Source organism: Glycine max, chromosome 7, assembly GCF_000004515.6.
Source record: "Glycine max cultivar Williams 82 chromosome 7, Glycine_max_v4.0, whole genome shotgun sequence".
NCBI classification, from domain to species: Eukaryota; Viridiplantae; Streptophyta; class Magnoliopsida; order Fabales; family Fabaceae; genus Glycine; species Glycine max.
Genome location: NC_038243.2, coordinates 22,725,392 through 22,869,570, shown reverse-complemented (window position 1 = coordinate 22,869,570; position 144,179 = coordinate 22,725,392). Strand labels below are relative to the sequence as shown.

The 144,179-nt window shown below is 37.3% G+C and overlaps 2 protein-coding genes and 1 non-coding gene across 4 annotated transcripts; 1 reads left to right on the top strand and 2 right to left on the bottom strand.

Annotated features, from left to right (window-relative positions):
* Window positions 1-34,792: 34,792 nt before the first annotated feature.
* On the top strand, window positions 34,793-37,719 carry LOC100807089 (pentatricopeptide repeat-containing protein At1g62350). Its single transcript, XM_003530296.5, has 2 exons — window positions 34,793-35,233; window positions 36,982-37,719. The coding sequence occupies exons 1-2, from the start codon at window positions 34,949-34,951 to the stop codon at window positions 37,393-37,395; spliced, it is 699 nt and encodes a 232-aa protein (XP_003530344.1). The 5' UTR covers window positions 34,793-34,948; the 3' UTR covers window positions 37,396-37,719.
* Window positions 37,720-63,347: 25,628 nt separating this feature from the next.
* On the bottom strand, window positions 63,348-114,570 carry LOC100806552 (ATP-dependent DNA helicase homolog RECG, chloroplastic). 2 transcript variants are annotated; one of them, XM_041017005.1, is made up of 17 exons: window positions 114,449-114,570; window positions 114,269-114,321; window positions 114,078-114,183; window positions 112,853-113,407; window positions 112,643-112,755; window positions 111,405-111,627; window positions 109,455-109,618; window positions 91,575-91,656; window positions 90,093-90,182; window positions 83,664-83,897; window positions 82,153-82,224; window positions 81,256-81,408; window positions 81,007-81,150; window positions 74,497-74,655; window positions 72,745-72,828; window positions 71,560-72,132; window positions 63,348-63,726 (listed from the first exon to the last, which is right to left on the bottom strand). In XM_041017005.1, the coding sequence occupies exons 1-17, from the start codon at window positions 114,449-114,451 to the stop codon at window positions 63,634-63,636; spliced, it is 2,901 nt and encodes a 966-aa protein (XP_040872939.1). In that variant the 5' UTR covers window positions 114,452-114,570; the 3' UTR covers window positions 63,348-63,633. The 2 variants fall into 2 exon arrangements, with proteins under 2 accessions (XP_040872939.1, XP_040872940.1); XM_041017006.1 differs by lacking the exon at window positions 63,348-63,726 and having other exon boundaries at window positions 71,994-72,132; window positions 72,725-72,828.
* A 901-nt stretch (window positions 114,571-115,471) lies between these two features.
* MIR4371B (microRNA MIR4371b) lies at window positions 115,472-115,654 on the bottom strand. Its single transcript, NR_048696.1, has one exon. It is a non-coding gene; the product is annotated as a microRNA MIR4371b (primary transcript).
* Between the last annotated feature and the right edge of the window lie 28,525 nt (window positions 115,655-144,179).

The window sequence follows — 144,179 nt, the reverse complement described above, 5'->3', positions numbered from 1 at the left end:
TCCTCCACTTGTTTTTGGATCTCCTTGGTCTCTTGAGGGTTACTCCTATAAGCTGGCCTATTAGGCAAAGAAGCTCCCGGCATGAGATCAATTTGATGCTCAATTCCCCTCAATGGTGGCAACCTACTTGGAACACTTGATGGAAATACCTTCTCAAATTCCTGCAAAAGAGTTTTCACACTAGAAGGCAATTCAAAGTTGTCAAAAGTGTTAGTGGTCAAAACATAATTTTTGCAAATCAACAAGTATAGGGGCTGTTTTGAATGAAACAACCCTTTGACCTCTCCTTTTGTAGCTAGAAAATTCTCCCTCACTTCAAGTGTTTCACTCATCTTTTTCCTCTCTTGTGTTTCCCTCTTTTTGTCCTCACTTTTGAACTTTCAAGTGTTTGGCTCTCTTTTTCTTGAAGAATTTTCTCTCTCATTTTTCTTTGATCCTCACACACTTCTTGTGGACTCAATGGTTTGAACACTATCTTTTTGCCTTGATACGTGAAAGAGATCTTGTTGGTGAAACCATCATGATTAGCCCTCTTATCAAATTGCCATGGTCTCCCCAAGAGTAAGTGTCTGGCCTCTATAGGAACAACATCACAAAGCACCTTATCATTGCACTTTCCAATGGAAATATCCAACTCCACTTGCTTCCTTACTTGCACCTCTCCATCCTCACTAAGCCATTGAAGCTTATACGGCCTAGGATGTGGTTTTGTGACTAAATTCAATTTAGACACAAGTCTTGCACTTGCCACATTGGTACAACTCCCTCCATCAATGATCATCATGCAAACTTTGCCATTGATCAAACATCTGGTGTGGAAAATGTTTTCTCTTCGACTTTCCTCCATAGACTTCAATTGATGGCCAAGTAACCGCCTAATCATCAACAATTCTCCCTCCGGTGTTTTCTCCACTTCCTCCTCATCATCCTCACTCTTTTCTCCCTTTTCAACTTCGGACTCACTAACGTACTCTCCATCTCTAAGAATCATGGCTTTCTTGTTAGGGCACTCATATGCATAATGTCCCAAGCCTTGGTACCAAAAGCACTTCACATCCCGACTTTTTTTTTAGGATTGTTCTTGGAATTTTGGAGGAGTTTTTGATGTTATAGGTGTTGCATTAGAGGTGGCAACCCCTTTACCCTTGTCCTTCCAACTAGAACCATAATTAGTGGAACTCCTTTTGGCCACACCTTTCCTTTTCAATTGTTGCTCTAATCGGATTGTTTTGTGAAGTAAATCCTCCATTTCAACAAATTCATGCAGCTCAATAATATCATGGATATCACTATTTAAACCATTAAGAAATCTAGCCATAGTTACCTCTTCATCCTCATCTATCTTGGCTTGAATCATGAGCACCTCCATTTCTTTACAGTATTCCTCAACACCTTTGCTACCTAGGGACAACTTTTGAAGTTTGAATTCTAAGTCCCTAGTATAGCTTGCCGGCACATACCACTTCCTCATGATTTGTTTCATCTCAACCCAAGTTTCCACCAAAGGCTCCTCATTTCTAGCTCTCTCCCTTTCCAATTTGTTCCACCACACAAGAGCATAATCTGAGAATTCCGCAACTGCTAGCTTCAATTTTTGGGACTCCTCATAGGTGTTACATGAGAAGATATGCTCTATCTTGAGCTCCCACTCCAAATATGCCTCCGGATCACTTTTGCCTTTAAAGGGAGGAATATTGAACTTGACTCCTTCAATTCGGTTTGGCCTTGGACCACCGCCATTTCCTCCTCTCCTTTCTTCCTCATGACATTCACGATTCTCTAATCTCTCAATTCTTTCATATAACTCCTCGTTGTTCTCCCTCAATAGTCTTTAAATTTTAGCATTGAGAGCATCCAACAAGAATCTTTGTGCCCCATCCAATTGATGTTCACCACTACCTGACATATTCAAAATAAAAATAATAATAGTTATAAAGAAAATAGAACCTCACCACACTCAAGTGTATCTCTCAAATATGGCTTTTTTTTAAAAAAAATTGTACACTCTTGCCTTTTTCCACTCTAGAATTCTCCTTGAGTTCTAAAGCAATTCAAGATAAAGCTTACAAAAAGTTCAACCACCAATTTGTGACAAGGAAAAGGCTTAAGGTTAGGCTAACAAAAGCTTAGAACAAGGACGAAAAATTCCAGCAACTACACAATGGGATTCTTTTTTATTTGAAGGAATTAAACTTCGTAATTTGGTAATTCAAACCTTCTAACAACCAATTATATTACCTTCAAGAATTTTTGAAAGCTATTATAGCATGAACCATTCAGCCCAAATAATTTTTTTTAAATAAGTTTCTTTTTTTAATAAGAAATTAAAGGCCTAATTTTTGCAATGGTTCAACCTCAATTAAAAAAAATAGCATGAACAAGGTAATATAAAATGGCAAGGAAGAAATTAGAAGGATGTTACCAAGAAATTTCAACCCAAGCACTCTTGAAAATAAATCTCCCAATTTATGGTTATTTTTTTGGTAGGATTGTAAATATTTCTAGTTTAGTTTTCATTTGTGCTCAGTAGAAGCCTTCCTATTGAATATAATGTAAATTTCACTTCAATTTCAAGTAAAAAGGAGAAAATTATGAAGGTTCAAAAAGTGTTGTCTTGCTAAGCCTGAACCATGCGCTTAGCGAGACCAAACCGCTAAGTGAGACAGCAGTGGCTTAGCACATGAGGATAAGCCTGAAGAGAGTTCTTCCACGCCAGCACGCGCTTAGCGCATATGCAGCTTGCTAAGCGAGGCAGTTGTCTCTTCTGCGCTAAGCACAAGATTGGCGCTAAGCCAAATATCAATTACTCGCGCTAAGTGTGAGAATGGTGCTAAGCACACCTTCAAGGTCAGAAAGCCCTTTTTAAGCCTGATTTGCATAGAAAAAAAGGGAGAGCGTAACGACCTGAGAGAGGTATGAATTGACTGCAAATTGTGTGCAGAGAACAGAGGAAAAGCTGAGCAAGGAAGCAAAGGTTCTAACTTTTAGGTAGATTCTAGGTTTTAGAGTTATTTTCTAGGTTCTTAGAGGTGGAGGAGACATCCCCACTGCTTTGTAAACTGGTATTTTCTCTAAAACCCTTCTCTTATTTGTGAAAGTTGCTCCCTTGTTATGGAGGGCTAAAATCCTTTGTTGGGAATTTCTACTGAGTACTTGATGTAAATATTTTTATTATATATTTGAGATTATTTTTATGTGTTCAATGTCTCTATCTAAGCTTATTGTACGCGTGCTTGTGGTTTGATCACCCACTAGTGTGTGCTGTTAAGAACTTTAGCATTGACAAATATACTATTTCCTTGGGACTTGATAGATCAAGACTAGATAACTGTAGTGCTAGACATAGTGTGCAGGGTTCTAGTTTTTATTATGATGTGCTTATAATGTTGTTTAAATTAGGCTAAGTTCAACAAGAGACACCTGCGAACGAAGCTTAGTTTAAATTAGTCCAAACTCACGAGACATCAGTGTTGGTATTTTTGTCCTTAGCATAGAACACGAGAATAATTTCAAATAGAGAAAAACCCTAATTGCATCAAGTATCTCAACATATTTGTTTTCACACTCAATTGTTCACGTTCGTTGTTTCTTTAATTACAATAGAATATACCTTTGTTTTCAATTCATGATACATAATTCTTTTTACAAATAATTGTATTTTGAATGATGTTTTTCCAAGTAAAACAGGTTCCCTGAGTTCGATACTCGGATATTTTGTTTTAATTATTTACTTGACGATCTGGTGCACTTGCCGGTAGATTTCGCACCCACACAAACAAGTAGTATCCCGGAGGGCGAACATCACTAACCTTCGTAACGTTCTCTTGTCGTTTTCGGAAGCCTCACGTGGGTACTCTTTGTCTTTGATGTATCACTTGATGTCGAAGTACCAAGGTTTACCATCTTGCTCATCTTCTATCAGGCAGCAATGTGTGGGCTTGCCATGACATCTGAATTCAATGTACGGAAAGTCTCCATGTGGGGTCAGCTGGAACATGGATGCTAGAGTGGCGAGCACATTGACCATTTGATTCTCCTCTCTGGGAATGTGATGAAAGGAGATATCATCGAAGTACCCTATCAGTTTTCTGATGTACGCCTGGTAGGTTATCAACTTATGATCCCTAGTCTCTCATTCCCCTCTCAATTGGTGGATCACCAAGGCTGAGTCTCCATATACTTTGAGCTATTTGACCTTGAATTCAATTGCTTCTTGAATCCCAAGGGCACACACCTCATACTCAACCATGTCATTCGTGCAGTGGAAGCCCAACCTAGTTGTGAAGGGTATGCATTGATCGTCGGGGGTAACCAAAACTGTCCCTACTTTGTGGCCTAGTGCATTGGACACGCCGTCGAACCACACAATCCATTTATCCCTATCTTTATCCTCTACTTCCTCCTCGAACAAGGTCATGATATCTTCATCTAGGAATTATGGGTGCATTGGTTGGTAGTCGTTGATGGGCTGCTGAGCCAGGTAGTCTGCCAAGGCACTTCCCTTTATCGCCTTTTGGGTGACATAAACAATGTCGAATTCTGACAGCAGAACCTGCCACTGAGCGATCCGTCCGGTGAGATCGGGTTTTTCAAATATGTACTTGACTGGGTCCATTTTGGACACCAACCAAGTGGTGTAGCTCAGCATGTATTGCCTTAGACAGTGGGCTGCCCACACCAAAGCACAACATGTCCTTTCAAGCAAAGAATAGTTCATTTCACATGTTGTGAACCTCTTGCTTAGGTAATAGACGGCCCGTTCCCTTTTTCCGGACTCGTCATGCTGCCCCAGTATACACCCCATTGACTCATCCAACACCGTCATATATAGAATAAGAGGTCTTCCGGGCACCAGTGGCACAAGCACAAGAGGATTCATAAGGCATCGCTTGATCCTTCCGAATGCCACTTGACAGTCGTCATTCCATTGGACAGACTGATTCTTGCATAATAGCTTGAAGAGAGGCTCATAGGTAGCGGTTAGCTGCAATATGAACCTCGCTGTGTAGTTTAGATGTCCTAGGAAGCCTCGGATTTGCTTCTCGGTGCATGGCTCAGGCATTTCAAGGATGGCTTTCACCTTGTCTGGGTCTACCTCTATCCTTTTATGGCTTACGATAAAACCGAGCAATTTTCCTGACTTGACCCCGAAAGTGCACTTGGCGGGATTCAATCTTAATTAGTACTTATGCAGCCTTTCGAACAACTTCCGTAAGTTGACGAGATGTTCCTCCTAGGTTTTAGATTTGGCAATCATATCATCCATGTAGACTTCAATTTCTATGTGCATCATGTCGTGGAATAATGCTACCATAGCCCATTGGTAGGTTGCCCCAACGTTCTTAAGCCTGAAGGACATCACTTTGTAGTAGAACGTCCCCCATAGGGTGACAAAGGTTGTCTTTTCCATGTCCTCTGGCGCCATCTTTATTTGGTTATAGCCCAAAACCCCGTCCATGAAAGAAAACAAAGCAAAGTTGGCAGTGTTGTCTATAAGGACATCGATGTGCAGTAAAGGAAAGTTGTCCTTTGGACTGGCTTGGTTTAGATCCCGATAGTCCACGCACATTCGCACCTTCCCATCTTTCTTAGGGACTAGCACAATGTTGGTGACTCATTCCGAGTATCTCGCCACAGCGAAGAAGCCGACGTCAAATTGATTTTTGACCTCTTCTTTTATTTTTAAGGACATCTCGGGCTTCATTCTCTGCAGCTTTTGCTTGACCGAGGAACACTCGGGATTCAGAGGTAATCGATGTTGCACGATGTCAGGACTTAAGCCTGGCATATCTTGGTATGACCAAGTGAAAATGTCTTGGTAGCCTTGTAGCAAAGTGTCGCAACATACCCTTCGGCGGGAGGGCGACGCGTGACTCGCGGGATGCGTCTTCCAAGAAAGGAATAAGCGCGGAGTCGCCACCAACGTTTATTTGAGGAAAACGTCGAAAAACCGGAAAAGACGTAGTCTACGAACTTTAAGTGAAAGGTTTGGGAGTTGTATTTACGCACGGGGAAGGTATTAGCACCCCACACGTCCGTCACAAGAGACGGCAGCCTTTAATCAAATGTGCAAATATGACTTCAATTTCCTTTTTACATTTATATCTTTTTATTCCTTTTTATGTTTTTATCTTTTTTGTGGTCGACAAGGGCGTTTCCCTTTGCTCCTACGTATTCCTCAATTGTGATGAGAAAATCAAACCTACGTAGTTCTTTTGTGAACAAAGCGTTTTGGTTAAGTTATTTTTTTTTATCTTTTTTTGCAAGATATGTTTTTATTGAATGAAAGGTCATTTAAGGCGTTGGACCATTAGACAATCTTTCAATTCTTTTGAAAAGTGAGAAAACATTAAGGCATTGGACCATTAATGATTTCTTTATTTTTGAAAGAGGTAACAAAGTTACATATTGATTTTAGGCTTTTTAGAAATCTACACTTAACCAATAAAAGCGGAAAAGACCATTTCAAGGCGTTGGACCTTTGAAAATGGCTTTTTTAGGCGATGACAAAAGTTTGGTTTATGAATTGATTTTAGCCTTAGTTTCACTTTGGTTATTAGTCAATTCAATCAAGAAAGAGAAATCCCAAAGAGAAACGTCCGATTGCTTTTTTTGGTTTATTTTACTAAAAGATATTTTTTTATTATTATATTATTATTTTACCTCTTTTTGGTTTCCAATGTGGTTACGGCATGACCGAATGGTCGGATTTCATTTTAACAGAAATTAACGGATGTTACAATTCAAATGATCGGTGGAAATTTATTTTATTTTTTGATTAGGCGAGAAAATGACTTAAGTAAATGACTAAAGCACATCAAAAGGGGGTGCGGAAAGTAAATGAAATGAAAATAAAAGCATGTGAAAACAAATGAGGACCACTAAGGGTACATAGAATGAATTGAAAAGTTTGATTTCGGGAACTTACCGGTTGAAGACCGAAGAACGACGAAGAACGAACGAAGAATGTTGAAGAACGGTTGAAAATTTTCACGAAATCACCACGGAAACGTTACGGAAGCGCCTCGGCTTGGATTTTCTTCACGGAAACAATTTTTCTCACTAATTTCAAGTGATCTCGAAATACCAGGAGGGTTGAACATTTTTGTTCTTCCCTCCTTCCCCTATTTATAGGAAATGGAAGGAGATGCTTGCCACCCAGCTCACCCAGGCGAGCTAGGTTGCTTCCTCCAGAAGCAACCGCCTTTCGGAGGAACATCCTAGAAGGCCCAAGTGGGCCTGCTTGCTATTTGAACCCCCATTTTTACTAAATACACCCCTCTGCCTTCTTTTGGTGATTTTTTTTCCATAAAGTTACGAAAACTTACAAATTTCGTAACGATACTTGTTTTCTTTCCGTAATGTTGCGGAACCTTACGGATTATGTAATCATCCCTTTTTTGCCTTCTGGAACGTTACGTAACTTTACGGATTGCGCACTAACACTTCCTTTTAATTTTCGGCATGCCACGGAACTTCACGGATTGTGCTACAACGCTTTTCTTTTGGCTTCCGGCATGTCTCGGAACTTCACAAATTGCCTAACGATGGGTGCCAAATACCTCGAAGTGGTCAAACGAGGGTCGCATCCCAACAACAGATGGTCCCCGGATGAAATTAGGGTATGACACAGAGCTACCAATTCATCTCAGACGTTTGTGGACATGCCCATGCCCACCTTCACCTCCTTTCTTTCCTCGCCATCACCCAAGTTTATGATTTTCGTCTCTTCTTGGTGTGGCTGCATCTCTCTATCTTCTTGTTCGGCCATCCTTTTTAGCTTTGGGGAAAGCCCGCAATCCTCATCTTCTCCATCCTTAGCTTGGTTTACCAGCTGCTCAAAATCGACGTCTGGGTCCTCGGTATCATTACCTTCATAGGACTCATTATCGGATCTGTACCATTTAATCACAACAAAAATAAACATGCAGACGGATGAGAATGGATGAAAGTGAAAAAACAAATGAAGAAAGATCATATATTTATATTTTGTGGTAGCAAAAGACAAGCCCAAAACAGGGAGAAAACCCTAAAGCCTAGGCCTAGCAATGGGGTTAGGACTAACAAATTACATTATGTTCACCACGGAAATCCCGAGTTGCTCGACAATTTGCCAGTTCTCTAACTCAAACTTCGAAGGACACGGTCGTACCCAATTTGATTGCTCTTGAGGGACTTCATCATGGATCATGGTGACCTAGCCTTCACCATCTAGCCTACACTGACAAAGCTTTTGTTGATGTGACATAAGGGAATCCCTTTCATTTGCGGTCCTTGCGAATGGCCCATGCTCCTTCCCCTCCTTTCTTAGGAAACCCTCCTCATGTCGGCACGTGTAGGTTCATATCCTAGCCTGAACCTTCCACAATTTCCTATGAACTCTATCAAGCTCGCCACACCATTTCTGTTTCAGCCCAAACCCATGCCGAGCTCGTATCCATGTCCCAACATCACACGAGCCACCATTAATGCAGCATCGGATGAGCGCGGTTGCACCGGGGGAGACTCAACATAAGCGTTGCTCACCACTTCAAATGCTTGAAAGGCCTTCTCCAAGGACTCCTCCGCGGCCTCCATATAGGGCGTAGAAGAAGGACAACTTACAAGAATGTCTTCCTCTCCCGAGACTATGATCAATTGCCCTTCCACCATAAATTTCAACTTTTGGTGGAGCATTGAAAGGACTACCCCAACTGAGTGAATCCAAGGTTGGCCTAATAGGCAGCTATGATGATGACTATTTATTGAGTATGTGTTAGACTAATGAATGTTTGTGTAAGCTTATGATATTTGTTAATGTTTTCTTACTAATTGTGGTTATTTGATTTTTTTTTTGTATTAATTTCTTTTATACTAAACTCACCCCTCTCTATTTTGTACTGTGTGGTTGGTGCCTATGATGATCACAAATCTTTGTTTGTGGGAGCAGAATGACAGCAGTAGAGTACGAGAAGTGAGATTCTTTTGTGGAGCCGTCGAGCCAACGTGATGACGTTGGGATTATTTTGGTAGAGAGTTATGTTTGGTTAATCAACTCCTCCATAGCTGGTTCCATAATTCTTTTTGTTGCATTGAAGATGTAAATCACAAATTTAATTATATGTATGAACAAATTTACTTTCCATTATGTGAATGGCGTGTACTAAGTTACTATTCTCATATATATATATGTGTGTGTGTGTGTGTGTGTGTGTGTGTGTGAGTGTGTATTCACCTAAGATATGGTGCATTGTTTGGTGAATGTATATCGAGAAAAAAAATTACTTTCATTTTTCATAAGCAAATTAACGAAGTTTTCATTTAAAAATTGAAATTTCTCGCGACGAGGCGGGTCGTTACAGGTGTAGTAAATCGGCATCTACTTTCTGTGATGTAAGCTCCATTGGAGCTTGTAGGCCTAGGATCTTCTTCATCAATGGATTATTTTGCTTCTTGGAAGATGAATGGAAGCGGAATGGAGAAGGAAGAGAGAGAGGAAACGCCACTTCAAGGAGAAGATGAGTCTAGAAGAAGCTCACCACCATAGGAGGCCATGGATAAGAGCTTGGAGGAAGAAGGAGATGAATGATGGGAGAGGGAGAGAAGAGACCTTTGCCCTTCCATGCAGCAACCTAGAGCAATTGAGCAGCCTGAAGCTTATGCTGCAAACATTTACAATAGACCTCATTAACCTCAACAGCAAAATCAACCACAACAGAACAATTATGACCTCTCCAGCAACAGATACAACCCTGGATGGAGGAATCGCCCTAATCTCATATGGTCTAGCCCTCAGCAACAACAACAGTAGCCTGCTCCTTCCTTCCAAAATGCTGCTGGCCCAAGCAGACCATACATTCCTCCACCAATCCAACAACAACAACAGCCCCAGAAACAGCCAACAATTGAGGCTCCTCCGCAACCTTCCCTCGAAGCACTTGTGAGGCAAATGACCATGCAGAACATGCAGTTTCAACAAGAGACCAAAGCCTCCATTCAGAGCTTAACCAATCAAATGGGACAATTGGCTACACAATTAAATCAACAACAGTCCCAGAATTCTGACAAGCTACCTTCTCAATCTGTCCAAAATCCCAAAAATGTTAGTGCCATTTCATTGAGGTCGGGAAAGCAATGTCAAGGACCTCAACCCGTAGCACCTTCCTCATCTGCAAATGAACCTGCTAAACTTCACTCTACTCCAGAAAAAGGTGATGACAAAAATTTACCTAACAATTTCTATGCAGGTGAATCTTCCACTGGTAATTCTGATTTGCAGAAGCAGCACATCCCTCCTCTTCCATTCCTCCAAAAGCAGTTTCCAACAAAAAAATGGAAGAGGCAGAGAAAGAGATCTTGGAAATATTTAGAAAAGTAGAGGTAAACATACCTCTGCTGGATGCAATAAAGCAAATTCCAAGATATGCTAAATTCTTGAAGGAGCTGTGCACTAATAAGTGGAAGCTTAAAGGAAGTGAACGAATTAGCATGGGCAGAAATGTCTCCGCATTGATTGGTAAATCTGTTCCCCAAATTCCTGAAAAATGTAAAGATCCAGGTACATTTAGCATACCTTGTATTATAGGGAATAGTAAGTTTGACAATGCCATGCTAGATTTAGGAACTTCTGTTAGTGTTATGCCTCTGTCTATTTTTAATTCTCTATCTCTAGGTCCCTTGCAGTCAACTGATGTTGTAATTCATTTAGCTAATAGAAGTGTTGCCTATCCTGTTGGTTTCATAGAAGATGTCTTAGTTAGAGTTGGTGAACTGATTTTCCCTGTTGATTTTTATATTTTGAATATGGAGGATGGGTTTTCTTAAGGATCAGTTCCCATCATTCTAGGCAGACCCTTTATGAAAACTGCTAGGACTAAGATAGATGTATATCCAGGCACACTATCCATGGAGTTTGGTGATATAACTGTTCATTTTAATATTCTGGATGCTATGAAATACCCATCTAAAGATCTTTCTATATTTCGTGCTGAAATAATTGACCATGTTGTTGATGAATGCATGACTGATATTTACTCTAATCTGCATGCCTCTCACTCTTCATGCATTGAGTCTGAAATTGTACTTGAGCATATGTCTGAATTTGATGCTGAGAGTGAATCTGAAAGTGATATTGATTGCATGTCTGGTGGTGGTGTTTTACCTCTCGAGATTGATTTTATAGTGTCAGATAGGACTAACCATGTTTCAGGAAGTACACATACCTCTGACTTTCTTTATGAGGTACAGGCTGAGAAACCATCTCCTTGTACCACTATCCAGCCGACCACACCAGAATTGAAGCCTCTGCCATCAAATTTAAAATACGCTTACTTGGATGATAGCAAAAGTTTTCTAGTGATTATATCTGCCTCCCTTGCTAATGAGCAAGAGGAGAAGTTGCTGTCTGTTCTCAAGAAGCATAAGAAGGCTATAGGCTGGACCCTGGCGGACATTCCTGGTATTAGCCCATCCACAAGTATGCATCGAATAAATTTAGAGGATGGAGCTAAACCAGTAAGACAGCCACAGAGAAGACTCAACCCGGTGATTCTTGATGTAGTGAAGAAGGAGATAACCAAGCTTTTGCAAGCAGTAATCATTTATCCTATCTCCAAAAGCCAATGGGCGAGTCCCGTCCAGGTAGTCCCGAAGAAGACCGGCCTCACAGTGATAAAAAAATGAGAAGGAGAAGCTGATTCCTACTCGGGTGCAGAACAGTTGGAGAGTCTGCATTGACTATAGGAGGCTGAACCAGGTTACCAAAAATGACCATTTTCCCCTACCATTCATTGACCAGATGCTTGAACGCCTAGCAGGTAAATCTCACTACTGTTTCCTTGATGGTTTTTCTGGTTATGTGCAAATTACTATTGCTCCTGAGGATCAGGAAAAGACCACATTCACCTGCCCCTTCGGCACTTTTGCCTATAGGAGGATGCCTTTCGGCCTGTCCAATGCCCCTGGTACCTTCCAACGGTGCATGATTAGTATTTTCAGTGATTTCTTAGAAAATTGCATAGAGGTGTTTATGGATGATTTCACTGTGTATGGATCCTCTTTTGATGGTTGTTTAGATAGTTTGGAAAAAGTTTTGAATAGATGCATTGAAACTAACCTTGTTCTAAATTTTGAAAAATGTCATTTTATGGTTGAGCATGGTATAGTTTTAGGCCACATTATTTCCAATAAGGGTATTGAAGTAGATCCTGCAAAAATTTCTGTTATTTCACAATTGCCTTACCCCTCTTGTGTGCGAGAGGTGCGATCTTTTCTTGGTCATGCAGGATTCTACAGGCGCTTTATAAGGGATTTTAGCAAAGTAGCCCTTCCACTGTCCAACTTGTTGCAAAAGGAGGTGGAGTTTGACTTTAATGACAGATGCAAAGAGGCTTTTGATTGCCTCAAAAGAGCGCTGACTACCACCCTCATCATCCAGGCACCCGATTGGACAACCCCTTTTGAGCTTATGTGTGATGCATCAAATTATGCATTGGGGGCTGTCCTTGCTCAGAAATTGATAAATTGCCCAGGGTGATATACTATGCTTCTAGGACTTTAGATGTTGCCCAAGCGAATTATACTACTACTGAGAAGGAGCTTCTAGCCATAGTTTTGGCTCTTGAAAAATTTCGATCTTATTTGCTTGGTACCCGCATTATTGTTTATACTGACCATGCAGCTCTAAAGTACTTGTTGAAGAAGGCTGATTCTAAGCCTAGGTTGATCCGATGGATGCTCTGGCTCCAAGAGTTTGACTTGGAGATCCGTGATAGGAGCGGAGCACAAAATTTAGTTGCTGATCATTTAAGTCGGATTGAACGTGTAACGGATGCGGATTCACCCATGCAGGATGATTTCCTGGATGATCATTTGTATATACAGTATAGTATTTCTGACTCTCTTTCTACTCCCTGGTCTGCAGCACTTGTGAGCAGTGTCAGAGAGCAGGAAATACACTTACATGGAAACAACAAATGCCTCAGCAACCTATGCTATTTTGTGAGGTGTTTGATGTCTGGGGTATAGATTTCATGGGCCCTTTTCCTATCTCTTTTGGTTATGTTTACATTCTCCTTGCAGTTGACTATGTTTCAAAATGGGTGGAAGCCAAGCCCACTAGAACTAATGATGCTAAAGTTGCAGATTTTGTCAGGTCTAATCTGTTTTGCAGGTTTGGAGTACCTAAAGCAATTGTTAGTGATCAAGGAACCCATTTTTGCAATAGAACAATGCATGCCCTGCTTAAAAAGTACGGGGTGGTACACAGGGTATCCACACCATACCACCCCCAGACCAATGGACAAGCAGAAATTTCTAATAGGGAGATCAAGAGAATTTTAGAGAAGATTGTGCAACCAAGCAGGAAAGATTGGAGTACCAGGCTTGATGATGCTCTCTGGGCACATCGGACTGCCTACAAAGCACCCATAGGAATGTCTCCTTATCGGGTTGTCTTTGGAAAGGCATGTCATCTTCCAGTGGAAATTGAGCACAAAGCATACTGGGCAATGAAGACTTGCAACTTCTCTATGGATCAAGCTGGTGAGGAAAGAAAGTTGCAACTGAGTGAGTTAGATGAAATCTGCCTAGAAGCCTATGAGAATGCCAAGTTCTACAAAGAAAAGACCAAGAAGTTGCATGATAGCATGATAGTTAAGAAGGACTTCATGGTTGGGCAAAAAGTGTTATTGTATAATTCTAGGCTTGGACTCATGAGTGGTAAGTTGAGGTCTAAGTGGATTGGTCCTTTTGTTGTTACTAATGTTTTTCCTTATGGTACAGTTGAGATCAAAAGCGACTCCACAAACAAGAGCTTCAAGGTCAACGGACATCGACTTAAGCCATTCCTCACGAACCCTTCTTTAGTGGACATAGTGGTGGAGGAGACTTCCTTACTACACCCTACTCTTCCTCCACCATGACTTAGGGAGTTTTTCTTTTCCTATCTCCTTCTTTGCTTTTATTACACTTGTCTGATTCTATTTGATGATTTAATTGTTTTTAATCTTTTAATTGTGCTACATTGAGGACAATGTGTTGTTTAAGTATAGGGGGGAGTGTTCTTTGGTTTTGCTAGTTTTGTTGGTTTTGTTAATTTGTTAGTTGTGTTAATTTGTTAATGTTGTTAGTTTCGTCGGATTTCTAGTTTAATATTTTGGGTCAATTCTGTGTGCATGTACGACTTTGCTTGTTTTTCTTTGAATTATAGGATATGTTCAAGAAATGGGTAATTGTTTTGAAAATAAAAGTTCTTGACATTTTGTGACTTTAAATCCTTGATTCTCCTCTACATGTCATGATAGTTTTGAAAGCTCAATTTGAAAGTGATGAGTTTACCTTTGTGAGAATTTGAGCCATCCATCATCATAATCATTTGGTGTGTTTTGCCCCATTGATTGCTTGCACAATAGCCTTGGCTTGATTCTTGTTAATGCTTCCTAATTCACATGCACATTTGGAAATGATTGAGGCAATTTTGTTCTCATAAGCTTCTAGCCAAATGGACTTACCTTGAATTAATTCCATTTATAGCCCTTTTGAGCCTTGTTTCCCTTTGAAGCTCACTACAAGCCTTAAATGAAAAACCATGATATCACCATATCCTTAAGGAATTTTGGAGCTTTGGAATTGTTTTGGGAATAAGTGTGGGGGTTTTGTTTCATTGGATAACATGTTTTGTTGGCTATGCTTCATGATGTATTTTGGGTCATACTTGATGTACATTGTATATTGGTTAAATGTTGGACATGCTGAATGAGATGTTGTTTCTCAAAGGCTACGTACATAAAAAAAGAAAAAAAGAAAAGCAATAAAGTTGAGTGAATAAGATCTTAAATGACAAAAGAATGATGAGACTCTTGGTTCTACTCTTTATGTTTAAATTTTATCTTTACTTCTTTTTATTTTCTTATTTTTTCTTAATATGCACTTATTCCCCATTGCTCCTCTATTCCTTTGGGATTCAGCCACTTATTCCATATTTTTCCATACCTTGTCCTTGGCCCCATTACAACCTTAAAAGACCTTTTGATCCTCATGTGCTTGTGTTTATGGGTTGATTTTCAATTTTAGAATCTTGCCAAGTTTATGTGGTGTTTGTTTTCATGGGTGCTTTAAGGGTAAATAGTAGCCTAGACACTTGAGAGATAGAGTGTATATCTTGTGAGGCTTTATCACTTTTCATTCTTGAGTTGATTAACTATTTTGCCATGATTGGGTTGCTTGGATGATTTTCATGAATGTCTTGACTTTTCGGATCTCCTTATGTTAAATGTTACCCATTCCTTTCATTCCTTGATGTTCATTGAGAAATATGTGAATGTTTTTGTTTGTCTCTCTTTGATATCCTTGGATTTTGTTCTTTGTTTCATTTTGCCCAGGAGTGCAAAAGGCTAAGTTTGGGGGGTTTTGATGTGCCATCATTTTCTTCTATTTTCTAAACCCTTTTTGCACCATTTTAATTACTGATTGGTCTTAATTGTCAACTAATTAGGCAGTTTTATTATTTGGGCTCATTTAGCTAATTTGATGTTTTTAATCTAATTTCAGGAATTAATGAAACATTGGGCTAAATCCAGATTTTGGTTGTGGACTTGAAGAAGGCAAATAAAGCATCGCTTACCTTAGTTAATTTCTAATTAGGAAATTTCGCAATTTTATTTTATGTGGTTCAGTGTTTATTTCGTTTTGGGCCAGAGTATTGTAATAAGGCCCAGTGACTTTGAGTGACTCTTTTTAAATAGCAGCCTTGGGATTCGTGCAAGGCTATTTTGTTATGTTATTAATTATTCAGAGCTTTGTTTAGGGTTTTACGTTTTTCTGTTTTGAATGCTACTGTTTCGTTCTTAATGCAATTTTCCATTTTTTGCTTCTAATAACAATTTCGTTCTTGTTTCTTCTACTACTTTCATTTACGTTTCTGCTTCATTTACGTTCCTGCTTCATTTACGTTTCTGCTTTTAGTTTCATTTGCGTTTTTTGTTTGAATCTATGGAAGGCTAGATTTTCTGGTGTTGTTTCCTTTTGAGGACGAAGCCCAACTCTCTTTGAGGTTTCGTTTATAATGTGGCTTCCTGGCAGTTTCCCCTTCACCAGTTAACCCAAATTCATGAACATTAATCAGTGCACGCTTCGTGTTCAATTAATTGCCTCTGAGCCTAACTTGCGTTCATGCTTAATGGACGAAGGGCTAACTGGTGTATGTGTTGCCTAATCACGTATTGACAACCCTAAGTTGATTTTCGCTTAGTAAATTGAAATAGGGTTGGATTAAGTGGTTAATTGTTAGGGACGAATTCTCCATAACCCAGGATAAGAGAATGGCTTCTGAATCAGAGGAAACAACCCATTTTTAATATTAGTAGTTTCGCATTTCAGTTTACTTGTTATGTCCTTTAAATCATAAAACAAACAACCCCCCCCCCCCAATCGTTACTATTACTGCAAGTGTATTATGAACATTTGGTTTATCATTGCTCGTTGGGAAACGACCTAGGATCACTTCCTAGTTACTGCATTTTCATTTTTATTTGATTCGGGTACGGCCTCGATCAGATAGGTTTCGTGTGGTCTTCCTTTCTCTACTCCGTACAGCGCATCTGGTTGCAGAAAGTAAACAACTCCATTTGGATGTATCCCACCACTCGTGCTTGAAGCTCGTCCAAATCCTTGGGTTGTTTCCGACAAAGGCTGTCAATGAATGACCTCAATTTGAGCGTCATGATCATGGAATACAATGCAACACTAGAAATGGTTGCATACCTCTCCATTAAAGATCGCAAGGATTCGCCATTAGCTTGGCGTAAATTGACCAAAGCGACGGGTGTTGTGTGATGAGGGTTGCTGGTTGCATACTGCACTCCGAAAATGTTGGGCTAAAGTCGAGAATGAGTCAATAGACCATGGAGGTAAGCCCTTGTACCACGTAAGTGTTGGTCCTTTGAGGGAGGTGGGAAACACCTAGCACATCACGACATCATCGTTGGAGTACAAGTTCACCTGAGTAGTGAATGGTGAAGGCATCCAAGTGCTTATTTGGATCTGAAGTACTGTCATATCTTTCAATGTTCAAGGGTTTTGTTCGAACCTGGCTAATGCACCGGATCGCACAAGTACTATAAAATGATAAGAACCGAGTATCGAACTCTCGGGGAACTTGTGTTACTTGGTAAAGCTATATTCAGTGAATAGGTGTCTAGTATGAAACGATATGTGTGGACTATGAACAAGTATGTAAACTAACTATTAAAAAGGAAAATCACGTGAGTAATGATGTGTAAAGACAAGTAGACAACGTGTTGGTCTTCCTATTAGGTGCTTGATGTTATAAGGATATTTTCTACTTAACAATGCTCATGTGTTCTATGTGTAGAAGCAAAGCTTCATGGTGAATCAAAAGTGATTCAAAGGTGTTTTGATGATAACAAAAGATGATGACAAAGGAGATGACAAAAAGCTCAAAGATCAATCAAAGAACAACTCAAGTGAATCAAAGATCAATCAAAGAACAACTCATGTGAATCAAGAACAATTCAAGAGTTCAAGATAAGAATCAAGAAGAATTCAAGACTCAAGAAGAAAGTTTAGAGTCAAGAATCAAGATTCAAGGCTCAAGATCTCAAGAATCAAGATCAAGATTCAAGAATCAAGAGAAGGCTTGATCAAGATAAGTATAAAAAGTTTTTCTCAAAAACTGAGTAGCACATGATTTTTCTCAAAACATGTTTACCAAAGGGTTTTTACTCTCTGGTAATCGATTACCAGATTGCTGTAATCGATTACCAGTAGCAAAATTGTTTTGAAAAAGTTTTCAAATTCAATTTACAACGTTCCAATTAATTTCAAAAAGTTGTAATCGATTACAATGTTTTGGTAATCGATTACCAGTGCCTTTGAATGTTGAAATTCAAATTCAAATGTGAAGAGTCACATCCTTTTACATAAAAGCCTTGTGTAATCAATTACACTGATTTGGTAATCGATTACCAGTGACTATTTCTGAATAAATCAAAAGATGTAACTCTTCAAAAGGTTTTTGACTTTTTCAAATTGGTTTTAAGTTTTTTCTAAAAGTTATAACTCTTCTAAAAGGTCTTCTTGACCAGACATGAAGAGTCTATAAAAGCAAGGCTTTGTTTTGCATTTTTATTCATTCATTCAATCTTGAATACTTTTCCTATCAATCTCTTACAATCCTTTACAAGCCTTGAATCTCTTTGAACTTCTTCTTCTTCTTTGTACCAAAAGCTTTCTAAAAGTTTTCTGGTTTTCTAAACCTTGAAAACTTGTGCTATTCATCTTTTCATTCTCTTCTCCCTTTGCCAAAAAGAATTCGCCAAGCACTAACCACCTGAATTCTTTTTGTGTCTCTCTTCTCCCTTTTCCAAAAGAACAAAGGACTAACCGCCTGAATTCTTTTGTGTCTCCCTTCTCCCTTGTCAAAGAATTCAAAATGACACAGTCTGAGAATTCTTTTGATTCTTCCCTTTCCCTAATACAAAAGTGTTCAAAGGACTAACCGCCTAAGAATTCTTTTGTATCCCCATTCACAAAGTATCAAAGGTTTAACCGCCTGGGATCTTTGTCTTAACACATTGGAGGGTACATCCTTTGTGGTACAAGTAGAGGGTACATCTACTTGGGTTTGACTGAGAACAAGAGAGGGTACATCTCTTGTGGATCAGTTCTAGTGGAGGGTACATCCACTAGGTTCAAAGAGAACAAGGGAGGGTACATCCCTTGTGGATCTTTGCTTGTAAAAGGATTTTTACAAGGTTGAAAGAAATCTTAAGGACCGCAGGTCACTTAGGAACTGGACATAGGCACGGATTGTTGCCGAACCAGTATAAAAACTCTTGTGTGTTTGTCTCCTTCTTCCCTACTCTTTTACTTTCCGCTGTGCATTTAATTTCCGCTTTTACTTTCTGTTAAGTTTCTCTTCTACTCCTCATTTTCTTAACAATTTATTAAAAGCCTTAGAAGAGTAATTTTTAATTAGTAAAGGTTTAGGAATAATTAATTCAACCCCCCCCTTCTTAATTATTCTGAGGCCACTCGATCCAACACTATGGTGTCTCCTAAAATGCTAAACCCTGATTCCTCGTAATAGTCTAGCCTTATCCTAATCAAGCATCATCCTCAGATTCCTCTTGTTGGACTAAACTCGACCTAAACCGCATTAAGACAAAAATACAAACAGCTAGGTTACCGTACCCCGATCCCTCATGATAATACGATAAACTAGCCCTGTCCTATCAAGTTCTAAGAATTAGACCAATTTCCACTGTTGAATGATCCTAACAAAGCATGCATCTATGTGATCAAGGCAAAATCACACTGAAATGGCGTACTGATAGCACAGAGAATACATAAAACATCATTAAATAGACCTTACCTGCTTTCTCCAGATACTGCAGGTTGCCTACAGACTACAGAGAGATTGAGGCTGCCTTATGTATCCCAAGTCGGGGGTTTGTTTTGAATGCTGAAGGCCACCCTGAGAAGATTCTCAGGAAAGATTTAACAACTCTTGCTCGGGTGTGGAGTGTTCTCTCATACTCCAACCTGGCTCCTACTTCCCACACCTCAGACCTGACAGTAGATCGAGATAGGCTGATCTTTGGCCTAGTCTCTCAGATGGACATGAATGTGGGAGCTCTCATCTCTAGTCAGATTACATCTATGGCCCAGTCTAACTCTTCTAGACTTAGGTTCCCTGCTCTTATCACCGCTTTATGTAAGTCCAGAAGGGTTGCTTCTGACAGCCTAGTCTTCAAACACCTGAGCCTGGTCATTAACTTGGCCTATATCAAGAAAAACTATTGGAACCCTGATGAAGGTCCCACAGCCCAGGTACCACAGCAGATGAAGAATGAGTCATCCAAGACTACCACTCCAAAGCCCTTGGTCAGAAGGAAGAAGGCAGATGAAACACAAGAAGCTGTAGCCACTTCTAAGAAATCTCTTGAGGCCACATCTAAGCCTTCAGAACCAGTGGCAGATACAACTTCACCTCAGCAGGCAGCAGACCCTTCCACTGCTGAGGATCATACTACACCAGTCCTGTCTCCGAACACCTCTCCTACGGCTACCCTTGTGCTTCACTTAACAGACGAGGAGGATGTTTAGACACAGGATACTCAGGACCAATCACAGGATTTTTAAATTCCTGATGATATTTTTTGTGCTTTTTGAATTATTATTATTATTGTCATGGTTTTAGTACAGTAATTCCTTTTTTTTAGTTTTGTTCATAGGTAGTTTATTTGCTCATCTTGAAGAATTTTGAACAGTTTAACTTAGTTTTAATGATATGGCAATGAAGCACTTTAATTATTTTGTGGAAATGGTTGTATGCTTTTATTTTAGATTGAATGCATGATTAGGATGGAGTTTGTGTTTCTTTTCATGAGTTTGAACAAATATGCCTATTGGACAAAGGAAGAACAAGATTGTGAACTTACGGTAGAATTGTTAGTCAGTAGACAAATTGATTGTGAAAGAAAAGGTAAAGCATCAGCACACACAACAAATAAGTTGTATGTTAAAAAAAAGAATAAATTGTGTTGTTACAATAAGTTCAAAAGCAAATTAAGAGGAAAAGATAGTGAGAAAGCTACTTGTATGACACAAGATCATTTGGATAAGTCTAGGACTTATGCTCTCTTAGAATCTAAACCTTTGAATCCTAGAAAAACCAATGAATTTTTGTAGCCAAGCCTCACTACAAGCCTGAGAAAGCCCTTCTGATTCTGTTTATACATTTTTGACTTTATGGCATGAGATGAAGTGCAAAGATTGGACCTCTTGCTAGTTGTTATTAATGAATAGCTTAAACACTTGTGCTTGAGTGAAACAGTAACTGTGAGACTGTGGTTTAAGCAACTTTCCTTAATATTTGTCTTATGATTAACTTCATCTAATAGTACAACTTACATTTTATTCTTCTCTTTGAATAGCTGCATATTTTGTGAAAGACAAGTGATGAGTACATAATGCTTCATTCTCTTATCATGCAACCAGTAATTTTTGCTGCATACACCTTTGTACAAGATCACTGCATGTTATTGTCACTTGAGGATAAGTGAGTTGTTCTCTTTTTGCTTGAGGACAAGCAAAACTATAAATTTGGGGGAGTTGTTAGTTGATGAATACAACTAACTTTTGTGTATAAAACTTGTGTAAATTTTATCAAACTCCTCCAATTTATGGTTATTTTGTAGTGTTATAAGTTCTTTTAGTTAAAGATAGGTAATAAATACTTAGTAATTTTGTTTTGTGTTTTTAATAATCATTTTCTCTCAATTTCAGGTTAATTAGGCAAGTTTTGAAGTGCTGATTTTCACTCTCTCGCTAAGCCAATCTGCTGGCTTAGCGAGCGTCCGCTAAGCACAACACTCATTAGTTAAACGCAAGGAACAATCTGGAAGAAAATGAGCTATACAGGTTCACTAAGCGCACTGCTTCATCTCACTAAGCGCACCGCTTCAGTCCATCCGCTAAGCGAGAATGACACGCGCTAAGCCGAAATTCACTAATGTGCGCTAAGCGGTTCAGAATTGCGCTAAGCACACGAGCATGAACAAGGCCACCTATTTAAGCCTGAAATCAGATTTTGTGAAAGGAGTTTGGGCTGGGATTCAGAGCTTTGCATGTCTAGAGATTCTAGAGAGAGAAAGGTCCAAGTTCTAGAGAGTTTTGAGAGATTTTGCTATGTGAAGATCTACAGAGACTAGAGCTTGAAGCAGGAGCCATTCTGAGAGCTTGAGATGAGTTTGTGAGTGATTGTGAGATCCTAGAGGTGAAGGAGACATCCTCACCACTTGTATTTTTGCAATCTTTCATCTTGTTCTTCTCTTTGTTATAAAGAAGGCTTCCTGGTTATGGAAAGCTAAATCCTCTGTTGGATCTTCCCTGTAGGTACCTGATGTAAATATATTTCTATCTATTTAGTGATGTTTTGTGTGTTCTCTATCCTATCTGCTTTTCACTCCAGTATGCCTTTACCTTGATCACGTAGATGCATGCTTTGTTAGGGTCATTCAACAGTGGAAACTGGTCTGATTCTAAAGTCCTTGGTAGTTCAGGGCTAAGTTGTCATACTATCACGAGGAATCGGGGTGCGATAATTTAGTTGTGTATGTGTGTCTTAATGCGGTCCTGGTTGAATTTAGTCCAACAAGAGGAATCTACGGACGATGCTTGATCAAGATTAGGCTAAACTTTCATGAGGAATCGGGGCTTAGTATCTCAGGAGACACCATAGAAACACATGAGCATTGTTAGATAGAGAATATCTTTTTAGCATCAGGCACCTATTAGGAAGGCCAACGTGTTTTCTACTTGTTTTTACACATCATTTCTCTAGCGTGATTTTCCTTTTTAAACAGATAGTTTTTACACCTGTTCATATTCACACTTATCTTTACACATCAGACACCTATTTGCTGAAATAGCTTACCAAATAACACAAGTTCCCCGAGAGTTCGATACTTGGTTCTTACCATTTTATACTACTTGTGTGATTCAGTGCACTTGCCGGAAGCGAACACTTCTGCACCTTCATTCACAACTTTTTCTCTTTTCTTCTCTCTAGCTTGTTCACTTCTACTCCTCTCTTCATTCTTATTTTTTATCATCTTCTTTTTCATTTTTTTTCTTTTTCTTTTTCTTTTTCTACTTCTTTTTCTTTTTCTTGGTCATTTAATTCTTTTTTCTTGACCATTATTTGTTTTTCTTTTTCCTAATTCCTTTCACCTCTCGCATCATCTTTGTTTTTATCAGTACCTTTCTTTTTAGCAGCTTTCTTCTTGGATACAACACTATCCTCATCCTCCACCTCCACAAACCTTTTACTCCTTATCATCACAGCTTTGCATTCCTCCTTGGGATTCTTTTCTGTATTCGCCACAAAACTGTTGGATGACTTGTCAGCTATCTGCTTAGGCAGTTGTCCCACTTGGACCTCAAGGTTTTTCAGTGCTGACTCAGTGCTTTTATGATTTGACATTGTTACCTGCATAAACTGAGTCAAAGTCTCCTCCAGCTTAGTAGTCCTCTGAAAGATGTTAGGCCTTTGTTGAATTGGCCTATTGGAAGGTCCACCCTGGTCCTTGTTGAATTGATTGCCAGGGTGTGATCTCCACTGTCCTTGTTGGTTAAAAGGACCCTACTGGAAGCCTGAGAATCCTCCTTGAGTATATCCTTGTCTCTATTTATTTCCCATATAGTGAACTTCTTGAGTGTTTTCCTCAATGGGAATACATTGGCATGTTTCATAAGCCTTACCACAGATTGTACAACCTGTAACCTGCAAAACAGAAGAATGTATAGGTTGACCAATAGACAGTTTAGTTGGCAACTTACCAAGTGTTTCTATTAAAATCTCAAGTTTCCTAGAAAGCAACTTATTCTATGCCAATAAAGCGTCATGTGATGATAGCTCTAACAAGCTTTTCTCTGTGGGTTGATGAACTTTGTCGCGTAGAATGGCATGACCGCTGGCTGACATATTCTCAATTAGCTCAATTGCCTCTTCAAGGGTCTTCAGCTTTATTTTCCCCCTGCTGAAGCATCTAGCAATTGCTTGGTTTGTGGTCTTAGCCCATCTATAAACATATTCAATTGAATTGGCTCAGAGAACCCATGGGTGGGAGTCTTTCTCAATAAACCTCTAAACCTCTCCAACGCTTCACTCAAGGACTAGTCAGGGAACTGACAAAATGAAGAGATTGCAGCTTTCCCTTCTGCAGTCTTTGACTTTGGGAAATATTTCTTCAGAAACTTTTCAACAACTTCTTCCTAGGTTTTCAGACTGTTACCCTTAAATGAGTGGAACCACCTCTTGGCTTCTCCTGCAAAGGAAAATGAAAACAGGTTGAGTCAAATAGCCTCATCTAGCACTCCTGTAATTTTTACAGTGTTGCATATTTCAATGAATGTTGCCAAATGTGCGTAAGGGTCTTCATTAGGTAATCCTTGGAATAGGTTCCCCTGTATTAAATGAATCAAAGAATGAGGGTAGTTTATGTTGTGAGCTTGGACTTCCGGACGTGTGATGCTGGTAAAGAATTGTGGTACTGAACTACTTGAGTAGTCCTCAAGGGTAACCCTTTGCTGGTGTTCATTAGCCATAATAACGGCTTCTGGTAAATATGTCATGGATTCCCTTGATGATGGTGAGTCAGATGATGTAGAATAAAAAAAATGAGCTTCTTCCTCTAGAATGGAAGCTACTGTCCTATCTTGTAGTAATTTTCTTCTCCTCTCAGCTCTGTTCCTTCTTAATGTAGCTTCAATCTCCAAGTTCATAGGAACTAAATTGCCTGTGGGAGATCTATCATATAAAACACTAACAGAAACAGTGGTTATCCAGTTCAAGAGGAAAATAAATATGAATCGAAAGCAAGTATTCACAGTTAATCGAAGAATAAAGAATAGACACCTAGGACTGAACTAACTTTCCAAATAGAAAGAAGTTCCCCGGCAATGGCGCCAAGAACTTATTCGAACCCGACAAGTGCACCGGATTGCGCAAGTAGTATAAAATGGTAAGTACTGAGTATCAAACTCTCGGGGAACTTGTGTTACTTGGTAAAGCTATATTTAGTGAATAGGTGTCTAGTATGAAAGGATATGTGTGGACTATGAACAGGTATATAAACTAACTATTAAAAAGGAAAATCACGTGAGTAATGATGTGTAAAGACAAGTAGAGAACGTGTTGGTCTTCCTATTAGGTGCTTGATGTTATAAGGATATTTTCTACTTAACAATGCTCATGTGTTCTATGGTGTCTCCTGAAATGTTAAACCCCAATTCCTCGTGATAGTCTAGCCTGATCCTGATCAAGCATCGTTCTCAGATTCCTCTTGTTGGACTAAACTCAACCAGAACCGCATTAAGAAAAACATACAAACAACTAGGTTACCATACCCCGATCCCACGTGGTAATACGATAAACTAGCCCTGTCCTATCAAGTTCTTAGAATCAAACCAGTTTCCACTATTGAATGATCCTAACAAAGCATGCATCTACATGATCAAGGCAAAAGCACACTGAAATGACGTACTGATAGCACAGAGAACACATAAAACATCATTAAATAGATATACAGGTATTTACATCAAGTACCTACAAGGAAGAACCAACAGAGGATTTAGCTCTCCATATCTGGGAAGCTTCCTTTACAACAAAGAGAAGAGAAAAATGAAGGATTGAAGAAATACAAGTAGTGGGGATGTCTCCTCCACCTCTAGAACCTCACAATCATTCACAGACTCATCTCATGCTCTCAGGATGGTTTCCTCTTGACTCTCAGTTCTTTGCCAGTCTTTGCACAGCAAAAGCTCTCAAAACTCTATGGAACTTGGACCTTTCTCTCTCTAGAAATCTCTAAACATGCAAAGGATTCGAGAAATTGCCCAAACTCCCCTTCCATTTCTGATTTTAGGCTTAAATAGGTGGTGATGTAAGCTCCATTGGAGCTTGTAGGCCTAGGATCTTCTTCATCAATGGATTCCTTTGCTTCTTGGAAGATGAATGGCAGCGAAATGGAGAAGGAAGCGAGAGAGGAGACGCCACTTCAAGGAGAAGATGAGTCTAGAAGAAGCTCACCACCATAGGAGGCCATGGATAAGAGCTTGGAGGAAGAAAGAAATGAATGAAGGGAGAGGAAGAGAAGAGCACGAAATTTTATGCTCTAAAAGGGCTCTAAAATCTGAAGTTTAATTTTCAAATGATCAAAGTTGAAAAAATGCACACACATGATCTCTATTTATAGCCAACCGACATGTTTCCCTGCTTCAAGTCCAGAAATTCCCTCGCCTTCCGCTTCCTGAGATCTCGTGGAAAGTAATTCTCCAGGAATTTGTCCTTGAAGGCATTCCAAGGAATCACGCCTCCAGGTGCAACAAACGAAGGCTTCACGAACTTCCACCAATTCTCGGCCTCTCCTTGGAGCATAAATGTCGCATAAAGGACCTTATGCTCCTCAAGGCAACCCATCGCCTCGAAAATCTTCTCCGTCTCAGCTAACCACAACCTAGCACCTTCCGAATCATAGTCTCCACTGAACTTTGGCGGGTGGTTCTTACGGAAAGCCATGAGTCCCCGATACTCCGCCGGCTCCACATCACGTTCCTGCACCAGAGTTTCCAGCACAGCTGTGATGCGGTCGAGGACATCACGGTTCTGATCCCTACCATGTCCTGCCATACTTAACCTGTAGGGAAGCTATTAGTACCCAAGAAATCCTAATGAGAGAGTGTACCACACAGGCTATGACAGTTATAACAACATCCTTCTCTTTATACATACTTATACACACAACAATCCTATGAATCAGTCACACATTCATGCTCAAAACAAGAAGGCAGAAATACACACCATGTGTGACTTAACGTCACTCCCCGAAACCTACTCCCAAGTTTCAGAGATACACAGCATTCACACAGCAAGACCATAAACAGGTTCACTAGAATCCAACTTTTGCTCTGATACCACCAATTGTGGCGTCCCTAAAATAATGACTGGTTTGATAGTAATGATTTAAATAACAAAACCATGGCAAATTTTTTTTTCTTCTTTTTCCTTTTCATTTCTTTCTCTTTTCACCATAATTAGGTTTAGAAGGAAAATCCTCCCTATAGAGTCCTGAATGGCCAGTTCACAACTCTATTCGGAGTCATTTCTTTCTTACCGCTCATAATCTCTAAACTATTTTGCTGTTTCAAAAGGAAGAATGTACCAGCCATTACTTTAGGTCGTCATGTGAAAATAAAAGAATAAAATACAGTCGATAAACTCTTTTACAAATAAATTTACTAATGCTTTCTTTTCAAATAACAAGATTGATCATAAATGCATTCATCATTTAAAGCTGTCCAAAATATGGGAGTTTTACAAAATACATAGTGTCATCCTGAGCAAAGGTGTCCACAGTGGTGGCTTCAGCCACATGTATACAATCATCAAATTCCTATACAACAGGTCTACCCATACAAAAACAAAAGAGTAAACCTAACAGTCAGTCCTAGATACACCCACCCTCAAAAAGTATACAAAACTAATCCAAAGAGTTGTCCACTAGGATGAAGAGCCTCCGCTGATCGCCATCTCCCCCGGGCCACTATCCTCCGTAGAGTCTGCCTCAGATGCCGACATGACTTCCTCGGGAGAATCCACCTCAAGAAGTGGGTCCTCATCACCCTCTAGAAAGTCAAGAGCATCCACGGCAGGCTCAGGAGGTAGCTCCTCAGGATCCTCCTCAGGGTCTTCCTCGGATGACGTCACCTCGATCACTTGGACTGGCTCCACTAGACGGTATGGTGTAGGCGTGGGTAGTATCCACTCCACAGTGCGCTGAAGCGTCCGTGCAAGTTCATCTGGATGCACCAAAGAAGTAGCCGTGAATCGAATAGTGCCCCGAAATTGGCACCTCGTGTTGCCTTCAAGGGTCTCCCAAGCTCCCTCTAGGCACTCCATCTCCACTCGATCATGGATTAGTTGCGCCGCCATCACGATCTACAAGAAAGAAAAGAAAGGGGTAGACTCTTTCACAAGAATCTAACTATGCCGCAACACAATGCGTCTCATAACCACTACATGCAAGTAAAAGGGGTATCTCAAGGCTTTTCATCCCTGGTAATCGATTACACAGCCTTGGTAATCGATTACCAGAGGCCAAACTCGAATCACACAACTTCAGGACATAAAAACCTGAAAAAGGCACTGTGTAATCGATTACACATACCTGGTAATCGATTACCAGTGACCCATTCCTCTGTGTAATCGATTACACAGACTGGTAATCGATTACCAGAGGCCTCCACAACCTGCTGCTGCCTTCATTCTAAGCCTGGTAATCGATTACACCCCCTTGGTAATCGATTACCAGAAGCCCTCATAGCTTCCTGACCTCGTTTTCAAGCCTGGTAATCGATTACACCCCGTGGTAATCGATTACCAGAGACCATCTTAGCCTCCTGTCTTCATTTTTAAGCCTTGTAATCGATTACCCACCCTTGGTAATCGATTACCAGAGCCCATATCCCATATATCAATCAAAGTTCACAGCTGGCCAGCCACCACACAAGCCTCCTTGCTTTGTGGTCTTTGTTCCTTTTATCTGTTGACTGCCAGGAGCTCGCCTGTTTAGGTACATCACAGGTTCTCACTGACTGACTATGTCCGGGTTGGGTCGGGATTGGTCAAGCTTGGTTTTGGGCAATAGCACCCCACCTGACGTCCCCAAGGTCTCCTGACCCCCGCGACATATCTCCAGGTACCACTCTGTGGTCAACGAATAAAAGCAGGAAGTTTCACCCTTCTACACTTTCTCATCTCAAGCTTGTAGGATTATGGGGTACCCATCACATGTGGTACTAGGTGGCGGTCGGGCGATGGTGCACAACAAGTTTTCCACATCCACAAATCGCGCATAAACCCACCATCCCCTGTTGCCCACCTCCAACTGAGCTCACGTACTCCCACGTAGCCCATATCATCGTTTCTCTCAACACCGGGTCCCCATCAATCCTCCCAAGCTTCCCAACATCCAATTAATTCAACATCCAATCATCATGGACTAACAAAACCAAGCAAAACAGGGCAAAGGCAGAAAACTCTGCCCAAAACACAACTCAAAATCACAGCTTTTCTCACTTAAAGACCCCAGTAACAATTCCTTCTTTCCAATTCCTTAACCGTTGGATCGACTCGAAAATTTTACTGGAAGTCTCTAGTACATAAGCCTACATTTTGACCGTTGGGATCTACTAGTAAACATCCAGAACTCATTCTGCACTACTCTTTCCAGAACCAGCAAAACATAGCATTTTTCTGCACTTATGCAAAATTCTACTGCACAATTTCACAGCAAAATTCTGCATAAAGTGCAGATTTCGAAAACCACACTTCCCCTCATCCAATCTTGCCCAAATCAAATCCTACAAGTCCCAAATTATGTATCAATCATGTCTAAACCAAAGTCAAGCTTCAAAACATAGCAACACAAAATCTAGGTGTCCAAAACCCCTCAATTTAATGGATTTTCTAGGTTTGAGAAGTGAAATTGAGAATAAGGTAAATTTGAAGCAAACTCTCACCTCACACAAGTCTATAACATTAATTTAAACTTGTTCAAACTGGATTTACACCTAAAATTTCACCGAATCAAAATTTGACTCCTCAACACCCAATTTACCCTAGAAATGGCTCTTTGTTCACTTTGGTCATTTGTTTTTCTCTCTAGCACAGCCCAAACTTTCTCACATGTTCTAAATGGCATTTCGAGCTAGGATTAACTCATTTTAACCTCCATTTACCATAGAATCCAAATTTAACCTTCCAACTCTCAAAGCCTCACTCTTTTTCCACTCATAACACCACATTCTCACTTTCTAACCCTAGGTTAATTCTACCCTTCATCTCTAACAGTTTTCCATAAGCAATTTCAGCACATGAACATCACAAGCATCATCATAAAAACCCTAAAACAGAATGGGTATGTTTAACTCATCCAAACATGGCAAGTTCAACATGCTTTCAACAAATTCCTTCACAAATAACTATCATGAAGCAGAAACTTAGCAAAACTACCCATCATATTTCCCAAAACCCAATACCCACAAAATTCAAGAGAGAAAGAAGTCCACCCAAACCTGAAATTTCGAAGTCCCACACGTAGAGACGCGCTTCACGACTCCGAAAATGCCCTCCTTTCGCGATTTGGAGTAGAAATGATGGCCAAAGGTTGGAGCTTTGTTTGGAGCTTCAATGGAGAATGAAGGAGAAAGAAAAGCAACGTGAGGGAGAGGGAGAGAGAGCTTCTGAAAATATGGGGCTGAGTGAGGAGAGAGAGAGTTGCTTTTTGGTTTTTAAAAGGCTTTTTCCTCTTTTCTTTTTATTTTATTTAAGCTATGCCACATGTCTCCATTTGAGTGGAGCAAAAAGGGCCCACTTTTTCTTTTGATTGTGACCCATACACAGCCACAGAAAGTGAGAAAAATCTGACCTTTGAAACGCTAAAATCCTGCCTCGGTTTGCATGCCGTTTCTCTGGTTCCAATTCCTCGCGTTTCTCTGCGTCCGTCGGGGCCAGTTTTCGAAAGTAATCAATATATATATCAAAACGCTCAAAATAAAACCCCGAGCGTGGTTCAGAGGTTGGTTTCGTTAAATTTTAAGTCTCACGCAAAACGATGATTTTTAAACTAATTAATTAAGAATTAACCCATAACCTCCCAGTTATGGATTTCTCTTCCTTAATTAGCCTAACCCGCATATCTTGCCCCCACTATTCCTACTTCTATCAAGAACATATATGCATATACACTAAATAATACTTATATATATATATATATATATATATATATATATATATATAATCATTCAAAATACATCGTTTTCAAAAATTCCGGGTAGAAATTTCCAGGATGTCACACAAAGTGTGACTATATGATGTGGCAATGGGGTGTAGCAAGCAAATGCTCACCTCCCCCTCTAAAATTTAATTGGATTGGACTTCTCCCAATTCAATTAAATTTATTTCTCAACACACACATCAAATATTCACTTAATGCATATGAAATTACAAAACTACCCCTAATACAAAAACTAGTCTAGGTGCCCTAAAATACAAGGGCTTAAAAATCTTACATTTCTAGGGTACCCTACCTACATTATAGAGCCCTAAATACAAGGCCCAAAAATAATGAAATCCTAATCTAATATGTATAAAGATAAGTATGCTCATACTTAGCCCATGGGCCCAAAATCTATCCTAAGGCTCATAAGAACCTTAGGGCCTTCTCTTGCATCTCTAGCCCAATCTTCTTGGAGTCTTCTATCCAATGCCCTTGGGGGGTAGGATTGCATCAGGTGGCCTTGTTGGTGCTTGCGCACTTAGCGCAACTCTAGTTCGCTTAGTGAGCATAAGTGAATTTCGGCTTAGCGCTCATCTTCTCGCTTAGTGGATGCATGCAAGCGGTGCGCTTAGCGGGATGAGCCATCGCTTAACGCGTGTGTCCAGCTCATCCTTCTTCCATATTCTTCCTCGCGCTCAGTCTCAAGAGTGGTGCGCTCAACGGATGGCTCGCTAAGCCAGCAGATTGGCTTAGCGAGCAGATCAAAATTAGCACTTCACAAACTTACCTAATTAACCTGAAATTGAAAGGAAATGATTATTAAATACACAAATTGGGAGTACTAAGTATTTATTACCTATATTTAACAAAAAGTAATTACAACACTACAAAATAACCATAAATGGGAGGAGTTAGATACAATTTTCACAGATTTATTACACAAAAGTTAGTCGTATTCATCGACTAACAGGTTTCCAGGTTATGGGTAGGGGTTTATCCATGATGCCATCAACGGAATGGTGTCAATCAATGGCATCATTATGGATGTTTAGCAACTTGAGTCTAGAGTGGATTGGAGGTTCCTCGTGATTATTGTAGAAGGAGAGCTAAGTATGGCTTTCTTGGGTGCATGTTTCAGTGTGGGTAGGTGGTGGCGAGGATGGGGAGTGAGGCAAAGTTGGTGGTGGTGTGAGTGGTGGAGGTGGTGGTTGAATTGTAAGCTAGGCTTTAAGGTTCTCATTCTCTTCCTTTAATCGTTGCATGTCCGCCTTGTGTTGTTGTCTCAAGGCCTCCAAATCGGCCTACTTTTTTCATAATTATTTTATCTGATCTCGAATTTCATGTATTGTAAATGTCTCGGCTCGTGTGGAGCACATAAACGAACTGGGATTGCCTCTCCTTATTGCTACCATCTTGTGGCCGAAGGAAAAATTTCCTCAGCCCCACTATGGGCCCCAAATTTTCCCGCTGAGTTCCAGCAAGCTCCTTACAAGTTGCTTGGTTCTCCTCATCTCAGTGGAATTTTTTATCTTCTATGTTGAAGCGGGGGGAGGTACCTATAAAAGGGACTCCGACAAGCAAGTCAGTAGTACCCTGAGGTGTTTATATATCTATGTATGGAATGATTAAAAACGTACCTAGGGGTCTTTCGTCTAGGTCTATATATACACATTAGATTCTAAGGGGGTTATGAGTTATTCAGAACCACATTGGCCAATCACTCTTCTAAGCATCGTGCCAAGTTTTTAGGGAATGGTTGAGGTCCAACTCAAGTCGAATATGTGTAGAGTTTGTGGGTTGTACAGTACCACACGGTACAGAACCAAAGCACACATTATTATTGATTGAGTTGTAGTTTACTATTTTTCTATTCTTCTTAGCTCAATTGACACCTCTTTGACCCTTATTTTATCACTTTAAGTTAGTTTTGGTCTTAGGAAAATGATTGAACTTAATTGATAATTGTGGCTTATTTTTCGGATTTTTGTGCTTACTTGACCTATTTTCCTTGTGCAGGGCGTATAGGACACTACAAAAATCCAAATGGAGCATGTGATTAGTCCCTGGAAAGCAAAGAAAAATATCTTCAATTTTGTCGCAAATAAGCTTGGGCCAATTCTGCCATTTTGAGGGTCAAATTGGGCTTGGAAGTCAGAACCTCTACACTTGAATAATTGGGTTGCAGATTTGGGATTTTCTTTGTGTAATTAGTTTAATTAGGTAGATTAGATGGGCCTAATCAAGGCCCATCCCTTCCTTCTAAATAGTAATTGTATATATTAGTGGAAGTTAGTGAGTTAGTTACTTCATTTTGTACCAAAAATAGATTTAGTTTCTTGTTTTGCAAGCTTTAAGATAAAAAAAATTTCTCTTTTTTTCTCTCAACTATTCTTCATTCTTCTTTCACTTTTCACTTTTGTTCTTCATTTTTCTTGCACACATTTCATGGATCTTCCATTGATGATGATCATAGAAGGTTGAACACTCAATCAATTCAAGGATAAACTCCAAGCAAGGCTGAATTTGAATTCTGATTTAATATTTCTTTTCTAATTTGTGTGAATGTTCATTTTTCTCTTCTATCCTATTTTTGATTTTCATGATTATGAATATGCTTAGGATTGAAAATGAATTAGTTTAGGGATTCCTTTCCTAATTTCAACTTTAATCACATATTGGTTGGATGATATTCCAACCTAAATTGCGATCTTAATGAATTTAGGGATTAATTCGATTGAAACAACTCTAATGACATTGATTGAACTCTCACAACATGATCATTCTATGTTGAACTGTGATAATTTGTTTGTATTGGTTTGGTGAATTGGATTGATGATTTCCAATATGTTTTACAACCTATCTGTCCAATTTTCTAATTGTGTTCTACAACTAAAACTTTGTTTTGGTTTAGATTTCACATTTCTTTCCGGTGCCTACAAACTTTGTTTTAGGGATTAATGTGTTTTTGCATTTCTTTCCGGTACTCACAAACTATTCGTTGAAATTCTCCTTTCTGTTTATAAGTGAATTAAAGTCGAAATCATATTGAATCATATTTCCGAGTTGACTTAGGTTAATCATGCACTACAAAATTTTCTAGTTTTATTTATTTTGAATCGATTTGACAATCGTTATCAATTATTTTTTAAAGATTTAATTATCATTCGATCCTAACATATGCAACAAATTTCTATTTAAATCTCTATAATTTAAAATATCTGATTCAAGTCTCTATTGTAATGTTTTTTAACTAGACTTAATTGCAAAATCTGTCTCTTTATTTTGCCTATTTCACCTAATCAGTCCTCCTATTTTTTAATTCACTATTTAAGTTCTTCTATATTTCAAAATTCATTATCTTAATCCCCAAATCTGATTTTAATCGTTGATGGTTAAATTTTAAACTTTGATTAAATTATAAAAGTTGATCGATATTTTCTTAAAAAAATAAGAACTTAAAAAAATGTTTAAGAACTGGAACCTTGAATTGAATGACACACTCCTTTACCATTATACTTACATGACCATTTGGATATTTAGTGTAAAATATAATATTAATATAAGTTTTATGTAAAATAAATTTAAAATTTAAAATTTATTCTTTTTTAATTTATTATATTTTTATAATCTTATGTATTTTTATCATATTATTCAAAATTTATTTTATACAGTAAATATATAATATAAATTTTTATCTTTAATGTATATTTTTTTATATAAATTATAATTTCATAAAATGATTTTATTTTATTATCTTTTAAAATATTTATATATGTGATTTAATGACAGTATTTTTATACTTATATTGAGATTTTCTTGTTATTTATTATATTAATATTTTTATATTTAACTTTATTTAATTAGATATGTTATTTTCTTAAAAGAATTAAATTATATAATAAAATTATGTAATTAAATAAAATGACAATATTTTATATTTTTTTAAAATATTTATTTATGTGATTTATTGATATTTTTATATTATAATAAATAACATGAATATCTTAATATAGATAAAAAAGTTATCACTAAAATATAAACATTATTTTAAAAGATAAATATAATATATAAAATAAAAATAAAATTAAATAAATATGATTATTCTAATTTGTATGAAAATATAATTTAACCTTATATGTTATATTTTAAAAAATAATATATAAGATTATAAAAATATAATAAATTAAAAAAATAAAATTTAAATTTTGAATTATTTTTTTATAAAATTTATATTAATATTATATTTTACATATTTAATATATTTAAATAAGTACTTAGGTTTGGATGTAGTGGTAAAATTATATGAGTCAACGTTTAGGATTTAACTATTGTTAAAATCAGGACTAAGATAATTTTAAAATATAAGATAACTAGTAAATTAGAAAATAAAAAACAAACTTGCAGAAGTAAGTAAAACACGAGGACGAATTTTACAGCCTTTTTAACTATTTTGGATCTCCTTATCAAAAATTGCGTAACGTTGTTACATTTGCATCCTTCAAAAATTGTCTAAATTTTTTGGGGAATTTTCACCATAGTTTTAGATTTGTAGCGTAGCTTGTTTGTTCCTCCCCTTCCTCCTCGTTCTGTTTCAGTGATTATTAATGCTGGTGCGTGTTGCGGTTGCTGCAGTGGTGCGAGCGGGCACCCGTAACTGGGCCCGGTGGGCTTCGAGTGGGGCGTCGAGCCCAAGCCTTTCGATATGGCGGCGGAAGAAGGAGATGGGGAAGGAAGGGCTGGTGGTGGCCAAAGAGCTGAAGAGGTTCCGGTCGGACCCGGTCCGGCTAGACCGCTTCATCCGGTCCAGCGTCTCCCGCTTGCTCAAGTCCGACCTCGTCGCCGTCCTGGCCGAGTTCCAGAGACAGAATCAATTCTTCCTCTGCGTCAAGGTTCCTTCTTTTGATAATAAAACATCTCATTATTTTAACCTATCGTCCAATTTGAACAAATTATACTAGTATATGCAAATGGTGATCCACTTCATGTGCTTAGGTCTTGAATGGAATACGAGATTTTTAGCCTGTTTGTTTGTTACAATGTATCTCCATAGGATAAGAGATCCCAACATCAAGTTCCTTCAATAAATGGGATACACATAAGCTTATGCATAACTTGAACCGTTACCCTGTACTTAGATTCAGAGCTACACAATTACCACTGACAAAGACAATATGCTGTTGTTGGCTTACCGCCAACTAGAGATCCTGCCCAATCTGCATTAGGGAATCCCTCACCATCACAAGCACCTAGATCTTGATAAACATCCTCATTACCTAGTGCTCCTTTAAGATATTTTAGTGTGAACAGCTATATCCTTTGTGTAGTTCTGGGTGATGTGGACAAACCAACTACATTCACTGAGAAGGCAATATCTGGTCACATCACAGTAAGATAATTGAATTTTCACACAAGCCTTCTATATCTCTTTGAGTCTTCCAACACATATTTGTTGTTATCATTCATTTTCGCAGTAAGATTATCACAAGTCTTACTTTCAATAGTCACATGCACTCTTTTATAGACCAAATTCAGTCATGACTTGTTTCAACCTATATAGAGATTTGTAAAGTTTGCAAAAGTCAAGTCCCTATGAGCTTCACGTATACATGTTCTTATGGATCACCATGAAAGAATTATTTACATCCTAGTAATGAAGCAGCCAACAATGAGTGGCCACAACAGAAACAAAGAGGCAAACTAATATGAGGATAGCCACCATAGAGAAAGTCTTAGAGTGATCAACCTAGTAAGTTGAGCATTCTCTTTAGTTATCAATCGAGCCTTCAATCCAGCCATAGAACCATATGGATTCTTTTTAGTAGCAAAGATCCATTTACTCTCAATTCTGTTAGTTTATGAGGCTAGATTTCTTCATGGTTTTACCACAAAATGTACAGTCTTAGTTGATGTTAAGTACTTCGGTTAAATTGCCTCTGTTCTACAACGGAATGGAGAATGACTAGGTCCAACTCACTGAAAAGGTAGTTCAAGGGGGGAGGATTAACAAGTTAGGATTCCATAGCCCAAGACTGAGAAGTAAAGAGAAAAGGGTGGGATTAACCGTTGAATTATTATTGATAGAAGGAGGAAAATGGGTTACACAAAGGAACTATCTCCTTTCTCACTGGGCAAGCCAGTTTACAGCAAAGATAAAATCTGAAAAGTGTCCTCTCACTGATTCGAAAGTCTATTTAAATAGACTTCCTATAACAGAAGCGGCTAACCCCCTAACCCCTTTTAGTGCCTCATAGCCTATACAATAAGTGGCTTAGATCCTACTTATTTTTTAAACTTCCTCCTAGCATAGACACGCCAAACCTTCTCAGCTAGTGCCACGTTTTCCTCGTTATTGCCATGCCTAACAGCAATTTATCCACTTCTCTTGAATTGCTTTTTTCATGCCCTTATGCTACTGTACTTTATGACTGAAAATTACCTGTTTATCCATAATGTGTAGTGAACATATAATATAAAATTGAACCAGAAAAAAGAAAACAATAAAAAAGACTGCAAAAGCTTAAATTTTATCTAACATTTCATTAATTTTAGTACCAAGTTCTTGGTGTTAGTAACTGTTTGATCTAATATTCTGATTTGCATTGATCATTTAATGACAAATCATTCATTTCTGTCTCAGTTGTATGATATAGTCCGGAAAGAAATATGGTACCGGCCAGACATGTTTTTTTATAGGGACATGCTTATGATGCTTGCACGAAACAAAAGGGTAGAAGAAGCTAAAAAGGTTTGGGGTGATTTGAAAACAGAGGAAGTTTTATTTGATCAGCATACATTCGGAGATATTATCAGAGCTTTTCTAGATAACGGGTTGCCCTCAGAGGCAATGGACATATATGAAGAAATGAGACAGTCTCCTGAACCTCCTCTTTCATTGCCTTTTCGCGTGATATTAAAAGGGCTCATTCCCTATCCAGAATTACGTGAGAAAGTAAAAGATGACTTCTTAGAGATTTTCCCAGGTATGATCATCTACGACCCTCCAGAGGATTTGTTCGAAGATAATAAACAGCACAATGATAGAGATAACTAGAATAGAATTGCTTAATTCCCTGGACTCCTACACAACTATATGTGCTTTAACACATTCAATTCATGTGGAGATCAAGGTGTTTGCAGCCTATTTTGTATGCTGAACCTGCCTGGTGCCATGCAATGTTGAGACCACAGCTGTTGTATATATAATAATTTCAAAGTGCTTCTCTTTTGATCTAAGCTGAGTTTTCCCTAATTTAGATTTTTTCTAAGCTTTGAGTTTTTCCTAATTTAGATTTTTTTTAAGATTAATTTACATCTTAGCCTAAACAGTGTAAACGAATGTTCATGATACATATGGAGGTAGTTGTTCGATGGAAAATACACAAGTACTCAGATTTTTTTTTTCTTTTGATTTTGTGTTTTTATTTTGGTTTTATGTTCGGCTTCGAGCAATTCTATCGAAATACATGTTCAATGAATGCTTTAGCCATGGCAATGGGACGATTTTGAGGCAAGTGAGCTCTTTCCATCGAGCTCTTGTGAGGACACATGAAAGGTTTAAATTTAATGCTGGGTTTAGTAGAGATGGGGATAGAAAATTTAAATTTAAATTTATACTCAGCGGGGTTAGTGAAACTCACGAGGAATTTACTTCAATTTTTTAATTTAATTTTATGTAAGGTATAAATTATATTTTAATTAAAAGAAATATATAAAAATTAATAAAAAAATCTTAAAAATAAAGTTAATAACTACACTACAATTTTTTCTAAAATTTGTAATTAAAATATTATTATTATTTAGCAATTATAATGATTAATTTATATTTCCAATACATAAAATCTTTATATATATAAAAGTAGGAGTGAGAATATTGTTGTAATTTCAAATTTTTCAGCTGAAAAGGAGATTAATATAATAATTTCTAATTTTGTTTCAACTCATTGTTTAGGCTAAAAGTGTAATTTGCAGTGCTGCTTTCAAAAATTAAATATTTTATTTAAACTAACTATATATATTGAAGATTTCTTTTTTTTACCTGAATTTTTATATTTTATGAATTTATAATATTTACTATATTAAAAAAGTATAATATTTTAAGGTGACATATAATATACTGTTTAAATAAATAGTTTCTTTAAACTTTATATATATATATATATATATATATATATATATATATATATATATATATATATATATATATATATATATATATATATATATATATATATATATAATGAATTAAAAAAATAGTTACTATTTAACTATATGTAGTTTATTAAAGGAAATCAAAATATTTCTTTCCAATGACAAAATATTTGAATTATATACTTTTAATGTTGAATAAAAATATAAATAATTTTTTAATCAGAAATATATAAATTCATTTATCTATTTTTTAATCTATTCTAATACAATGATGATAAGGATTGTGATTAAGATTCAAATGTACCAATTTCTTTATGTTATTTTTTTATATATCTAATGAATTAAAAAAATAGTTACTATTGAATTATATATAGTTTATTACATGAAATTAAATATATTTATAATTGATATGTCAAATTGATAATATAAAACTATAAATATATTATGAAATTGTTATTAATTGATACGTGCAATTGATAACATATAATATTTTTTAATTTGATACTAATTGATGCGTGCAATTATAAAATATAAAAATATATTACGTTTAAATGATTCATATAAAAAATAGATATATTACATTTAACCTAAATGTATAAAAAAAATAGTTATATTACTCAATTTACGTAATGTTTAAAACAATTAGTGGCAGCACAAAAAAATAATCAGTAAAATTATTTCCTAAATTGGTTGAAAAGTCAGAGTCCTATATAATACCATTTTGATGACACACTCTAAGTTTTATCTCCAACTCAGTTTCCTTTCAAAATTCTTACATGCAATTGTGTTGTGAGTACATATTTTTCATATTACTTCATTGTTATCATATAAATATAACACGTATATTTTTATTTTTTGCAGTTAAATGGCGCCCAAAATTTCACCCATTGAAAAAATTAAGCCAGTAACATCCTGAAATTCTAGACATACTAAGTAATTAATTTTGTGCTCATGTGATTTAATTTATTCTCTGCATAATTTTAAGTGTATAATTTCTATGCTATATAAATATTTTTTTAGTATAAACAATTTGTTTAACTTAGCTAACAGAGATATGAAAACTACCTGCATGAAAATTTTATTTGTGACAAGATTGCATTGTGTACTAAGTGGCAGTGTAATTTAACTCTATGATATAGTCAGGGTCGTGCAAGATGCAAGGTAAATTAGGCATCAGTCTAAGGTCCAAAAACAAATAATTTTTAGGCCTCTAAATTTTTTTTATTATTAACTATTAACAAATTTTAACTGATCAAAATAAAATAATTTAAAAATCTCTTTTTTCCCTAAAAACTAGTCAATCAATATCATCTTTTAAAAATTAACCAATATCACAATTAATGTCATTTAAAGTATTTTATTTATCCCAAAAAGTAAGTCCATATTAACTTTCCTTTAACATATCTCAATTCCCTAACTAACGTATCTCACTCTCCAGACTGCATTCTTCACGTTTTTTCTCTCCTCATCTTCTGTTCATAAAAAAAATCTATTATTCTCCTTCCCTTGAATGAAACCTATTGTCTATTGATCAAACTTTGTCTCCGCGCTCAACCTCTCTGGATTTGACATCGTTTGGATTCTGAACGCCTATAAATCGCATACATTCCGGCGTCCTGCGTACGGAGTCTTTCATCTCCATCCCGGTGGATTGGTGGAACAATTCATTTCACGGGCATGACTCTGGGTACGCAGCAATACAATGTGTATCACGTAGCACCCTTGCGCCTGACACATCTAAACAACAAAATCTATGTCTGTTTCCAATTTCAGGTTCTATTGTTCTGTTCATCGATCATCATTTTCTATATTTATTTTAGAGTTTAGTTTATTTAGATTTCTTTAATATTTAGTTAATTTTTTTATTTTGATTATTTACAAAAGAAAATGTCAAATAGAAAGTATGAATCCGGTTATGAAAAATTGAAGAAAAAATGAAAAGTTGAAAAGTTAATTGAATCTCAATGTGGTGCCCTTGATAAATTTGTTATTATTCATAAAAATGACGCAGAAGTAAGTTCAAAATTAAAATTGCTTAAATCATATCAAAAATCAACAATGGTACAAGATAGATTGAATGGATTAGCTATTTTATCTATTGAAAATGAAGTGTTAGAATTGTTTGATTATAAAACTCTGATAAATGATTTTGCAGCTAAAAAAGCTAGAAGATTAATATAAAATTTGATATTTTATATAATATACTAAGTCTCTTTAAAATTATTGTAAAAAAAAAGACCCCTTTAACATTTTCGCCTTAGGCTCCAAAATGTCTGTACATGGCCCTGGAGAGAGTAATCTCAATGTGAGGTTTACTCTGATTACATGTAATCATATGGAGATTAGCACACCAATCAAGGTGTTTAGAATAGAATTTACTAGTTTTAGTATAAAGCAAGAATATCCATTTTTGCAAAACTCTACTTTAACCTTTTTGAGTAAAAAATTTAAAAGTGAAGCACACCACACTTGGTATTGGATGGCACAACTACACATAGCCCATCAAGGTCATTTAGTGTGTCAAATTTGGCCATTAAGTCCTACACAATAATCCAATGGACCATGCTCTAAGCTTCTTCTATAAGTTTCATTTAAACTCTAAAAGCTCACAAAACTTTGTCATTCTTCCTCTCTTTCATGAGCTGGTCATGAGGGAAGGAAACACCATTTTCATTCTTCTTCCAAGCTTTTCCAAGTGTTCTTGAACCCTTCTTCTATCAAGCTTAGGTACATGACCTTCATATTGCTACCTTGTTCTAAATCTGTGTGGCAAGCTGTTTCTCTTGAGATTTTGATGCCAAAAATGAGTTTTTTGGGTATTAAAACCTAGGGTTAGACTTAAGGTGCATCTAAAACAAAAATTTCTAGAGAAAGTTATGAGCAAAACAAGTTAAGGAGATTTTTAGGAAGCCATAATTTTAGCATGAAATTGAATTGGATAGTGTTGTTGTATGAATTGTTTTTCTTGAGTTTTTAACCTCAAAAAATGAGTTTGTTAGGTATGAAAATGTAGGGCAACACATAAGGATTAGGAAAAATCGATTTTCGGAGCACCTAGAAAATCTAAATAAAGCTTAGGAACGAAATTTGGTGAACCTGGACAGCAGGGGAATTTTGAGTATTAGATGATTTAATTCAGTGATTTTAAGCTCAAAAATGAATTTAGAACATGGAAAAATCTTAGGGAAGTAGTAAGGAGTGTTAAAATTGATTTCTAGCAAAATTACAGTACAATAGATTTAAACGGATAAAATTGCTAGAATTGAGCGCTTTGTGTTTTGCATTTTTGAATGACATGATTGAGCATGTTGAACCTTTTATTATGAGATTAAAAATCTGATTTTAGAAAAATTAAATTGATTATTACACATTTATTTTTACTACTTATATATCAATAAATTCATTCACACACACACACACACAGTTCCTGAGAATAGTTCGTATGATTAATCCTCAAATTTGTAAAATAAGTTTTTTTTGTCAAAAATTATATTAAAAATCTGATTTTAGAAAAATTAAATTGATTATTACACATTTATTTTTAACTACTTATATATCAATAAATTCATTGCACCACATTTGTCTACCAAAAACGTCAATAAAAGAATCTTAAATTATCTAAAAATTCTAAAATAAAATTAACAAGTAATAAATAAAATTTTAATAATTTCATCATTGGGGCAGGTATGGGTACAGGTACATGGCGGATAGTGACACCATCCCCGACCCTGATCCCACTTAAAAAAGTCGGGTAATCCCTGTCAAAGTTGGGGTGGGTTCGAGCAGGTATCCATGGGTACGAGTTTTGTTGTCATGTCTAGACACGGCGGCAAGAGCGAGAGTATCAAAGAAAGAGTAAAAAACTGAAGGTTCTATGTCATCTTTGAATGGTGAGGTTGCGTTGAGAAAGTGGATGATGAATAGAGATACATTGAGGTGTAGTGGGTAGAGAGGTTCACTGTATAACATTCCATTTTTCGTAAACTAATTTAAAAGAGATTGCTATTTGTAAATAAATAGAGTTTTAAAAAAATGATAAGTTTTTTTATAATCAAATAAATAAGGAGAAATAACTTTATGAATTAAAATAATGGTTTGAGAGAAAATAAAAATGGTATTTTATTTATTCATTTGATTGGGAATAAAATAGAGTTTGTTTTTATAAAATTATAAAAATAAATAAATAGAGTAAATGATAAGTTTTAAGTACCCTAGCTATAAATAGAGACGTGTTATGTCAATTTTCACACTAATGATGCCTCCTCTTTCTCTCAATTTCGTTTTCCCCTCTTCTCCTCCCAAAACCCTCTTTTTTTCGCATACCACCAAACCTATCTCAGAAAAATGATGATCTCGGACTCATTCGCCATTGGATCATCGGGAAATTTGTTCACTATGGTCAGAGCTCATTTCCGAACATTCTCACTGTTGGTAATTACGAAAAGATGTTGGAGTTGAGAGAAAAACCCTTTTTATCACAACTTTTTCTTTTTCCGTAGAAACCCAAAACTGTCTCAGTAAAACTAAGATCCCAAACTAGTTAACCGTTGGATTGTCATGAAATGTTGATATGTGGTTGACGATTCAATTCCTCAAACCTTCACCGTTGAGATTTGTGAAATAATATTTTTGGAGAGAGAAAACTGAATCGAACGAAGACAGTACACAATGGAGCCTTCAATCCCTTCTCCTTCTCTCTGACGTTTGGGAACCCTATCAGAGCAGTCGGAGAAAAAACTGGAGGAATCTCAGGAAACCGCTAGAGATGCCGTTATTGCTGTGACAATGCACACGTGAGCCCTCTTAGAGGTAAGGGATGAGTTTATCACAATTGGGGTTAGAATGAACATGTGTAGGGATCCTTAGAGGATTAAATTGAAGTTTATTTTGGGATGTTTATTGAATCACAAATTTTCCTTTACGGTTATAAATACAATATTGTTGTGTTTATGTACCAATTGATGTTTTGATGAGAATTAATTGATAAACTTGAGTGCTCTTGATGTTTTTGTGTTTTGACCCATGATTTTGATATAATTATGTGAAATTATTTGAGGGGTTTTACTCCCCATGTTGTGATAAACCTTTGGTATAAATTGTGATGTTGAGATTATGAAATGGTGATTCAAATTGTGAGTATGTGATAAATTGAATCTGTGATGAATGATGAAATACATGTGTATTGAAATGAGATGTATGTATTGAGTTGTGAGCAATGAATTGTGCAATCACACAGTTGTAAGACCCTTTAAGGGCGACGAGTATTGTGATGGGATCCATTGTAGGAACCCGACGAGTTAAAATGATTTTGAAAACAATTGAGTAGTTGTGTGTATTGCATAGTTCATAGGTAAAGTGTGTATGATTCATGAGGTGTGATAACATGCTATTTTGGGATTATACCATTGTGATTGAGATAGAATATATGTGATAAATTGAGTATGTATTGACTTGTAATATATTAGTGCATTGAAATGTTGTGTGCATTGAGTTGTGAGCTATGAATTATACAATCACACGACTATAAGACCTTTCAAAGGCGACAGATTAATAATAAGACCCTTTAAGGGTGGCAAGTTAATGCTAAGACCCTTTAAGTGATAGAAGCTTGCTTGTGGGGCTTCTATGGAGGCTGGATCTTTGAGCTTCAATGGGGTCCTTTAATGGTGATTTTCCACCATATGGAGATGCGGCGGAAGACAAAGGAAAAGAGGTGAGAGGAGGCGCCATCCGTTAAGGAATAAGCCATGGAAGAAGGAGCTTCACCACCAAGATGAGCCTTGGATAAGAAGCTTGGAGAGGATGCTTCAATGGAGGAAAAGAAAGAGGGAGAGAAAGAGAGAGGGGGGGAGCATGAAATTGAAGGAAGAAAAAGGGAGAGAATTTGAACTTTGAGTTGTGTCTCACAAGACTCTCATTCATCAAAGTTACAACTAGTGTTACACATGCTTCTATTTATAGACTAGGTAGCTTCCTTGACAAGCTTTCTTGAGAAAACTTCCTTGAGAAGCTTCTTTGAGAAAACTTCCTTGAGAAGCTAGAGCTTAGCTACACACACCCCTCTTATAACTAAGCTCACCTCCTTGAGAAGCTTCCTTAAGAAGATTCCTAAACAAGTTAGAGCTTAGCTACACATACCTCTCTAATAGCTAAGCTCACCTCCTTGAGATGAGAAGCTAGAGCTTAGCTACACACCCCCTATAATAGCTAAGCTCACCCCGATGACAAAAAACATGAAAATACAAAAAAAAAAGTCCTTACTACAAAGACTACTCAAAATGTCCCGAAATACAAGGCTAAAACACTATACTACTAGAATGACCAAAATACAAGGCCCAGAGGAAGGAAAAACCTATTCTAATATTTACAAAGATAAGCGGGCTCATACTTAGACCATGGGCTCGAAATCTACCCTAAGGCTCATGAGAACCCTAGGGCCTTCCCTTGGATCTCTAGCCCAATCGACTTGCAGTCTTCTACCCAATGCCCTTGCGGGGTAGGATTGCATCATTCCCTCCACCTTAGAAAGGATTTGACATCAAATCCCGAGGTTCTTCATACCTTGGGCTCCTTCCTTCAACACCTGTAAAAAGAACAAAAACATATTTATTAGTGGTGTTTGGTATGTTGAAGGAAGGTAAGGTCTGAAAACCCATTTCCTGGGCATCTTCCCATGAAGGAACATGGTTTCTCACTAACTCAATGAGTGGTGCTACAAGTATAGAAAAATATGGGACAAACCTTTTGTAAAAGTTTGTTAAGTCATGGAAGCCCCAAATTTTTCTTATACTTGGTGGAGTAGGCCACTCAGGAATGACCTTTATTCTCTTAGGGTTCATGGGAACCCCTTGATCACTATTTAAAAAATTAAGAAAAGTAACGCAATAAAACATACCTTTTTCTGTATTTTCATATTGATTATTCCTACCAAAAAGTATGACAAACCTAAGGTGTCCCATATGAGTACCTAAGTTTGTATTGAAACTAAAAATAAGAACAAACCTACCTAATGGGTCCCTATGTACACACACCATGAAGATGTTAGGTGTACGAGTGATTTTACAAAAGAGGGTTGCACCACTCAAAACATTCATCATACCACCTATTTTAGGGACTTGGTGCCTAATAATACCTATTTTGGGCACCAACAAAGCACAAGGATTTAAGCTCTTGCGAACCAAACCCTCATCCAACAACTTCTTTACTTGAGGAATAAACTCAAGCCCAAGAGGTGTGGCAATGCTAGCAAGTGCCTTTTTAAAAAGAGAAAATGTGGAGGTTGTCTAAGTGGGAAAGTTTCTTTAATGTTTGTCTTTATTGTAAAATGAGTTTCCTTCTTAGCTAACCTCTTGGAGGAGACACTTACCTCCTTACACTTCTCTATAACCACTAATGGTTGTCCATCTTCTTGGGGGTAGATTTCTTCACTAGATTCTTCCCCTTTTGCTTCTTCACTTTCACTAGAGGAAGGTGAAGTAGTAGCCTCATCTTGGCTACTATAAATGTCTTGGCCCCTCATAATCATGGTTTTTGTGGTGGGGCATTGAGAAGTAATGTGTCCTCTTCCAAGACATTTAAAGCACTTTATAGAGCTAGTTTTCTCTTGCATACTAGCCTTAGGGGCTTGCTTTTCTATTGCCTTCCCCTTATCATCTTTGGGCTTAGAAGATGTCACCCCTAAGATGCCTTGACCTTGGTCTTTCTTTGGATAAGAGTGAGAGCCATAAGATTTTGAAGTAGACTTCTTTTTAAGTTGTTGCTCTACCCTTATTTCCCAATCTAAGTTAGCCTCTACATTGTCCTTCCCATGGAAGTATGAGAGGTTAATGTTAGCCTCTTGAGGCTTTCTTTCCTTTTCTCTTCTATGGGAGTGAGGTCTAAGATGTGACCTATGCCTTCCTTCGTAATAGTCACGAAGTTCTTCACTTAGGCTCTTGCAAGAGTTATGACTACTATAGGAGGCATGTTTTCCTCTTTTCATTTCTTTCATTATTTTTCTTCTTTCTTCCTCTCTTATTTTCTTTCTTTCATCTTGACTTATTTCTTCCACTCTTTTTTTCCCTTTTTCTTTTCTCTCTTGTTTTTCTTTCCATAACTTGAGGGAACTCAACTCATCTAAGATTCTAGATAAAGGGTCTTTATGACTAGTACCCTCGCCATTAACACTAGATGAATGATGACTCATGTTGGTTCCTAAGTTGTGGTTCTTTCTTGCTGGAGGTTTGAAAACAAAAAGGTAAAAGAAACTATGGTTTAAGCTAGCCAAAATAAACACTAAAAGTGGTGTGAAAGATAAGGTAAACAACTAATTGGTAAAAGGAAAGCTATCTAGGCGGTTTGACAATGGAAGGTAAAGGAAATAAGCTATGAAAGTAAGCAAGAAAAGTAAACTAAGTGAATCCTAAGAGTGTTTGGATGACCACATCAACGTTCCCAACAAAACACTCACTATCCTAAGGAAATATTGCCTAAAATTATTACACACAAATGGAAGTTTGGTAACCTATTGGAGGCTCCCAACACACTTCCAATGAAAGGCCTTTTTGTTACAAAACTTGAAAGCAATAAAGGTAAGTAAATTGCAAATTAAAAAATTACAAAACGTCCTCAATTTTGGTGGTTGTTATCTCTTTGGTGATTCACTCAATTTGGAGTGCTTCTTAGTCCAATAGCTCTTAAGGTGGTTGGCCCCTTGCTTCTTGACTCAAATTCATCAAGGGATGACACCAATCCTCCTTTCCAATTACCTATATGGCAACTCACAAACAAGGAAACAAAGAGACAAGCAATAACCAAAGACAAAAAAAAAAATGAAATGAAAGCTAAACCAATGGAGTTTTAACAAGACAATTTTTCAAGGATTACTCAACAATTAAAGCAATGCAAAAAGGACATAAAAGCAAGCTAGGACTCAAAGAGAAACTTAGAATGGCTCTAGAGTAGAGTAAAAATAACTGAAAAAAAAGACTCAACAAACCTCTATCTTTGGCACTTGTTTTCACACTAATTTTCAATTGAAATTTAGGAACTAAGATTGGCATAAAATAGGCACCAATTATAGAATAAATTTTGAGCCAAAACAACAAGCACACTTCCCTTTCACCCTTTTTTTTCTGGATACTGTTTTTTTTCTGCCAACTTGTGTGATTTTTTTTATTTTTTCCTTTTATCCAAATCAATTGTTTCTTTTTTGATAAATTTTTTCCAGATGTCTAGAAAATTCAGTAAAAATTTCAGCTCAAAACTCGAAGTAACCATTTCTCAGTAATTTTTACAAGTTTGTATGTCCAAGCTGCCAGCACCAGCGATTTTTTTTAAGCATGGTATATTGATTGCCTTGGGCTTACTTTCAACCCTCTTATGTATGTTGAACTCACAAGGATTGTTTACCACAGTTTTAGGAGTTCAATATTCACTTAGGATCAACATTTCAGCCAGCAATTCAATCACCAAAACTCAAATTCACAATAGACACAATCATAAGGAAACCTAAAAGTTCAAGAAAAGGTTCACAATCAAAGACTCTCTAAGAATTTTGCATGAACATGTTAAGGACTAATTAACATGAAAGATTTGACTCAAATAAAATAATAGGCTAAAAGAATTTCATACACTCATGAACAAATGAGTTAGACAAAGAATCAAGAAAATAAAATTCAGCACAACATAAGAAATCTTATGTGACAAGTTTCATGACTAGACATGACTTCTATGACAAAACTACAATAGGTGAACAAGTCACTCTAGATTTTTGAGGTTTTCTTCTACTTTAATATTTTTGTAAGAATTTTATGGTTTGGGTTTCAGCCACAAAAAATAACAAGACAAAACTCAAAGGAACCTAAACTCAACACAATTCATGGTTCAAGAACAAGAAAAGGAAATTTGAACCATAGAAAATCAAATCTAGCTTCTATAGCAAGTTTAATTGGTGGAAACTCTAAAGAATCATGTTAAAAACATTTAGCACAATACATGTGAGGAGATACATGGAGAAAAAATGAAGAAACAACAATGGAAGAGAAGGTAAAGCAAAAAATTAATGGAGGTTTAAGGAGCACCTACTTGAAGCTCTTGTGCTCTGATTACCACTTGATAGAAGCTTGCTTGTGGGGCTTCTATGGAGGCTGGATCTTTGAGCTTCAATGGGGTCCTTTAATGGTGATTTTCCACCATATGGAGATGCAGCGGAAGACAAAGGAAAAGAGGTGAGAGGAGGCGCCATCCGTTAAGGAATAAGCCATGGAAGAAGGAGCTTCACCACCAAGATGAGCCTTGGATAAGAAGCTTGGAGAGGATGCTTCAATGGAGGAAAAGAAAGAGAGGGAGAAAGAGAGAGGGGGGGAGCACAAAATTGAAGGAAGAAAAAGGGAGAGAAGTTGAACTTTGAGTTGTGTCTCACAAGACTCTCATTCATCAAAGTTACAACTAGTGTTACACATGCTTCTATTTATAGACTAGGTAGCTTCCTTGACAAGCTTTCTTGAGAAAACTTCCTTGAGAAGCTTCTTTGAGAAAACTTCCTTGAGAAGCTAGAGCTTAGCTACACACACCCCTCTTATAACTAAGCTCACCTCCTTGAGAAGCTTCCTTAAGAAGATTCCTAAACAAGTTAGAGCTTAGCTACACATACCTCTCTAATAGCTAAGCTCACCTCCTTGAGATGAGAAGCTAGAGCTTAGCTACACACCCCCTATAATAGCTAAGCTCACCCCGATGACAAAAAACATGAAAATACAAAAAAAAAAGTCCTTACTACAAAGACTACTCAAAATGTCCCGAAATACAAGGCTAAAACACTATACTACTAGAATGGCCAAAATACAAGGCCCAGAGGAAGGAAAAACCTATTCTAATATTTACAAAGATAAGCGGGCTCATACTTAGACCATGGGCTCGAAATCTACCCTAAGGCTCATGAGAACCCTAGGGCCTTCCCTTGGATCTCTAGCCCAATCGACTTGCAGTCTTCTACCCAATGCCCTTGCGGGGTAGGATTGCATCATTAAGGGCGACGAGTTAATGCTAAGACCCTTTAAGGGTGACGAGTTAATGTGCGACGGGTATTGTGATGGGAACCACTATGGGGACCCGACGAGTTTAATCACAAGTGCAACGAGATAAAACTATTTTGAGAACAATTGAGGAGTCATGTGTTTTGTACAGTTCATAGATAGAGTCTATGTGCTAAAATGTTTTTTGGATTGGACCTAAATCAGGAGGGAGAGGCCCTGACGGACTCTTTGGAGTGTAGGCCGTGGGGGTAAATACACCCGGTTTGAGAACTCCTTTAAGCCTGTGCCAATTCCACATGGTTAGAACATTCTTGTAAAACAGCGTGACCCTGATTGGTCTCCCTATGATTTTACCTAGTGAGAGTGACCTAACTTACTAGTATGTGGTTTGTCTTGTCATGTACTTCTAGGCGCCCGACGAGATTTTTCACTGACATGATACCACATTGCATATAGTATTGAGTCTTAGTGTATATGTTGCATAACGCTTGTGTATTGATCGATATTGATTGACTTGATGATATTGTATTTTGATCCTTGAGTACGTGAATGTTGTGAAAATGAATGAGATGTGTTGTGTTGTGATGTGATGTTGGGGGACAAAATGGTGAAATGATGTGAGTTATGTTTAAGTAAGTTTTATTTTGTTTATATGATATTTATACCTACATGTTATCTTGTTTCTATCCATTAGTTAAGAATGTGATAACTCACTCCCTGTGTGTTGTTTGTGTTCGGATCCTGTGATGATCTTGAACTTTATGTTCGGGGGAGCAGAAGACAAGGTATATTGCATTAAGGAACCTTGTGTTGAAGGACGTCGGGACACCATGCTCTGATAGGATGTGACATTGGGGTATAGGTTTCTATATTAATTGTATGAAGTCTTAGACAACCTTGTTTGAGTCGAGATGACTTTATTATTTATTTGGACAAGTTTGAATGTGATGTAAAAGAAAGTGAATGTGAGCTTTTTACCTTGTTGAAATGATTTTTTTAATGTGTTTAAAAATTTTTTAATTAATTATGATTTATTTTCCTTTTATTAGTACATATATGTATGGGGTAGAGGGTGTCACACACGGGACCTAGGGGAATTTGCGAGTGGTGACTACCTGACATTTGGTGCACTCATTTGGCACGAGGAGCTCACAAGCCTCACTTTATTATTCCTGGTTGGCTCTGAAACTATGCTTTTTAAGTTGAGATCTAGGGATCGATGTACATTGTATCTGTATGTGATGATCACTCCCAACTGTCATCCATATATAAGTGTAAGACCAGCATGACTTGGGAAGCTTGGTGGCAGTGGTTGGGCCCTATTATGAGATAAGTGGAATAGTTATGGGCTTAGGACGCGAGAGTGTTATTTGCTTAGACAACCACACATAGTGGTTACGTAGATTATATATTATGATTTTGTTTGTTGTTTGTGGTGTTTGAGGAACGAAGGACTCACCCCTACAATCAACAACTTTTAGGTTCAGGAGATGTCGAGGGAGTCATGCCCTTTTCAAGCTTAGTGTAGTAGGCAGACATAAAGAGTGTGGCCATGTAAGAATACATGCTCGTCACTTTACACGTGTCACACTCTAGTGCACATGGTGCCAGTAGATAGTCCAGATGCCACGCCCATCACCATCGATCACTTTTGGTACTGCTACATTCCTTGGGAATTTACGTCTCATCTGCAGCTGGAGTGGTTTGAAGACAACAATTTTTATCTGGGCATGGAAGTGCGTCACGATGCTCCATAATTCATAGTGACCCAGTGAGGTTTGATGCGAGAGGTAATGTCCTGAGTTGGAGATTCGAATTAGTACGCCCTATGCAAGTCACTTAGGATTGGGAAGATCACACTGGTATGATGCCCGAAGGGGAGGAAGAGTATCACGAGCTTTTACGAGACTTAGAACCTTCTTCTAAGGAGGAGGATTGATTACTTTCATGTGTCTATACCTCAAGCATTGTTCAATACTTTTAGTCGGATAGTGATATGCTCTAATTTTATGATCCTTTTTGATTATTTTGAGGGATGGGATCTTCATTGCAAATGTATTTTATTTTTTGATGTAGCATATGTATATCGATTGTTTCACTACTTTTGCACTTTGGGTTGTATCCAAATTTCTTCTAAGATGACATTATTTGTTTTCTTTACTTATGTACAAAGGCTTCGTATTATAAATCTACGTTCATTTATTTATGGATTTAATTGTGACATGAAAACTTAACATTTTCCAAGAAGCACACTTATTTTACTTTATTTTATTTTATCTTATTTATAAAAAAACAAAAAAAAATTGATGAGATATTTTGTCTAACTTAAAAATAGAAATTAAAAGTTAATAACGCATGTTCTGTAATATTTATTATTTAAATAGTTTTTAAAGCAAAATTTGAGGAAAAAAAATTTAAGGTGTTACAAAGCCTAGCTACAACCATAGAATGAAGATTAAGAGTTCGAGTTATCAAGCTGTGAAAGCTACCGGAACACAATAGACCTCAGCAGATCAAGAGTATCAAAATGATACTCCTTGACAAAAAGATAATAAAAATTAGTATTCAACTCTTCTTTGTTATCAAAATAATAGTTGATGACACGGTAAAATCATTTTCAAAAAAAGTTGTATCTTATACCCTTTTAACAAAAACAATTTATTTTTATAACATATTAAAAAAAGATTATATATACATATTTCTGCTTTTTAAATTAGGAGTAATAGGTTCTATGCACTTCGTGGAATGAAGTTGCTGAAGAGATGAACGCATACAAGCTTCAATAAGGCCACACGTATTCTCTGATTTTGAAAGTATTATTGAGGAAGACGATGCTTATTTGATGGAAAAATTGGTTGTTGACCTTGACCGGAAATTCAAACCAACCAAGCATAAATATGCATTGTCATTTGTCTGGGTGACAAAGGTCACTAAGTTATTAGACACCAATAGTATACCAAAGGTCTATTTTGATTTTGTGACATATGCTGACTTGGAGGAGCAAATGCAGTTAATGAATTTTTATTTGATTTGTATGAATTTTATTGAAAAGTCTTGTTTTACATTATTGATTTATTCAAATATTGACTTACTCAAAAAAATTAATGGAAATTTACCTTGAAGATTTGGAGTAATTATTGAATTTGGAAATTTTGATTTTTTATATATAAATATTCTGTATTTCTTATTTAAAATTAGTAATTACATTATTTCTACAATATATGAATTAATCAAAATTTTACTTTGGAAATATGCTTCTTCTTCTTTTTAATTAGGAGTAATAGGTTCTATGCACTAGGTGGAATGAAGTTGCTGAAGAGAGATGAACTCTTATCTCATACAAAATAAATCAGACGCTCTTGTTGTAGTGATTTTGCAGTTGTGTAAGTTGAAGCCTTTTAATGATAAATAATTATTTTTATTTTTTTATATTGTGTTATACATCTGATAGGTACGTAACACTTATATAATTACACATATTACTTTTTATTGTTAGGTAATATGGGTATTTCTAATGTTTGGCATTGCACAAAAATGTTAATCAACGACGACATAGAAGAAATCTCATATTATAAAAAAAGTATTTAAAATTAATATATTTTTAGAAGCATAATAAAGTTTAATAGGTTAATTTACATGTGTTTTTTTAGGCTGGAAAATGGAAATTTCTCTTCTTCACAAGTTATTAGTCATATTTTGGGCTATTCTGCCATGTCACTAGGAGATGATCTTTTGCAAACACAACCACTAACAATGTTAGAAGTTCGTGAGAGTACAAAGGTGTACGATTTATTTGAGTATTCTATAAAAATGAATGGACTGCATATTACATAATACATGATAAACCAAAGTAACATTTTATGTTTTTAACTTTTAAGAATTGTTTATGTACTGTGCTTGCAAGGATTAACAGTATTGACAAACATAAAAAACGATATTATAACCCATGCCTCCATTGCAAAAGAAAGGTTGAACCAACTGGAAATAAATTTTATTGTGTTAACTACAACTACAAGAAAGGTGGTTGCTGGAGTACCTGGGTACACATTTTTTAATTGGCAGCTACAATTTTGTAAATTCAATATTCAATATTTTAATTTCAGTTCATTAATTTTAGTATATTCAAAATTTACTACAAGAAAAATAGTAAATTAAATGAAGACATTTATAAAAATATAATTATCAAAATAGTATGAATTTGTTTTAATTCAATTGTAGTAATTTAAAAAATGCTAAATTATTATTTTTGTACTAAACAATTAATGAGATGGTTTTTGTTTAGGATTTGAACCGTTTTTAATTTTCTATTCATTGATAATGTACTGATGTGAATTGTACGTGTGCAGGCTAAGAGTACATATTAATGTACTTGATAGCACAGGAAATGAAACTTTTGTAATTTTTGAAACAGAATTGGAATATTTTGTTAGAAAGACTGCAACAGATATAATATATTCCTGAGGTAATAATTGGTAAAATTTAAATTGATAAGTAAATGCAATTTTTATTCTCTAGGAAAATATTATTGAATATTCACGATTTTTAATTGATAAGTAAATGCAATTTTTATTCTCTAGGAAAATGGAGAAGATGATTATCCTATTGAGTTTCATTTGTTTTTAGAGCAGTAATTTCTCTTCAAGTTAGACATCAAGGTGAATAATTGGTAAAATTTTACAATGAGGAGAGTCACAGAAAAAAAAATTGATTGCGCAGTTCAAGACCATATTCCATTGAGGTATTGATTAATTTTAAATATTATTTAGTTCATTATCCGAATTTTATTCATATTATTTTTTGTTTTCTATTAATTCAAAATTTATTATTTAATATGAATTAATCTTCATTTCACATGTTGAGACTGATGAGACTGAAATTGATGGAAACAAGAAATTGTCAACCGAAGTGGATGAGGTTACTTTAAAATTTTACTTGATATAAAATTTAAAATATCATCACTTTTAATTAATATAAATAAATATTTTTTAATTTTAAAAACATTATATATATTTTTAAAATAATGAAGATTTAATTTTAATTATTTATTTGTCACATGTTTCTTATTTTATCACCATCAAATTTATATGTATTATTTTAAATTGTCACATGTTCTTATTTTATCATCAATTTTATTTGTCAAAATAAATATAACTCTTCAAATACAATTATTTGTTGTCAAAGTAAATATAAAACAACAAAAATTAAAAATTTCAAAAACTTTTTTACCTTGTGTATCACACGGGTCAAAAAACTAGTTAGTATTAAAATAAAGAATTGATGGTTGGTGTAATTTGATCTTATAATTTAATTGGATATATGTAGAGAGAGAAAGATGACATTTGAAATCAGAATGATAATGAGAATGGTCATTCTCATCTATTAGATTAATATGAAAGGTCAAAATTAAAATATTTTAAATTCAAATTAAAGCCTTATTTAACCATAGATTTTCTATAAGATTTACTAGAAAAAAATTAAATATTTTAAAGATTTAATTTATGTCATGATCGTCATCACAAATCATCATTACCATTGTGATCACCACTGTTGCTAGCTAGCGTGAAGGTGATCACGACACTGGTGGCAATGACAACAATGATGATGGTGGTAGTAACGCCAATGATCATAGTGGTGATCACAGTGGTGGTGACAACGAAAACAATAATAGTTATGTTGGTGGTAACAACGATGGTGACAATGACGATCATGGTGGTTGTGACAACAACAATGATGGTCATATTGATAGCGACAACAATAACCATGACGGTGATTGTAGTGATGGTGGTGGTTGTGATAACGATCTTATCGTAAATTAAATCTTTAAAATATTTAATTTTTTATTTAATTAAAATTTTTAATAAATAAATATGTTTTAGCACATAAATTATATTTTAGATTTATGATAAAAAATTTATGGTGATAAATATTATTTAATTAATAATGTTTTAAAGAAAATCTTGAAATTCATGTTAAAACTAAAGAACTAAGAATGATATGTTGAAAAGACAAGAGGTTAAGAAAAATTTTGAAACATAATCTGGTTAAAGAAAAACAATTTAAAAATTATAGCTAAAAATGCTTTCGTTTTGGAAATATGACTTATGTAAAAAAAAATTGCAATACAACAGTTGGAAGTTGGAACACACATAAAATCAATCAAATGTAATAAACAATTTTTTCCCTCAGTCAGCAGACATCTGAAATCAATTAAATGCAATTTTGAGTGCTGCTAGGTGCACCCAGCACTTGAGGTGAAAAGCCCGTAATGCCCCTCGGTTATTTTTTAAAAATAAACGCGTGACTCTCTCTCTCCCACTACTCTCTCTCTCCGTTGCAGTTTCTTTTTCTTCTTCCTCACACAACCTTTGATTCTTCTTCTTCCTCAAAGTGTTTGATTCTTCTTCCTCAGAGCCATTTTCGTATTTTGTTGGTGACCTCTTGAACCTGTCTCTCTCCCACTACCTTCTTCTTCTTCCTCATTTGATTCTTCTTCTTCTTCCTCAACCACGAACCATTGTTGTCGTGAAGAGGAGCTTGCGTTTGATTCTTGTTCTTCTTGTTGTCGTGAAGAGGAGCCACGAACCACTGCCGCTGTCAAGGGAGCGTCGTCAACGTCGACCGTCGAGGTAAGCGCCACTGTCCTCTGTTTCTGCCATTGATGTCGGAGTAGGGAAGCTTAGAGGAGCTTACGGATCAAGTGATCCGTAAGCGTTTTCCGGATCAAGTTGATTTGGAACATGCTTACGGATCACTTGATCCGTAAAGTAATAAAACGTTGTTTACGAATCAAGTTGATCTGTAAGCATGTTCCGGATCAACTTGATCCAAAAAATGCTTACGGATCAACTTGATCCGTAAAACACTTACGGATCACCTGATCCGTAAATTGTCACAGCTTCATTTTACAAATTGCCAAATATTTGATTGATACATTGTAAGTTCTTTTTGAAATTAGGAATTTTGGTTATTAGGATGACCTCTGAATGTATGGTAAATATTTGATAAATAGTGTCATTTTGGAGAATATCAAGTGTTTCCTTTTATGTATTACTTTGGTAGAAGAATAAATATTGTCTATAATTTGGATAATTCTTATTAGATTGTTGTCACAATTTGTTTTGACCTTAGTCACAATTTGGTTGTAAATAATGAGATGTCGACATATAGATAAATAGTATAGATTGATTAGCATAAATTATGATTATATATAGATGTATCCTCTTTCAGGGAATTATCGAAATAGTATATATTGATTAGCATGAATTATGATTATATTGAGATGTTGACAATTTTCTTCATTTAAAAAATTCCAAAAGATACCTAGTGCTTGTCAGAAATTATCCAAATATTCCAAACCATATATTGCTACTAAAACTAGTCTCATTATTACAAAGATAAAAATCATAACTAGAGAGAGCTGAAGTCAAGTAGGGCAACTTTTTAGCAGAGAAACTTGTACAAGAAGCCATGACGTGACCAAAATATTCACAAATGGCAGTGGCTTTGTTTAACTCAACCATATACTTACTTAGCTAGTAGTTTCAATAGTAGATCAACTTTCTGACCCTGACTTGATATATACTAGTTTATGTGAGTGTGTTAGTATGACGAATTATGTCAAAAGTGTGTGTGCTTGCGTGCATGTTGTTCTTCAAGAGTTACTAAGGTAAATTCCCTTGAATTTCAATGTCAACATAAACTTGTACAGGATAGTCAGCATCAAACTTCATTATCGAATAATGTGTGACCAAATGCAAACATAAACCGATCCTTTTCTTTTGCATTCCATCTGCAATTTCTTTGTTCTCATGGCTCCGAAACGACGTCCTAAGGTAGGTCGTTTCACATTCCCTTTTCTCATTCAATCAATCACTTTTTTCTTCTTTCCATGAACTGAATTGTGAATGGACGCAACACTCGAAGCCATGGAACCCTACGGCTTCCCCAACAGACTAGTTCAAACAACCGTTAACAGTCTCCTCAAAGTAAAAATAAAATAAAAAATAGTACATATGTAAGTTATTTAGATTATTTTGAGCAAAGTAAGAAATGAGGGGTTTTGGATTGACTCGAGAGGCATATTTATTATCCGTTACATATGTGTACTTTGATTGAAATTCCTCCATATGTCTACACCCTTTTCAACTTCTTTATTTCAAACAGTACATTAAAAACGATTATGCAATACATGAATTCAAATAGTACATTAACTTCAACATAGTCGAACGAAATTAAATTCGCATCAAATACTACAACTAACTCATGCTAATTTTGCGACAAGGACAACTCGTCTTCCACTTGCAGTACAGGTTTACTTAAAACAACAAAAATTTCTAATGGCCCAATCTTTTTCCAGTAGTTAGACTCAATGACCACCTTCATCACGTCCTTGTTGGTTTTGAGTTCAATTATTTTGAATTTTATAACTTTTTCTGAATACTCATGGTGACTTGGTTTCCGAAAAAACAATCGCCTTACCATTTGTGTTTCATCAATACCATAAGGGGGAATCCCATGAGGCGCAACTTGTTTGATCAAATCCTTCAGTTCATCCATGGTACATCCGGTGGGAATGTCAAAGTTTTTGGGATTTTTTCCTATGAACGAGTAACCAACAAACTCATTTTGCCGTGACATGTTCCACCTCCCATTGTAATATAGCAGGGCATCATGAGTAGGGGTCATAGTAGCTTCAAGTAAGTTTAAAATACCATCTGGGGTTCTAGCAATGCTACATAATAACTCAATCGGACCAACTAATGAAAATTCATGATTACACATTAACATTGTGTTAACATCAACATCATCTTTTAGTTGCATACATTGAAACCAAAATTGATTACCTGCATACGTGAAAGGTTGTCGGTAGTAAATTTCATCCAAAAATTGTTTGTTGGTTAGCTTAAGGGTATTGTGTATTCTGGTTTTTAATGTTTGAAAATCACACCCGTTAGGTACTCGAATGGGAACTGGAGTGGAAGCTTGAAAGGAAACACCACTGTCGTTGTGAACAATGGATCCATTTGGAAAAATAAAACCTAATGTGGAGTTCACAACTGTCTGACTGCTTGTCTCTCCCAAGAATGCCATAGTTTTTTGTAAGACTTGGGTTGAGACTGAAACTTGTGCTTTCTTACAGTGTTAGGATGTGTCATATATGTAGATGACTTTTAATATCAGTGTTGTATTTTTTAAAGATTAAAAATACGCATGCACATGCTTTCTGTATGTGTTGTCAACTACACCAATGACGTGACATGCTTTAGCTTGCATCAGATCTGCATGTGTAGTCATGCTGTGCAGGGTCCTTTCACGCGCTTTATGTTAATGCAGACAACAATTTATCATACACGGTTTTTCACAATGTGTTGTCAACTCAGACAATGATATATCATACATGCTTTTTTAGAATTAAGTAATAATTTTGTTGTGGAGGTAACAAATAAATTACATGTTCATAACGATCAGTCATTATAAATTACATGTTCAATCATCATTTATGTCAACATAGTATCTCTTGAACATCACGAAGCTATTGTAATGCTGCATTCTGCTAATATATGGATTTGGCCACGACTTCGCCTGCGGATGACAATTGCTAGACCATAACAATGCTACAGGCGGTAAGGGACAATGTTCTTTTAAATAAACCTGTTGTATATGCGAAAAAATGTTAACTAAATCCTACAAAACTCATTGCATAAATATAAAAAAAAAACACTTCATATCTACAATGTACCTCAACAAAATGATTGTCATACACATGACCGATACAAATTATACGATGCAATGAAGAATTTGCCAGCGGTTGACTTCTAAGAGGAAAAAATGTCATGTTTTGTTGTTTAGACAAGGATACAATGATTATGTTATACCTTGATGCAATGACATGTCCCATGTCCGTTATATCCATCCACTTATCCGTTGTCACCTGAATGAAACAAATATACACGTCAAACTTAATTTCAAAGTAAAGTCTTAAAAATCAAATACATAAATTACATATCTTGGTTAACCCATCGACAAATAGTGACATCCTTAATTCCTCAAATCTCTCCGTGCCACCAAAGAGCTTGATATAATCTTCTGAGAAATTGGCAAGTTCTTTAAGAAGATGGTTGCGGACCACCGACCAAGAGTCTTCACCCATACCTAATAAACCGGCAACCGACCGATATCCACAGTTACCATCAGCTTTGACATCAACAATCTTATCAATGAAGTCGTGCATAAATGGCTGAAACTTGTCCAACATGGGCACAATCATTCTTCGATTCGGTTGCTCAGAGGATGATGCAGTACGCCTCACTGACGAATTGCTATTTTGCATAGATTCAAAGGCATCTACATACTCCCAGTAAGATGGATCGCGCTTTGTTGACCTTGGGTTCCTGCTCGTAGTTTTCTTCGGTGCCCCCTTTGTGTTAACCTTTGCTGGAGGAGGACACATCAAATTCTGATTAGGGTATGCAATTTCCCAAAGTTTAGTCCTTAGAGTAAACTTGCCACAAACATCAAGTTCTTCGAATTTTTTGGATATTGTTTCCATTACGTCCTTGATGCCCACCTCGGGCCCAGATAACCCTTGGTCTGAAAAACCGAGTCTCCTCCAGAACATATGGATTGAATCCAGTGGGATGCAACCACCAACATATTTGGATAGCTCACAAGCACAAGGAAGACCAAGCGTGGTTCTCACCACGCAACCACAACTTGAGGGATTCTTGCCAGCATAGTCAACATGCTCTAATTCAGTAGCAATCTGATTTAAAGCATACCTTGAAACCATTCCAAGCAGCCTCTTGTATAAGGTTTTTTTGAACACATGTCCAACGACATGTGTACTTGTTTCAAATGATGCTTTAATCTCCGTGTGCTGCAACGTAATCATGTTGTTCATGGCATCCCACACACTGCATAAGTCTCCAATGCTATTTTGTAACAGTCTTTTTAAAGATGAGTGAGCAGATTCAACCCTACATTTCAAATACACAAATAAAAATAAACATATACAATAATACAATTCCATAAATTCGTCAACGTTAATAGAAATAATTGAACAGTTTCATACCTGTTTGTTGTTGTGTTTCCTAAGTGCATCACCTTATTAGTCCAGGCGGAAACAAATTTTTCCTTGTGTGGTATTATCCATGTTTCCTTGACATAGTCAACAAACATTGGCCAAGGTACGCATGCCATTTCGAACTTCTTCAGGCATTCATCAAACTGTTGTTCTGAAGGACAATCAATCAGAGATCCCCAACAATCCATGACATAATCCCAAACATATTTTTGTGCAATTAGTGATTTACATTTGACCTTCACATTCATGTTTATGTGAAAGCTGCACAACAAATTTGTGCATTCAGGGAATACATCCTTCACTGCATTCATCAATGCTTGGTCTCAGTCAGTGACAATAACTCCAGGGAGGGCATCACGCTTTAAAAAAAAGCCTCGGAAGCATTGTAAAGCCCATACCAAATTATTAATGCGTTCACCCTCCACATATGCAAAACCGGCAGAGAATGTCATCTCAGTGGTATTACCCCAACAAAATCGAGCAGTGGGAGTCTGTACCGGTTTGTTTTGTAGGTGTTGTCTATCAAAAACACCAAATTACATGCGTTGACTAACTTCACTGAATTAGGGTGACACCAAAAGATATCATGAACCACGTCTTCATCCTTTATTCTGTGCCAATGAATATACTGATCACGTTCAATAAGCTTCATCAGATGTTGCATTTCAAGATCGCTTCCTCTTATGGAAGAACGAAATGCACTTCTTGCATTGTATATCTGTTTAATGGTCGTATAGCTATTGACATTGTGTTCCTTCAGAGTTAGCAGAATGTTTCTTGGCTTCACCATGGACTTTGTCATTTCAGCAATAAGTGTTTTTTCAGCTTTAGTCAATCGCCCCGCATATGGATGTCCAACTAATGACTTGGTCAATTCATGATTATGCACTTCACAAATCAACTTCACCATCCAGCCTTCTCTTCCAACCGCTGGCTTGCAACAAAGCTTGAAGGGACACCCACATTTCCTAGTCCCAGTGTCTCTTCTGATACATTCTTTTTTCCTACACCTATACTCGCCACTCCTTTCACAGCCAATTAACACAAACGTAGTCCTTCCTCTACTACCTGTGTTTGTGTCCGACTTTAAAATCACCGCCACAAATCCATTTTCATGAGCCATGGATCGAACCCACCGCAAAACATCCTCTCGACACTCAAACACTTACAAAGAAATCCACATAATTTAAGTTTTCTACCAGTATTCATTTTATTAAATCTCTGACAAACATTAACATTATAACCTGAGAAGTGTTGAACGCATCCGAACAATCAACATGTGGTTCTTTCGCACCACATGCTTCTGCATTTTCATAATCCATATCCGCTCGTTCAGACATTATTTCATACATCCACTCATCTTCGTCCATCTAACCAAATCAAACAAAAAATGGCCACACAAAAAAATTAGTAATTTAAAAGAAAAAAGGAAAATAAATTCAAAAATAGCAAATACAAAAAATAATAGACATACGGATCAACTTGATCCGTAAGTGATCCGTACGTCCGTGACAGTCGCACCACCATCTACGTACCTCGTTTTCTGTTGTCGACCACTACAACGCTCAACGCTGATACCTTCACCTTCACCGCCCTTAACTGTTCCCAACGAGCCCACGAACCAGAGGCAATGCCGCACGAAAAAGAGAAAACGAGAGAAGCACAGCCAACAAAAATGGAGGTAAACAACGTTTCTAAAAAAAATTACATTTTTAAGGAAAAAAAAACCTAGGGGCATTTTTGTCATTTATAAACTTTGCTGGTGCACCAAACAACAATCTCCATTTTTTCTCAGCAAAACCAAGTTGGGAAGAGATGCTTATTCCCGAATACAAATTGGCATGCGTACAAAAGCTACGAGTGACTTTCATTTGGATAACAAGTTATTTTGGAAGAATTTTACATTTAGATTATAATTAGACATTGAGTTTGCGTAAAAATTTACACTTTCAACCAATTATTATTAAAATCACCTCATATATCTTTTAAATCGATTATTAAAAAATTAATAATTTTACCATATATGATAACCTTAAATAAATATATTTTTAGTCGGTATAAGATTATATTTTCTCCAATTTTGATCCCTATAAATATAAACTTATAAGGATTAAATAAAATAAAATAAAATAAAATCTTAAAGGTACAAAAATTAAAACAATATAAATTTACTGAGACTAAAAGTAAGAAAAAAAAAAAAGACACAGGAACCAAAAATGAAAACAAGGCGAGAGAAAAAAAAAACAGCGTATTTAAGGTTTGATAATTTATAATTAGGTAATATTGTAAAAACTTACCATTACCTATACATTTCAATTAAGTGATTATTATTAGGAACTACTTTAATACCAATTTTATCAATTTTCATCACAAATCAACAGCAATTATACTGCATCCAGTCAATCGTTTTAGTTAAAAAATTAGTTACTTTATATTAAACAATAAAAAATTGGGTAAATTTCATGTGAATCTCTCTAAATTATTCAAGTCTAAGTAAATTCAATATTTTTTTACGAATTTCACATGAATTTCTTTTAATAATAAAAATTTAATTTAGAAAAAGTGTAAATATAAGTATCACTAGCATTCCTTAACCTTGTGAATATCCCTGGCGATTTAGTTAGACAAATTTCTGAACATTTCACAGCAGTTGATACAAGAAATGTTAATACACTCTTGACTACATGCATCCTCAATAAAATTGCACTGCAACGTGCTAAAAAACAAAGGAAATGAAATGACGTGAAAGATATGAACAAGTATAAAGAAATGAGTACGATTTCTAAGATTTTCAATTCATTTTTTTGCCCTGGGTTTCTTTGATACATCAAAATATGACAGATTGCTACAAGGAATCATTATGGCCACTTGACCAGGCTAACACATGGTATACAGACAATAACGGGCTTTCTAAGTATAAACATATAAAATACCTAAAAGCTAAATGGTGTTTACATGACCAATAAGAGCCCATCAAATTAATTACATTGTCAAAATTATCCAATGAGCACAGTAACTTCTGAATACCATACCACGTCAAGATTCAATCACCAAGTAGGCAAAGCGGCTGTCTTATGCTAAGCTCCAGTTTAAGTTCAGGAAATTGCTCCAAATCATGGGATGCACTTAAAATTGTCTGCAATCAGTCAGTTTTGGACAATTGAAAATTAATTTATTGTTACAGATAAAAGAAACAGCATTATCACTGTCACTAGATCCAATGAAATATAGCATAAACTAATTCAGCCGATAAACTTTCTTATAATGGGCAGTGAGACCTGGAATTAAAATCCACATAAATATAGAAGCTAAAAACTTAAAAAACAAGAACCATATGACCATCAAAAGTTTATTGACTTGATCAATATACAATTTCCTAAGCTATACCTTAAACAGCAGCAGCTACAAATGCCAGTAGAAATTACAAATAATGAATTTTTGTCCACATGTACTGTGCTATTCCAAAATAACTTGAGCATCATTAATTATTATGATTGGAAAGATCTAAGTATCCAAGTCAATTTAGGTAATTAACACTTCTAGTATCATTAGAAAATATAATATGAAAATATGCATATAAATAAACTGAAATTTAATGGCTGTACAAGGAATTAATAAAACTCATAATTTGTGACACATTCTGAGTTTGCAGCAACCTATGTTTGTCTTCTTACTTGATTCCACAAACTGCCCAAATACAAGGACCTATGACCAGAAGTATGGCCAAACAGTTAAAGGATACCCTTCAACAAATGGTATCAGACATACTTAATAAGGTCCAAGTGGAGAAGGATGAAGGCTCAAAGACCCCATGAATATTATCTCTTACAATGTAAGGGGATTAGGGAGGGGGATAAAATGGGCTGCAATTAGGAGAATGGTCCGGAAAGAGCATATCGATATGTTGTGCATCCATGAAACAAAGGAGATCATTGACAAGAGCTTGTGTCGAGCTTTATGGGGGGACAATGACGTACGGTGGGAACTGCAGCCTGCATCTAACACAGCTGGAGGGATATTATGCTTGTGGAGTGAAGCAGCTTTCAAACTACAAAGTAAAGTCATAGGCACAGGTTTCATCTTGCTGACTGGTGAATGGGTCAAGGAGACTCAACAAATACATATTGTTACCGTCTACTCACCTTATGATATTCAGAACAAGAGAGTTTTATAGGACAACATCAAACAACTAAAATCTTCACATAACGGGGGTTTATGGTGCATTTTTGGTGATTTCAATAATGTGAGAAACCCATCGGAGAGGCTGGGCAACTGTCACAGAGGAGAGCAGGATAATAGTATAAAAGAATTTAATGATTGGATTGATGAATTGGAGGTGGAGGATGCACCATGGGTGGGAAGAAAGTTTACTTGGTATCGACCAAACGGATTAGCCAAAAGTAAGCTCGACAGATTCTTAGTATCCTATGATTGGTTCAGCAAATGGCCTGTAACCACCCAGGTTACCATAGACAGAAACTTCTCATATCACTGCCCGGTCATGATTAGATCCAAGGTCATAGATTGGGGACCCAAACCATTTAAGGTCCTTGATTGCTAGATGCTTGACAGATCTTGCACTAGAACTGTGCGTGAATGCTGGTCATCTGTTCACCAAAGTGGGTCGGGATGGGGGGGGGGGGCGCTGTGTACTCAAAGAAAAAATAGAGACTCAAAATCAGGTTGAAGGTTTGGAGCAAGGAGCAATTTGGGGATACTTTTAAGAAGGTCAAGCATATTCAAGAAGAGCTCAATAAATTTGAAGAGGATACAATGGATAGACAATTATCCCCACAGGAGATGATGTCTAAGAAGCAGCTACAGGAAGCATTGTGGGTGGCTGCCCAATCACATGAGTCATTATTAAGGCAAAAGTCGAGATCCAGATGGATTAAAGAAGGAGATTGTAACTCAAAGTACTTTCACAAGCTGATGAATGTGTCACGTAGGAATAATCTATTGAAAGGAATCATGATTGATGACATTTGGGTTGATGAACCTAAAAAGGTAAAAGAGGCAGTTAGAATGTTCTTTCTACAAAGATTCTAGGAAAACGAGCCTCTCGGACCAACACTTGATGGAGTTCGGTTTCAGGCAATCAATCACCAGAACAATAATATGTTGATAGGGCGGTTTTAGGAGGCGGGGGTAAAGGATGCTGTTTGAGAATGTGGGAGTGAAAAAAGCCCAAGTCCAGACGGGCTTAACTTTAAGTTCATCAAGAAGTTCTAGGAAATCATGAAGCTGGACATCCTTCGCTTCCTAGATGAATTCTATGTAAATGGAGTATTCCCAAAGGGTTCTAATGCATCTTTTATTGCATTAATCCCTAAGGTGGATGATCCACAAGGGCTATTGGACTACAGACCCATTTCTCTAATAGGTTGTACATATAAGATTGTCAGTAAGCTCTTGGCCAATAGACTGAAGAAGGTGATGGCGCACATTATAGATGGAAGACAATCTGCCTTCATAGAAGGTAGGCATCTTTTACATGGTGTTTTAATTGCAAATGAGGTGGTGGAGGAAGCTAAGAAAAGATAAACCATGCATCGTCTTCAAAGTAGATTACGAGAAGGCATATGATTCAGTGTCATGGAATTTCTTAATATACATGATGAGAAGGATGGGATTCTGCTCTAGATGGATTTGATGGATTGAGAAATGCCTATCATCTGCGTCTATATCCGTTTTGGTAAATGGGAGCCCTTCGGCAGAATTTACCCCTAAAAGGGGTCTAAGGCAAGGAGATCCACTAGCGCCCCTCTTATTTAATATTGTTGCTGAAGGCATAAATGGTCTTATGCGAGAAGCTATAGAGAAGAGGATCTATACAGGTTATCCAGTTGGGAGAGATAAAGTGGACATTAGCATCTTATAGTATGCAGATGATACCATGTTTTTTGGTGAGGTGTCAATGGAGAATATCAGGATAATCAAAGCCATCTTGAGGACCTTTGAGTGTCAGGTCTCAAAATAAATTTTGCAAAAAACAGATTCGGATCAATTGGAATGTGGAAGTCGTGTAAGCAAACTGCAGCCAATTACTTGAATTGTAGCCTGCTGCCCATCCCTTTTGTTTACTTGGGGATGCCCATTGGGGCAAATCCAAGGAGGTGTCAGTTGTGGGACCCAATCATCAATAAGTGTGAGAGGAAACTAACAAAGTGGAATCAGAGACATATCTTTTGGGGGGAGAGTCACTCTTATAAAGTCAATCCTAACCTCTATTCCAATTTATTTCTTCTCTTTTTTCAGGGTACCTACAAGGGTGGTGGACAAATTGGTGTGCATACAACGTAGGTTCCTTTGGGGTGGTGGAGCTAACCATAATAAGATCGCGTGGGTCAATTGGGAGGCAGTCTGCCTTCCAAAAGAAAGTGGTGGTTTGGGAATCAAGGACATCAACAAATTCAATCTGGCACTGCTTGGCAAATGGAAGTGGAATTTATTCCATCACCATGGAGAGTTATGGGCAAAGGTTCTGGAATCAAAGTACGGGGGATGGAGGGGACTGGATGAAGCATCATGCGATAATAACGCTTCCATATGGTGGAGGGACCTAAAATTTGTTCTACATCATCCGATACACCAAAATGTTTTTCAGGATGGAATAATTTGGAAGGTAGGGAGTGGAGATAAAATCAAGTTCTGGGAGGATAGATGGCTTGATGGTGAGATAACATTCTTAGCAAAATACCCTAGGCTATACCTCAATTCTTGCCAACAGAATCACAGAATTGAGGAGATGGGAGCTCAGAAGGATATGGGTTAGGAGTGGAACTTCAAATAGAGGAGGCATTTGTTCAACAGTGAGATTGGTATGGAAGCCAGCTTCCTAAATGAGGTGGAAGGCAGCCATATACAAATTAAAAGAAGGGATGAGTGGAATTGGATAGCAGACCCTAGTGGTCAATATTCGACAAAAAGTGCCTATGATGAGATGAGGGGAGTCGCTCCAGAAGGCAATCAAGTGAAGGAGTTTGAAGAACTATGCAAGCTAAAGATCCCATCCAAAGTTGCAGTTTTTGCATGGAGATTGATTAGGGATAGGCTGCCAACTAAATACAATTTGACAAGGAGACGGGTGAAAATCAATGATACATCTTGCCCATTTTGCAGGAGGGTCGAGGAGGATGCTGCACACTTGTTCTTCCACTGTGATAAAATCCTGCCTCTGTGGTTGGAATCTATGTCGTGGGTGAACATTCTAGGTGTTATCCCGCAACATCCAAGGCAGCATTTCTCCCAACATGTCGAAGTTATGGTTAAAGGAATCCGGGATAGTAGATGGAAGTGTTGGTGGATGACCCTTACATGGTCAGTGTGGCAGAAGAGGAACAACATTATTTTTTCAAATGAAACTTTTGATGGCAACAAAATATTGGAGGACGCCATATTTTTACTGTGGACCTGGCTAAGGAATTTTGAGGAGAATTTTGCGATCCCCTTCAATCACTGGTCGTCAAATCTCTCATCAGTTTTTGTCTAACAGAGGGGGGTAGTTCAACTAGCTGCACTGGCAGCAATTACATATTGTATTTTCTTAGTTTCTGGTTCCCAGAGTTTGGAACCAGGTCACTGATGTTTCATGCTTTTTTGTATCCTTAGTACCTCTGGTACTTCATTATTAATATAAATCATCTTTGCTGATAAAAAAAAATGGCCACTATTTGATAACACTGTTTCAGGTCACATGAGTGTTTGTTCCTTGGTTATTCCACCTCTCACAAAGGCTACAAGTGTCTCTCCTAATGGCAAATTATATGTTTTCAAAGATGTTATTTTCAATGAGCTTAAATATCCTTACAATGATCTTTTTCTACCTTTATCCAACTCTGTCACTTCTTCTAAGAGTGATTTTTTACCTAATGCTCATATTCCTCTTGTTTCACCTTCACCTAATAAACTCACTCATTCTTCTCAACATGTTGAAACTAATTCTATTTTTGTAAGTGTTGATCCCTCTAGATCCCTTAATACCGAATTCCCTAATTCTCAAAATGTCATATCATCTTCTTTTTCAAATGCTGAACCAAATTCTATTACTAATGAACACCCTTACACTATTTCTTTCTGACTTAAATAGAAATCTAAGTGAACTGTCCAGTACCTCTTCTCAGTCTCACTGTCAGTTCTTCTTCTAATCCTATTTTTCCCTCAAAATGTTCATCCTATGCAAAACAGATCCAATTCTGGAATTCATCAATCTAGGCTGCATCCTTCACTGTTTTTGGCACATTGTGAACCTAACACTGTTAAACAGACTCTTGCTGACCCTCATTGGTTTGCTGCTATGAAACAAGAGTATGAGGCTTTTCTTAACAATAATAAAACATGGGATCTTGTTCCTCTTCCCAAAGACAGACAAGCAGTGGGTTGTAAGTAGGTCTTTAGAATTAAGGAGAATGCTGATGGAACTGTTAACATGTTCAAGGCTAGGTTAGTGGCTAAAGGATTTCATCAGGTTGCTGGTTGTGACTTTAATGAAACCTTTTCTCCTGTGATAACACCAGTTACAATCAGGCTGATTATCACTCTTTCTCTCACTAATAAATGGGATTTGTTCTAGTTAGATGTCAACAATGCCTTTTTAAATGGTCATCTTGAAGAGACTATCTACATGCAGCAGTCACAAGGCTTCGAAAGTTCAGATAAAACCTTGGTTTGCAAGCTACAAAAGGCTTTGTATGGCCTTAAACAGGCCCCAAGACAATGGTTTGATAGGCTCAAAGGAACTCTTTTACAGCTTGGGTTTGTGGCCAGCAAGTGCGATCCTTCGTTTTTTGTTTATAAATACAAAGGACACATTATCACTGGTACCTCCAATGTTGTAATTCAGCAACTCACCACTAAGTTGCATTCCAATTTTTCTCTTAAACAATTGGGTAAACTTGACTATTTTCTTGGTATTGCAATCAAATCAGTGGCTGATGGGACTATTCTACTGACTCAAAGCAAATATATCAGAGATTTGCTTCAGAAAACCAAAATGGAAAAAGCACAGCCTATTTCTTCCCCTATGACTGCTAATTGCAAGTTAACTAAAGCTGACTCGGATTTATTCAGTGATCCATCTCTCTATAGGTCTGTTGTTGGTGCTCTTCAATACACAACCATTACAAGACCTGAGTTAAGCTATGTTGTGAACAAGGTCTGTCAATTCATGGCTAATCTTATGGACTTTCATTGGGCAGCTGTTAAACGCATTCTAAGGTACCTTAAAGGCTCTATTCATCATGGTCTACATTTCAAGGTTGCTCCTTCCTCTCAGCCTTTTACTATCAAAGCCCTCTGTGATGCTGATTGGGCCTCGGATCTAGATGATAGAAGGTCTACCTCTGGTGCAGTGATTTATTTTGGTCCTAATTTGGTCTCATGATGGTCCAAGAAACAACAAATTGTGGCTAGATCTTCCACTGAAGCTGAATACAGGAGCTTGGCTCAAGCCACGACTGAAGTTACATGGATTCAAACTCTTTTAACAGAGTTATCTGTTCCGTTTCAGACCCCAGAGATTTACCGTGACAACCAAAGTGCAGTAGCTATCAGTCATAATCCAGTTCTTCATTCCCGAACTAAGCACATGGAAATTGACTTCTTTGTTTTCAAGGACAAAGTCTTGGCTAAAGAGCTCAAATTGTATCATATTCCTTCTATAGATCAACGGGATGATGCCCTCACAGCCTCTGTCACCAACTTGATTTCTCTTTCTTAGGTCCAAACTCAATGTAGTTGAGTCCATTTCTGATTCTCAACCCCATTGAGTTTGAGGGGGGGTATTCGTGTATTAAGTAAGTTTTACTTTGTGATTCAGTTAGGGCAACTGTTAGAACAATTATGATTCAGTTAGGACAGCTGTAGTTTTGTTATTTCTGTTATTTTGTTAGAAGCTGTTATTTCTGTTAGAGCAGTAACTAACTTTGGTTAGTTAACTGCCTTAGTTGGTTATGTGTAATCATATCTGTTCTCTCTATAAATAGAGAAACAGAATCAGTTTGTAACCGGTCTTTCATTCTGAATCAATAATAGTATCTTCCAGATTTCTTCTTTCTCTCTCTCTCAAACTCTATGAATTTGAGTGAGAACTGTTCCTTTTTAAATAACTTTGTACATGTCTATTGAAAAGGAGTTCTAAATGCATTGTAAACAATGCATTTTTAGGGGTTAACTAGAGGATATAAGCTTTAACTGTATAGGGAGATCACAAATTCACATTCCAAGAAAATACAGTAGCAATAATAGTACAGAAAATGAACAGTGAGATTATCATTAAGAGAAACAGTACTGCTGATCAGCAACTAACAAACTAAAGGACAAACTAACCATCTAACAGAATAAATGCAACTGAAATTACAGTGAAATGACAAACATAAAATGTACAGTCTTATCTCTAATAGGTAAGGGATTGAAATGTGCTACTAGGTTTAATTGCAAATAATCGATGTGATCAGAAAGTGCCATTCTAAAATGTGAAGTGTCAACAATTAGAACCCTGTGTTTCGGACAAAAGTGGTATGGATGCTCACTATCCCCCACTAGTCATTCTTTGGGAGGGTTTCAAGGTAGGTATCATAAAATAATCAAGTGTAAAGAATAACAAAATAAGTTGAACGAAACACGCACTTTAGCCAATTACTAATTTACTATCTGGACAGCCATAACATTAAAAGTAACAAACCACCATATTAACAATTAATAGATAATTCAATAAATATTAGAGGGTGTTATTAAACAATTACCAGTGCAGCAATGTGCGCATCTTGTAAACATTCTTTGGGAGGGTTTCAAGGTAGGTATCATAAAATAATCAAGTGTAAAGAATAACAAAATAAGTTGAACGAAACACGCACTTTAGCCAATAACTAATTTACTATCTGGACAGCTGTAACATTAAAAGTAACAAACCACCATATTAACAATTAATAGATAATTCAATAAATATTAGAGGGTGTTATTAAACAATTACCAGTGCAGCAATGCGCGCATCTTGTAAAATATTTCCATCAACTTCCAATCTGGCAACAGGAAACTCAGGAAGATGTCCAGATTGTTTCTTTCCAAGCAAGTCACCAGGTCCCCGCAACAGAAGGTCCATATTAGCAAGATAAAACCCATCTGATGATTGCTCTAGTACTTTCAAACGATTTAGGCTACTGGCAGCTGATGCTACTAGTACACATTTTGATGCCCTTGTTCCGCGCCCAACTCGCCCTCTGAGTTGGTGTAGTTGGGCAATTCCAAACCTCTCAGAGTTCAACACAACCATCATAGATGCATCTGGAACATCAACACCAATCTCAATTACTTGAGTGGCAAGTAGTATATGTATTTCTCCAGTCCTAAACTTTCTTAATGTTTCTTCTTTTTCTTCACTTGTCATTTTTCCATGTAATAAGCCACAATTATATCCTCGAAACTGGTGTGATATAACTTCAAGATCGGCAGAGGCAGCACGAAGCTGAGGTAGCTGCTCAGAAAGTTCAATAATTGGGTAGACAAGATAAACTTTCCCCCCATCTTCCAACTCACCCAGCATCATCTGTGTCATTAAAACATCAATTACATCCATATCTTAGGAAAAAATCAACAAAATAAATTTCTAAATGACATAGAATGCATCTGAGGCTGATTAAGAGCTAATGAATTGATGGCATAAGATATTTCTCAATACAGTATATAGGTTACTATTTAGTCATATCTATTGGTTTATGTTATGTTTAAATAAGAAACTTTGTATGTACACACTAAAGCTTGATGTATGCTATCTTTTTCATTATCTTCACTCTTTTTCATAAGAATGGTTCTAACAAGAATAAAATGTATTTCTCCTGTTTACTAACACTAGGTGTTAAGCTTAAGAACATGACACCAAAAGTAAATTCATTAACTTCAAAAGATTGAAAGAAGTGACTGCAGAATCCAACATTTAAAAATAAATAAATAACTGATTGTGAGATAACAATTTTTGATCTTTTCAAAGGTAGATGCTACCAGCACGCTATAAAGAGGCATATTGAAGCCCGTCATCTAGATTTCATTTCCTAAATTATAAAATTTTCAATTATTTAAAAAAAAAGGAAAGAAAGACCAAAGACTGCATAAGAAAGAATCATAAAGACATAAAGAAGTACATTTTCAAAAGGACTGTCACCTTGTAGACATCCTCCAACCCTTTGTCATTTCCTTCAATGATAAATGTTTGAACAGGAATTCTTCCAGGAGGTAAGTCGGTTATCTGTGATGCAAGGCAAAGTTGAAAGCATTTGCAAAAGAAAATGATTTCACACATTAAATTGTGAAAAATGGGAAAAACAAACCAAAATGAAACAGTCAACGAAAAATATCTTTCACAAATTTTGTAAAGGCTCTCATTTATAATATTTTCTTTTGAGAATAGAATCACTAAAGAAATATCAGAAAAGACAGAAAAGCAGGCAAGACAATCTAATATCATAACACAAGAAAGTATGATTGAGTTCATGAGTCTTTCAGCCTAAGAGTAAGTATAATATTCCACAAAAACTCTGGATCCCTCCGAAGTTTCGAAAACTGATACTATTATTGATAATAAAAACCCAAATCTAACCCTAAATATAATGCACAGGACCATGAAGATCTTAAGACAAAGATTAAGATTAGATGAATATTGATTATACATGTTGCATTTCCCTATTTCTGAATTTCCTTATTTCCCTATTTCCAAAGTATCATATTTCTTTTATTCCAATCAGATTGCCGGTATATATTTGGACTATAGGAATTTCCAGGTACTATCTGTAAATAGTTAATCTAACCCCTGAAATATAGGATACTTGCAGCAATGTGTATGGTGTTTTCTATACATGGCCTTCAGAAATATTTTGAATATTGTTCAAATATTGATCAACCCTAGCATCTCTAGTGTGGAAGATTTCATTAGATTATTTATTACAAGTTCCCCTTTTGGAGAGACCAATATTAATTGTTTACAAACAGGCTAAGAATCCCCAGCCTGTAACTCAATTGCCAAGTTGTGGAGGCCAAAGTCATGATTTAGTAGTGAAAAAGGAGGCCATGGTACTAGTACAAGTAATTGTCCCCATTGCTCCTATTGTTAAACATGCTGGCCTTACCAAAGATAGATGTTATTCCTAGACTGGATTTCCAGAAAGATCAGTTAATGTGACATTCTCAATCCTTCAGGTAATGAAAAACAGATTTTGCAGGTGACAATCAGGATGCTTTGTTTGATGCGGAATACCAAGAGTACCTTCAACTTAATACAGCACAATGCACGTTATCTTTAGCCGTTATAGCTAATACTGCTAAATTCTACAGTTTGTCTCTCGCATTCATTGCTATCCGATCATGGATTTTGGATACTCATTCTAGTGCTTCTAATCACATAGTTCGTAATCCCTCTCTTTCTCAAACATATTGTGACCCAAAACACCACATCACACCAGTCTTTCGGTTCGCAAATAATGTAATTGTAGTAACAATGTAAATAGAGCAGATTATGTTAAATAGAGCACAATATATTCTTAAAATTATTTGTAATTATCCTTGTATTTGTGACTTCTCAAATAAATATATGCTCCTCTACTGTATAATTCAGATACAAATTCATTCATATGTTCTCTTTTATGATATCTAGAGCCTAATAAGACGCAAACCTTAATCTATGTTTACCCAGTGAACCTATTGCTTACTACTGCAAAACTTTTTCCAATGCTCATTTCCACATCTCTATTTGATTATGTAAAATATAAATGAGAGGGTTGAGAATTTTTCTCGCAAGCAAATCACAAAACAATTCACAAGTAGATACAAAAAATTCAAACATACTCATGCCAAAAGAACACATCTAGAGGGACGGAGTCAAAATCTAGCATCAACATCATGGACAGGACAAATTAAATACCTGTGTCATTGTCATGTCACCATATAAAGCCAGTGCAAGTGTCCTTGGAATAGGAGTAGCAGACATGGCGAGAACATGTGGGGCCATATAAGCATCACTCTTAGAGGAATCATCTGTAATGGCATCTTCCATGTTTGAATTTGAAGATGCACAGTATAACTAAAAGAGAAAAGTTAGGACACCACTACAATACTAGCATTAAAAATCTCAGATAAAAAAGGGAAAAGGGAATTGAAGGCATTACTTGCCAGAATAAAAAATATAAGTGGTATTAGAGTAGAAGAGTATAATTGTTGTTCCTTTTCTGTTTTTTAACTACTGTTGCTTAGTTGTGTTAGTTAACTCAACTAACTTAAGGTTAGTTGACAGTTACTAATGTTTCTTTTGAACTGCAAAAATAATTATATTAATAGATAAAGAGTACCAGGGGTACTACATATAACACAGGAGAGAGATCTCCTGATGAAGATACAAAAGACAGCAACCCAACAAGAAAAACACCACAAACCCAACCCTACAGAGCAAAACTATATAAAGGCTAAGGACATTGCTAAGGACCATTGGTGAAAAGGAACATTGAAATCCTTTTCCCACCCCTTGAGCCAAGACCAAGTGAGGAAAATTGAATTGTCCTCCAGCTTAGAGATATCGAAAGAATGATTATGAAACACCAAGTCATTCCTGAATTTCCAAATTGACTTTGTAGCAGCCAACCACCATATCTTCCATCTTCTATTGATGTCCTTCCTTCCTGCTGTAGTTGAGTGCTGTAGAAAGTTATCCATCGGGCGATAGTGGAGAACTCTATCTTCCTTAACCCATGTATTGAATTCCCACCACAAAGGCAAAACTTTACCACATGTGAAGAACAGATGAGAGGCAGTCTCAGGTTGGCTTTGACAGAAGGGGCAGAGATCATTGTCAATCTCAACTTGTCTCCTAGATAGGTTATCCTTAGTAGGAAGCCTATCCCAAAGCAGTCTCCAAGCAAATGATAAGGCTTTAAGAGGGATTTTAAGATCCCAAAGCTGATGGAAACCCAGACATTGGACTTCAGAAGACTGCTCAGCTTTAATAAGGTTGTAAGCAGATTTGGTAGAAAAGATCCCATTAGATTCAGCTCCCCACACCCAAGTGTCATTCAGATTAACATTTATGCTGATAGCTTCAATTTGATCAATAAATATTGAAGCTATCCCCATCTCATTGTCAAACAAATTTCGTCTCCAAGAGAAAGTCCATTCCCACCCATTTTCAGAAAAATAACCCATATCTTCCACAATCTGTAATCTTTGGGAAGAAATTTGATATAATTATGGAAATTGGTCTTTAAGAGGTATCCCACCATCAACCCACGAGTCTTCCCAAAAAAGAATCTGATCTCCCCTATCCACCTTCCAAGAAAACTGATTAGAGACATCAACCATACTCGGATGCTGATTAATAGACCTTAGGTCAGACCACCATTGAGAGAAATACTTCTTTGATGGCCCTTGTTCCAAGCCTCTCCATCCCTTGTATTTAGAGACCAGGATCCTGCTCCAAAGCTGATCTGATTGGTGAAACATCAGTCATTTCCATTTAATTAGGAGAGCATTGTTGAGGACCTTAATATCTTTGATCCCCAACCCTCCCATTTCTCTAGAGGCACACACTTGTCTCCAAGCTACCCAGACTATCTTCTTCCCTTCAAAGCTGCCACCCCAAAGAAATTGCCTTTGAATGGCAGTTAGCCTATTAATCACTGCTGTAGGGGCCCTGAAAAAAGACAAATAGAACACAGGCAATGCTGTTAGGACAGCATTGATTAGGGTAATTCTGCCAGCCATCGAAATGCTTCTCTGGTTCCATTTATTCAACCTAGCCTCGAATTTTCTGATTATAGGTTCCCACATCACCATTCTTCTCGAATTAACTCCAATTGGTAGCCCTAGGTAGCAGAAAGAGAAATGAAGCAGGGCACAGTTTAAGAAAGCAGCAGCAGAGAGGCACCAATACTCTGATTGCCCAATTGCTCCAAATTGGCTTTTAGCAAAGTTGATTCTCAGTCCAGAAACCATCTCGAAACTTCTAAGAATGGCCTTCACAGCTTTCACATTCTCCATAGAAGCTTCTCCAAAAAAAATAGTGTCATCAGCATATTGGAGAATATTCACAGGCACCTTATTCTTCCCCACCAAGAAACTTTGAAAGCAGTTTTTGATTGTTGTTTCCCTCATCAAACCTGTCAAACCTTCAGCAACCAAATCAAATAATAGCGGGGCCAATGGATCCCCTTGTCTCAAGCCTCTTTGAGGCTTAAATTTAGTGGTTGGGCTTCCATTCACTAGGATTGATACAGAAGCTGAGGTGATGCATCCCTTGATCCAGCTAATCCATCTCTCATGAAATCCCATTCTTCTCATCATGTAGAAAAGGAATTGTCAAGACACAAAATCATAGGCCTTTTCAAAATCAACTTTAAAGACCAGACATGACCTCTTAGACCTCCTAGCCTCCTCTACTACCTCATTAGCAACCAGAACTCCATGGAGCAGCTGTCTACCTTTTACAAAGGCTGACTGCCTTTCATCAATGAGGTGAGTCAAGACTTTTCTCAGCCTATTAGCTAGCAGTTTAGCGATGACTTTGTAGACACAACCTATGAGGGAAATAGGTCTAAAGTCACTAATAGACTGAGGGTCCTTAAGCTTAGGGATGAGAGCAATAAAAGAGGAATTACTGTCCTTAGGGAATGTAGCATTCACATAGAATTCTGCAATAAACCTTAGAAAATCAGGTTTTAGCTCCTTCCAAAAGTGTTTAATAAACCTGAAATTAAACCCATCAGGTCCCGGGCTTTTGTCGCTACCACAATTCCACACAGCACACCTTATCTCCTCTTCATTAAAAGGCTCAACCATCATCTCCCTCTGAGTAGGAGACAGAGTATTAAAATAAACCCCATCCAAGTTAGGTCTATTCAGATGAGGTTCGTTGAATCTACTCTGGAAATGCTGCAAAATTTCTGCCTTAATCAAGTCAGGATTTTCTACCCAAAAACCATCCATCATCAGCCCCCTAAAAGTGTTTCTCCTCCGGCTATAGTTGATAATTTTATGAAAGTAAGAGCTGTTACTATCCCCCTCCTTAATCCATTTGCTTCTTGATTTCTGTCTGACAAAAGATTCATGCAGGTTAGCCTTTTCCCATAGATCAGCTTGAATTTTCTTCAACTGTTGAACTTGCTGGTCAGAAGGCTGAGGTGGCATGGAAAATTCTCCATATCATTCAAATTCTGTTGAAGCTGTTTCACCTTGAGACACAGATCATCTGCATTGTCTTCACTCCAACTTTTCAGCCTTTGTTTGAGAGTCTTTAGCTTGCATTTTAAAGCAAAACCACCCCACCCCAAAGGCTGATTATCAGCCCAGCAGTCCCTCACCACCTTCTGATAGTCCTTGTTATTTAACCATCCATCAAAAACCTTAAAAGGCTTAGGGCCCCAATCAATGCTCTTGGATTTCATGATGATAGGACAATGGTCAGAGTAATTCCTCTCAAGGTAAAGTTGAGAACTATCTGGCCACTTAGATAGCCAACCATCAGAGACCACGACTCTATCCAATTTGCTTTTACAGGATCCATTGGGCCTAACCCAGGTAAAAGACTTACCCGCACAGGGAATATCATCAACCTCCATAACAGAAAGTCAATCATTAAATTCAGATATTATGTTGGTATCTGAATTGCCACGATTGCTCCCCATTCTTTCTGAGGGATGCCTGATACAATTAAAATCCCCAACAAAACACAAACAATTGTCTTGGGATTGCATCTTCCTTATACTCAAATCCTGCCACAGCTGTCTTTTACCCACAATATCACAGGGGACATAAATGTTGACCACAACAACCCTTTGCATATCAGCCAACCAAACCCCACCCAACATGATGAAACCCTTTTCAGAGAGTCGAAGATCAACCTGAAAATTTTTATTATTCCAAACACACAGCAGCCCCACAACAGCATTCACCGCAGGCTGCCACTCCCAAGCAAGATCAGGATGGCCCCACAAGGCTTGGCAAGATGCCTTATCGAAAGATTCCCTCTTTGTCTCTTGCAGACAAAGTAAGTCAACTTTAAGTCTACCCACCAAGTTCCTGATAGAGGCCCATTTAATACCTCTACCAAACCCTCTAATGTTATAGGAAAGGATATTTATTTGCATATTTTTCTATTTCCCAGCTCCATAGCTTCCTTCCTATCACGAAATTCCATGTTGGCAAAGCTGTGGATATAGTCAGATTGATCTGTGTCAGCCTCCAAACCTAGGACTTTCCCAAGGTTCCATTGTTGTTGTGCCTCTTCCAGCATTGTTGTATTACACTCAATTGTGCTTTTTAAACCCCTTTCTAAATCGAAATGTCTCTGATTTGGGCTTTTGTCTTGTATTTCATGCATGACATCCACTCCATTATCATATTTTATTATTTGAGCTTCTTCTTCCACGGGCTCGAGAGATGGGGGCTTTAGATTTAGCATGCTTTTGTCTAACATAGACTTTGGAATACATATCAGAAATTTCTTTAAAGGAATGGGCTACGGGTGAGTGTCCATCCTTATTACTCCCCTCATTCTCCCGAAATGGGCCCAAGTTGTAACTTGGCCCAACATCTTTTTGGGTCTGCAAGGAGGGCAGACTTAGATGAAGATGTGTGTGCCTTATATCTCCCACGCTTTCCCCATATGGAGCCTAGACATCTGAAACTTTATCTCCACAATTCAAATTATTTCCTACAGGGTCACCTTTGTGCTCCCGAGAAGCAGCTTTATCCATGTTCAGGATTGCCTCTTTTAAGCAACCATTTGCCTCTGCCTTTTCTGCACTTCTGCTTCCAGAGTCAACGTTTGCTGTATTCGGGCTCTGGATACTCTTGACTCTATCCTCTGTTCCCTCTCTGCATGTGTCATCAGAAAGGTTGTTACCCATCGGTCTGGGCTGGTGTGTGGTTTGGCGGCCGTAACCACTGGTTGTGTCCTCTGACCAGTGGTTCGAACGAAGTATCGACTTCTTCAAGGACAGCTCCGGCGAAAAGGAGAAAGTGGTATCGCTGTCATCGTCAGCGTCAACATCGTCGCCTCCTTCCTCCGACGTTACCTCATCCGACCATGCGTCGGACGGTAAGGTTCTCCTCAGATTCGAATCTCCATCACCCCCTACTTCCTCCACCATCCACACCTTATAATTAATATCGCCGACACGGACGTTGACCTCCTTAATCGCCGGCGGAAGTGGTGTTCGAACCAGCAAGTGAGCTCAGTCCAAGCGACGGCGGTCTTCGGTATCGTCGTCAGGTTCGATGACGTCGTTGACAGTGGAGACAACCGTCTTAATGACAGTTACTAATGTTAGTTGTAACAGCTGTCTAACTCTAGTATAAATACAGATGTAACTGTTTAAAGTTGAGCTGGTTAATACAAAAACTCCATTTTCTGAAATCTGAGTTTTTCCCTCTTTCATTTTCTGAAATCCTTTTAAGTGGTATGCAAGATGCAATTTCGAGAGGCAAGGAAGACATAATTTCCACAAAAACATAACATGAATATTTGCCATAGTTACCCATACTTCTCTAATCTACCCAACTGAATAACTCTTACGAAGCCTCACAAATGATCATCAATCTGCTTTTTTATGGTATGTTTGGTTGGATGGAAGGAAAATAGGGGAGGAAGGAAAAGTTTAAAATTTGAATTGGAAAGAAAATGGCAGGAAGGAAAAATTTAAATTTTTGTATCTACAAAAGCAACTTTTCCTTCCATTTTCTCTCCAAACAAGCAAAACAAAATGCTTCGTTAGTCGTGTTTTCTTTCCTCCCACTTTCTGTCCTACCAAATGGACCATTAGAGTTATTCCAAAGAACTAAAATCTAAGTAATTATCTTGTTTAACTGATTACATAACTTTATTATTTTAGATCGTGGTAAATATCTTTTGCCATGAACCATCAATTGGAAAGGATACGAACTTAATTTTATATCTACTTATCTTTTAAGGAACATACAATAATGGGGTTTAAACATCCCTTACTATGTTAAACTATACTTGACTACTTGCTTTGTGTCAAATAAGTATCTATATCACTAACCTTATTCAACATATTCAAACAGCATTATTCTTCTGTCATTTGTGTTTCTCTAATTATGAGTGTAATCTACATTTATACTTAACTATGCAAATAATTCTAGCTATTTATTAATGGTAAAACCAACATTTTTATATGACATTAAACTTCAAACATAATATATGTACATAAACCTAGAAGTAGTCGTTCCATTAGATTATGCAACTATAATCCTGCTTTGAAATTAGCCACATCAATATTTAGTACATGTAAGGGAATATCCATATTATGCAGAGGGAATGGAATGATCTATTGTTATTGCTTTGTTCAATGTAACAACACATTGTACTTTGTACTTCACTCCTTTCTATCTAGTAAAGTATTTAAATCCTGAAGATGTCAACCACCTTACTGTTAAACCTTCCTCTTTGAATCACACCAAAGCGATGCTGCTCGTCTACCACAGTAATACGTAAGGCTGCGAATTCCACACTGTCTGCTATCAAACTGTGAGTTCCTATGACCATCGAGATTTCTCCGGTCTGGATACCCTGTAATACCATAAAAGGTAAAATTAAAGATTACCATGCAGGTTCAAGAAAAGAATAACTGGATTCACATCATTTGGACATTCCTTACGTTTTAGTAAAGCATACCTTACGAATCATCCGTGATTGTTTTAGTGGGGTTGAACCAGTGAGTAAAGCAACAGTTGGCTTGAACACGACCTCATCCAAGTTTTCGAGCAATTTAAGCAAATGCTCATAATGCTGGATCGCAAGCAACTCGGTAGGAACCATGAAAGCAGCCTATAATGAGACAAGAAAACCTAATATTAACATTAATATAAAGAATAATGAAATTCATACCCCTGGGAATTCTCTACCCATCACACACGTGTAAATATGATAAACTTTGTCTCAAAAGTGATTAAGAATAAATGAATGTAGTTGTATACAATTATCGATTTGTAATTGTGGCACTATTGGTTAAATATTCCTCATAAGTGGTTAATGTTATGAGATTGATGAAATGTCTAATAGTGGTTAACTTTGCTTCACAAGTGATTCAGAGTAAATGACATACAATCATCAACATGTACTCTTAGCAATAATGGTTAAATATGTCTCACAAGTGGTTAATAATCGCATGACATTATTGAAATGTCTAACCATGATTAGCTGTCTCACAAGTGGTTAAGAGTAAATTAATGTGATTGTATACAATTATCAATCTGTATTTGTGGCACTAATGGTGAAACATGCCTCACGAGACGTTAATAGTATTTGAGATTATTGAAACGTCTAATGGTTAATTGTGTTTTATAAGTGTATAACTGTCTGAGTGGATGTGGGATAGACAATTACCAACAGGAAGGTGATAATTTTTCTAATATAAATTAAATGTTAAAAATTTTGCACTGTGTAAAACCCCTAATGATAAAAACAAACCCTGCAATCCCAATTACCATATGCTATACATCGATGAATCTAATGAGAAATCAAGGTAATAAGAAAAACAAAAAGGAAGCCAAATATAAAAGGTGGACCAACCTGATAGCCAGAGCCAATAACTTCAATGCATGCAAGAAAAGCTACAACAGTTTTTCCACATCCAACATCACCCTAAAAATGTCACAAGATAACATCAGATGATAACATGTCATGCTGCTTCTCTATAGACTATATCACATCAATAAAAAATGCTTCACTTTAGACACAATATTATGAAAAAATAGCAAGTGAAAAATGAACATTGGGGAGAACAAACCAGGAAATCAAGTAAAATTTACAAGAAAATGAGCTGAGACATTTTAGATTCCACATTCTAGTGTGTAAACTGATTTAAGAAAAGAATGAAGAACACAAAAGTGCTCAAATCAGGCTTCCTAATCCTTTTATTTAATTTTTTTCATTTGATTTTTTTATAAAAGAAAAATTTATTAAAAAAAAGAAAGACATAAGACATTCACAAAGCAACAATATAAAGGACCTATTTAAATAAACTTCTCAACAAGGGCTTATAAAAGAAGTAAAATGAATTGAGGTAAAATAAATTAAACTTCTCCATTAAGTTAAAATGAAATTATGCATAAGTTGATTTTAACATGTGGAGAGTTAAATGAGGAAACTTCTAAAAAAATTGAGAATATAAGTTGGTTTTAACTTTTAACTTATGAGAAAAGTTTGATACCTTCTTAATCCATTCTATTTTCTTCCATAAGTGTTTGTTAAGTTTATTAAGCGGCAAAATGGAAATCAAAAGATAATACATTAGTTCAAAAGAGAAGCATAACCTTTCCATTCTAGAAAAATCAAAGTATGCGCCCTTTATGTCCTAGTAAGGTGGAATTCAATGGTAGTGTTGAAAGGGAGAGAAAACAAGAGACAAAACTGAATCCTTGTGTTAATGTACACAGCAGAGTGAATTATTATATAATATAGGTAATAAATGAAAAATAATTACAGATATCCTACTTGCCTAATTACCATAATTAAAGATATCTAACAATATTCATTGTTCAACAGGTAGGAGCATAATTCTCAAATGTTTAATAAGAGATCTCAGGCTTAGCAGCTTCTTTGGGATATAAGTTAAGGTGCTTAGATGCTACTTGGTGTAAAAGTCGTCTTTTAAGAGGGATTTCACCAACAAAATATGTTTGGGGATTGGGCAACTATGTTTCATTCTTTTTTTTTTGTTGTTCTCTTGTTGTCGTATTTTCTTACTTAGGAGGACTTCTTATCATTCAATCTCTCTGTAATCTACTACTATTTTCTTATTCATATTCTTTAATCTGAAAAACAACAGTTGGTTGTTGAATCCTGAAGATCATCTTGAAAGATTGGAGTTTTGATTTGCGGGTCAATGTTTCCTCACTTGAAAGTAGCAGAAAAATGTTAATTTGAATTGGTGATTGCATGCTTGAGGAGCTTGTTTCATAATGCCTCATTTCCACTGTTAGAATTTTTATTGGTAGGAAGTACATGAGACAAGAATCAATTAGAAGTTAGGGAAATACTGTATGCTGTTGACAGTAAAGCAAAACCAAGAGAAGACAGACCTGAAGAAGCCGATTCATTGGAACTGGTCTTTGTAGATCCCAAATAATTTCTGAAACAGCAAGCTGTTGACTAGTAGTAAGAGTATATGGAAGGACATCCAAAACCTTCTTGGTGAGAGAGGACCATTGTTCAGTACACACAGCATTATTTACTGGTCTTCTATACTTATCTAGCAATACATCCTTTTCCATTTGTGAACCAAGACTTTCGAGCATTTGGAATAAGCGTCCCAACTGACAAAAGACAGTAGAGACGTAGTCAGAAAATTTTGGAAGCATACGAAGAGAGCAATAAAGTATTATGAGAAAACGTGATAGAGAGAAATAAACCACTGGAGAAAAGGTTAAAGAAAGACTGCACAATGCACAAGTCCAGCATACGAATTGCCAGAAGTAATAATTTAAAAGCATTTGAGAAATCCTGAACATGTAAAGATAAGGGTACTATAGTACCCATCCCCATCCTCACATTTGGAAAGAAAAAAAAAACACCCGTACCCTACCCCATACCCACGTGGATAGCAACTCTAATCTCCACCCTCATACCCGCTAACTACCTATATATCAAAACATGCATCCACTACCTGAAATTTTATCAACTGTAAAATCAATAATCAAATAAAAAGAAACTAATTAACAAAATTGCTGCCATAGAATTGAAAAATATCCTAAAATCATACAAAAATAATCATAAATCAATGCTTAAAAGTAAAATTGATTGAATCTTCCAATAAACTTCAAGAACAATTAATTCTTAAACTTGGATGTCATGTGTTGGTACTCTCCAAGAAACTAATTAACAAAATTGCTGCCATTGAATTGAAAAATATCCTAAAATCATACAAAAATAATCATAAATCAATGCTTAAAAGTTAAAATTGATTGAATCTTCCAATAAACTTCAAGAACAATTAATTCTTAAACTTGGATGTCATGTGTTGGTACTCTCCAAGATTTGCTAAAAAATGATACATTGACACTGATTAGTTTATATATATATATATATATATATATATATATATATATATCTGTGAGATATTTAAATTAAATAATTATATTTATACAAGTGTGGGTATGGGGCAAGGTGGGTAATATAGTACCCATACCCGCAACCATCCCCATTGAACAGTTATCTATTCTATCCATTGCAGATATTTTTTGCAGGTAACAATAGGGTCTAGGTAGAATTGTCATTCCTATTGGCACCACCTTCATCATGCCCCATCGTAGCTTTCTGCAGAAGATTGCACTGATGTAGAAGGTGCTGGAGCATATATCACGGGAGAATGAGAGAGCAAGTCTAGAGTGCCAAATGGCATAGGAATCTGTACAAGTTTCTTTATTTTTTATCAACAAAAGTATGTATATATATTATTGAAAATGATTGATAATTGTTAGCAGTACCAGAGGTACTATTTCTGTACATACTATCACGCTATTATCATCACTGTTCCGTTTTTGGATTCTAATATATTCTGAATGCAGTATATATTAGAGTACCAAAACACTGGGATTCTAAGATGTTCCGTTTTGGGATACTAATGTACTCTGAATGCAACATTTACAAGGGAAACATTTTTATTCAAACTATTTACAGAATGAGAACTAGACTGCATAGAAAGACTGGATAATGAAGGTTGCCTTAAAGGCTGAAACAAGTCAGGAAAGTGGTAGAGCCCATCATGACCCACCAAGCCTTGAAGAAGCACCTCATTAGAAACCTGAGATTTAAACACACAATAGGAGGGATGAAATTCAAAGAAAACTGAGTTATCTTTGCAAAATTGGCTAACACTAAGAAGATTTTTAGTGATAGAAGGAACAAACAAGAGATTTTTAAGAGTAAGAGGAATTTTAGAATTAAAGGAGGGAGAATGAAATAAAGAAACACCTGAGGCATTGATATTCAAGCCCTAACCGTTACCAATGGTTATTTGATCAGGGCCTTCAAAGGGGGTAACCTACTGAATGTTTTGTGACACATTGGTCACATGGTGAATATTGGGAAAAATCCAAGTCCCAAATCGGCTAAAGATAAAGCCATATAAGAGTATATAAGTGAGGGGCAACCCTCACCCCATGAGCTAGCTTTTGAGGTTGAGTTTGGCCTAAACTCACATTCTAATAATCAAATATGATATTAGAGCATATCCAAAATTAATCCAAAGTGCCACCCACCATTGTTATCCACACACCAAGCCCAAGAAGTGTTGGGCGTGAGGGGGTGTGTTGGGAAAAACCCAGACCCAGATCGGCTAAAAATAAAGTCTAGTTAGAGTATATAAGTGAGGCACAACCTTACCCCTTGAGCTAGCTTTTGGGGTTGAGTCAGGCCTAAACTCACATTCTAAGATGATATCAAAGCATATCCAATATTATTTGAAAGAGTCACCCACCATTGTTATCCACGCACCAAGCCCAAGAAGTGTTAGGCGTGAAGGGGTGTATTGAAAAAAATCCAAGTCCCACATCGGCTAAAGATAAAGCCATATAAGAGTATATAAGTGAGAGGCAACCCTCAACCCTTGAACTAGCTTTTGGGGTTGAGTTACGCTTAAACTCACATTCTAAGAATCAAAGAGTGAGAAGCACCAGAATCAGAATACCAGTTTGTGGATCAACATTGGCTTGTGGAGATGTTGATGATGAAGTAGAGGTCATGGGCTGAGGCTGAAATTGCGGGAAAGGATAGAAGTACTGAGGTTGCATGTATTGAGGTGGATAAGGGAAATATGGGAAAGGGGTAGATTGCATGTATTGTTGGGGTGGATAGGTACTGTTTTGGGGTTGATTAGGGGATGAAGTGGTAGAGTACCACTATGAGGTTTGGGTGGGCATTTGGTTCTGAGTTTGCAAAGATTGAGTGGATGTTGTAGTCTAAGTCATAAGTCATAGGTTGAGTGGGAACATAGTTTTCATCATACCTATGATATAGCAAAAAGAGGATTCATGGCCAAACTTGTGGCAGACTTGACACTGAACATTTGAATATTTGCCACGGCCTCCTCCACGACCACCATGGAAGAAATTTCGGCCACCCCCCCTAACTGAATTGTTGAAACAATTTGCACCATTATAATCATCACTATTATGAGTACTGCTGCTAGAAGCTTGAGTGAGATGCACCTGAGGATCAGAATTGACCACAGTGCTCATCTGCGAGTGGGAATAATTCGAATTGGCCATGGAATTAGAGTTACACTCAGCAAGGTTTACAGTGCCAAGAGAGTTCTTATTGAGTTTGCCAAGTCGCAATTCATGAGTAAGCAGTAGGGATTCAACTTCATCAACAGACATAGGCTTAGATTTATTGTAGATAAAGGTTACCGTGGACTCAAATTCCGTTGGCAGGCCTTCATGGATAATGTCAACTTGTTCGCTTTGTGAAACTGAATCTCCAATGTAGGTAAGCACATCAATTAGTGTTTGAATATGAATAAGATAATCGGTAATTTTGTGATTATCAAGAGAAATATTTCAAAGCTTCGTTCGAAGTTGACGTTTCCTCGTACAAGCAATTGACTAAAAATGCAAGTGAAGTTTCTCCCAAAGATGCCATGAAATGTTGCATCCAACGAGACGAGGAAGAACAATGCTAGAGGTCGTTGATTGTAACCATGAAAGAAGAAGCTCATCCGGCTTCTCCCAGCTGAGATACTCTGATGACACGATACCAGCATCGTGATCGGCGATTGTTACAAACCGCGGCGGAATTATCGGAGCAACAAGGAAAAGCGAAAATCCATGGCCTTTGATAACAGGTTGCACTTGAAAACACCATAGCAGTTAATTGGCGTTCGTTATCTTCTCAGAAATTGAGTGCGAGAACGAAGCTGGAGAAGAAGTCACACCAATGGTGGCGAAGGAGGAGGAGAAGGTGGCGAACCACCAGGAGGATTATTGAGTGCAGAAACCATGAAAATACTAGGTTAGGATCGACCTACCTCTGTAAACCATAAAAGATTTAGAGAGAAGAGAGAGAGAGTGTGTGTAAAGTGATTTCTTTATTGAGGAAATTCAACCCAACAGAAAACTGATTACAGTTCAGTATATATAGCAGTTACTCAACTGTAACTGCCAACAAACCTGAGTTAGTTAGTGACAGCTGTAACACAGCCGTCCTAACTAACAGACTAAATACTAATTATAGTTAGATTTACAGCTTTAGCTAAAAATAAATATTACAACAAGTAAGTATACTCCTATAAGGGGGAGTGCTCTAACATGTGCAGCATGTACTAAATGTACTTATTTCTTCTTTCCTTTCTTTGTTCTGATTTAGTTTGATTTATTCATTATCAGGATCGATTAGTTTGATTTATTCCTTATCAAGACTGATTAGTCCAGACTTCTTTGTAAAAATTAAGAAATAATATTTCAGTGCTTTTCCTCATATTTCAAGTTATTAAATAGCACCTGTCAACAAAGTGAAAGGAAACTAGACACCTGATGGTACCAGCCAAATCTCTCGTTTTATTACTCTTGTGGTACAAAAGTACATCTAAGGATTGGAGCCTAGCCTCCCTAACCAAACCACCTTGATTACTCCTGAATGAGTAATTCCAGGCAGTTAGTCTCTATTTATAGCTAACGACTAACTAACTAACTACCTTTAACTGACTTAAAGAGTTACAAGGCTAACTACTAAACTGTAACTGATCTTAGGCAGCTACCTAACCCTGGTTCTGGCTGCTTTGGCTGCTGCTCTGTCTTCCTCTTATACTTGCCATGTGTCCTTCCTTCATACACTTGTTTAACTGGTAGCCTAACAATACTCCCCCTCAAGAGAGCCACCTTGTCCTCAAGGTGAAATGCAGGAAATTACTGCTTCATAACATCAACCGATTCCCATGTGGCTTCAAAGTCAGGTAAATCTTTCCATTAGATGAGCACTTCAGCTGTGCCTGCAGGGTGGTTTCAGACAGCCTTTACAGCTAGAGGCTCTACCCTTAGTACCCGCTCATCAGTCAGAGGCAAGGGTTGGGGTTTCACCACAAAAGCAATGGCTTTCTTTAATAGAGACACATGAAAGACTGGATGAACTTTACTCTCGGGTGGTAGGTTGAGCTGGTAAGCTACTTTACTAATGACCTTAGAAATCTGATATGATCCATAAAATCAAGGGCTTAATTTCTCATTCAACTTCTTAGCCAAAGATTTCAAACAATACGGTTGTAATTTCAGGTAAACCCAATCATCCACAGCCAAGTTAACATCCCTACGGTGCTTATTGGCATAGGCTCGCATCTGGTCCTAAGCCTTAAGCAAATTAGTTCGTAGTTGGTCCAACAAGTAATCCCTATCTTGTGTAAGCCTGTTGACCCCCTCTACTGCTGAAGGAACAGTGGTGCCTCTAAGCAATTGAGGTGGGTCTCTGCCATAGAGAGCCCTGAAAGGAGCGAGCTTATAGGAACTATTATAATTAGAATTAAACCAAAATTCTGCCCAACTTAAGCAGGAAGGCCAGTGCTTTGGTTTTTCTCCTGTAACACACCTTAAGTATATTTCTACTCCTCTATTGACCACCTCAGTTCCGCACCGCTCGCTCAGTGCGTTCATCTTCAAACAATCGCTTCAGACTTGTGACGTCCTCATGCGTGTTGATCATGCCTTCAAAACCTCGTTCCAGAAATTCCACATTCGCATCCATGTTTCCTCGCATTGAAACCATAAATAGCTTCACGTCTCCAAATTGAAATTTTGCTCTAATACCAATGGTGGTACCAGCCAAATCTCTCGTTTTATTACTCTTGTGGTAGAAAAGTACATCTAGGGATTGGAGCCTAGCCTCCCTAACCAACCACCTTGATTACTCCCGAATGAGTAATTCTAGGAAGTCAGTCTCTATTTATAGCCAACGACTAACTAACTAACTGCCTTTAACTGACTTAAACAGTTACAAGGCCAACTACTAAACTGTAACTGATCTTAGTCAGCTACCTAACCCTGGTTCTGGCTGCTTTGGCTGCTGCTCTGGCTTCCTCTTATACTTATCATGTGTCCTTCCTTCATACACTTGCTTAACCTTGCTTAACCAGTAGCCTAACAACACCCCACCAATAATGGTCATCAGAAACTTTCAAATTGACAATTAAAACAAATGACTATACAATTTAATATAATACACACACACACACACATATATATATATATATGAAATCATGTAACCAACCAGAGGCTTCATAATGGTAGCAATAAGCAACACACTTTCTACTATTAGTTATTAGAAATTACAAAATCATGATTGGAAGCTCATTAATAAAGAGTAGGACCTACACAATTTTTGCAATTCTCAACAAATTTCAGCTAATATTAGAGTTTAGAAGAGTGTTAGAAAGTGTACTACTATTATTTCTCATAACAGAAAATATTTACAGTTGCCAATAGAAGATACTACCAATAAAATCTGATATAAAATGATAACCTCACCTGTACGTAAAAAAACTCATCAAATATAAGTCTCTTGCGGGCCAAATCAGCTTCATTTATGTCCTTCGGTTTGTGGATTCCAAAATATGCCTATATTGTTAACATTTAAGTTTTTAAAATTTCAGTAAAATATGCAGAAACAGGTGGAGTAAAGTTTCAGAAAAATAGAAATGAAAGAGCATTTTATTTCCTTGGGAAAGAGGCCATCAATGTGGGCATTGCTCGATGTTCTCCACCCAAATACACCAAAGAACAGCATAAACCACAAATACTAGTAAGCAGTTTAACACATTTATTAGAGAACTTTAGCTTAGATTCACAAGTGCAGTTTAAACAGATTGATATAAAGACTTGGTGCATTATAGACATTAATTTAGGAGAATTGGGGAAGTTAGAAGCCCAGCCTAGGTTGAGGCAAGAGTGCCTAATTCCAAAGTCCTAGGTTGAGCATTGTGGATTTTCAAACATAATAATAATTACAATTCCAAAGACCAATTCTAAATCCATGCACCAAACGAATACCAAGTGAAGTCCCTAGAAAAAACTATATTAAAATTACAATTTAATTGTAAAAAATCATGACATCATATATGTTAGGATATAAGGAGAAGGGAGAGTTAGTTAAGATAGTTAGACTATTAATGAGTTAGTTAGTTAGTATAACAGGATTTACTGTGTAATGTTGAGTCAATGTATAGACCACAGCTCATGCTATTTATAATAAGAAAAATGAATCAGTATTGATTAGTTACTTAGTTAGAGGGGTTTATTAGATATAAATGGGGGAAGAAGGATAGGGGAGAGGGGGGTCTTATCATTTGTAGATTGAGCATTAGCTCTTTGTGAAAGGAGAAATCCTTTGTGAAGAGGAAACTCTTGGAGGAGAGTTTTCTCCTATTTTCTGTTATGTTCTTACCAGTCAATAAAATCCTTTCTTTTCTTATATCCTACAAATATATGAACACAACCAACAAGTCCAACCTTCCCCCTCTCCTTTATTTGTGCACTTCTGCTTCAAAAACCAAATTTGCTCCTCAAAATATAAAGTGGAACACTTCCCCGTGATTCACAACACACGGTCAGATGCACACAAGGGAGAAGGGAACTATTACAAACAAAGCAATATTGAAAGCAAAAAAACAAATATATCAAAGATTTAAATACAGAGTACATAACTGGCCACTGCAACTTTTTATAAGAGTACATGTATTTCTTTCCTTTATTTTTCCAATACTTGGTTTCTTGAAAATGACTTGTTTCCTCTTTCACTGTAATTATTTTTTAAATCAATAAATTTCAAATTCCCCTAACACCACAACACTTTTGCAATTCATCAGCAGGCAGAAAGGGTACAGATGTATATTGCAGACAAAAAGTCTACACTGTCAAGTAGGTGTCAATACTTAGATTTTCATACGGACGGTAGGCACATAAATATTTCCATTGATAGAATAAAGAAATCTTAAAGTTAGAGATCCTTACATCATGAAGACTTGGTAATCCAAATTGCTCTGTGATATCTTTAGGAATTGGATCAACATTGACAGGCAAGGCTTGTAAAGCTCTGCAAGAAAATAAAAGAGTAATATATTGAACAAATTGTTCCTTTGTATAGATAAGAGGATTGTTATAACCCACACTAAATTGGAACTCAAAATAGAAATAAAAACAAATGCATATGCCATATTTCCATATCAATGTGCCAGACATGGAGACGAGATTTGGAATGACATAGTTTCCATATAAGCATAAGTAAAATGGAGTATATAGAATGCAAGTTCACCAAGACACACACTACCACTTATTTGGAGGTAAAAATTGGATACCAAACCTAATCACAATTTACTTAGTTCAAGTATCTTGAAACTACCATACAAAGTGGAGCGAGGTAAATTATAGGAATAGGATTCAAGATGGGTAGATGAAATGAAAGAATGCTTAAGGTATTTTTTGTGATAGGAAGGTGCCTCTTAATCTACAAAATTGGGATTTATGAACTTAATAGTAGGTCTATGCTTACTATGTCTCCAAACTGGGGTAGGACAAACATGTGCTCCCCCCCGCCCCCCCAAATCTCAGGTAGACACATTAGAGGCAACACTACTTGTATGATGATAGAGGTCTTTTATTAGAAAGAATAAGGGATTTCACCCTTGAATACAATGCCTAGCTTACATAACGTTTTATTAGAAAGAATAAGGGATTTCACCCTTGAATACAATGCCTAGCTTATATAACTTCGAGGGTTTGCACCTCCCGATGCACAAAACCCAATTCTCTCACAAAATACAAATGATCTGTGTCTTCCCCTCCCTTCCTAGTTCTTATTTATAAGCAACATGCCTTATTTCTTCAACCAACAAACTAACGGGAATCTATCAATATTTCCCATAAATTTCACCTTGTCCTCAAGGTGAATAGCCATGACAGATGCAAATAAAGCCCACATCAGAGCTCCGGTTGTTTAAAGCATGATGACCAAGCCAAACCAGACCACTGCATTCCCAAAATCAACTTTCTATTCTGCTATGTCAAACACAAACATGAGTGCCATTGTTCTTCTCTAATGGCATTTTTGGCCAGGAAACAGAGCATCATCACTGCTATAGGTTTAATCAGATCCCCTATCTTCCTGATAGGAGTATATGCTGTAATGTTAGAATATAGTGAGCTGACTCAGCACATATGTCAGAGTTAGTTAACCAAGAGTTAGTAAACCAGCGGTCTCTCTCTCTCTCTCTCTAGATCTTCTCAAAACCAAGCCCGAAAGTGTCGGACGTGAGGTGGTGTATTGGGAAAAACCAAAGTCCTGCATCAATTAGACAGTGCCCAGATAGAAAATATAAGTGATGGGCAACCCTCACCCTATGAGCTAACTTTTGGGCTTAAGTTAAGCCAAAACCTTGTGAACTATATTGTTGCACATGCTTGCAGATCATTTCAAAGAACACAAATTTATGGCTTTGGTGGCAGTCAATTGACTGGAAAGCTTGACATACCTGGTTTTGTGGCCATGGCAAACTAGTGCTTCATTTGTCACCCATTATGGTCAACCCCTCAACGTCCCCAACCACCTCTTTCTCCAATCACTGACATATCTTCTTCCTTTTGAGCTTGTGACTCACTAGTGAAATTTTACTTACCTGCCTTGATCAACCTGAGCATTGTCTCCTCCAATCTTTTCAATTTCTCCCTCATTAATTCATTATGATGTTATTTTCCTATATTTTGCACAGATGCATTATTGTTCTTTGAAATTACTATCGGTACAGTTCTTTGTTCAAGTCCTCTAATTCCTATAGTTCTGATTTTATCTTTGTTTTTGCTTCCACCATATCAGTGGACCTTCCATCCTTCAAGACTTCCTCTTTCCTTCTATTTTCATGCTCCCAAAATCCTCCTCAATCTTTCAAGACTTCAACATCCCCTTTGTTTGTGTTATGTGAGTGTAGACCCTGTAAGTTAACTCTACTAGTTAGAGTTAACCATTAGTTAGTAAGGACAGCTGTGTACAGCCATCAGTTAGTTAGTTGAGTTAGTTCTTCTCTCTATATATCAGATTGTACACAGAGAGTCATCGGCCAATTGTAATTTTTCTATTGATATCAATAATATTAGTTTATCAACATGGTATTCAGAGCTCTCTCATCCTTTTTCATGGCTTCCGCAAATAATGGTAAGACTCCATTCAACACTAGTGAGACTCCAGTGAACGATTACTACAATTCTGATGAATCAAGACATTCCTTCTTCATTGCTTCCTACAGCAAATTTTTCACAACAAATCACGAAAAAGCTCAATGATAAGAACTTTTTATTGTGGCGACAATAAATTGAGCCAGCAATCACTGTGATTGGTCTCAATAGTTTTGTAGCTAGTCATCAAATCCCTCTGTGATATCTCTCCGATGCTAATCACGATCTCGATCGCGGTAATCCTCAGTTCTCGTTGTGACATAAGCAAGACAAATTTCTTCTTGTTTGGCTTCAATCCACTCTTTCAAGCTCAATGCTTGCTTGAGTTCTTGGACTGTCACATATTTTTTTTTTGCTCAACCAAAATATAATATATCATTAATGAGTACCAGAGATACTAGAAAATACAGGTTTTAAAAGACCTTTCATATCTAGTTCACTGACAAGCAATGATTACATAAGCTGAAAGATCCCACAGCAAGGTAAATGAACAGGAATGTAGACTATATTCCTATGTTCATGTCCTAAGAAAACCAATTTTGAGATTTGAAGACCACTGATTGAAATGAAGAGTGAAATTCTTTTCTAAGCATCTGAGCCATGTCCATAGAAGAAACACCGCGTCGTCCATTAGTTTATGAGCGTCGAAGGTGGCATTGGAGAAAATGATGTTGTTTTTGTACTTCCAAATAGTATAAGTCAGAGCTAACCACCACCACTGCCATCTGTTCGTCTGCAATCCTTCATACACTCCATGAATATGCTGTATAAAATGTTGTCTCAGATGATATGGGAAGGCCCCCACCAGATTCACCCAAGATACCGCTTCCCACCATAAAGGGCTAACTTTACTACAATGAAAGAATAGGTGACTTGCACTCTCATCCGCTGATCTGCAAAGAGGACACAAATACTCCTGCAACTCAACCCGTTTCCTTTTCAAATTGTCTCTGGTTGGCAATTTGTCTTTGATTAACCTCCACGCGAACATAGCCACTTTCGATAGTACCCTGAGCTTCCATAAATCCTTGTACCCTCCATCCTGCCCTTCACTTGATATGCCTTCTCTAATTACCTTATAAGCACTCCTAGCCAAATAACTGCCACTTGGCTCTGCAGTCCAGATCCATTGATCGTGCAAATCCTGCCTGATTCTAAACCCTTCAACTTCTTGAAGGAAAGCGACCGTCATGTCTATCTCACTATCAAACAATGGTCTTCTCCACTGAAATTGCCACTCCCACCCTTCTTCATTGAAAGCTCCTAATTGCTGAATGAATTGGTGTTGCTGAGCCGATATGGTGTATAATCTTGGATATTTCTCTGACAATTGAGTATCTCCACCTATCCACTTATCCTCCCAAAATTTAAACTTGTCTCCACACCCGACCTTCCACAAAGTCGACCTATTCAGCTGTTGTCCCTGATGTGAAAGATGATTTACCGTCTTCAGACCCCTCCACCATAAGGATTCGGTGCTAGCCCTCAGAGCTCCATCTAGACTCCTCCACCCTCCATATTTTGATTCAAGAATTCTTGTCCAAGTCTCCCCCTGATTCTGAAATAGGTCCTATTTCCACTTTCCCAACAATGATAAACGAAGTGATATCCTTGACTCCCAGTCCTCCTTGTGCCTTTGGCAAACATATCGTTTCCCACCGGATCCAAGGAATCTTGTTTTGATCAGCCGCCCCACTCCATAAAAAATTCCTCTGTAGTCTGACTATAGCTTGTCGGCCACCTGTCTGGAGACCCTGAAAAATGAGAAAAAATAAATCGGAATGGATGTTAGCACTGAATTTATGAGAGTCACTCTCCCCCCAAAAGACAAATGCCTTTGTTTCCATCTCGCTAATTTTCTCTCGCATTTAGTGATTATAGGGTCCCAAGTCTGACATCTTCTGGGATTTTGGCACCAATAGGGATGCCAAGATATGTGAAAGGAAAAGACATCAATCTACAATTGAGATAGTTGGATGCACCATAAGTCCACTGATCCGACACACCAAAGGTCCCGTAGCTACTTTTAGCAAAATTTATATTTAGTCCAGATGCAAGCTCAAAAGCACGCAATATTGCTTTGATTGCTCTTACATTCTCCATAGTTGCCTCTCCCAAAAATATAGTGTCATCTGCATACTGGAGCATGTTAACTTCAACCTTCTTTGTGCCCACTAAGAAACCCCTATAGAGCCTTCTATCAATAGCCTTTGACATTAGACCGCTCACTCCTTCAGCAGCAATATTTAATAGAAGAGGTGATAGCGAATCCCCCTGTCTTAGCCCTTTCTGCGATAAGAATTCAGTTGAAGGGCTTCCATTTACCAATACCGAGATAGAAGCTGATTTTAGACATCCAAGTATCCATTGAATCCACTTCGAACCAAAGCCCAATCTCCTCATCATGTAAATCAGATACTCCCAAGACACCGAATCGTACGCCTTCTCATAGTCCACCTTGAACACAATGCACGGTTTTTGACATCTTTTAGCCTCTTCGACTGCCTCATTTGAAATCATCACACTATGGAGCATATGTCTGCCTTCTATGAATGCTGACTGTCGTTCATTAATGATGCAATGCATAACCTTCTTCAGTCTATTAGCCAACACCTTAGCAAGAATCTTGTAAGTACACCCTATCAGTGAGATAGGCCTGTAGTCATTCAGCACTTGAGGGTCCGCTACCTTCTGGATTAATGCTATGAAAGATGCATTCAGAACCCTCGGGAAGACTCCATTAACATAGAACTCATCAAAGAATCTGAGGAAGTCTGGTTTGATGGCATCCCAAAATTGCTTGATGAATTTAAAATTAAGCCCGTTCGGGCCAGGACTTTTATCACTTCCACAGCTCCAAACCGCCATTTTTATCTCTTCATCCTGAAATCGCTCTGGTAACATGACATTCTGCTGGAAATTAATGGTCTTGAAACTAATCTCATCCAATGTTGGTCTGTCAAAATCAACTTCCTGGAACCTCTGTGAAAAAAACCTCCTAACTTCCTCTTTGACTTCTGTCGACTCATCCTTCCACACACCATCAACCATCACTCCATTCAAACAGTTGGATCGCCGCCTGGAATTTATCAACAAATGGAAATATCTCGAATTGCAATCTCCTTCCTTAATCCACCTAGATCTTGTCTTCTATCTCAATAACGACTCATGCGTTTGAGCTGCCTCCCATAACTCCTGCTGAAGCTGCTTTTTGTGTGTCCGCTCGTTGTCTTCCAATTGCCTATCTGCTGATATCTCTTCCAATTTATTTAACTCTTCCTCTATCTTTTTGAACTTGCTGAAGGTGTCCACATATTGATCTTTGTTCCACACTTTAATCTTCTGTTTGAGAGCTTTGATTTTCTCTTTTAACACATAACCCCCCACCCGCTCTGAGGGTTGGACGCCCAACTATTAGTAACCACCTTCTTGAAGGATTTATCAGAAAGCCAGCAGTCTAGTATTTTGAAGGGTTTTGGGTCCCAATCGATATTTTTGGATCTGAGCAATATAGGACAATGGTCCAAGAAATTCCAGACCAGCGTAGATTGGGCGGACCTAGGCCATTTGGAAAGCCATTCTAGGGAAACCAAGAATCTATCCAATTTGCTTTTTGCTGTACTATTCGGTCTAAACCATGTAAATCTCTTTCCCACCCGAGGCGCTTCTTCTACCTCCATCTCCTCAATCCAATTATTGAATTCTGCAAGGCTTCCATCCACCAGCCCCCTCTGCGAAGATCCCATTCTCTCTCTAGGTGACCTGATGCTATTAAAGTCCCCTAGAATGCACCAACATCCACCCGGGTTTTGGTTTTTCAGCTGAGAGACTTTATCCCACAACACCCTTTTTTCTTGGAGGTTGCAAGGGGAGTAGATATTAACGACATGCACTAATTGCGACTCTTGTCCCCACTTCCCTGACAACAATATGAATCCGGCTCCAACGAATCTGCTCTCCACCTTAAAAGAACTTTGATTCCAGACGCAAAGAATGCCACCAGCTGAATTGGCTGATGGACAAGTCTCCCAACTGAAATCAGAATTCCCCCATAAGGCCTGGCACATATTCTTATTAACAATCTCCTTTTTTGTTTCTTGTAGGCATAACAAATCAATATGATGCTCTTTGACCATCCTTCTGATTGCTGGCCACTTAACCCCCTTCCCTAACCCTCTTACATTGTAAGAAATGATATTCATGGAATCCGTCTCCTGCCTCCCAACCTAGCTGCCTCTTCTCCATCTCTTTCCTCCATGTCCAACAGCTGTTGAACGAAATTTCTTTGTGAAGTACCTGTTGTCAGCCCCAATTCGGTGACCATGTTCCACATACTTTCTACGTGAGGATCATGATTTTCCGCCTGGAATTGATTTCCATGCCTTTTGTGTGATGGTGAGTGATCTATCTGCACCTGCTGATTAGCTGGTCCACTTCCATCCTTATCCTCCTGATTTGGTTCAATGTCAAAATGTGTTGGGCTTGAGTTAGCTTGAGGCATGCCGGCACCAACTTTGTGGGCTTTTCTTTTTGTCTTACTCCCTTTACGGGAATACACTAACCACGAAGTTAAAAGCACTGCTTCTTGTAACAATGGGCCTTTTTTATTAGGTGAAAATGGTTTAGGGGTGGTGTCAATAACACGGCCTAAGTCCACTAGCCCCATCACCTCCTTGTCACGTGACATGGATGGAGGTGATTTAAAACTGCCTTTGTCTTCCTCGTACACTTCTCCTTCAACGTTCTTTGTCTCCTCCTTTTTACCATTTTCGTGAAAGCTGTCTCTGATGACAATGCTGACGCGCCTCCCTATGTTCCCTTCATCCCCTATTTCGCTCATCCCTTCTCCCTGTGCCACTGGCCCGGCTACACTACAGCTCTGCATGCGCTGTGCTTTGGTCTGCACAGTGACCGAGTCCTTGACGACCCATCGGACAAGCTTTGTCCTTTGAGTCATGTCCGCTGCTTTGCCCAACCGAACCACCAGTACAGCCCGCGCCTTCCGCTCCCGACGCCGGACCTTGTGGCCAATCAGCCGACGAGTGTCGTCGCCCTCCGTCACCGCGCGTCAGCAGCTCCATGCCGCCAGAAACGTCCTCTGTACCATCAACGGTGCCTGATGTGGTTCGAGCTCCCGTTTGGGGCTTTGTTGACGCACTGCCGCCTCTCTCTGCGCGAACGTTGTCGTCGCGCTCCATCGCTCCCTCCGTATGATCATCCTCTGTACGTTCTGCCTCTAAGCCCGCGACCCCTCCTGTTGCTCCTCTGTCCTCCGCCATGTCCGATACTCGAGGATTGTGCCGCCACAACGGCAGCATTCCTTCAAACGACATTACGTCATCTCCTTCGTCGGAGTTAATCTCCTCAGATGAGCTGAAGTCACACTCTCGCCTTTGCTGCCATCTAGCTCCTGGAGGCCCACTCTCCTCTGCTATGTGCACCAGAAATGTCTCCCCCTGTTATAGACTTACTCGCCTTTCCATGGCGTTTTGATTAGGATCCGCGCCACGTCGAGCTTCCTTCGTTCCTCTACACTATCGTCAGCATCCACCACTTCACCAATACCCGAAACTATTTGTTTAATGTGATGCATATCCCATGCTACCAAAGGTATTCCCCAGCATTGAAGCCAAGTAAGTCTATAACCAGGACGTAGTTTTGGATTCCATTTATCTACGGAGTAAAACAAATCGCCCCATCCATCTTCTTCGTTCAACATTCACTCCGCTTTCTCTTCTGTGAGACCAAGGAGCAAAACCATATCATCGCCGATGTACTTTGGTGATATGTTTTGTCCACTATCCCACCATATGTCATCCTCTATGCTGTCAAAACCTGCTAAGTTTTTCAATCTGCCCACCCATGCCTCTTTGAGCCACTGCTAGCCCATCAACGGTATTGATGAGAATCCTGAAATTGGCCAAATACAGGCTAAAGGCCCAAGTGGAGAAGGGCAAAGGCCCAAGTGGAGAAGGATAAAGCTCCCGAGTGGAGAAGGATGAAGGCCCAAGTGGAGAAGGATGAAGGCCCAGAGGCAGAGACACTATCAAGACTATTAATTGTTGCTGAAGGCCCAAACTAATTTGAAGGCCCAAGTTAAATAAGTTTTTAGTTATAATTTATTTTTATTGTAATTTTGGCCCAAACTGTTTAAAAGGCCCATGTCTATTTTTATCTTTTTGTTCAGCTACACTATAAGTATGGGTTTTTGTTTTGAATAAGAAAACTTTTGGCATTTTCATAAAATTGGGTGAGAGTTTCTCTCTGGGTTCCTTGTTGAACCAATTATCAGACTTATCAAGGTAATCCTTGTGGCGTCTACCCAGACTTATCTTCCTTCACTGGAAGTGGCGTCTACCCTGACTTATCTTCCTTCACTGGAAGTGGCGTCATCCAAACATTCGTAGCCTGTATCAAACGATCCGCTCCTACTCAGGTTCGCATCATTTGGTATCAGAGCTTCGGCTCTTGATACAGGTTCTATCCTATCCTATCCTATTTTTTTTTTCTTGGTAATTTGTCCTGGTTCGTGTTTTGTCCTTGTTCTGTTATTTGTTTTTTCTTGTTTGCGTCTTGTTGCGTTCTTGTTTGTGTCTTTGTTTCGTTCTTGTTCTTGTCACGTTTGTGTTCTTGTTGTTGTTCTTGTTTCTAGTGTCTTTCAGACTTTGTGTCGTAAAAAAAAATTGTTTGGGTTCTGTTTCAAGTAAAAAAAAAGTTGCAGAAATTTTGAAGAAAAAAAAAGAGAAGAAAAGAAGAAAGAGAAAAAAGAGAAAGTGGGTGTTTGATCTTTCAACACGAAATTGAGGCAGTTAGAGGCTTTTTTTTGGCAGAAAATCGTGTACCAAATCCCCTTATCTAGATTCTCCTCTGAATTCTGAGCGTTTTGATATATAGTGGGCCTCAAACAGACAACCGTAGCAAAAGTTATGAGCATTTGAAGTTTAGTTGTCATATTTGTTATCTTATCTGTTATCCTATCTGTTATCTTATTTGTTATCATATCTGTTATCCAAATTAAATCTAATTTGTTATCCCAAATCTGATCTATTATCCAAATCAAATCAAATCAAAAAAATTTATCCAAATCAGATTTGTTATCCAAATCTAATCTGTTATCCAAATCAAATCCAATCTGTTATCCAAATCAAGTCCAAGTTGTTATCCCAAATCAAATCTGTTACTCTGATAATTCTATTGTCTTTCCTTTTATTTTATATTACCTTGTGTGTCTAATTCGGTCTATCCAGGAACTTAAGAGGGAGTGAGTGGTAAAAGGCAAGAGTGAAAACATCACACAAAAGCCTATATTGAGAGCATCAAACACGAGTGAACTACCATTAAAGAGAGAAACACGTGAGTAGAGTGTGGTGAGGTCCTGAATTTTTTTTAATTTACTGCAAAATTCTTTGTTCCTTAATCATGGCAAGAGCTGGTGACAATGGTGGTGTATATCATCAACTGGATGAATCTCAACGCTTATTTCTGGACGCGTGGACTACACAAATGCAACGTTTGTTGACCAAATCTTCCTTGTTTACTCTTAAACCTCTATCCCCTAGAGAAGGGTGTGATGACCAAATCAGAATGGGAGAAAAGAGAGAACAAGAGAAAGAAAATAGTGAGGCACCACAAAGGAATATGAAAAAGAAGAGTGATACACCCGAGGAAAAGAGTGATACACATGAGAGAAAATTTAATTATTTTGCAGAGGCGAGTGAAGTGACGAAAGTGTTACCTGCTCATGAACCACTCAATCTACAGTATTGCAAAGACAGTAAAATTTCTACTGATAATTCTAATGAGTTTACTATTTCTATTTCTCCTAGTGTTCAACCATTATTGCAGGAATTTAAAAATGTCTTTCCTAAGGAGATTCCTCATGGACTACCACCTTCAAGAGGCATAGAACATCAAGTTGATCTCCTCCCCGGAGCTTCATTGCCTAACAGGCCAACTTACAAAAGCAATCCCCAAGAGACTCAACGTAAGGATGCACATGCCAAAGTTGAGTATGTGAAAAGATTGTATGACCAAGTGAAGGTGCAAATTGCAAAGAAGAATGAAAGCTATGTCAAGCAAGCCCACAAGAAAAGGAAGGAAGTGGTACTTGAACCCGGTGATGATCCTGAACATTTGAGGACAAATGTTTTCCAAGAAGGAGGGAATGATGAGAATCCTGAAATTGGCCAAATACAGGCTAAAGGCCCAAGTGGAGAAGGGCAAAGGCCCAAGTGGAGAAGGATAAAGCCCCCGAGTGGAGAAGGATGAAGGCCCAAGTGGAGAAGGATGAAGGCCCAGAGGCAGAGACACTATCAAGACTATTAATTGTTGCTGAAGGCCCAAACTAATTTGAAGGCCCAAGTTAAATAAGTTTTTAGTTATAATTTATTTTTATTGTAATTTTGGCCCAAACTGTTTAAAAGACCCATGTCTATTTTTATCTTTTTGTTCAGCTACACTATAAGTATGGGTTTTTGTTTTGAATAAGAAAACTTTTGGCATTTTCATAAAATTGGGTGAGAGTTTCTCTCTGGGTTCCTTGTTGAACCAATTATCAGACTTATCAAGGTAATCCTTGTGGCGTCTACCCTGACTTATCTTCCTTCACTGGAAGTGGCGTCTACCCGGACTTATCTTCCTTCACCGGAAGTGGCGTCTACCCAGACTTATCTTCCTTCACTGGAAGTGGCGTCTACCCAGACTTATCTTCCTTCACCGGAAGTGGCGTCTACCCTGACTTATCTTCCTTCATCAGAAGTGGCGTCACCCAAAACCTTCGTAGCCTGTATCAAACGATCCGCTCCTACTCAGGTTCACATCAGGTATGTCAAGGGTAACTTCGGATGTCGAATTGTAACGAGTTTAATCGACTTTGGCTAATGCTTGCCTCTGTTCTGGTCTTGGGATATTCCGATTGACCACCTCTGTGTACGACCCTCACTGGATTCCCACCTTCGTTCCTGATATCCTGCTCAGGCACAAGTCTCTTTTTCCCCTTTTGTGGTTGTCTAGCCTCTGTTCTTCCCCCTTTTGCTGTTTGTGGCTCTCCATTCTTTGCTCTCCCAAATTTGGGAACATTAACATTCGTCTTCAGTCCTCCAAACACCATACTATCCAGTTTCTTTTGAAGCTAATGCATGTCTCTCACCCCTTTGAACCTCACGAACCCATATCTCCTTCCTTGGCTGTTTCGTTTTCGGGGTATGAAAACCTCTTGCACATCTCTTGTCTATTTGAAATGGAACCATAATTCTTCTGCTGTTTCATCTTCAGCGAACCTAGTGAAATAGAAAGAAGTGACGTCCTTATGGTCTCTCCAATTCACTCGCATGTAGCTTTGATGTTGTCCTGTTGTTTTCCCTCCAATGGTCAGACGGGAACCATGGTTGTCAATAGCGGCCGCTATAGCGGCGGGGCGGAGCGGAGCGGCACCTGTTCACGACGGGCACGTGTGTAGCGGCGTGGTTTCGGGTCGCGGCTGGGGCGGCCGCTATCGCGACGGAGCGGCGCGGGTTGCAGAGCAATTTTTCGCGCTGCTACTTCGAAGCACTGGTGGTTCTGAGTGGGTTCGGTGGTTCTGTTCTGTGTTGCTTCTTCTGCTTTGTTCTTCCCATAGAGAGAGAGAGGGAGGGAGGGGGAGAGAGAGAGAGAGAGAGGGCTCTATGTTGCGACGCGATTTTAATATACCATTCGGGGATTCAGCAAAAAAAACATACATACCACTAGGGTTCGCTTATGTAGAGGCAAACAATATTAATATATGATAATAATGTTAATAATTAAATAATATAGAAATAATATTAAATAAATATAATAATATCATAATTTTATAATATTAAAAACTTGTATATATATATATATATTTGTTTTAAAGTTTAACATATCTAGTTAAATTGTAGCCAAACAATATTAATATATAATAATAATGTTAATAATTAAATAATATTAAATAAATATAATAATATCATAATTTTATAATATTAAAAACTTATATATATATATATATATATATATATATATATATGTTTTAAAGTTTAACATATCTAGTTAAATTGTAGCCAAACAATATTAATATATTATAATAATGTTAATCATTAAATAATATAGAAATAATATTAAATAAATATAATAATATCATAATTTTATAATATTAAAAACTTATATATATATATATATATATATATATATATATTTGTTTTAAAGTTTAACATATCTAGTTAAATGGTAGCCAAACAATATTAATATATAATAATAATGTTAATAATTAAATAATATAGAAATAATATTAAATAAATATAATAATATCATAATTTTATAATATTAAAAACTTATATATATATATATATATATATATATATATTATTTTTTTGAACATATATATATATATTATTAATTATTTATATACTTATATTTTTTTTAAAGTTTAACATATTTCGTTAAGTAGCCAAACAATATTAATATATAATAATAATGTTAATAATTAAATAATATAGAAATAATATTAAATAAATATAATAATATCATAATTTTATAATATTAAAAACTTATATATATATATATTATTTTTTTGAACATATATATATATATATATATATATATATATATATATATATATATTATTAATTATTTATATACTTATATTTTTTTAAAAGTTTAACATATTTAGTTAAATGGTAGCCAAACAATATTAATATATAATAATAATAATAATTAAATAATATAGAAATAATATTAAATAAATATAATAATATCATTATTTTATAATATTAAAAACATATATATATATATATATATATATATATTTATATTTTTGTTTTCAAACATATATATAATTAATTATTTAACATATATAAAAAAACATTTGAATAGCGATCATCCCGCTATCCCGTTATTCCACTTTTGGGGTCGGCCGCTCTGCTCCGCTATGCCAGTATTGACAACTATGATGGGAACCCTCCGCCGTTCGTAGTCTGGCGCTCTCTCTCCTCTCTCTTCTAGTCCTGACTCTCTCCCACCCACTGTTTCTCTCTCTACTCTCTCCACTCTCTCTCTCCACTCTCTCTCTCCATTACGGCTTTCATGGTTGGACAATCTACTGGCTCTGGATTGTCACATATATATCAGGTTTGGGATAAAATCCACACCTACTTTCATCATCAGACTCGAACGAAAGCATGACAACTTCAATCGGAACTTAGTCACACCTTTCTCAATAATCGTCTTATTTCAGAATTTTTAGTTAAGATCAAAATAATTATTGATGATCTCGCTTCAATATGTAAAGCTACAACCTATCACGAGCACATGGATTCAATCCTTGAAGAACTTCCTAAGGATTTTGATTCTTTCATTGTTCTCATAGAGAGTCATCTTCCACATATTACTCTCATAGACCTACTCTTCTCCTCACCAACAAATGGCTTCTTTTACAACTGGATGTTAATAATGTGATAGATGGGGAAAGGTGTATGTTAGGAGATATCCTTGGAAGAGTTAAAGAGCTATCAGTTAGTCAGGACAACTAGGATAACTAACTATTAGTTAGTTAAGAAACTATAAATAGAATTGGGAGAAATTAGTTAGAGGGCAAAGAGAAAATTGGGGAATAGTAGGAGGGTGATGAGACCTCGAACTCATCAGTGTTTGTAACCATTGTTGCTGGTAGCATTCAATTCGAATATACAGGATCTTTCCTCTTTTTCTGGTCTAGTTCTATCAACTGGTTTCAAAGCTCCGATCTTGGAGTGTAGAATCATTAATGGTGACGAAGGCGAACACAAGAATGGAGACGCACATGGAAGCCATGGAGAAAGCGATAGAAGAGAATCGCGAAGCAATGGAATCGCGGTTGAGTTTGATCAAAGGGATGATACAAAGGTTGGCGGCGGCATGGGAGAAAAAATCTCCTACTACAAACGTTCACACGTTGGTGCGAGCGGAGGAGATAAGGGCACTGTGGCGCATGACGACAATCGGTGGAGAAATTTGAAAATGCCCATATTCGACAGTGAGGATCCTATGGGTTGGTTGAAAAAGATCGAACAATATTTTCGGTTGCACATCGTAAGGGAAGAGGACAAGCTGGAGGTTGTAATGGTCACGATGGATGGGGGAGCTCTAGGTTGGTTCCAATGGTGGGAATCTTGGAATCCAAAGCTGTCACCCAAAGGTTTCAAGCTTCTATCCTGGGAAATCCTTTTCAAGCATTGCTGGCACTCAAACAAGAAGAGACAGTGCAAGGATTCATAGACCAATTTGAGAAGTGCGTTGGAATGGTGAAAGGGTTGGAGGAGCCATTTCTGGTGGAAGTGTTCCTCAAGGGGTTAAAGGAAGAGACTAGCACTAAGGTAAGGCATCATGAACCAAAGAACTTGATGGAAGCTTCCTATTTTGGCAATACCTGATTTTTCTAAGGGTTTTATCTTGGAAACTGATGCATCAGGAATTGGACTGGGAGCAATATTATTGCAGAAAGAGAAACCCTTAGCTTTTTTGGAGCAAGGCTCTCTCAAACTCGAGTCAGTGTATGAGAGGGAATTGATGGCGGTGGTGTTAGCAGTGAAAAAATGGAGGCACTATCTGTTGGGTAAGAAATTTATAATTAGAACTGATCAAAGGAGTTTGAAGTTCTTAAATGAGCAGAGGCTTATGAGTGAGGAACAGTTCAAGTGGGCTACTAAATTGATTGGTTATGATTTTGATATTCAGTATAGGCCAGGAAAGGAGAATAAAGTGGCTGATGCACTATCCAGGCAGTTTTCATTTTCAGCAATTTCAATGGTGCAAGAGGAGGAATAGGCTGATTGGGAGGAAGAAATACAAGCAAACCCTCAATTATATGAAATATATCAAGGGATTCTGACTAAAACAGCAAAGAAGCCTAGATATGTCATTCATGGAGGTAAACTATACTTCAAGGATAGATTAGTTCTGTCAAAAAGTTCCACTAGAATTCCTCTACTTTTGATAGAATTGCATGGCTCCCCTTTGGGAGGACACTCGGTTTTTTTAGAACCTTCAAGAGAGTGGCTAATGTGGTGTTTTGGCAAGGAATGAAGAAAACTATAAGGGATTATGTTGCTGCATGTGAAATCTGTCAGAGAAATAAGGCCAATACATTAGCCCATGCAGGGTTGCTCAACCACTACCCATTCCAACTAAGGTGTGGACTGATATCTCCATGGATTTCATCGGAGGGTTACCAAAAGCTCAAGGGAAGGACACTATATTAGTGGTATTGGATAAGCTGACTAAATATGCTCATTTTTTTGCGTTAAGTCACCCTTATACAGCTCAGGAAGTAGCTGAGTTATTCATTAAAGAAGTGGTGAGACTGCATGATTTTCCTGCCTCAATAGTATCTGACAGAGACATACTTTTCATGAGTCTCTTTTGGAAGGAATTGTTCAGGAGAGCAAGAACCCAATTGAAGATGAGCACAGCCTATCATCCTCAAACTGATGGGCAAACTGAAGTAGCTCACTGATGCTTAGAATCTTATTTGAGGTGTTTAACTGGAACCAAACCAAAACAGTCTCCTTTTAAAGCTTTGTATGTACAGGAACCCCCACTTTTAGTTAAAGTAGCTGAAATTCCTTCCAGATTAGAAGAGGTAAATCAGTTGAGTAAGGACAGAGATGAATTATTGCAGGAACTGAGCTACAACCTGCTCAAGGCTCAGGATCAGATGAAAAGATATGCAAATAATCATAGAAGTGAGCTAGTCCTTTAGGAAGGAGATTGGGTCTTTTTGAAACTGCAACCTTATAGAATGAAGTCTCTAGCAAAAAAGCCAAATGAGAAGTTGAGCCCACGATTTTATGGACCCTACAAGGTGATACAGCGAATTGGAGAGGTCGCTTATAAACTGGAACTCCTAGAGGATAGCAAGATACATCCGGTGTTCCATATATCTATGCTCAAGAAAGCGGTTAAAGCTCACTTGTTCCCCTCAACCATTACCAACAGCCCTGAATGAGAATTGGGAACTGCAGGTCCAACCAGAGAAAGTAATGCAGAGTAGAATTTCAGAAGATGGCAGATAGGAAGTTCTCATCAAATGGTAAGACTTACCCCACCATGAAGATAGCTGGGAACTTGCTGATGAAATACAGACTATTCTTCCTCAACTTGACCTTTGATGACAAGGTCCATCTTAAAGGGGGGGGTGTAGTGATAGATGGGGAAAGGTGTATGTTAAGAGATATCCTTGGAAGAGTTAAAGAGTTTGTTAGTTAGTTAAGAAACTATAAATAGAATTGGGAGAAATTAGTTAGAGGGCAGAGAGAAAATTGGGGAATAGTAGGAGGGTGATGAGACCTCGAACTCATCAGCGTTTGTAACCATTGTTGCTGGTAGCATTCAATTCGAATATACACGAGCTGAGTACAGGAGCCTTGCAGCTGCTACAGCTGATATTTTGTGGATTCAGATTCTTCCTAGTGAACTTGCAGTTCCTCATCTCATTCCTTTGGTGCTTTGTGATAATTCCAGTGCTGCACAGATGGCCCATAACCCAGTTCTTCATGCCTAAGACTAAACATATGGAGTTGAACCTCTTCTTTGTAAGGGAAAGGTTCTTTCCAAGAAGTTGATTGTTCAACACATTCCTTGCTGGCTATGATCAGTAGGCTGATTTGCTCACCAAACCTTTGTCCTCTAATAGATTTTCTTTTCTAAGTTCCAAACTTAATGTTGCTGAGCTCCCTTTGGTTTCACAGCCTCATTCAGTTTGGGGGGGGGGGGGGGGGGGGGGGGGGGGGGTTAACCCGGGAATTTAACCCCAATTTAAAAAGTTGGTTACCCCTTTCATTTATTAATTTAAAGCCCCCCCCCTTTTTTTTTTTAAAATTTTCCCCAAAACCCATAACCCATTTCTTCATCCCTAAGACTAAACATAGGGAGTTGAACTTTTTTTTTGTAAGGGAAAGGTTTTTTCCAAGAAGTTGATTTTTCAACCCATTCCTTGCTGGCTATGATCAGTAGGCGGATTTGCTCCCCAAACCTTTGTCCTTTAATAGATTTTTTTTTTTAAGTTCCAAATTTAATGTTGTTGAGCTCCCTTTGTTTTCCCACCCTCTTTCATTTTGGGGGGGTTGGGGGGGGGGGGTGTGAGTGTATACTCTGTAAGTTAACCCTAAGTTAGACAGTTGTGTACAGCTGTCAGTTAGTTAGTTAGAGTCTCTGCTCTATATATATATCAGATTGTACACAGAGACTTAGTATTAGGCCCACAAACCCATTAACTACTATCTATGGCCCAACAAAGTGGTGCAGTAATATGCATGCAGTAGTGAACAAAACATCAATACGTCATGAGACAGAATACCATATTTCTCTAAGACAGAAAGAATCAATAACTACTAATAGTCTCTTAAAGCATGACTTTATCTTTAACAGAAGGAAATTATTTTACTATAACTTATAGTCGAGAATATACCATTTTCGAACTATGTATTGAAAAATTAAAAATAATATACATAATCTTGATAGAAATACTTCTATATGGGAACAACTAAAAAGTCAAGCAGTTTAAATGGTTACTCTTTGCCCATTCTTACATCATTATCATGTTGAGTAGTTGATCAATCCTAAACAAGAAACATTTTTTATAAAACAACTTAATTTCGAATAAGATTCTGACTTACAGGAATTTGAAGCACAAACCTTGCAATAGTGTCCCTAAGAAATATTGGGTTCAAACGGCCTTTTGAAGGGTAGATAGGATATGGCCTCTCTTTAGCAAAAAAAGACAAATCTTTTCCATCTTCAAGCACATCAATATTATATTCTCGCATCTCATAGTGATCTTTAGCACGCATAGTCCTGACCTATTTTAAAAAGCAACAATCATGTGAAATCTTACAAAATTCCAAAATTAAAACAGAATATTCATGTATAACTGAAGGAAAAATGTTTTATCTTCTTGCATGTATGGAAAAAAGGAAAGTATACTCAATCATATAAATAAGTATAAATATAATGCAAATTTAAAATTTAAAATATAAGACATGTTAGAATATATTGAATATCTTAGATGGCAAGAATGATGCACATAATAGATTAAGATAATTAGTGTTACTTTAGCGATAATTGTCCTCTCTTTAACGACAATGTAAATATTATGCTGTTGATATCATTTTTGAATCTCATAAAACTCTATCTTAAAAATAATCTAGAAACAAAACAAGTATTATCAACATTTGTTGCTGTTATTTTGGATAAAAGATTCAGATTAGTTCAGATTGTAACAATTATTTTACTATTTATTTATGTTATTTATTATTAGTGACAAATCAATGCATATTATGTAAACTTTCTTTGGTAGTTAAGAGATCTCACTCACTCTCTAACATTTGAAATTTGACAATTCTTTATCTACAGTTTTTAAAATATTACCTAATGGTACCCGACTAAAAATCACTACGCTTCTAAGCAAGTTTCTTATTTGAGTCTCCCTTTGACTAAGGAACTGAAGACTCCATTAAAATTGTAATTCTGGTCAAATTACTCCTTATTACAGTGCCAAATTCAACAACCAATTTAGCTGGTTGAATTAATCAAACCATGACTCCTAGGTCTCATCAATTCATTCTATTGCCTGATGATATTTAAATGTTAGGAAATCCCACATCATCACCTGCCTCAATGACGGGTGCAGTTTAAAAACCTGTTGGGCAGCTTCACTTAATTTCAATTGATTATAAAATGAAATCTAACATGGTATCTGCTTATAGCCCATTTTTGTGTAACATTTTGTTTTAAAATGAAACCCAACACGGTACATAAATGTTAGAAAATCCCACATCATCACCTGCCTCAATTACTGGGGAGCAGTTTAAAAACCAGTTGGACAACTTCACTTAATGTTAATTGATTATAAAAGGAAATCTAACATTGTATCAAAGCCTATAGCTCATTTTCATGTATCACTTGTTCTGAAAGACATCAATGGAGGGAAGTGTTGAAAAGTGATAGAGCCAGATGAGTTGGGCTCTCTCAAAAAGCCACACATCAACTGCCTCAATTGCTGGAGTGCAGTTTAAAAAAAACTGTAGGACAACTTCACTTAAAGTCGATCAGTTTTATTATGGAATCTAATACTAAAGGTCAGTTTGGGTAAACAACTTAATTAAGAACTTATTAAGTTCTTATCATGTAAACACTTATGTATAATTTGTTTTATTAATCAAAGAGAAAATAGGGCTAAACTGTTTTCATATAAGTTGTAAATTGTTTTCACAAGGAATCTTGGAGAGCTTATTAAAATAAGCTTAAAATAACATACAATTTATTTTTGTAAGTTCTCCTAAACATTTACACAAATGCTTATGTCATAAGTCCAAAAAATTGTAAATAAGCTCTTCCAAACAGATCCTAAAAAAATTTCAATGCATCTAAGCAAATTTCTTACTTAGTGGCAGGCAACCAAACATGAGTCAAACTCGGAAAACAGAACATAGATGTTTATTTCACACAGTCCACCTATCATCACCTTCAATACTCATTTATGATATCTTGTATCAGTTTGAGGAAATAACAATCCCTCCACACATCGGAACTTGCAATACAATAAGAAAACTGGGTTGGAGAGAAGGGGGAGTATAACAAACTCACCTTACCACTAACACATACTATGTCTCCCTCTTGATACTTTTCTGCAAGGTTTTTAAGGAAAGCTTTAAAAGTAAAACGTGAGCCACGAAAAAATTTCTTCAGATGCAAATAAACTGTCTTTTGCACATCAATAGTTACATGCTCAGGAGCAGATTCACTTTCAGCAACTTGACAGCCCACAACCACCTCAAGAAATGAAAATGAAAAATTAGCTTTGACTCCCCTGCAAATGAAAATAAATATTAAATCACCACCAGTTTCTAAAGATATTAACAGAATGTGATTTTACACACGATGACATGCACATGGATGCTAGACTCGGTGATTTCATGAGCCCTAGTGAGTTACTACTTGCTACCCCAAAAGCTTAAGTTGCTAGGTGAAGCCACATGAATTGCTCTATTCCATATTTAACAAACACCCTCACATAAATGCCATTTGGGCTTGAAGCATAGATAATGCGCAAACCCATTTTTATGATATGCTGAAATTCATTTTTTTAAATTAGAATAATGAGAGCAAGAATTAAAATCTTGATCACGTAATCAAGGAGGTCAGCTCTGATACCATGTCATGAACCAACTATTTCAAAATCTAAAGCTGTTAGGTAAAGACACCCAAAAGCTATTATGTCTAACAACAGAAATAAAAATAATGGTTTAAAAGTTTGAGTATTTCAAAGTTGCAAAGTATGATTAAGAAATCAATTTAACTTATTCACTATATGAAGACACACAAGCCACTTAAACAGAACAGGAATGTAGCAAGAAGAGGTTAGTTAATGGTTCCCCAGCCTTACGCTGGTGTATATGTGATAAGTATTTTAGATAGACATAAAACTATACATTTTATTAGCATTCAAATTGCAGACAGGACTTTAATGATTCATTAATCATCTTACTTACAGTTACTGCAGAAAGTTTGGTCAGACGGTGATATGCTAACTAAGAATGTTGTTTGAGCAGGTGGAAAGTGGAAGATGGAAACCCAGAATGAAAAGTACTTTATCTAGGTCAAAAATCATTTTAAACGCACCCTCCATTTTTCACCTCTCAACCAAAACACATCATAAGCATCTTCAAAGACATTAAAAAAATTGGATAATGGAAAATGTGTGAGCATACATCAGCCACAACAAATATCTAATTCAAGTGACAAAGCAAGCACCAAGAGAACCTATGACAAGATAACAGGATACAAATATGCATAAATCAGGTCAATGAATGAAATAGAGTCACCTTGAAGACAAGACTTTTCCAACAAAAATCAAATATTGCCCATCATCAATTTTAGCATGCGCATTCTGCAGATTGGCATATGATCGTGGAAAGTGGAGCAGCAATTTCCGTAACTACACATAAAGAGTGGGATTAATGTGAATCCAAACATTTCAAAACTGAAAATCCAAAGAACTACACATTTTTAAAAATCCAGTTTCAGGAACCCACCGTGTGAAACCCATAGTTATCCAACTGCTGGTAGTGCCTCTTACTTAATCCAGGTATGCAACTTACAGATTTGTCAAGAAATAACTCACTGGGTGTAGAATTTGATTGTGACTCCATCCTCACTTTCATTTGAGAATCTTCCCTGGTGATTTGATCCAATTTTTCTTCATATATTGAAGGCGTCAAATCAGGCGGCAAAGGAGAAGGACAAGAATCTTCTTCTCCTAATGTGGAAGATGTGAGACTAGAATGACTGGCATACAGAGAAGGCCGTTCTTCAGAGAGAGTACTTTGCACCCAACTAGCCTCTAAAGAATCAGAAAAAGAATTTTCAAAATTTTCCGTTGCTAAAGAGTTCATTGTCTCAGAACATGACCTGGTCCCATCATATAAATCCACTCGAGGAGCATAACCCAAAGTAATTGACGGAAATCTCTTACATATCAAGGAGATGTCCAGATCATCTAATGCATCTTTTGGACTCATTTTAGATTTCTTTTCACCGCTTCCATTCCCAATTAGGTCAGGAAGGTTATAATCCATAAGAGCAACTACCTGAAAGTATAATGAATTTCAGTCAATGATACATTCATCCGTGCAGCCATAAGCATTTATAAACAAACTATCAACATTTCTTATCAAGTCATGCATTCAAAGCAGTAAGCTAAAAAAAATGTCAAAAACAATCATTAGATTCATAAAAGAATGAAGGAGATGAAGAAAATAAGCATATGAACTTCCAGAGACACCTCAATGTCAATCAATCAGATAACATCAAATTGAACTTGTAAACAACCAGTTACAGGAAAGCAAAAGAAAAACAAGGGTCAAATGTGTTTCAAGTCTTTCAATTTTTTGTCAAAACTGCTTTTAATCCCTATGCTATAACAAAAAAAAAAAAAAAAGATGATGCTAGTCGTTGTATCTTTTATGATGGATGAATTTCATCACCCACCCTAGCATCCTAAGTTTCACAAAGTGGGGCAAAATTCACCAATTATAAAAAATACAATGACCAAAGTCATTGTTAAATTCAGGATTGTCTCACGTAAAGGATATCTACCTGTAGTCTATATATTAAAAAAAACATCGTTTATAAATAAAGTTTACAGACGTTCTTAAACACATATTACCCAAAATTTAAATACAATAAACTAAAAAAGATTAAAAAAATAAAAAGTATAATCACTTAAAACTTTTATCAAACACAAATGTATAGGTCTACCTTATTCCGCAACTTGGAACCGCTTCCCACACCTCGCGCAACCTTCTTCTCTGCTAACTTATGCTTGAGCCGGTAACACATTTTCGAAGGTACAAAACTACAATACCTGCAACAATAACAAGGCCACGTGTCCTCAACCTGGATCATATATAAGCCCAAAAAGGTAAAATGCTACAAATAATGCGACGCACCTCATTCTTCTATTGAGAAAGGTGCCTTGAAAGGGCACAACATTTGCGAGTTGCTTGCCACAAAGACATTGAAAAGACGCAAGAGTTGAAAGAAATGTTTTAGGAACGAGAAGTTTAACGACATGAAGTGTATATAAAAGCTTCGTGAAAGAGATGAAGAATATGAAACCTAGAAATTACCATCGCAATGTTGTCGGAGGCGTCGCGACTGGCGAGGAAGAGCAAGAGATTCAGAGACAGAAACGGAGGGGCACAGTTATCATTTCAGTTTCTTTCTATTCTTTACCAGTTGCGAACTTAGCGAATGAAAAATAATATATATATATATACATATATATATATATATATATGACATAGCACTAACGTATCACTAACTGAAAAATTTGTTAGGTATTTGATAAAAAAAAAAAGAATTTTTAAATAATAATATGAAAATGACCAAATTTTTAAGTATGAAAAATTTATTTAAGTCCATCTGAAAAATAATTTTCAGTTAATAAATGATAAGGAAAAAATTTATCAAAATAAATTATTTCATTTTAGATAAAATAATAAATGACAAATTTTATCATTTTATTTAAAATAAAAATGGTAATAGTAAATTTAACTTCTATTTAAAAGAAAATCTTATACGTCAATAATAAAAAATAGTTTCTTAAACACTTTTATTTGATCAAATATTTGTAAAATTGTCAAAAAAAATAAAAATTAATTAAAATAAGTGGATGAACATATATGTAATTTGCTTTTCTATAAACTTAAGAAACTTTATCCTTTTTTTTAAGATTATTCCTCATTCGAAATAAGAAATACATTAAATTAATAAGATATTTTTTATTGGTAGGAATAAAAAATAGTATTTGAAATTTACAATAACCCACCTATCAATTTATTATGTTTAATCAAGTGAACTAGATTAATAAGATAATATTAAAGGTGAAATTAAAGAGTTAATACATACATTTAATATTTGGACAAAGCTAAAAGAGAATGGTGAAGGAAGAGTAAGGGTAGGCATAACATGTTACATGCGTACATTGATCATGGTCCGCAAAACAGCAATTATATATGGTTTAAATAAGTTTTTCATGTTATATATTAAATAAGCTTTTCATACATAAAAAGTTTTCAGATTATTACCTAAAGATTCATTTTTTGTCAATTACCTATCTGAAAAAAATTTCAGTTTCATTTTATTATCTGTCGTTAGTTGTCTTCCGTTAGGTGATGATGTGGCAGATAGAGTGTCACGTCATCACACCAATCACTAACACGTCAGTGCCATATCATTAGCGGTGATGATGTAGCAATGAGGTGTCTGTGACAAGGCATAATGACACGGCACTCCGTCTACCACGTCATCACTTAACGAAAGGCAACTAACAATGGTAGTAAATGAATGCTAGAGTGTGAGTGTGTGTGTGTGTGTGTGTTGGATTCAACTCTTGTGCAAAATTGAACTTTGATTGTAGAACAGATAACGATGAGGTAGAGCACAATAGCATTGGAAGGTTTTGCACCTAATGTTGAATTTTGCACAAACACCACACCCATGATACTCATCTTGTAAAGTAAAGGTTTTAGTCAAATCTCAATCCAAGAAGGCGGTGAGTTATCAACAATCCTAATTAATTCACGCATGGTTGTTACAGCGGACTACCAAATGTCAATTTTTTTATTATGAAATTGAATTTTGGTTGGTGTTGCTCTTCTTTGTTCTGCTCTCTCTTGAAAATTGAAATTAAATGAAGTTTAACATGTTATGATTTGTTAGAATTATCAATGGAAGTTGTTGTAGCAATCATGCCTAGTTAAAACGAATGGTTCAAGAGGTGTCCATCTAATTTATTTACATCAGGCATGGGATTATCATTATATCTTTGATTTGAACTGAATGACTGCTTTTAGTTACAAATTTTGGGAGGTAATGCAACAAAGTTCTTAAGGAAGCTTACAGATGATGAAATAACGTTCTTATCATAATTTGCTTTGAATTTGTAAAAGTTCTTCACAAGAAATTTGCTCTTTGTGGTGAAGAATATCATTAGTGCTACAGAAACTCTTGCAAAGCTTAATGTTCTGGATAATGCTTTGCTAGACAAAGTTTTTGGAGAAAGATTGCTTTTATTTCTTGTAAGTTTGGAGAGTTGATGTGAATCCCCCTTGCCTTGCTTCATTTTGGATCAATTCTAGGATGGAATTTGCACACCAATTGAGTTAGAAACGTATTTTAATTTTTATTCGTTTCTCGGCCTATAGAACTCAAATTGGAACAATTCCAAAATGAGGTGAAAGAGGCCGTTCTGAAATGCAATTTAGGCACAAAAAACACCGAAAAAGGTGATGTAGCTCCATGTGGAGCTTGTAGGCCTTGGATCTTCTTCATCAATGGAGTCTTTTGCTTCTTGAAGATTAATGGCAGCGGAATGAAGAAGGAAGAAAGATAACTGGAGACGTCACTTCAAGGAGAAGATGAGTCAAGAAGAAGCTCACCACCATTGGAAGTCATGGATAAGAGCTTGGAGGTAGGAGAAGAAGAATAGAGGGAGAAGGAGAGATTTCTTCACTAGATGTTGGGTGCACGAGTGATTTTACAAAAGACGGTTGCACCACTCAAAACATTCATCATACCACTTATTTTAGGGATTTGATGCCTAATAATACCTATTTTGGGCACCAACAGAGCACAAGGATTTAAGCTCTTGCGAACCAAATCTTCATCCAACAACTCCTTTACTTTAGGAATAAACTCAAGCCCAAGAGGTGTGGCAATGCTAACAAGTGTCTTTTTACAAAGGAGAAAATGTGGAGGTTATCTAAGAGGGGAAATTTCTTTAATATTTGTCTTTATTTCAAAATGTCTTTCCTTCTTAGCTAACCTCTTGGAGGAGACACTTACCTCCTTATACTCCTCCTTAACCATTAAAGTTTGTCCTTCTTCTTGGGGGTAGATTTCTTCACTAGATTCTTCCCCTTTTGCTTCTTCACTTTCACTAGAGGAAGGTAAAGTAGTAGCCTCATAATCATGGTTTTCTTAGTGGGGCATTGAGAAGTAATGTGTCCTCTTCCAAGACATTTAAAGCACTTTATAGAGCTAGTCTTTTCTTGCATACTAGCCTTAGGGGGTTGTTTTTCTATTGTCTTCCCCTTATCATCTTTGGGCTTAGAAGGTGTTGCCCCTAAGATGCCTAGACCTTAGTCTTTCTTTGGATAAGAATAAGAGCCATAAGATTTTAAAGTAGACTTTCTTTTAAGTTTTTGCTCTACCCTTATTTCCCAATCTAAGTAAGTCTCTGCATTGTCCTTCCCATGGAAGTATGGGAGGTTAAAGTTAGCCACTTGAGGCTTTCTTTCATTTTCTCTCCTATGGGAGTGTGGTCTAAGATGTGACCTATGCCTTCCTTCATAATAGTCATAAAGTTCTTCACTTAGGCTCTTGCAAGAGTTATGACTACTATAGGATGCATGTTTTTCTCTTTTCATTTCTTTCATTATTTTTCTTCTTTCTTCCTCTCTTATTTTCTCTCTTTCATCTTAACTTATTTCTTCCACTCTTTTTTTTCCTTTTTCTTTTCTCTCTTGTTTTTCTTTCCACAACTTAAGGGATCTCAACTCATCTAATATCTTATACAAGGGGTCTTTAGGAGTAGAACCCTCATCATTAACACTAGATGAAAAATGAAGACTCATGTTGGTTCCTAAGTTGTGGTTCTTTCTTGTTGGGGGTTTGAAAACAAAAGGTAAAAAAAACTATGATTGAAACTAGCCAAAATAAACACTAAAAGTGGTGAAACATAAGGTAAAAACTAATTGGTAAAAGGCAAGCTATCTAGGCGGTTTGACAATGGAAGGTAAAGGAAATAAGCTATGAAAGTAAGCAAGAAATTAAAGTGCAAGAAATGTAAACTAGGCGGATCCTAAGAGTGTTTGGATGACCTCATTTAAGGTTCCCAACAAAACACTCACTATCCTAAGGGAAAATTGCCTAAAATTATTACACACAAATGGAAGTAGGGTGACCTATTGGAGGCTCCCAACTTACTTCCAATGAAAAGCCTTTTTGTTAAAAAATTTGAAAGCAAAGCAAATTGCCAATTACAAAATTACAAAAAAAAAAGTCTTCAATTTTGGTGGCTATTCTCTTTGTGGTGTTTCACTCAATTTTCGAGTGCTTCTTAGTCCAATAGCTCATAAGGTGGTTGACCCCTTGCTTCTTAACTCAAATTCTTCAATGGATGGCATCAATCCTCCTTTCCAATTCCCTATGTGGCAACTCACAAACAAGGAAACAAAGACACAAGCAATAACCAAAGACCAAAAAAATGAAATGAAAGTTAAACCAATAGAGTTTTAACAAGACAAATTTTCAAGTATTATTCAACAATTAAAGCAATGAAAAGCATATAAAAGCAAGCTAGAGCTCAAAGAGAAACTTTGAATGGCTCTAGAGTAGAGTAACAAATACAAAAAAAAAAATTCGAGAAACCTCTAGTTTTGGGACTTGTTTTCACACTAATTTTCAATTAAAATTTCAGAACTAAAATTGGTATAAAATAGGCACCAATTATAGAACAAATTTCGAGCCAAAACAACAAGCACACTTCCTTTTCACATTTTTTTCCTAGACACTGATTTTTTTGCCAACTTGTGTGATTTTTATTATTTTTTCCTTTTATCCAAATCGCTTGGTTCTTCCTTTATAATTTTTTTTCCAGATGTCCAGAAACTTCAGTAAAAAATTTAGCTCAAAATTCGTAGTGACCAATTCTCAGTAATTTATGCAAGTTCGTATGTTCAAGTTGTCAGCACTAGCGATTTCAACCTAGAAATCAAGAGTAGTGTTTATGTTGCTTAAGTCTTGGATAGTTACAATTTGTGTTTGTTTAGGCTCAATTATCTTGAATAACACAATTCAAGAGAGCTTAAGACTTATTTTGATTCACAAATCCAGCCACAACTCAGCACCATAACTCAACTTCATCATAGGCATCATGTAGGAAACTTAGAAAACAAAAAAAAGTTCAACAACAAGATTACTTCTAGGAATTGATTTAGAACATGTTATTAACTAAATAACATGCATGAATTAAAATTCAAAAGATAGGCTAAGAATGAAAAGAATACATGAACAAATGTATCTAGAATTCAATCAACAAAATAAAAATTCAACACAAACTTAGAACATAATGTGACAATTACTATGACTAAACATGACTCTAAGACAACATGGATTAAGTGATTTACACTTATACTTTTGTGTTTTTTTTCTAATCAATATTTTGGAAGAAAATTTAGATCTAAAGGTTCAGCACAAAGATATTATGACTCAAAAATGATAGAACCTAAAATCAACACAAAAACATGATTCAAGAGTAGATCTATAAAATTTGAACCATAGAAATGCAAGAACAATTGTAGATCTAAGATTTAATCGCTTTATTTTTTTGAATCTACTCTAAACAGCACCAAACCACAAGACAATGGAGGATATACATGGATAATAAGATCAATAACAAGGAATTAAAGTGAATTGACCGAACAAAAAGATAGAGGAAGCAAAAGAACATCACCTAGATGAAGATGCTCTTGATACCACATGATGTAACTCCATTGGAGCTTGTAGGCCTTGGATCTTCTTCATCAATGGAGTCCTTTGCTTCTTGAATTTTAATGGCAGCGGAATGGAGAAGAAGAAGAGTTGAGAGGAGACGCCACTTCAAGGAGAAGATGAGTCAAGAAGAAGCTCACCACCATAGGAAGCCATGGATAAGAGCTTGGAGGTAGGAGAAGAAGAATGGAGGGAGAAGGAGAGAGGGAGCACGAAATTTGTGCCTCAAAAGAGGTCTAAACTTTGAAGTGTAATTCTCAAATGATCAAAGTTAAAAAAAATGTACACACATGACCTCTATTTATAGCCTAAGTGTCACATAAAATTGGAGGGAAATTTGAATTTCTATTCAAATTTCACTTGGATTTGAAATTGAATTTGTGGAGCCAAAATTTCACTAATTATGATTAGTGAATTTTAGTTATGGTTCAGCCCACTAATCCAAGATCAAGTCAAAGATTCTCCACTAAGTGTGCTTAGGTGTCATGAGGCATGTAAAGCATGAAGGACATGCACAAAGTGTGACTATATGATGTGGCAATGGGGTGTAGCAAGCAAATGCTCACTCCCCCTCTAAAATTTAATTGGATTGGGTTTGTCCTAATTCAATTAAATTTATTTTCCAACACACACATCAAATATTCACTTAATGCATTTGAAATTACAAAACTACCCCTAATACAGAAACTAGTCTAGGTGCCCTAAAATACAAGGACTGAAAAATCCTACATTTCTAGGGTACCCTACCTACATTATGGAGCCCTAAATACAAGACCCAAAAATAATGAAACCTTAATCTAATATATACAGAGATAAGTGGGCTCATACTTATCTCATGGGCCTGAAATCTGCCGTAAGGCTCATGAGAACCCTAGGGCCTTCTCTTGCATCTCTGTCCCAATCTACTTGGAGTCTTCTATCCAATTCCCTTCCAGGGTAGGATTGCATCAAAAGGTTATGTAAAATGAGAGATATGCAAATAAGATATTCAGGCAGAATTACAGAATTAGCTTTGCGGAAATTAAACAAGGAAACAAGAAAGTGTGAAAGGAAGAATAAGATAGGTGCCACAAACAATGATGTTTAATAAGCCTTGAGGATCGCCTCAAGAATTGAGCAATTCTTAATAAGATCAAATGGTTCAAGGATTAGCAGAGACAATTTTCACGCTTCAATGATAAAACCAACAAAAGTCCCTGTCCATTCACTTCACAATTGATTTATACAAATTAGTTCTCATGTACTTGGTAGAAAATAAAAGAAATATAAAATCTCAACATTGTAAGTATAACTAAAATGTCTTAGTGGTTAAGTGAGACATAATTAAGCTTGAGGTTCAAGTCTCAAAACTAGCCACTAAACTTTATTATTGTTATTATTATGATTTTATTACATGCCTTAGTCAATAATTATCTTCTATTCTCACTCCAAGCAAACAACACATGTGACTAGCAACCCACGCATGTAGGCCTCTAGATGTTAGGTCCCCTCATATAATTGGATTGCCCTCAGATTAGCCACTATCTTGGGTCTTTCCTAAAATGCACCCATACCCAGTCACCTGGTTCAAATGTTACCGTTTTCCTTCCTTTGTTTGCATTCTTTTTATACCCTTCTATTTTCTTCTCAATTTGGGCCTTGACTTTCTCATGCAACTTCTTGACATATTCTACTTTAACCTGCCCAAACTTATCTTTAAATTGAGAAATGTTAGGTAAATGCAACAAATCCAAAGGAGTCAAAGGATTAAAATCGTAAACAATTTCAAAGGGTGACATCTAAATAGTACTATGTACAACCCTATTATAAGAAAACTCAACATGTGGTAAACTCTCTTCCCAAGTCCTAAGATTTTTCTTAATAACGACTCTAAGAAGAGTAGAAAGAGTTCTATTAACCACCTTAGTTTGCCCATCATTTTGGAATGACATGTAGTTGAAAACAACAATTTAGTTCCAATCTTTACCCCCACAAAGTTTGCCAAAAATGACTAAGAAATTTGGAATCTCAGTCACTTACAATACTCCTAGGTAAACCATGCAATCTTACCACCTCTTTGAAGAACAAATCAACAACATGATAAGCGTCACCTACCTTCTTGCATGCTATGAAGTGAGCCATCTTAGAAAACCTGTCAAACACCACAAAAATCAAGTCCTTTCCTCCCTTGGACCGAGGCAAACCTATAACAAAATCCATTGAAATGTCAATCCAAGGATGTTCAAGAACTGGCAATGGAGTATACAAACCGTGTGGCATGACCTTGGATTTAGTTTTCTTGCAAACAAGACATTTATCACAAAAATTATGCACATCATGCTTCATGTGAGGCATATAGAAATGATCATGCAAGTTGTCATATGTCTTTTGTACCCTAAAGTGCCCCATTAAGCCCCCTTCTGTGGAAGTAATGACTTCCAAGATTATTTTGATGATGCCAAAGAATCAAGAGTTAAGCAAGTTCCAAAGAATCAGGAGTCAAAAAGCTTCAAGAATCAAGTCTCAAAGAATCAAGATTCAAGAACAATCAAGTTTCAAGATTCAAGATTCAAGAACAATCAAGTTTCAAGAATCAAGATTCAGGAACAATCAAGATCAAGATTCAAGAATCAAGAGAAGACTCAATCAAGATAAGTATTGAAAAAGTTTTTCAAAATATTGATTAGCACAAGAATTTTTCACAAAATCTTTTACCAAAGAGTTTTACTCTCTGGTAATCGATTACCAGTAGCCAACATTGTTTTCAAAACTGATTTACAAAGCAGTAATCGATTACCATGAGCATGTAATCGGTTACCAATGTTTTAAAATTTTAGATTTCAAATTTTAAAAGTCACAACTTGTGATAAAACATTTTCAAATCATTTCAAACTTGTGTAATCGATTACACAATACTTGTAATCGATTACCACTGTTTCTAAACGTTTTGATTTTCAAATTTAAACATGAAGAGTCACATTTGTTGATGTGTAATCGATTACACCTTCATGGTAATCGATTACCAGTGACTGATTTCGAAAAATAAATTACCAAAAGTCACAATTATTAAAGTGACTAGTTTTCTGAAGATTTTTTCAAAAGAGTCACAACTTTTAAAGTGACTAGTTTTCAAAAGAGTCACAATCTTTTAAAGTGATTAGTTTTAAAGAAATTATCAAGAGTTACAAACTTTAACTTGATTCATCAAATGACTATAAATATGTGACCATGGCATGAATTTCAAGAACAAGTTTTTACATAAATTTCTAATTCATTTCTCAACTTCTTTCTAAGAGTTTTTGTTCAATACTTTCTCTTCCAAGAAAAGTTCATTGTTCAAAAACTTGTGCTACTCTTCTTCTTCATTCACTTCTTTCTCTTACCAAAAGATTCAAAGGACCAAAACTTGTGCTACTCTTCTTCTTCATTTACGTTTCTGCTTTTAGTTTCATTTGCGTTTTCTGTTTGAATCTATGGAAGGCTAGATTTTCTGGTGTTGTTTCCTTTTGAGTACGAAGCCCAACTCTCTTTGAGGTTTCATTTATAATGTGGCTTCCTGGCAGTTTCCCCTTCACCAGTTAACCCAAATTCGTGAACATTAATCAGTACACGATTCGTGTTCGATTAATTGCCTCTGAGCCTAACTTGCGTTCATGCTTAATGGACGAAGGGCTAACTGGTGTATGTGTTGCCTAATCACGTATTGACAATCCTAAGTTGATTTTCGCTTAGTAAATTGAAATAAGGTTGGATTAAGTGGTTAACTGTTAGGGACGAATTCTCCATAACCCCGGATAAGAGAATGGCTTCTGAATAAGAGGAAACAACCCATTTTTAATATTAGTAGTTTCGTATTCCAGTTTACTTGTTCTGTCCTTTAAATCACAAAACAAACAACCCCCCCCCCCCAATTGTTACTGTTACTGCAAGTGTATTATGAACATTTGGTTTATCATTGCTCGTTGGAAAACGATCTAGGATCACTTCCTAGTTACTGCATTTTCATGTTTATTTGATTCGGGTACGACCTCGATCACTTCACGCATCATTTCTCACGTGATTTTCCCTTTTTAATAGTTAGTTTACACATCTGTTCATATAAATACATCTCTTTTCACACTAGACACCTATTTAATGAAATATCTTTACCAAGTAACACAAGTTCCCCGAGAGTTCGATACTCGGTTCTTACCATTTTATACTACTTGCGCGATCCGGTGCACTTGCCTGAAGCGAACAACACCCTCCCTCTTTTTCCTTCTCCTTGACGTTTGGAGCTAAGGCCTTACTATCCTTTTTTTTTTCTTTTGTTTTTCTAACTTTTCCTCATCCTTCTTGTCCTTCATTGTAAGTTCATCCTTAGCTACTTGTGAAGATGTTTGAGGATGCAACACAAATTTAGTGCCAAGATGGGTGAGGGTAATCTCATTAGTTAGTCCATTGTAAATGATCTTCCTATCAAATTGTCATGGACTTCCTATGAGAATATGCTCTGCCTCCATGGGAACTATATCACAAATAACTTCATCCTTATATGTCCCAATGGAGAAAGGTACCTTCACTTGTTGGTTAACTATCATTTCCCCTTGTTCATTGAACCATTGAAGTTTATAAGGTTTTGGGTGGGAAATGATAGTGAGGTTCGACTTGGAAACTAATCTTGTGCTACAACAATTGCAACAAGAGCATGCCTCTTGTTCAACTTTCCTTGTCCTTTCAAATATTTCAAAGACTCATGATCATAGTGAATAAAAAATTCATGCCTCTTGTTCAACTTTCCTTGTCCTTTCAAATATTTCAAAGACTCATGATTACTATGAATAACAAATTCCTTGGGCAAGAGATAATGTTGCTAAGTCTACAAAGCTCTAATTAAGGCATACAATTCCTTATCATATGTAGAATAACTAAGAGCAGCCTCATTCAGTTTCTAAAAAAATATGCAATAGGATGCCCCTCTTGGATCAACACAAACCTATGCCTGCCCCAAATGCATCACATTCAAGCTTAAAGGATTTAGCAAAATTAGCCAAAGCAAGAACAAGAGCATTAGTTAACTTTTCTAACAAAGCAGTAAAAGCCTTCTCTTTTTGATCACCCAATTCAAAAACAACATTTTTCTTAACAATTTCATTCAGAGGTGCAACCAAAGTGCTAAAATGTCTAACAAACCTCCTATAGAAACTTGCTAAGCCATGGAAGTTCCTTATCTCACTTATATTTTTGGGGGTTGGCCAATCTTGAATGAGTTTCACCTTCTCTGGATCAACCTGCACTCCTTGTGAGCTAACAATAAATCCAAGAAAAATGACATGGTCCATACAGAACACACATTTTTCCACATTAGCATACAATTTCTCACACCTAAGTGCTTCCAAAACACACTTCAAATGCACAAGAAAAACGACATGGTCCATATAGAACACCTTCTTTTGGCACCATTGCTGGGGAACTTCTTTTTATTTGGAAAGTTAGTTCATTTTTAGGTGTCTATTCTTTATTTGTTATTCTTTGATTATATGTGAATATTTGTTCTCAATTCCTTTTTGTCTTCTCTTATTGAATTGGATAACCGTTGTTCTGTTAGTATTTTATATGCATAGAACTCCCACAGGCAATTTAGTTCCAATGGATTTAGAAATTGAAGCTACATTAAGAAGGAACAGGGTTGAGAGGAGAAGGAAGCTTCTGCAAGACAGAACAGTCGCATCCATTCTTGAGGAAGAAACTCATTTTTCTGATTCATTATCACCTGATTCACCATCATCAAGGGAATCCACTACTCAATTGCCTGAAGCCACTACCATGGCAGACGAGCAGAACTAGAGGATTACCCTTGAGGATTATTCAAGCAGCTCAGTACCACAATTCTTTACTAGCATTGCACGTCCTGAAGTGCAAGCTTACAACATCAACAACCCGCATTCTTTGATTCATTTAATATAGGGGAATTTATTCCAAGGATTACCTAACGAAGACCCCTATGCACATTTGGCAACGTTCATCGAAATATGCAACACTGTTAAGATTGTTGGTGTGCCAGATGAAGCTATAAGACTTAGCCTATTTGTTCACGGCCGACAAGTGTACCAGATCGCACAAGTAGTATAAAACGGTAAGAACCGAATATCAAACTCTTGGGGAACTTGTGTTATCTGGCAAGCTATTTCGGTAAATAGGTGTCTGGTATGAAAAGCTGATTGTGGTTATGAACAAGTATGTAAACTATCTATGCAAAAAGAAAGAAAATCACGCAAGAGAAATGTTGTGTAAAAACAAGTAGAGAACGCGTTGGTCTTCCTAATAGGTTCCTGATGCAAAAACGAATGTTCTCTATCTAACAATGCTCACGTATTCCTATGTTGTCTCCTAGACTGCTAGACCCTGATTCCTCATGATAGCCTAGCCTAATCTTGATCAAGCCTCGTCCGTAGATTCCTCTTGTAAGACTAAACTCAACCAGGACCGCATTAAGACACACATACACAACTAAGGTCTTGTACCCCGATTCCTGGTGATAGTACACAACTTAGCCTCGTACTATCAAGGACTTTAGAATCAGACCAGTTTCCACTATTGAATGACCCTAACAAAGCATGCATCTATGTGATCAAGGTAAAGGCATACTGGAATGGAAAGCAGATAGCACATAGAACACACAAAACATCATTACATAGATAGAAATATATTTACATCAGGTACCTACAGGGAAGATCCAACAGAAGATTTAGCTTTCCATAGTTCGGAAACCTCCTTTACAACACAGAGAATAACAAGATGAAAGATTGCAAAAAATACAAGTGGTAAAGATGTCTCCTTCCCCTCTAGGATCTCACAATCACTCACAAACTCATCTCAAGCTCTCAGAACGGCTTCCGCTTCGAGCTCTCATCTCTACAGATCTTCACACAACAAAATCTCTCAAAACTCTCTGGAACTTGGATCTTTCTCTCCCTAGAACTTCCTACACATGCAAAAGCTTCAAGCCAAGCCCAGACTCTCGTGCATGCTGTCATACCCTAATTTCATCCGGGGACCATTGTTTGATGGCATGCAACCTTTGTTTGACCGCTTCGAGGTACTGGGCACCCTGTGTTGCACAATACGTGAAGTTCCGAGACATGCCGGAAATCAAAAGGAAGCATTGTTACACAATCCGTGAAATTCCGTAACATGCCAAAAATCAAAAGGAAGTATTGTTACGTAATCCGTGAGTTTCCGTAACATTCTGAAAGCTAAAAAAGGAGTAATTACATGACCCGTAAGGTTCCGTAACCTTACAGAAATAAAACAAGTATCGTTACGAAATTCGTAAAGTTTCGTAACGTTACGGAAAAAGAATCACCAAAAAAAAGCAAAGGAGGGTGTATTTAGTAAAAAAACGGGGTGCAAATAGCAACTAGGCCCACTTGGGCCTTCTAGGATGTTCCTCCAGAAGGAGGAAGCAACCTGGCTCGCCTGGGCGAGCTGGGTGGCAAGCTCCTCCCCTATTTTCCTATAAATAGAGGGAGGAGTGAAGGAGAAAGGGTTCAACCCTTCTGGTATTTCTTAATCACTTAAAATTAGTGAGGAAAATTGTTTCCGTGAAGAAAATCCAAGCCGAGGCGCTTCCGTAATGTTTCCGTGGGTGATTTCGCGAAGATTTTCAACTATTCTTCATCGTTCGTCGTTTGTTCTTCGTCGTTCTTCGGTCTTCAACTGGTAAGTTCCCGAAATCGAACTTTTCAATTCCTTCTATGTACCCTTGGTGGTCCCCATTTGTTTCATGTACTTTTATTTTCGTTTCATTTACTTTTCGTACCCTCTTTTGACGTGCTTTAGTCATTTACTTAAGTCATTTTCTCGCCTAATCAAAAAATAAAATAAATTTCCACCGATCATTTTATTTGTAATATTCGTTAATTTCTGTTTAAATGAAATCCGACCGTTCGGTCATGCCGTAACCACGTTGGAAACCAAAAAGAGGTAAAATAATAATATAATAATAAAAAATAGCTTTTAGTAAAATAAACCAAAAAAATCAATCGGACATTTTTCTTTGGGATTTCTCTTTCTTAATTGAATTGACTAATAACTAAAGTGAAACTAAGGCTAAAATCAACTCGCAAAGTGAAGCTCGTCCGCAAAAAAATTACTAAAAAGGATTTTAAGGCTCGATACCTCAGTTTTTCTCACCAAGTAAAAATGGGTCATTTTAAGGTCCAACGCTTTAAAAGAACCTCCTTCCAAGTAAAAAGAATCGCTTGATTTGCCCTTTAGAAAGAACTACGTAGGTCTGATTTCCTCTTCGATGGAGGGTACGTAGGAGCAAGAGCCCCGCTTTTGTCAACCTCAAAAATAAAAAAGAAATAAAAGTTTAGATGCACGATTTCACACAATTCTAATCTAAGGCTGTTGTCCTTTGGGACAAACGTGAGAGGTGCTAATACTTTCCTTAAACGTAAATACAACTCCCGAATCTAGAATATTCTTCATGACCGGTTTCCTTTGGTTTTTCCGACGTTTTCCACAAATAAACGTTGGTGGCGACTTCGCGCATTTTCCTCCTTTGGAAGATGCACCTGTGAGCCTCGCCCCGCTCGCCTGCAAAAGGGTAGGTTGCGACAGTTGGCGATGCCACTGGGTACTGTTTTTGTGAGTTAGGCCTATTTTAGGAAATTGTGGAATTGTGAAACTTTGTGTGTGCATTTTTTTAATTGTGTAAATATAATAAATGTTGTCTTTTCCACATTTTTACACTGCATTCTAAGCACCCACGGGTTTGAGTAAAATAGGGGCCCTATACCCGGGTTCATGGGAATCTAAGGAGTGGAGGTGAATCTATGGTCATGCTAGGTCTCCGACTCGCTTGATAATAGTGAAACCTCGTCTAGAGCTTTCTTTCTTTATAATGTGTTGTCGCTGGTATTCCATACCGCCGCAATATTATTATCTTGAGTGATGATACCTCTAGAAAACAGCCATGTGAGATATGGATCGTTGGGAGTAGTTATTAGAGACCCCTAGATATTCTCCTATAGGTCCCTAAAATAGGGGCACGAAGCGAACACACTGCGCGCCTTTTAAACACTGTCATGCATATAACCTAAATGTCATGTATGCCTTTGCTGTATGATCATTTGTGGATATTGTCATGCTGTGTATATCCCTGTGTTATGCTTTTTCACGTCTGCATCATGTCGTCATGCACGCGTTGTATGTTAGTCTCGTCTTTTGTCATGGGAAGCCGGAAGGTCCCTATCACCTTCTTAACTACACACATGGGGAACTGCGTCCCCGAATGCGCAAGTAAGAAGAAATGATTTTCCGGGCTCTTGTGTCCGAAAATGAATTCATATCATGCATCTCTTCAAGGCATCATAATGAACATATCATTCCTGCATTTGTCCGTTATCATATTCCAGCGTCACATTTTGCATAAGTCATTGCATCATCATGCATATGCATTCAACAAACTTTTTGATCTACAAATTGCATACTAATTGTTTTCATGTTTGCTCTTGCGTGACCCTTGCGTTTTCCTCTGCAAAACAAAAAAAAAAGAAAGCACGAAAATTCACGCTGCATTCTTAGTTGCATATATTCAGTACCATGAGCCAACCATGTTGGGATCATAAACCCATTTCACTTAAAAACAAAATGATTGAACATGGTACCTAATGCATGGTTAACTAAGAAAGGATGTTTCTTCGGGCATCTCAATCTCATAATTACATTTTCCATGCATAGCATGCGTATTCCCGAGTCTTTCATCCCTATGAAATGTTGATGAAGTATTGGCGATCAAAATTGTCATTCCCTGGGTTATGGGGTTGAACCAAGCTCGTGCTTTTACAAAAAGGTTCATCGAGTCAAGTTGAAGTATGGAAGTAACCATCTTGCAAAAAATTGGGGCAAAAAATGGATCGTGTTACATCGCTGCTTCGTCTACTGCCAAACATATTTAGGACTGTCGATGTCCCTGTTACTTCTAGTTTCACCTTGACGAAGATGTCATGGACCATGTTGAAAATCTAAATTGATTCAACCCCATATCCTGTGTAAAAATTCGCAATACTTCAACTGTGCATCATTCACATACATCCGTGTTGTTCATTGGTTGCATTGCTCATTGCATTCTTTCCTTGAAAAAAAAAGAACTTAATCATTGTTATAAAAAAGAAAAGAACATGCTTTACGACGCCCTTACCAAACCTGTGCTAGAGCAAGAGTAATGGGTGAAGTAGAGGAGGTGCAAGAGCAAATGGAGGCCGACATGGAGGCCATGAAAGAGCAAATGGCCGCAATGATGGAGGCCATGATGAGCATGAAGAAAATAATGGAAGCCAATGCGGTTGCAGTTGCCACTACCAGCGCTCTTGCTAAGGTGAACCCGACGTCCCCATCCGGCATCAACCAAATGAATCATCCAACCTCAGATATGGTAGGCAAAGATTTGGGAAGTACGGGCGGCCCCCATGATGTGCAAATTCAAAAAGAGCACGCCTTCCCGCCATATGGCTTGCCTCTTAACTATACGCCACCCAATGTGGTGTACACTCCCAATGAGAATGTCAATAACTCCACTCCTATACCCATTGAGAGACAACAACCCCAAACTGATCATGCACATGTCTCTTAAACCGTGGGGGAGACACATGAAATTCCCCACCACAATCTAACCGACTTCGAGCCTTGCCTCGGATATGCCACTGAAGGGCAAGCAGTTGGTGGTATACCCCTACAAAACCCTTTGGAGGGCCCTCAGTATCACCCCTAGCTACACCTCTTGCATTCCACAACAAGTAAAAACCCTCGTGCTATGGCAGAAATGGGAAAGTTGGATCATCTAGAGGAAAGGCTCAGGGCCATTGAAGGAGGTGAAGATTATGCCTTTGCTAACCTAGAAGAGTTGTTCCTAGTACCCAATATCATCACCCCTCCCAAGTTCAAGGTGCTGGACTTTGACAAGTACAAGGGGACTACTTGCCCCAAGAACCATCTAAAGATGTATTGTCGGAAGATGGGGGCATACGCAAAAGATGAGGAATTGCTGATACATTCCTTCCAAGAAAGTCTTACTGGGGTAGCTGTTACCTGGTACACTAGCTTGGAACCTTCCCGAGTCCATTCTTGGAAGGACCTAATGGCTGCCTTCGTTAGGCGGTGTCAGTATAATGGCTTCGGATAGGATGCAACTACATAACATGTGTAAAAAGGAGCATGAATCCTTCAAAGAATACACCCAAAGGTGGAGGGATCTGGCAGCTCAAGTGGTACCCCCAATGATGGAAAAGGAGACGATAATCGTGATGGTAAACACATTATCGATATTTCACTATGAAAAGATGGTGGGCTACACACCTTCAAAGCTTTGCGGATTTGGTCTTCGCCAGTGAAAGGATCGATGTGAGTCCGAAAAGAGGCAAATCTGATCATCATGCTTTGATAAATGCAAAAAAACTGGGGCAAGTAAAGAGGGTGAGAATGAGGGAGAAACCCATACTGTGACTACCATTCCTATACAGCCAAGTTTCCCACCAACCCAACAATGTCATTACTCAGCCAATAACAACCCATCTCCTTACCCACCACCCAATTATCCACAAAGGCCATCCCTAAATCAACCACAAAGCCTGTTTACCACACTTCCAATCACGAACACCACCTTTAGCACGAACCAAAACACCGACGAAGGAAGGAATTTCGCAGCGAAAAAGCCTATAGAATTCACCCTAATTTCGGTGTCCTATGATGACTTGCTCCCATATCCACTCGATAATTCAATGATAGCCATAACCCCAACCAAGGATCCTCAACCTTCATTTCTTCGAAAATACGACTCAAACGCAGCGGGTGCTTGTCATGGAGAAACCCCGGGGCGTTCCTTTGAGCATTGTAGGGCCCTGAAGCGTAAGGTGCAAGGTCCAATTGATGCGGGCTGGCTGAAATTTGAGGAGAATCGCGTGTAAATCCTAACATTGACAAGCGACACCACACATGGGGCAATTTTGAAAGCTGTTGTTAGATGTCTCTAATGACTCATCAGGATTTTCAAGTTTATGCCATTATTAACCACAGTTACAACGCCAAATAAATGGATAAATTTGGCATCTTTGTCCCTCATCCTCTCATAATTACATCTTTGCTTCCACTGGAATATGGGTGCGAGCCATTGATTTGTTTGCTCAAAACGACCTGCATTCCTGAGTGTTGACTTCCAAGACCGTTCAATCAGAGATTACTCGTCTTGCACGTTGGTGGGGGAGCAGTAAAACAACGAGTAAAGTTCAAAACAAATAAGTTTCAAAATAAAAAAAAAAGCATTTGATTGACTGTGTTTTCAAGACGTTCATGTGACCTCATTTTATCATTCCGGAAAGTTTGTCTTTTTAGAGAGAAATGAGTTATCAAGAATAGGATGTTGGACAAATGGCCTCAGTTATCTTAAGAAGGGGGGGTTGAATTAAGATACAAAGACTATTCCCCAATTAAACTTTCACTCTCTCTTTTTGGATTAACAATGCACCCCTAACATGGATTACTCAGAAGACAATTCAAAATAAACTTCTTTAAAGCAAAAGATAAATAGCAATAAATAAAAGAAGTTTAAGGGAAGAGAGGAATGCAAACTTGATTTATACTGGTTCGGCCACATCCCATGCCTACGTCCAGTCCTCAAGCAACCCACTATTTTCCACTCTTTGTAAAACTCCTTTTACAATGTCTGAACCACATAGGGACAACCCTTCCCTTGTGTTCAGGAATCCTCTACAACAAGAGACCCACGGTCTCTTAATCCCTTTTCAGAAATAAGAAGAAGAGAAGAAGAAATCTCTCTTAAAAGAGATAGATTGTACAATGAAGATCGATCAAATTTCCTTATTGAAAATGCAAGTGGTTGACCAAGGAATCTTTTTGAGAGGATAAGACATTTCAGTTCAGAAAAACTCTCTTAATCTTTTGAGAGGATAAAACTTTTTGGGCAATGAAAAATCTCTTTAAATTCATGTTTCCGAGTCACATATAAATAGACCCTTGATGGCCATTCTTAAACCATTTGAATAGATGTGACTCTTGGAAATTATTTTCTAAAAATCTCCTCTGGTAATCGATTACAAGACTTGTGTAATCGATTACAGGCTTTAAAAATTTGAATTAAAACGTTCAATAAACTGCTGGTAATCAATTACCATCCATGTGAAATCGATTACACATTATAAATTTTGAATTCAAATTTCTAGTGACTGTTATAAACATTTTCAGCTGCTGGTAATTGATTACCAGAGAGTAAATCTCAAATTGAAATGATTTAGATAGAATTCTTTGGCCAAACCTTTTGCTTTTCCAATTTGGAAACTTCTTCCTAAGATTCTAGAGATCAACTTGATCATATATCTTGATTTTCTTGGATTCTTGGATTCTTGTCTTGAATAAAACTTAGAAGCACATGATCTTTTGGCATCATCAAAAACATCAAAACATCTTGCTTCTACATAGGAGTCATTTGACTTAATCCATCAACTGAAAAAAATCCTTCAACTATTTCTCGTCCTTGGAAAATTCTTTTTGCAAGAATCAACTGCTTCTTTCATTCTTCCTCACTACGAGGTTGTGAAAACAAGACAACAATTGGTACCTCAAAGCCTTACATTGGGGCAATGAGGGGCACCGTGCATGAACCTCAAGCGAACCTAGGGGCAGATTAGAAGTTCTCACCCCATAGGTTCCCTGCTACAAGGTCATGACGAAAGACAACGATTGGTACCTCAAAGCCCAACACTGGGGCAATGAGGGGCATCGTGCATGAGCCTCAAGCGAACCTAGGGGCAAATCAAAAGTTCTCACCCGTCAATGTCTTTAAACAAAAAAGAGGGGGGGGGGGACAAACCCTGGCATTTCAATGGATTGATCAAACATCAAAAAGCTCCATTTCCGTCACTCCAAAATGGTCAAGTGACTAAATCAAACAGAACATACACTCTGAGGGAGTTCCTGGAGAGATTTGCAAAAGATAGGATAAGGTTGCATGAATTATCACCTCTTTCCAAAGGACAGTCAAATCTATGTTTTCCAAAAAAAATTAAATCAAAATCAAAATCACAAAATAGGGAAAGAATGTCATGAACATTGTACAACTTTCCAATACATTTCATTGTTGCATATGAAGTCCGCATTTACCGCATTTCAAGACAAAGGTTGCATGCATCTGCATCCCTAAAAAATCATGTTAATTGCATAGATTTCCTACATCTAATGTCCAATCTTTTGAATTTGGGATGATTGACCCTCTCAATGAGTCAATCTTTTGCTTTCTCATAAGGGTGGACCCTTGGGTACTAGTACCCTCACCCTTAGAGAGCTATGCATCCTCACCTTTAGTGGGATCCATATCCCCACCTTTAGAGAATTCAAGGTCCTCCGCCCTTAATGCCTAACCGAGACTTGCACTCCTGGTTAAGGGGCCAGTAGTTTATTTTCATCAGTTTCTGGGCCACCCCCTGATATTGGAGGGCGACCAACTATGCAAGCACAACCAAAGAGGGAGGCTATCACGCAACTACTATGCACACCGGGGCAGGATTTCACCTGTGCCACTGCAAAGAGACGAGTGCGGATCATGCACACCAATATGACCACTCTTACACAGATATGGATGACACTGCTACTTAGCAACATTCCGTCCAACGACCACAATGCCGATCTCCCCCTGCGGAAGTATCAGTTGGTCTGTGTCATCCCGACATAGGTAAGTATGCTTATGGTTCAACTGATTTCTGATATCATCTATTGTTTGCAGGGATCGCACCCACGAAGACACCCAGTGGACCCGGAGAAGTCCAACAGGGCCTTGGGGTTTCTAGCTCTGGTTACGGGCCTCTGTTAGTCCTACAGGGTGCCCGTTCCCCCCAGCAAGGTCACATCATCATGACATAGGTAAGTATGCACATCGCTCAACTGATTTTTGATGTCATCTATTGTTTGCAGGGATCGTGCCCGCAAGACACCCAGTGGACCCGAAGAAGTCCCACAGGGTCTTGGAGTTGCCAGCTCTGATTATGGGCTTCTGTTAGTTCCATAGAGTGTCTGTCTCCCCCAGCAAGGTCATCAGGCCCCCTACTAATCGAACTTTCATCAAGAAGTACTACGCCCCCAGGCAGGCGCCGGGCAAGACACCACAGTAGCTTGGGGATGGCTGGCAGCGGGCAACAGACGCACCGCCGCCACCTCCAAAGCCCCTAAGCTCATCCACAAAAAACGTTAGTGCGTTGCCTACGACCCATGGCCGACCAGCAGGCGACCAAGTCCAAAGCCAAAGATAAGCAAAGTACTAGGTCCGTGACCGACAAGCCATCAAGCGTCCAGCTCAAGACGTTAAAGAAGCGCTACTAGGAGGCAACCTAGTACCTTTTAAATTTCTGCTTGTTATTTGACCACATTTTGTTTCTCAAGTCATAGTAGGACACACCTAGTTGCCCATGATCCTAGGAATTTAAATAAAACAAGCACAAGCTTGGAAGGTAGTCATACCTCACAAAATATATATATATATGTATGTTTAGGTAGCAAGATACTTTGGATATGCATGTATATAGAAAAAATACCTCACAAAACATATATATGTATGTTTAGGTAGCAAGATACCTTGGATATGCATGTATATAGCAAAAATACCTCACAAAAATATACACATGTTTAGGTAGCAAAATACCTCATAAAAAAAGGAAAAACAAAAACAAACAAGAAAAAATAAATAAACAAATGATAAAAAGAGAAAAAAAATAATAATAAGTTGTCTAGCTAAAAAACCAACATGCTTTTAAAAAGAGATAACTTCCAGCTTTTCTTAGAAAAAATTCATTGATCATAACCAGTTTTTGAAAAAAATGTGTATACACCTGAAGGGTGAATGCTGTGAAAATTTTCTTGAACGCCCAAAATAGACTCGGATAAATGCATGAATTGATAAAATAACATGTTTTGGAAGCACTGGGTTGACTTAAATTGAAAAAAATGAATCCTGAGCCCTAGTGTCACATGACCATAAAAACTTGATGCTTGAGTGTCCACATGGGTGCATGCATGACCAGTTTTGCATAAAATTTCCTAATCATCATTGTTGCATGTGTATCATGGAAATAATGTGGGACATCCCCTTTATCCCCGAACCGCTGGCCAAACCCTGACATATATCATGACCAGCCATTCTACAAGCCTTGAGCCAAAATCCCAACTTATCATAAACCTTGACCCAGGGTGAGAATGTCAATCCTTGCCCTCGGAAGAAAACAAAAAAAAAGAAATTTCCCAATCAAAGAAAGGGAGAAAGCAAAAAAGGAAGAAAATTCCAAATCGAAGAGTGGGAGAAAGCAAAAAAGAAAGAAAATTCCCAATCGAAGAGTGGGAGAAAGCAAAAAAAAAAGAGAGAAAAATTCTCGATCAAAGATCAGAAGAAACATCCAGAAAGGTCTTTGGACCAGACAATATCTGAACAATACAGAATTGTCATCGAGTAAACAAAAAAGAAAAGAAACCACGACCCAAAGTGGCCCTCTCCCTTTGATTGCCAACAAAATCCTGTGCGTCGGTGACTTGTTCACCTCACACTAAACAAAAACAGAAAAGGAAAAGGCCAAGAACACTCAAAGCCAAAATTCCCACAAAGAAAAAATCCCAAGAAAAAGTCCAATTGATCCATGATCACGCATGTAATCTTTGATTTGATAGGAAATAATTTGCAAAATCAAGTCATAACATATCTATGGTTCGGAATTAGGATAAAACACTTACCTGTGTGAGATTGATACACTTTGAGTGATTTTCTTCTATTTTTGTTGAACCCAGTGCTTCCTCTAAATGGTCATTTAGAAACGAAATGCTAACATCCAAAATCTCATTTACGGTTATGAGAAAATTTCATCAGCATACTCTCCTTCCCCGATAAACACATTGTTTTTCATCCAAAAAACATATGTTGCTCTGATCAGTTGGAAGTTTTGTCTCTTTACTAAAGCATGTTCGCATTTTAGTGAAGAAAACACCGAGACTATTTTTAGTCTCACAGTTATCAAGAACTACGTAGGTCTGAGTTCCTCATCACAAATTGAGGAAACGTAGGAGCGAAAGCCCTGTTTTTGTCGACCACCCCACCTTTTGTTACCGTGACCCAAGAGTCCGGTGGCATACGGAGCCACATGACCATGGGATTCCCAAATTCGTATGTTCCATCATTTATCATTTGTATGTTATCTTGTTTCTATAACTTGAGGGACTAACATTTGTTTTGTTTTTTCGATTATCTTTTGTTTTGTGCATACGTTTTGTTTGGACTGTTGCGTTAGTGTTTACTTCGTTATTGTCGATAATGTTTGTTAAAATTCCGGAACCGTGTAGAGTTTTCATTTAGGAACTTTGTCCTAAAAATAAAATGAACAAAAATCACGATAACGCCAAGAATAGAAAAAAGAAAGAGGCATTGTGAACAAATGTCATGTCTATATATAAAGAAAAGAAAAGAGTTTTTTATATGTAAAAGAAAAAAAATGTATGGAAAGATTTTGTGTGTGTGTAGATAAGGTGTGAAAAGAAGTTCTTGTGTGTGAGTAATGCGGGTATATAAAGAAATTTTTGTATAAACCACGAGTGTATGTTAAAAAACGAAAAATAAATCTTTGAACAGGAATAGAGATTTTATATAGACCATGTTGATATAAAGAGAAAGAGTTTTTGATACGTGTGTATACAGAGAAAGTTTGTCGTGTAGAGAAATGTAGGTGTACAAAGAAAAGCTTTTCTCATAGATGGCGATGGATGTATAGTTTTTGCAAATGTGAAAAATGAAACAAAAAGGAAAAAGAAAGAAAGACCTCGAAGGTCGGCATGTTATGGTCATAGGAAGCATAAATCATTCGTAGAGAGTAAACATATCTTTTGGAAACAAGAGACTAACGCTAAGAGTTTATTTTCCGGAATAACCAAGATAAGAATGGATGGATTCATTGAACCGATGAAAGACCATAATTTGGAAATATTGGGTCTACTTGTGTAAATCCCAACCTTAGTATCACAATGCCATAAACTGGATGCTTGAGTACCCACCTAGCTGTAGCCATGACTAATTTTGCACGTTGTTTCCAAATCATCATTGTTACACGTGCCTCGTGGAAATATATAGAAATTCAACTCGAGACCGACACCTTGACACACGAATTTGTTTTGCCCCAGATATCAAAATCGGGCTCGCACGATAAAAGACCATGTTGAGACACAACCTTAAGCTACTTTGAACCTTGGCCATGAAAATAATCCTCATCCTTTCCCCAAAGAAAAGACAGAGAATCTCCTCAAGGGAGAGCGAATAATGAATGCTAAAACCCGAATTCCCAATCAAAGATCGGAAAGGAAGAAATGAAAAGAAAGGAAAAGAAGGATTCCCGATCAAGGATCGGAAGAAAGTAAAAAGGAACAGATCAGAGGAAAATAGAATAATTCTCGATCAATACAGGAAACCAGGAAAGAGAACAGAAGATCTTCTGACCAGATAAAATTTTCGGCAGGGTAAATGACTGCCGACAAAGGAAAACCCATTTTTGAAGTAGTTCTTCCTTTGGGATTGCCATTCAAAGTTGCCACATAAACAAAGAGGAAAAGACCGACACACCCAGCTTCCTCTCCAAAAACACTACCCTCGAGAAAATCCTATTGATCCGTGATCGTGCGTGTGATCTCTTGGTTCGATAGGAAATCATGTGGAAAATAAAGTCATGGTGCAGTTATGGTTTGGGATTAGGGTAAAACACTTGCCTGTGTGAGTTTTTATACACTATGAGTGATTTTATTCCCAGTTTCAGTTTGACCCAACGTTTCCCCTGAATGTTCATTTAAAAGCTAAATGTTGACATCTTGCCCTTCATTTTCGGTTACAAGGAAAATTACTTTGGCATGGGTATATTGTTTCTCTAAGATATGGTGCTCTCGCGAATGATTTATTTTCCTTGCTAAAGCATGTTTGCCTTTTAGGTGGAAAAAACCGGTGGACCATTCGGTCCTGCCAACAAATCTTATTCGGAGACCCATTGATCGAGGCCGTACCCGAATCAAATAAACATGAAAATGCAGTAACTAGGAAGTGATCCTAGGTCGTTTCCCAACGAGCAGTGACAAGCCAAATGTTCATAATATACTTGCAGTAACAGTAACAGTAACGATGGGGGGGGGTTGTTTGCTTTTGTAAATTAAACAGCGAATATATGTGAATTAGAAAATATCAGAATTAAAACACGTTGCTTCCCCTTGATTCACAAGCAAGTCTCTTATCATAGGTTACGAGAGTTTATCCTTTATCAGTTTAACCACTTAATCCAACCCTAAATTAAATTACTAAGTGAAATTCAACATAAGGCATTCATTATGTGATTAAGCATCACATACACCAATTACTCATAAACAATCATTAAGCATGAACGTAAATTAAGCGCAGAGACAATTAATCAAGCACTAAGCATGCATGAATTAAAAGCAACAAATTCAAAGTAATTAGTGAAGAGGAAAAACTAAACAGAATTTAACAGTAATAATAGAACCTTAAAGAGAACTGTGCTTGATCCTCAAGGGAAAACAACGCTACGGACTTAGCCTTCCATTAATCAAATAAAGAATGAAATTTTATTGATAAAACTAAAAGTCTGAACTGGAATTGAAAAAAAACGAAAATAAAAGAGAAAGAGAAGAGAGACTAAAACTAAAAATGAAAAATAGAAGAGAGAGAGGAGAGAGAGAGAGTCTCCCGCGAGGGAGAGAGGGGAGGCCCCTAAACTAGAACCTTGGTGCTGTTATATAGTTTTTTTCAGCCCCAAAGCTTACAAATATGATTTAAATCCAAGCCCATAAGTAAAATCAAATCAAATCTAGATAAGATAAGATAAGATAAGATCTAGATGAAATAATATCTAGATGAGATCAAATCTAAATAATATCTAGATAAGATAAGATCTAATTTTATAGAATAAATTAGTCTGCCCTCTTCAAGTCCAAGCCCAATTCTAGATTCAAGCCCAATGCTAGATTCAAGCCAATGCTTCATTAATTCCTGAAATTAGATTAAAAACATCAAATTAGCTGAATGGGCCCAAATAATAAAACTGCCTAATTAATTGACAATTAAGACCAATCAATAATTAAAATGGTGCAAAAAGGGTTTAGAAAATAGAAGAAAATGATGGCACATCACCCATGAATTGATTGCCATTCATGCATCCTCCACCATCGAGTCTAGAGTCCCACGAATTGATTGCCTAGCGCTGTTCGTCTATCCTCCACCCTTAAATCTTATTCGGAGACCCATGAATTGATTGCCTAGCGCTGTTTATGCATCCTCCACCATCGAGTCTGGAGCCCCACGAATTGATTGCCTAGCGCTGTTCGTCTATCCTCCACCCTCAAATCTTATACAGAGACCCATGAATTGATTGCCTAGCGCTGTTCATGCGTCCTCCACCATCGATTCTAGAGCCCCACGAATTGATTGCCTAGCGCTGTTCGTCTATCCTCCACCCTCAAATCTTATTCGGAGCCCCATGAATTGATTGTCATTCATGCATCCTCCACCATCGAGTCTGGAGCCCCACGAATTGATTGCCTAGCGCTGTTCGTCTATCCTCCACCCTCAAATCTTATTCGGAGACCCATGAATTGATTGCTAGCGCTATTCATGCATCCTCCACATCGAGTCTGGAGCCCCACGAATTGATTGCCTAGCGCTGTTCGTCTATCCTTCACCCTCAAATCTTATTCGGAGACCCATGAATTGATTGCCTAGCGCTGTTCATGCGTCCTCCACCATCGAGTCTGGAGCCCCATGAATTGATTGCCTAGCGTTGTTCGTCTATCCTCACCCTCAAATCTTATTCAAGACCCATGAATTGACTGTGCGTTCATGCATCCTCCACCATCGAGTCTGGAGCCCCACGAATTGATTGCCTAGCGCTGTTCGTCTATCCTCCACCTCAATCTTATTCGGAGCCCATGAATTGATTGTCATTCATGCATCCTCCACCATCGAGTTGGAGCCCACGAATTGATTGCCTAGCGCTGTTCGTCTATCCTCCACCTCAAATCTTATTCGGAGCCCATGAATTGATTGTCTTTCATCCTCCACATCGAGTCTGGAGCCCACGAATTGATTGCCTAGCGCTGTTCGTCTATCCTCCACCCTCAAATCTTATTCGGAGACCCATGAATTGATTGCCTAGGCTGTTCATGCTCCTCCACCATCGAGTCTGGAGCCCCACGAATTGATTGCCTAGCGCTGTTCGTCTATCCTCCACCCTCAAATCTTATTCGGAGCCCATGAATTGATTGCTACCTTTCATGCTCCTCCACCATCGAGTCTGGAGCCCCACGAATTGATTGCCTAGCGCTGTTCGTCTATCCTCACCTCAATCTTATCGGAGCCCATGAATTGATTGTCATTCATGCATCCTCCACATCGAGTTGGAGCCCACGAATTGATTGCCTAGCTGTTCGTCTATCCTCCACCCTCAAATCTTATTCGGAGACCCATGAATTGATTGCCTACGCTGTTCATGCATCCTCCACCATCGAGTCTGGAGCCCCACGAATTGATTGCCTAGCGCTGTTCGTCTATCCTCCACCCTCAAATCTTATTCGGAGCCCATGAATTGATTGCTAGCGTTCATGCTCCTCCACCATCGAGTCTGGAGCCCAGAATTGATTGCCTAGCGTGTTCGTCTATCCTCCACCCTCAAATCTTATTCGGAGCCCATGAATTGATTGTCGTTCATGCTCCTCCACCATCGAGTCTGGAGCCCACGAATTGATTGCCTAGCGCTGTTCGTCTATCCTCCACCCTCAAATCTTATTCGGAGCCCATGAATTGATTGCCTAGCGCTGTTCGTCTATCCTCCACCATCTATTCGGAGCCCCATGAATTGATTGCCTAGCGCTGTTCATGTGTCCTCCGTTATCAAGCGCGGAGCCTCCGGTGACTGGAAATATGGTTTTTTGTTATTTTCCCGATGGTTCCTTCGCCAAACATGTGTATATGTGTATATTATGTTATTGGTGTTTTTTGTTGTTTGTGTTTGTTTTGTGTTGTGCAGAGAAAGAAGAAGGAGAGACGGAAGTCGTCATAGACTAATCACGGAAAGGGCGAAGACGGACGAAATCAGTGTTTTATCTTTGCTTTCCTCTTATCTCCGATAAAAGGTAAGTAAAGAGGGGCAACTGTCATACCCTAATTTCGTCCGGGACCATTGTTTGATGGCATGCAACCTTTGTTTGACCGCTTCGAGGTACTTGGCACCCTTTGTTGCACAATACGTGAAGTTCCGAGACATGCCGAAATCAAAAGGAAGCATTGTTACGCAATCCGTGAAATTCCGTAACATGCCGGAAATCAAAAGGAAGTATTGTTACGCAATCCGTGAGTTTCGTAACATTCCGAAAGCTAAAAAAGGAGTAATTACATGACCGTAAGGTTCCGTAACCTTACGGAAAGAAAACAAGTATCGTTACGAAATTCGTAAAGTTTCGTAACGTTACGGAAAAAGAATCACCAAAAAAGCAAAGGGTGTATTTAGTAAAAAAGGGGTGCAAATAGCAACCAGGCCCACTTGGGCCTTCCAGGATGTTCCTCCAGAAGGCGGTTGCTTCTGAGGAAGCAACCTGGCTCGCCTGGCGAGCTGGGTGGCAAGCTCCTCCCTATTTTCCTATAAATAGAGGGAGGAGTGAAGGAGAAAGGGTTCAGCCCTTCTGGTACTTCGTAATCACTTAAATTAGTGAGGAAAATTGTTTCCGTGAAGAAATCCAAGCCGAGGCGCTTCCGTAACGTTTCCGTGGGTGATTTCGCGAAGATTTTCAACCGTTCTTCGTTTCGTTCGTTCTTCGTCGTTCTTCGGTCTTCAACCGGTAAGTTCCCGAAATCGAACTTTTCAATTCATTCTATGTACCCTTGGTGGTCCCCATTTGTTTCGCGTACTTTTATTCTCGTTTCATTTACTTTCCGTACCCCCTTTTGACGTGCTTTAGTCATTTACTTAAGTCATTTTCTCGCCTAATCAAAAAATAAAATAAATTTCCACCGATCATTTGATTTGTAATATCCGTTAATTTCTGTTAAAATGAAATCCGACCGTTCGGTATGCCGTAACCACGTTGGAAACCAAAAAGAGGTAAAATAATAATATAATAATAAAAAAATATCTTTTAGTAAAAGAAACCAAAAAAATCAATCGGATGTTTCTCTTTGGGATTTCTCTTTCTTAATTGAATTGACTAATAACTAAAGTGAAACTAAGGCTAAAATCAACTCGCAAAGTCAAACTCGTCCGCAAAAAAATTACTAAAAAGGATTTTAGGGCTCGATACCTTAGTTTTTCTCACCAAGTAAAAATGGGTCATTTTAAGGTCCAACGCCTTAAAAGGACCTCCTTCTAAGAAAAAAGAATCGCTTGATTTGCCCTTTAGAAAGAACTACGTAGGTCTGATTTCCTCTTCGATGGAGGGTACGTAGGAGCAAGAGCTCCGCTTTTGTCGACCTCAAAAATAAAAAAGAAATAAAAGTTTAGATGTATGATTTCACACAATTCTAATCTAAGGCTGTTGTCCTTTGGGACAAACGTGAGAGGTGCTAATACCTTCCTCAAACGTAAATACAACTCCCGAATCTGGAATATTCTTCATGACCGGTTTCCTTCGGTTTTTCTGACATTTTCCACGCCCACAAAAGGGTAGGTTGCGACACATGCAAAGGCTTCTCAAGAAAAAATGCCAAAATCGCCCAAAAAATATGATTTCAAGCTTAAATAGGTGGGTTGGTCCGTGCTCGCGCGCTTAGCGCAAATCTGAATCTCTTAGTGCGCATAAGTGGATTTTGGTTTAGTGCGCTTGACTGGCTTAGCGGATGAGCTGAATCGATGTGCTTGATGACCTGGAGTGGTGCGCTTAGCGAATCTAACAGCTGATCTTCTTCTGGATTCTTCCTTGCGCTTAGCCACTAAGTGTCGCGCTTAGCGAATGCTCGCTAAGCCAGAAGATTGGCATAGCGAGAAGGTGAAAACAACACTTTTGCCAATTTGCCTAATTAACCTGAAATTGAGAGAAATTGATTATTAAACACACAAAACAAAAGTATAAATTATCTATTACCTATATTTAACATAAAGTACTTATAATATTACAAAACAACTATAAATTGGAGAAGTTTGATATAATATACACAAGTTTTATACACAAAAGTTAGTCATATTCATCGACTAACACTATTCTCATTCTCATTAGCAGGAGAGGCCAAGAGGTGGCTTCACTCATTTAAGGGTAACAGTC

Bases quoted from the DNA above. Each gene is read 5' to 3' on its own strand.
- LOC100807089 (XM_003530296.5), top strand. From the start codon at position 34,949: ATGCTGGTGCGTGTTGCGGTTGCTGCAGTGGTGCGAGCGGGCACCCGT. The intron at 35,234-36,981 runs GTTCCTTCTTTT...TTTCTGTCTCAG, and splicing joins AATTCTTCCTCTGCGTCAAG to TTGTATGATATAGTCCGGAA.
- LOC100806552 (XM_041017005.1), bottom strand. The intron at 113,408-114,077 runs GTAGACCTATAC...TTATACTTTCAG, and splicing joins GTTCCAAGTTGCGGAATAAG to GTAGTTGCTCTTATGGATTA. The intron at 81,409-82,152 runs GTTGGTCCACCT...GTCTCATTATAG, and splicing joins TTATTGGCTCTGGCTATCAG to GCTGCTTTCATGGTTCCTAC.